The 144,179-nt window shown below is 46.6% G+C and overlaps 4 long non-coding RNA genes across 6 annotated transcripts; 2 read left to right on the forward strand and 2 right to left on the reverse strand.

Annotated features, from left to right (window-relative positions):
* Window positions 1-5,993: 5,993 nt before the first annotated feature.
* Window positions 5,994-84,556, reverse strand: LOC134471284 (uncharacterized). 2 transcript variants are annotated; one of them, XR_010040588.1, is made up of 3 exons: window positions 84,266-84,556; window positions 82,495-82,735; window positions 5,994-7,150 (listed from the first exon to the last, which is right to left on the reverse strand). It is a non-coding gene; the product is annotated as an uncharacterized LOC134471284 (long non-coding RNA). The 2 variants fall into 2 exon arrangements; XR_010040587.1 differs by lacking the exon at window positions 5,994-7,150 and adding an exon at window positions 65,421-65,665 and having other exon boundaries at window positions 84,266-84,555.
* LOC134471282 (uncharacterized) lies at window positions 47,523-53,070 on the reverse strand. The gene is made up of 2 exons (XR_010040585.1): window positions 51,004-53,070; window positions 47,523-47,981 (listed from the first exon to the last, which is right to left on the reverse strand). It is a non-coding gene; the product is annotated as an uncharacterized LOC134471282 (long non-coding RNA).
* LOC134471283 (uncharacterized) lies at window positions 77,039-91,422 on the forward strand. Its single transcript, XR_010040586.1, has 2 exons — window positions 77,039-78,251; window positions 89,795-91,422. It is a non-coding gene; the product is annotated as an uncharacterized LOC134471283 (long non-coding RNA).
* A 1,263-nt stretch (window positions 91,423-92,685) lies between these two features.
* On the forward strand, window positions 92,686-102,711 carry LOC134471485 (uncharacterized). 2 transcript variants are annotated; one of them, XR_010040931.1, is made up of 3 exons: window positions 92,686-93,116; window positions 98,888-99,053; window positions 102,031-102,711. It is a non-coding gene; the product is annotated as an uncharacterized LOC134471485 (long non-coding RNA). The 2 variants fall into 2 exon arrangements; XR_010040932.1 differs by lacking the exon at window positions 102,031-102,711 and adding an exon at window positions 101,157-102,017.
* The last annotated feature ends 41,468 nt before the right edge of the window (window positions 102,712-144,179 follow it).

The raw sequence follows: 144,179 nt of genomic DNA on the forward strand, positions 1-144,179 counted from the left end.
ATATGCATGGCTTGCTCAATTGGCCCACGACCGAGTCTAGATATGGCGGGCATCCCTCATTCTCCTCCATAAGGTGACAATACACAGCAGGGTAGGTGAGTCAATGACGGGTAAGAGCGTGCCTCCCCAGCACGACTCGACCTAAGCCAGGCCCTACCCCATCCTGCACGTAAGCCGCTGGACTGTTAGATGCTGCCCAGGTCTAAATTTCTCTCCGAGGGGATTTCTTTACGGAGAGGAAATGAGTGCAAGCTTGTGTGCATCCAGGTTCCGTCCAGTTTGTGCCTGGCCCTAGAAAAAGGACGAGGGCCTCAGGGCCTTGGCAGACCATGGCATGGCCAACCAGGGTCTAAGCCAAGGACCTACGGTGGACCTACACATAGGGCATAAGCCTCTGCACCCAGTCCAGGAAGGGCTACGATGCGCACATTCATAAAAAATAAAATAGGGGGAGATGTTGGGAGCCGCGTCTGTGATAGCTCGCCTTGCGCGGCGGACGTGCGGCCTGTGGTAAAGAGCAAAGCCTGAGGTAGATTACCCCTCCCATCGAATATGTTAGTTTCCTGCTTACCGCGTAAACAACCCGCTCAACAATATAGTCTGCCTGGCAACTGATGATGTTAGCCAATCAGCTTGCCTTGCTTACTTTAACATGATTGGACACTGTACCCGTATATATACCGGTGCCACCCCTGGGCGGAAGAAGAAGCCAGGTAGAAGCCCAGAAGTAAAAGCCCAAAAGGAGCCACGGAGAGCGGACCGGTAGAGGCTTTGGGGCAGACTGAAGCACAAAAGGAGCCGCGGGGAGCGGACCAGAGGAGGCTTCAGCTGGGAGAACCCAGGGCAGGCTGTACGGAGAAGAAAAATAAAAAGAAAAGGTTGTCCACTACCAGACTTTGTCGTGTGTCCTTCCTGCGGCCGGGAGCGGACATCGACAAATCACAAACTCTAGATTCAGCCACCTCTGAAAAACCTTGCCCCCATAGCTGCATGAGGCTTTGGGGGGACATCTAGATACAAACCATAACATCAGGGAAGGGCACAGGGAGTTGGTGGTTTTTAAGACAGTGGAGACAGGGGGCTGGGGATTTAGCTCAGTGGCATAAGCACCTGCCTTGCAAGCAGGCAGTCGTGAGTTTAATCCCCGGTACCGATAAAAAAAAAAAGAAAAAAAAAAAAGAAAGAAAAGAAAGTGGAGACAGGCAATGAGCAGCCTCACTTTGTGACCTCATACACAACATGTGACCCAAGAGATTAAGTTGTAACTCCTTTCCTATTCCAGACTTTGTGTTGAGCAATTTTTATCTGCCAGACTCTGGCCAAGTGATCTATGTGCATTCATTCATATACAGGTAAACCTAAAATATTTCTACTTGTCAAAGATATCTCTGCTCCTCCTTCTCATCTTCACCATCATCTCTGTCATGAGCCATCAGGGCTGAGTCCTCCGAAGGAAACCCTTGGCAGCATCAATCCCGCACTCATTCGTGTTGCTGTTCCATCCAGTAACATCACAAACATAAAAAACACACACAGTAGAACAAAAAAGAAATAATTTGATTTATTCCTGACATAACTCTGGCAGTGCTCAACCCTCCTCTGTCTCAATGCCTGCATCTATTTTGTGTGAAAACACTTTTGTAACAGAGGCCGAAGCACTCTGTACACAGTACCTCCTTGGACTACTGTGAAATCTCACTTGATCTATAGTATAAGAAGCCATTATAAGAAATAAGAATTATGATAAGCAGGACTTTATAGTCTAATGCAAGGGAAAATGGGTAAGTTAAAATTTGTCTCTCCCCTGCCCTGTGCCGTGTGTGCATGTGTGTGCGTGTGTGTGTGTGTGTGTGTGTGAGTGTGTGAGTGTGAGTGTGTGTGTGGTATTGCAGACCAAAGTTTTGCAAACACTCTACTACTAAGCTAAATTCCCAGTCCTTTAAATATTTTTTTTTTTTTTTTTGGAGACAGAGTCCTGCTAAGTAGCCCATGCTGGCCTCGAACTTTGGCTCCTCCTTCCTCAGCCTCCTAACTACCAGGGATAACGTAAGTGTATCATAACAGCCAGCTAAATCTCTTAATAATTATTTTATAATGGATCTTTAATAAACTTTTCATTCTGACATAATTCCCATTCATACCATGCCACACACCTAGAGAAAAAATATGAACAGTGCTTACTTTTAAAATGCTGGTAGCACAGTTCTACCTCCTTCAGAAAAAGCATAGAGCGGGTTGCACTAGGTTGAAAGTGCTGAGAATGAGAGCTTAGCTTATGTTTTTTCCCCAATAAACTTCTCCAAAGTAACAGTAATCACCAATACAGAACATGCCTAAAATGTGCCTTCAGGATTTCACAGTCAAACAAAAGAAGAAATTAAGTATTTCCCACCAAAAATTAAGTCACCTATACGTTAAAAGAAAGACCCACCATATGTGAGTAAATTTAGCAAGAAATTTAATGGTATTTTTAGCTTAAAATGTTTTTAATAGATGATGCATACTTATGGGATGAATTTCAAAGATCCAAAAGGAAAAATAATAGAAATTAAGTTTCTCAGAGGCAAACATTATTGCTACATACATTATATATATATATATATATATGTTATGTTTATATATGCATTTGTATATGATATACATGGATGTGTGTACTTATTTTTCTACTGTAAATGATAGTAGGGGAGTACTGGGGATTGAACCCAGAGACTCTTTAGCACTGAGATACCTCTCTAGTCCTTCCTATTTATGAAACAGGATTTCATTATGTTGCCCATGCTGGCCCCAAACTCCTGGGTCCAAGGGGTCCTCGTCCCTTACCTCCCACGCAGCTGAGAGTACAGATGTGTATCACCACGGCTCGGCTCGTTGTATCTACACTTTGTTTTTCGTGTAACATATCCTGGAGTTACTTCCCTGTCAATACACAAAACAGGTTCTTTGATCTTCAAGGCTACATAACAGTTCATTTTATAGATGTACCATAATTGTAGGACATTTATACTGTTTCTAACCCTTTGCTTGAACAATTGTTGCAGCAACCAATAACACGTGCATACCTTGTCTTTACCATAAACTTTGCGGGGGTGGGCACTGGGGATCGAACTCGCGACCACACGCTTGCAAGGCAGGCGCCTATGCCACTGAACTAAATCCCTGGGCCTACCATAAACTTTTAAAGAAAGGAATTGCTGGGTCCAAAACTATGTAAATTTTAAATCATAGTGGCTATTGGAAAATTGTAATTAACAGGATCCTGTCATCAAATGAATATCTAAAATGCACTGAGCAATTGCTATTTGTAGTTTTCTTTAACTGCTTATGAGGTGTTAGGGCACAGTACTTGCTACAGCAAAATCCTGCCATTACAGACCCCCACTTCATAGAGTAGATGTTAGCAGGAGGCACAACGCATTTGGCCACTCACACCAGAAGAATCAACCCTGGTTAAACTTTTAAACACAAACCTAAACCTATGGATGTAGATCCAGCCCTTTTTCTTAAACCTAGTGGGTGGCAGACTCCAGTTTCTGGCATTTAGAAGTGAAACTAAATAGAAACAAAGATGAAAGATGGTCATCCGGCTTCCTCTTTAGGTTGACTTTTCAGCACAAACAGCATTATGAGAAATACGTTAGTTTTTCTTTTTTTAATTCCTTGTTTTAATTACTGCAAATGTTAATGTGACCTGGTAAGAATTATTTTTAGCCACTTATAATTACCCGGGCAGTATACCTCTAAAAATATAAAGTCGGTATTATAAGTCACAATTAAAAATAAAATCTTGAGACAAAGCTTGCTTTTCTTTGAAATGTGTAATGCTGCCCCTTTATACGCTCCCTCTCTAAACATAAATTCTACGTTTAAATTCCTAGACTTTAGGAGATGCAGAACACGTTAGAAATATCCTGTCCCCTAATTCAGTGGGCTTCCATCTTATCCAGCCTGCGAAATTCTTGGAGAATATTTCATAAATTTACAAAAGATGAATTTATTTGACATGTTTTGGAGGCAAATAAAGTCGTGTGGGTTTTAAAGCTTTCGAAAACTGGGGGATTCCCTGTGCCAGAAAAAGATCATTAGGCCTGCACTTAATACTTGAAATTACAAAGGGATGCACAAAATAGAACGCTTCTTATCCTCAAGGTTTAGGATCTTCCATGCTAGGTAGGATTTTTCGTTCACGACTCAGGGCAGGAGTGCGAGGGCGAGCTCCGTCTGCAGCAGAGGAGTATCTATAAATAGAAGGTGAAGCGTTCTAATACCGAGAGGGTGCGTCACAGCGTCTCTCCCCGCAAGCTGGAGGTCGGGGAGCCTCCGCGCGGCCGGGACGCCCGCCCCGGCTTCCTGCTCCAGGGCAGAGACCCGGGGCCGGGGAGAGACCCGGCCCTCCCGGAGCCCCGGCTGCGCAGCCGAGGTGCAGGGGGCGCTCCGATCGCCCCGCCCCCTGCTCTGCTGGCTCCCCACCAGTCCCACCCCCTGCCGGCCTGCGCCGGGAGAACAATGACCCCAGCGCCCGGGGCGCAGACGGTGCGCGGGCGAGCGAGCGAGGGGGGCCCGGGGCGCGCGCCCGGCCCCATCCGAGGCCACGTGGAGGATAATTTAGTCCCTTGGAACCCACACTCTCGGGGCTCCTGGATTCCCTGGAGTCAAGACGGAGCAGCAGTAGTCAAGCGGAACACACATTTAGGTCCTTGTCTAGTTTGTGTCTGAATCGCGAAGTAAGTCACTGTAGGAATTTTCAAGCACCGTCTTTCTGTAAACAGACTGTTCTGGGATTCCCCAACCATGGCTCTTATCTTCCTCTGCCTCTTCTTCCAGCTTGACCCTAAGTGTCTCTCTCTCTCCTGGCCTGTTAACACATATGTTTCCTTTCCCTTGCTCATTTTCTCTATTACTATTGTTGGTGGTCCTGCAACATTTTCCCCTTCTTTGCCATGTTCTAGATACTCATGTTCAGTATCTCATAGTTTGTTTCCTTCGATTTCTTTTTTAAAATTTTTTAATTAAAAACCTCATCTGCATGATTTTTTTTAAAAAATCTTCTTTCTACCACGAGTTCCTGTCTCCCTAAGGACTGAAGGGTTCCTGGAAAAAACCAAAAGGTTTCATGTGGCATTTTATCCCAGCAAAATATCTTGGAGTTCCACTTTCCAGGAGCCAGGGCTTGCAGAGGATTTTATACTTATATTTAGGTCAAGCTATCTTAGCTGCAGAAATCACAAATCTTGGTACTGCCTTGCTTAAAATGAAAAAGCATGCTGGCAAAGTGGGGGGCACTGTTTCCAAAGTAGGTCTCTGCACGGAGATTTTACAACCTGCACTTAATTTAAAATTTTGATCGTACAGTGTTTAAATTCGGGACGCCGGCATCTTTCATTCACCCATGAAGTGTGTCTCTTGGGTCATCTTTTTCCATTTGTTCCCACATGGAGTGACTGACAACTTTGTTCTCTGTGCTGTAGCGTTCAAGTGTAGCCTTTTATCACCACACACACACACACACACACACACACACACACACACACACACAGAGGACAGCCTTAGCTCCCAGACTTGGAACTTGAAGAAACGGGCAGGCAAAAAAATGGTTAAAAATTGAACAAAAAGCATCCTTTTGTAGTTAAAAAATGCCTTAGAGGTGAGAATGAGTGTGAGTGGCTTGGGTGAGCAGGGTCTAGAGTTGTCCTAGCAGCGTGCATTTCCAGGAGCCAGCTTGCCAGGGCTGACCCTCTGGTCGGGCGAGGCCTGGACGAGCAAGAGTCATATTTCTCTGCAGATGATATCAGAGAGAAACGAGCTAGTGCAGCCATGACAGGAAAGCAGATAGCAGCAGCAACGAGTAGAAGAGAGGAAGAGTCACCTGCTGGAGGCAAGGGGCAGGCAGGGTAACAGACAGCTTGGTCTTGGCGGGCACTACATGAAGACAAGAGCCTGGCCCCAGGAGGGTACCACCACTTCCTCCTCTCTGTGGGTTCCCAAAACTGCTCTCTTCCAGGCAGGGCCTGGCCTGAAAGGGCAGTGAGACTAAGCTATAGGTCACAACCAGCCCTATTCCCATAAGCCATCCTCCAGCCTTTCAAAAAATTGTAAATATTTGCAGGCCCAGACACTAAGAAAATGATTATCATCATTTATTGGAATTTTTTTTACACTAGGCACTCTGTTATGTATTTTTTAACATAGTATCTCACTGAATCATCATTAAAGATGTTGAGGTGGATATTATTATTCTTATCTCATGTAGTACAGAGAAACCAAAGTTCTGGGTACAACGGTGTACACCTGTAATCCCGGAACTCAAGAGCAGAGACAGGAGGACTACCTGGGCTTACATACTGAGTTCAAGACTACTAATAAGACCCCCATCTCAAAAAATAAAAATAAAAAAATAAATAATTAAAAAAAAAAGGATGGAAGAAACTAACCAAGATACATAGCAATCGCAAAAGGTTATTTACCCAGGGACACAAAGCTCATGAACAACAGACACAGTATGAAACCCTAGTCTAAGTCCAAAGCCTATACTACGGACTCCTTTAAACAGGAGATAAGGGGCCATAACCGTAAGGGCCCGGGAATTCGCCCTCAAGTGAGGGAGAGTTGACACATCCCTTCTTTGAATCACTTAGGGGCTCTTTGTTTGTGGGGTCTGTATCGTGGGGGTCTACACAAGTGTGCACAGGAGGCCCGGTGACAACTCCCTTTGTCCCTGTGGAACTTCATTCGGGCTCCTCTCTTTACCCTTGAACAGCAAAGCTTCCTTGAGAGCACCCTAGACTGTGCCATCTAGTTTGGGTAGCAATCATCCATGTGGAGCTGAATAGTTGGCTCTTTACAACAGTGGGAGGGCCCATTCATTACCAAGACAACCACCGCAGTGGCAGCTGTCACCAGCAGTGACAGAGGCCCAGAGCAAGACACTGTGTCTCAGAGAGTGGCGGCCAGAAACCAAGATGGGAAGCGGTAGGGTCGCAAGGGAGAGGCCTTGATCCAAGCCAGGTTGGCAGCAGCACCAGAGACGAGTTGGCACTGACGTCTGCAGCCCTGCACGCGGTGCCAAAGTCCACCTTCCCGTTTAGCAGCAAAGGTGGGAGCCAGACTGCCGGGATTCCAGTCCAGTTGCTAACCCTTCGCAACCTCACGGCTCCTGTAAAATGAATTAGAGTACATTCAGACAAGTTAATTAAACTCTCTGTGCCTCCATGTCTTATCTGAAAAATGGAAATGATAAAAGTGTTAGCATTTCTCTGACAGAGCTGTTTTGAGGGTTAAACGAGTGAATGCCCAGAAAGTGCTTTCAACAGCAGGCACCTTCTCAGGGTAAGAAGTTACCATGACGATCATCTTCACGTAGGGTAAGTCCCCTGGGACTGGTGACAGGAAGGCAACAGGGGATCCCCACTTCATGCATACACCCTCCCTCTGTGAGAAAACACAGCAAAACTAGACAAAAAGAAGGCTGGTGGGGCTAGGCCTCCGGAGAAAGGCTGGGTAGAAAGTTTGAACACAGTTTAAGAGCGCTGATCCTCCCCAACCCACTCCTCCCTTTGCAGTGGAGAAAGACCCTGAAGTGAGAGGTCTGCAGAATGAACAGCAGTGTGGGGAGTGAGCCAGACATTAGACTGGATACCAGAAAAAAGAACTGACTTTAAATACCAGTTGGACCCTTGAGTACGTCACTTAATTTCTTTGAGTATAAATTTCCCACACAGTGAAATGAGTTCAAGTGCATTTTTAAAGCAAAGGATCTTCCCAGCTTCTCTCCTTCCTTTCAGTTACTGATGCTGGCAGCTCAACTGTTGAAACTGCCATGTTTTGTTTTTTAACACAAGTTTATCTTTTTTTTTTTTTGTCTTTTTCCTTTTTATCAGTACTGGGGACCCAACTCACGACTGCCTGCTTGCAAGGCAGGTGCTTATACCACTGAGCTAAATCTCCAGCCCTGAGTTTATCTTTTTAGCCACAGTTGCTTGGCCTATGAATGGGCACCTGACCAAGGTAGGCCAATCAGATTCTTTCCTTAGGATTTTAAAATTTTTAAACTGGTGCTGGAAAAAAACAGCCAGTCCTCCTGGAGTGGTGAGTTTATTGAGAACGAAGTTCGGGACCATTTGGCAGCCGTGTCTCACCAGATAAAATATAAGCTGCTGACATGGAATAGACAGCAAAGACAAGAAGCAGGTTACCCGGGTGGTGCTTAGATAGGTGTTTCTGACATCTACCCTTGTTTAGATTGCAGTTAAGTGAAACTCTGATGTCCTTCCAATCCAGTTCTGTTTTTTGCCTAAGCTGGTTTGTGTGTTTCCTGTCATTTATAACCCTAAAGCCTTGGTTACTACAAACAATTTTTAAGAGTCTGTAACTCTGTCTACGGTTTTATACAAAAACCAATAATAGTAGTGATTTTCAAATAGGGCTGTGTCTCTGAACTGTAGGTAGCTATGTAAAAGTTTTTAAATCCCATTTAAGTCATTAAAAGAGAATAAGTTCAAAACTCTTAATAGCCTTTTATTATATGTAAGTGAAAGGTAAATAAGGTAAGAGCCGACATCTGGATGAACTGTGAGAAAATTAGCTGTTAAATTATAAAAATTGATTTCAGAACTGTTAACGTGGTGCCCTAGTTTTGAAGTCGAATCTGCTTTTTTGTGCGTGCCCAGTATAACACAAGAAATTAGTAGCTGCAGCTTGATGAAGACCAATAAATTTAAAACGCTGAGTCACAGTTTGGGTATTTTGGCCTAAATTCCTTGTGTTGACTGTCTCCATTACCTAATTAACGGTGAGTAAGTAAAATCTTTTCTTTCTTTAGGTTTACATGGAGAGTGAAATAGCTATGCAGTCTCCCACTTCTGGTTTCTACTCTAATTCATCTAACAAGTCCAGCTGTCTATTATTTAAAATAACTTCTATTTCAGTTTTTAATAAATATATTTTTTATTTAGGCTTCGGAGCACAGTACATTTCAATATATAAAATTTTGCATTTCTGCCACATTATAAAACAGGAATGTCTGGTAACAATAAACTTTCTGGGGCTGGGGATTTAGCTCAGCAGCTTGTAAGCACTTGCTTTGCAAGTGCGTGGTCGTGAGTTCAATCCCTGGTATCGATAAAAAAATAAATAAATAAATCTTTCTAATGAACTCTATGCAATATTAAATTTGAAATTCATGAATACATCATAGCTTATATCTATAATTGTGTTTCAATTTTTTCATTCTTCAATAATTAATTTTCATAATGATTGGGGCGGTGCTTTCATAGATAATATTAATTAAAACCTATAGAAAATTATGAGACCTTATGTTTTTCTTATTATTGTCATGTTAACCTCACACACACACATACATACACACAAAACTCACAAGCCATGAAACTAGATTAATATAGTAGTATAGTAATAAAATCATCAATTTATTTATTTGGGGATACAAGGGATTGAACACAGAGCCTTCACTTTGAGCTATAGCCCCAAACCTTTGTTTTCATTTCTAATCCTTTAAGATAGGGTCTCATTACATTTCCAGGTTAGGCTTAAATTTGTGATTCTCCTGCCTCAGCCTCCCAGATGCTGGAATTACAATGTGTGCCACATCAAGGGAAATTTGTCACTTTGAGTTTTACAGACTCTTGGAGCCTACCTTTCATAGTGGACAAGCTCTCAAATATAAAATTGTGTAAGCAAACAGTGATACTAGGGCAAGGAGACTAGGGCTTGGATAAACTCCTACTAAGACATTAAGATATTTGAATAACAAAATACTGGTGATGTGGGATATCAGTGTTGCCTGGTTCCTGAGATGGAGCAAGAGGAACCCCGTTATCCAGATCTTCCCTAGCCAAAGGCAGAGCACATGGCTCTGCCACTACTTTGACGTTTCCCCCACATAACCCTTGTCTAATCCTTCCTGTGAAGCAGCTCCTAACCAATGCCTCACAGCTCAGCAACATGGTCAGCGGGCTGACCTATGGAGGACACAACCATCCTGCTCTCTCTCCTCACATGCTCCATGCTGAGCTCCACTCCCAGCACCCAGTCACCCCTTCACCACCCTGCCCCTAGCCCTCACCCACTTTGAACTCCTGCTTGGGGACCTCCTCACTCTGCCTTCATGTCCATCATGTCTTGGCCCACAGAATTATTGGCCTTCCTTGAATCTTTTCTTGGATTTTAATAATCCCTGCGTGGAGGTAGAGGGCCATCAAGAAGGGTTTCCTAAGGTCAACTCTAGAGGGGGGGTCTGCACAGAGAGCTCTTCTGGCTCCTCGCCTGACTCCGGCTTTGTGTATTTCCTCTGGTTAGATGTGTGGCCACATTGCCGTCAAGTAGTGCCCGTTCTTGGTACAGGACCTACTTTGGCCTGGGACAGTTTAGCTCACTCTCAATTTCCTTTCTCTTCCACAGCTGTAAATGCCCAGCTCCCCCTTCCAGGTAGAAGCACAGTCAAGCGTCACTTCACAGCAAGGGCACTTCTGAACAACATAATTAAGTGATGCTGTCCTTGTGTAAACATCATAGAGTGCACTTACACAACTCTGGATGGTGTGGGTCAATCTATCCATGTGGTCTCTTGACACAGTGAACTCAGACATATAAGGTTGCTCGAGTGTAACAAGGTATGGTGTTTTACAGTACAACTTTTTTTGTGTGTAAGTAGGAGAACACTCTAAAATAGAAATAAAAAGTGTTGCAAATATATAAAGCAGTAATAATTGCATGTGCTATATTTTTTCATGACTGGCAGCAGAGATTTACTTGCACCAACACTACCACAAATATGAGTAATCTGTTGAGTTTTGACATTAGGATGATACTATGTTATTAGATGATAGGAATTATTCATCTCCCTGACACTCTTAGGTGATCACCATCATACATGTGGCTTTTATGGTCCAAATGCTCACCATTATCTGGTGCATGACTACAGTACTCAATAGAAGAAGCTGAATGTCACAGCGCCTTTCATGTTTGGTTCAAAATTAGCATGAAAAGACTGACAAGCAACAGGTTAGTCCAGCAATGTATAAGTGGTGGGCTGCAAATGCCAAGCAGGTAGGCCAACACGTTTAGAATGAAGTGAGATATATTTTTGCTGCAACATAGCATGCCATGACAAGAGTATTAGCCAGGGGTATTGCAACTTGGTGTAGAGCTATGTACAACTTGCTGCCAGTATGTTAAATGCTACAGAAATCACACCTAACCACCGAATGTGAATAGATGTGCCATCAGGGGAGTAACTTGATGATGCTACAGTGGGAACTGTGGACACTTTGATAAGTTACCATGAGACATCCCTTTGTAATCACCACTTACTTCTATAGTCTTACTTTGAATCTTTTAATCTCTTTAAGTGCACAACCAAATATTCAGGAATTTGAAAATGTGTCATGAGTGCAAAAAAGAATCTGAAACATTATAACCGTGACTAATCCAATGACGGAGACTAAAACCATGTGTCCAGGAGCAGTAGAGTTTAAGATTGATGAAGAAGAGCGGAAGAAAATGGAGAAACTTTGCAAGCATCTGGCAGATGGCCTGCAGATGCGTATCCCGGAGTGACAACAGATATGGTGAAGAAGCTCCACTCGGTTCCCTAACTTGAAGTACAAGTGAACTGCCCGTGAAATAACTCCATTCATGTATTCACTTTGAACTCAACCAGTAAATGTTGCTGGGCACTTACAAATGCCATGCAATACATCTCGGGAGATAGAGACACATGATAGGAGAGACAGTTACCTTATCTGGGAGGATGGACCTGAACCAAGAGAACTGAGAAAATGTGGACTAGTGACGATATGTTAGGAAGAAAGCCAAAGAAGGACTGAAAGAGAAACTGAATGGTGTATCTGCAAAGTGTTATGGACTGAGAGTTCGCGTCTCCCCACTGTTCCCATACTGAAGCCTAAACACCCATTGTGATGGTATTTGCAGATGAGACCTTTGAGAAGCAATTAGATCATCATGGCAGAATCCAAAGGGTGGGATTCGTGCCCTTGTAGAAAGAGTCCAGAGACCTGTACCCTCTCTCCTCAAGCCGGCATAAAGGAGAGGCCAACAGAGCATGTGCCTACCAGCCAGGGATGGAGGTCTTACCTCAAATCCATCGTGCTGGCATTTCAGTCTCAGACTTTCAGACTCCAGAAGTGTTTAAAAAAAAAAAATAAGCATCTGTTGTTTGATAGTCTCCTGTACTTAGTTGTGGCAGCTTGGGCTGACTAGTATAGGAGGGGTCAATTTACTTTTTTTAATGAAAAAAGATAAAACACATTTCCTAGGGCTGGGGATATAGCTCAGCAGCACAATGCCTGCCTGGCAAGCACAAGGTTGTGAGTTTGATTCCTGGTACAAAAAAGAAATCCTAACATTTCCTAACAAAATAATAGGAGAATAACTATCGTTAATACATTGCATACTGTTATCTTCAAAGTAGTCACTCAGAGTATAAAATATGGGCATAAAAAATTCTCTAAACAATATTAGCACAAACATTTTTTAATGAACTAAGAGAAACTAGTAGTATAACTATCTTTTTTTCTTTGCCCTTCTTTTCTCCCTCCCCCGCCCCCAGCTCCTCTTTCCTTTTGAACAGTTTCTTTCCATTTCACAATATCTGTTGTACAATTTGGTCCTTATTCGCTCATTCACTTTCTAACACCAGGAAGACAACACAAAGTTTACTTTACAGAGGTGCTCTGGGAAGGCTCCTTTGAGGGGAAAAATTGCTGATGGCTCTCAGTAGCCAGGGAAGTAGCTTCTGGAGTGACCTGGGGACTTCCACAGGAGAAGCCCTGCCTCAGGGACCGCTGTATGGTTCTCAGGTGCATGGAGGTGGGTAAGGGCCCACAGGGTTAGTACAGAAGAGAACTCAGAGTCTGTCTGAGATGAAAGAAGAGGAGTCAGTTGCTCAAGAGGACCAGGAGGGGTTTTGTCAAAGAGGCAAAAGAAAATTTCAAAGATCAGCACCAAGTTAAAGGATACACAGAGGAATGAAAATCCAGTAGAGATTTACTGGGAATCTATACCTGCCAGTCAATGTTGAGAGCAGCAGGGACAGTGAAGTCTGAGCTGCCACCCAGCGCCCTGGCAGGGAGGACCAGAGCGCCACAGGACGCAGCTAGATGCCAGGGGACACTTGGGCAGCCCAGTGCTTGCCCAACTAAGAAATACAGCACTAACTCACAGGCTAACGTGGGACACAAATTGGTAATTTGCCTTTGAAAGTCCTGCTTTGTTTTCCCTTTCCTGACCTCAGCTGCCTTAGCCCAGTTTCTGTGATAGTTCAAGCCTTCTTACAGGACAAAAATTCCTGTCAGTGCTCAATCTTTGGGCCTTTACTTTTTACTTTTCTTTAATAGCAACATGTTTCTTGCCCCCATAGGGACAAGAAGTTAAGTGGGGGACACCAACAAGGATCAAAACATCACAGAGAGACATGGGCAGATTTATCCTGACAGACTGTGGAAAATGCACTTCTCAGGTGCTGGTCATTTTCATTGGCTCCCTGTGCTTTTATGCAAAAATGTTCAAAATTGTGGCAATGGTTATTATTTATACAGCCATGAAAAATAAGTCATAATATTTTTAAGGGAAAAACTCAAGGCATGGACTTGTAGTCCCAGCTACTTGAGAGGCTGAAGGAAAAAGATCACTTGAGTCCAGGAATTTCAGAGAAGTCTGGACAACATAGTGAGACTCTGTCTCAAAAAAAAAAAAAAAAAGTGTTTGAAGGATTCAAATGCACAAAAAAGAGGCTTATGATGCCTGGAGAAGGAATTACAGGGAAAGTCCTATTCAGGTAAGTGTGAGAAGGGTTCCTGGAAGAGATGCCTTTCCTCAAATAAAGAGTTAAAACAAGGAAGGGGTTAAAAGATAAAACCAGTGTGATAGGTGCATGCAAAGATATACCCAGTTATCAATTTAAAGCAGAAGTATTTAACCTGAGTAAGATTCAGTCTCAATATACATGAATGGGAAGTGTTAGTTATTTTGATTTTATATACTTTAACTTATATTTGAAATTTCATCACATTTATTGTGACTTCATCACCAAAAGAAATTCCAGATATTTTCAAATTGTATTATAGCTATACCTTTTGAAAGGTTACAATACTTATTACCATTAGATAGTATTGGGATTGTTTGGCTGGTTTTTGGTGCTGGAACTTGAACCCAGGGCCTCAGACATGCTAGGCAGGAGCTCTACTACTGAGTCCTTACTAAGTAATGATTTTTTTTTTTTTGGTTTGTTTTTTATTTCAGTGAGTTGAGACAGGAAGGGTCTCACTATGTGGCTTAGGTTGGGCTTGAACTCCCTATGTAGTTAGTCTAGGCTGGCCTTGAACTCATAGAGATCCTTCTGCCTCAGCCTCCCAAGTGCTGGTATTATAGGCATGATCTGCTATATCTATCTAGATGTCATTCAGTGTTTTAGTAAAGAAGAAAATTAGTCACTATATCATAATTTTCATGCTGAGATCTGTATTTAATATGAATTTTATTTTATTTTATGCATGGTATTTAAAATTATTATTCCAAAAAGGGGGTCCAAAAATGAGGGTTTACACGCTCAGAGTGGTGGTGCATGCCTGAATCCCAGCACTTGGAAGGCAGAGGCAGGAGGATTGCTTTGAGTTTGATGCCAGCTTGGGCTACATAGTGAGCTCAAGCCAAGACTGAACAGTTCATCAGATTGCCAAAGAGGTCATGGCTTAAAAGTCTCCACCCTGTGAAGCAGGCATGGCCCTGGTTCAGATTGTACACTGTATGGAAAGTAGTCATTAATGGAAAATATATGAAGCAGAGGATAGTTTAGAAAAGAAAAAGGTACCTTTTTCCTGTCACAAACTACGGACATAAGCCACAAGACCCACACGAGCCACTGAGAGCATCCACGCGGTGCCTCTTGCTCGTCTCGCTTACCAATCAGCTGTTGGGTTTCACATGGTTTCCTATGGAGGTTTGCTCAAGGGAAGAGTAGTCCAGTGATCAGCAAATACGAGACTGGTTGGCTTGTGAGAGCAGACATTTCTATGCTTTTAATATTCTTTTTAAAAATGTTATTATACTGGGAAAGGAGGGAGAAAATAGCATAAGGGGAAGGGAGAAGGGGTGGAAAACCTGATTAAGACGGGGTATGTACACATACCAGTTCACCACGATGAATGTAGCTGTTATGTATCTCAAACACACATTTAAATGAAAATATTTAAAAATTCTAATCACCTATTATATTACAGCTGGTAGATATTTATAGGGTATGAAGTGATGTGATTTTTTTTAACACAATGGGGCATGATTGAATCAAGCTATTTAGACTGGCAGTGTAGCTCAGTGGTAGAGTAGATGTTTTACATGCATGAGGTCCCTGGTTCAATACCCGGCAGTAAGGAAGGGATCAAGCGAATTAAAGTATTCATCACCCCAAACATTTAATGTGTTTTGTGATGATGAGGTGCACTCAGTTATTAGGGGTACTCATACTGTGCAATTAATTGAAAAGAAACATTTCTTATTTGAAATGTGAATTGAACAATAGCAAATGCTGGTGGGGATGATGTAGCAACAGGAATTCTCATTCATTGCTGATGCAAACACAAAATAGCCCAGTCATTCTGGAAGACAGTTGGAGCTCACTAAACTGCTGTACATAGTCTCACATCCAGGAATCATGTTACTTGGCATTCTCCCATAGAAGTTGAAAGCTTATATTCATGCAAAACTGTGCATGCGAATGTTTATATCAGCTTCATTCACATTGCCCAAAGCTCAGAAATAGCCAATATGTCCTTTAGTAGGTGAGTGAGTAACCCGTGGTATATCCCGACCGTGGAGGAGCATTCAGTGCCAAGAAGAAACGAGCTGTCAAACTGCGAGGAGATGCGCCACCACATGAAGAACACAGTGCTTGGTGAAAGAAGCCAATCTGAACAGTCTGTGTACCAGGAGTGCAACTATTTAGCATTCTGAAAAATCACAACTATGAAGACTAAGAGTGAGAGAGAAGGGAGAGATGAACATGTGGAACACTGAGGGGTTTAGGGCAGTGAAACCACTAGGTGTGATACTATCACAGTGCATGCTTGTTAGTATACATTTCCCCAAACCTGTAGAACGTAACACCGTGTGCAAACCCTAATGCAAACTATAGACTTCACATGTGTCAGAGTGGGCTGTCTGTGTCAATGCAGCCTGGTGGCTCACATCTGTGATTGCAGCTACTCTGGAGACTGAAGCAGTGGGGTCTCAAGTTCAAAGCAGCCTGTCCAAAATAAAATTTATAAAAGGAATGGGAATTCAACATTAGAGTTGTAGCCTTACCAAGCCTACATGAGGGCCTGGATTCAGGAGAGCAAAAAAATACTGCTGTGATGAAAGATGTCCGTGGTACGCTTTGCATGGTAATCATGTGTCAGTGTTGGCTATCTGTAACAGATGAGTTGCTGTGGTACCCAGTGTAAGTAGTGCATCTCTAGGGGTGGGGAGAACTGGGAAATTTCTGTACCCTCTACTCAACTTTGCCATGAACCTAAAATTTTTTTAAAAAATAAAGTCTAATTTTTAAAAAATTCTTAAAAACTTAGTAACCATCACCACGAGTTGGGCTAACCTGAAGCTAGAGATGAAGCATCCTAGTGTGCAGGAGGGTCAGTCCTCGTCTGACCTGGACGTATGGACCCATGTTACTCTTCCTGCTGCAAATGCCTTTCTCTTTTTTTTTTTCTGCCAAGAAATTGCTTCTCATCCATTAAGGCCTAGGCGTGATAGAACCACCTGTCTCTGTTCTTGTTCTTGATTTTCTTTCTGTACTCCCAGGACTTTGCGGCATGACACACAGCACTTGGTGTGGCAGGTCATCACTTTTGTGTCTGTCTCCGGCTGCACAGGGGGTTGCCTCTAGGGCAGGAATCATCTTGTTGCCAATTTTGATCTCCTCAGCATCTGCCATAACAAAAGTGTCTAGAGAAGTGATGATCTCCAACATGTGGATGTGTGTGTGTTCAACATCACTAGATACTAGGCATGGTGGTGCGTGGCTCTAATCCTGGCACTCAAGAGGCCGAGGCAGAAGGATCAGTGCGAGTATGAGGCCAGCCTGGGCTACCAAGTGAGTTCAAGGTCAGTTTAAATTACATAGTGAGACCCTGTCTCAAAAAGACAGACCAAAAAAAACCAAAAAATCACTGGGGGACTGAAACCATACAAGAACTCTACCACTGAGGTGCATCTTCAGCCATTAAAAAAAAAAAGGTTCTTTTTTAAATTTTAAGAGACTGTCTCAGTTACCCAGGCTACTCTCAAATTTCTGATCCTCCTGTCTCAGCCTCCTAAATTTCTGATCCTCCTGTCTCAGCCTCCTAAATTTCTGATCCTCCTGTCTCAGCCTCCTAAGTAGCTGGGATTCCAGATGTGCATCTCCATTCCTGGCTCAGTCTGTTTTAAGGCTTTGTATGTGAGAGATGGGGATGCTTCTCCTTGATGCTCAGCCATAGTCTCTTAGGAAGCCACAAGAGTAGCCACAAGAATGGCAAGGAGGGGTGTAGGTAAGAGAGCTGACTCTCCATAAGTGGGGCAAATGACGAGGAGGAGAAGACTGGAAATCTGGATTACTTCCTGTGATGGGCAGTTTTGTGCGTCAGCTTGACTGGGCTAAGGAAGGTCCAGGTAGCTGGTAAAATACTGTTCGTGGGTGTCTCTGAAGGATGTTTCCAGAATGGCTAGCATTTGAATCTGTGTTGTGAGCATGCTTCACTAATGTGGGTAGGTGTAATCCAATCCATTGAGCATCCGAATAGAACAAAAAGGTGGTGGAGAGATAAATTTGTTTCTGCTTGAGCAGAACATGCATCTTTCGTTGCCCTTAGACATCAGTGCTTCTGGTTCTCAGGATTCTGGGTTTCCCCTAGATCTGCACTACCAATTCTCCTGAGGCTCCAGCTTGCAAATGGCAGACTGTGGTACTTCTGAGTCTCCGTGACCATGGACACCAATCCCGCATAACAGAGCTCTACCTTCCCACCCAACTACTAACAGTCTGTATCTGTTGGTTCTGTTTCTCTGGAGAACCTGGACAAGCCTACTTCTAGAGCTTTCTAACTAGTCCATCTGTACCAGTCTTCACTCTGCAACTGCATGTAGTCTGTTCTCAATGCAGAGGCTGGAGTAAGTAGATTAAAAAATTAAAATTATCTTCCTCTTCCACTCAAAACCCTTCAGTGAGTCCTCCTTTCTGGGAAAGCCACAGTCCTTCTAGTGGTCTGCAAGGCCCTCTGTGCTCTGCCCCCGCCCCCTATGCCTCCCGCTCTGAGCTCTCCCAGCTCTCCTCTCCCTGGCTCCCCCTCCTCCAGGGCACACAGCCCCCTACCACACTCCTGTCCCAACTTCTTTGCCCTTGTCTTAGAATCTCTCCTGAGACCACGTTTCCACTTCTTCAGGCTCCTCATAAAGCGACACTCTTCACCACTACCCCTTCCCACTGCCCGCTTCTACCATGTGAGTAATACCCTGGCTGACAAGTCGGTGTCCTGCAAAGAAATAGCTCATAACGCAGCTCAGCAAGGACACTGCTGCTAGGGGCTCTGCAGGCAGCACCAAAGAGCAAAGGCATCTCTGGGGCTAAGATTGTGTTAGACACCCTGTGTGAAACCAAGCAGATAAAGGCAGATTCCTGGGTGAGGCACATAAGTGCACAGTCTCCGTGAAAATGCTTGTATGCAGTTTGTGCACTAAACAAAGACAGTGAAGAGGGATCACCTTGAACCCCCCAATCCGGTGCAGCCGCAGTGTTGCTCGTGATGAACATGTCAGCAGTTATGAAGCCCGAGGCCACTTGACAGCCTCACCTGATGTGGATTCTGAGGTCACAGTTGTTTTCCTAAGCCTGCGAGACTGTGCCGAGACACACTCTGGTGTTTTATACAACTCATTTCCTTGCTTGTCCAGAGGCACCCATGACTTTAGGCATTAAACATCAGAAGAATGCATCTGTGTCATACTTTAAAACTGATTAGGACTACGTCCAAAACCAACGTCAAAGAATTCCCCAGTTCCCAGATAATAGCCGCTGCTACGAGCCGATCTAATACCACGGTCCAACCGGGGCACTGCCGTCTTTCCTGCGCAGGGAATCCTCCCCTTTTGTATACAGAGAAAAATAGTCTGAAGCGAGTGACTCACTGATTAACTCCTGAAAAACTTATGGTGCGACATGGCCCGGCTTTTCCCCTGAAAGAGTTACTTTTCCTTTTCTCTGTTTTTCAAAATTTCCTCTCCAATTATTACTTCCTCTCAACTCCTCCCTATTATTCACCTTCCTGTTTGCCTACATTTTTTTCCTGCTTTCTCATCCAGGCTTAGTGTATGCAGACCTCAGTGAATCACATATTTTCCTCTCCTGACCACCCTACAGGCTTTCCGGTGCAATTTTAAGAGAAACTCTCTTCTGTCCCATGAGGTTCTTCTGGACTTTCAGATACAGTCACTGCCGCTCTGGCTCAGATGCTCCTAACTTCCCTTCACTGCCAAATCCATTCACATTATTATTATTATTATTATTATTATTATTATCGGTACCAGGAATGAACTCCGGACCTCACACTACCAGGTAGGCGCTGTGCCACTGATCTAAGTCCTTGACCCCTTCATTCACTTTAGAAGCAGCTTTAATTCCTTTTATTTAATAGCCCAAGGCTTTCCAAGGTTCTCAGATGGTGGACTTTGTAGAACCCAATTTCCTATGGCCTGACAGAATTAACGTGCAAAACTCACTGCTGAGGACGAGCTGAAATCCCAGGGGGGCAAAGGCTGCCTGGAGTTGCTGTTTCCCCGAGCACGGCAGTGAGCCGGGATGGCTCAGGGGTGCTGGCAGATGTGGGTAACCACCCCAGGTTGCTCAGGAGAACCGCTGATTTCAGGGCCACACATCCTCTGAGATTTCTAGGGCGACCCTCTCACTCTTTCTAGGGTGCCCACCAAGTGCCAACTCACCTCCTATCTGCTGCATCTCAGCTACTGCAGCACACCAGAGAAAGCTGGACCTTGGTCGTTTTCTTCTTGACTGCCCGCCACCAAAACACCTGCTTCTCATTCTCTGCAGGAACCTGTGACTTCTTCCCTGGGGGCTATACCTGTGCTGATGCTATAAACCCCTCTCCCCTTTTCCTTTTTCTGACAGCTTCTATCCTACCTGTGAAAGGTGTACAAGTGAGCCCAAGGGCCATCTTCCTGGCCCAGGTCCCCCTTAGGATAACACCCAGGTAGGGAGCAGGGGTTCATCCATGGGGGATGATTTACTTCTGGTTTTGTTTTCCTTTGCCTGCATTTGGTTGGCATAAACACTTCTGAGAAACAGGCTGCAGCCTGTTTTAGTTTCATTCCCTTTAACGAGGGTTTATAAAATGACTCTTACTATGCAGAACACATGCCTAGAGTGTATTGTTCCTTGATGGGTTGAAACAGTGTGGGGGCATGTGGGACACATGTTTAAAATATTCCTAAAATGCCCAATTACCCTGCAAACCACTCAGGTATATAATATACATTTTAACATACATTCAATGATTGTTTACCTAGAGGACAAAAAAATCTTGGTCTCTTGGGATGAACTACAGATTTTTAGAAACCGACTAAACACATATTTACTCGATTCATTCTGGTCCCTTGGGTGACAAACCCTTTTCCAAAGAAGTAGCTTTCCATGCAAAACAAGACAATTAAATGCACAGAGGTGGTGGCCACCCATGTAAAGACAAACAGTTTATCTTTCATGATGCAGAGATGAAAATCCCAGAGCCCTAAAAATAAACCGCAATGGCCAGCCACATCGCTAAAACTCTCCGCTTCCAACATAGGAATTTTTTTTCAGCATAACCCTTTCTGGATAAATTTGCAAAAAAAATCCCATCACACTGGAGTGCCTTAAGAAGACTAGATGAAGGAGACAAGATCACACGTCTCCTCCTCCAGATCCCAACCAGTCCAGAAAGAACTCATTCATCTCCCTCCCCGAAAACTCTGCTTCTCTTCCCACATTCCCCATTTCAAGGAGGGACACCAACAGCCACCCAGAACTCTGGGCAGAAACCAGGAAACCAAAGCTTCGGCAGCTGGGTGTGGTGGCACATACCTATAATCCCAGCACTTAGTAGGCTGAGGTAGGAGGATCACTGTAGCCAGCCTGGGCTACAAAGCCAGTTCAAGGCCAGCATGGACTGCTGAATGAAACCCTGTCTCAAAAAAACAATAACACCAATAAGAACAAAACTGGGCCCTTTACTCCTTTGTCCTTCACTCTTATACCTTCATCCAACCTGGAACCTGTTATTCAGTTCTCTGTGCTTCAGTTTCTGCATCTGCAAAATAAGGACCATGACACTATGACTCCATGGGTGGTTATTGTGAGTTTTATATGTCAGGTGGGCGTGGTGGCTCTCCCAGCACACAGAAGTGGAGGCAGAAGGATTGTCACAAGTCCAAGGCCAGCCGAGCTATACAGTGAATGCAAGTCCAACCTGGACCTCATAGTGAGACCCTTTTTCTAAACAACCAAAAGAAGAAAGAAGGCTAAAAAAAGAGAGAAACTTTTTAAAAAATGCCAAGTACCTAGGACCCAGTCTAGCACACAACATATATCTGCATTCTTTCCCCTTACCCTCCTTTTTATATATCTCTACAAATCTGGCCACTTCTCTCAGTCACCACTGCAATGTCCTACTTCGGGCTGCTGCAGAATTCTCCTCATCTGTTTCCTAACATTCATTCTTCATGATCCTACATAGACCCCATTCCAATCCAGATTTTTGTGAAGAGGCCAGACCAGCCTCGCACAGTAAAATCTGAACATCACTCCTACTCCTAAAAGTCTTCCATGGTCCCCATTATTCTTTTTTTTTTTTTTTTTTTTTTTTGCCTTTTTCCTTTTTATCGGTACCAGGGATTGAACTCACGACTGCCTGCTTGCAAGGCAGGTGCTTATGCCGCTGAGCTAAATCCCCAGCCCCCAGTCCCCATTATTCTTAGGATAAAGTTCAACTTTTAGAAATGGTTCTCAAGACCCTGGATTGGCCCCTGACACCTGCTCCAGCTTTGTGTTCTGGGATGCTGCAAATGGAAGTCTGACTTCACCATGAGTGGATCAAAATTGCATGCATGAGGCACTGGGCAGTTTAGTCATTTTCTAGCAACAAGAGGGTGGTTTCAAGACAGTCAGAAGAACCATGCTGCTTCCAGGAAATCTCTCCCTCCCACAGCCTGAGATTTGATGGCTTCTTGATTTCTTAAAATGTTAGTACCCAGTCATTGAACAGAACTGTCTGCAATCTTACTGTATGAATGTCCACTTTGTATGCTTTAATTTTGTAATTTGGACAACTGTTTCTAAGATGACAGTATATAATCTATTAACTAGTGATTTCTTACTGTGTATTTTTTTTCTTGAAATTCTGTATTACTTGTACCCTTTCACTGCTTTTTTCTTTCCTTTTTTCTCTTTAAATTAAAAAAAAAAATATTAGTATTCAGGAGAAACTGCTCTTGTGATGGACGGGAAATGGACCTGTTTCCTCCTGGAAGGGAGAGAGCCTCAGAGGACATCGGAAAGGCTTCCCTGGAGGCCTCTGTCCCCACCGAGACCGGAGTGCTGCAGGTCTGGTGCAGTGAAGAATCTTGTTCTCTTCCTAGCTGCCTCCAGGGAAGGTGACACTGAAGCCGCTGGCCCTGGGAGTCCATCTAGAAAACTGCGCTTCTCAGGGACTGTAACAGGGAGCAATAGCCCTGGCTAGGGGGAGACAGAGCTTCCTAAGACCTGGACTGACTGTGTTGTATAATGCAGAAATGTTTGCTCAGCATGATTCTTAGAGAAAGCTTGGGGTTTGGGAGAAATACTTTGATAAGCCTGTGGAGTACAGAGTGATTCCAAAATATTTATCAAAATTGGAGACTAAATGGTTTACCTGCAACAAAGAAGGAGTCTCATTTTTGTCTGAGATAGAAGGGAAAGGAAGGTGAGCAAGAAGAACAGTCAGAAAACAAAATGCCATTAGCTTCAACTTGAGACCTGGCTTGTGACACCTACACTTGCAGAAAAACGACTAAGCTCCCAGAGAGCTTAGCATGAGAGGGCACTTCAGACATGGAGGAAGTTCTGAGCTTTGCATCTGGTTTGTCTGAGTGTGATTGAAACAGAGGCTTTTGCCACTGGTGCATGGAAACATTAGTCCTGTGGGCTCTTGAAAAACCTGGCCCAGGCTTAGTTACTTGGGGTGGAAAGATAGCATCAGCCAAATGCACACAGGCCTCAGAGGGACAGGAAGACCTCAGAGGACAGCAGGTTAGTGGTGAAGTCCAGACAGGGCCCGAGACCAAATGAGATAGCCTTTCCCAGCTCTGGGAGTCACCAGAGGACTGAGCAGGTGGGGTGGGGAGGGCGATGGGACCAAGAAGCCCCACTAACCAAGGGCCTAGAGGCTCTCACTTTGCTTCTCATGGGATCATCACCAAATCAGGGCAGCACCAAAGGATGTGAGGGGCAGCAGGGGCTGCAGCAGTGGACATATGTGCAGAGGGTTCAGGTGGAAGGTCCACGGGTCCATGATGAGCCGCCGGAAGCTCTGCCTGGGCATCCTCCTGGGATCTGGTGTCTCTGTGGCCAGCCGTGTGGAGATCCTTTGATTTGTTCGCATCTACTGTCCTCAGGCTGGTGGAGCCTGAGGCAGCTCCTGTTGCAAATAGGTCAGGTAGAAAAGATGCCAGCTGGACAGACCAGGGAAGCTGGCTGAGGAGAGGGTGCGGCTCCCCAGCAGGACTCCCCAGAAATAGCAGCACTAAGGAGACAGGTTGCCAAGTCCTTTGCCCTAACACCTCAGAATCACTTGGTCTACCTTGGGCAAAGCCTTGAGCCTCCCAGATTCAAGGTCAGGTTCGCCAAGAACTTCCCCCCACCGTACCACAACACCTACACTTGGGTATAACATTGGTCAGCAGGGCCACTCACCCTCAGATCAAAGTCTTGTGCCCCTAAGGATGACTGAAGACTGTGGGCTCAGGCTCCCTAGTAACTGCACTGCAGAAGAGAAGGTTGTGCTGATAGGAAAGAAGTCTAGGGCGACTATGAGGACAGAGCCCCCTAAAAGGCTAGCTCTCTAAAAGGCCAAGGGCTCCATACGACCTGAGAAATGGGGGCAGACAGGGAGGGGGATGTGGACCCTCAGTGGCATCTGTCTCCATGCTGGCAGCCAAGAAGGGAAACAGGAATCTCACTGGTACCAGGCCTTTGCCACCTGTCCTAGGCCAGCAGGGAAACCTAAAAGAAAGTTTGACACTGGCCACTGTCATTCCCAAAAGCTTTCTATTTGCTGTACCAGCCCAGAGGGGCCAAGTCCACTCCGATCCCCAGGGAGGAGACAAAAACTCCATCAGTCAGAAGGTGCCAGAAGTAGTTACACCAAGGAGAGATGTGGCGACTGAGGCCTTTTACTCTGGCACCCCAGCCAGTTTATCTGAGCAGGGCTAACAGATGCTGGGCTAAAACCACTAGGGCACAAATCTAGAGGCAGAGAGAAGAGTAGGCAAGGAGCCAGGGCCAGAGCAGGCGCAGCCGCAGGAATGGCACTGAGGTCTCCTTCCCAGCACAAGCCAGCTGGTGCAGCGAGGCCAAGGACTCCACGCGACAGCCAGCAGTCCAGCAGGCGCAGACCATGCCAGTTTTCAGGGAAGTCTGAGAGGTGGTGACGCAAAAGCTGAACTTATCCGTGCGAGTGCTGAGAGGCCTCAGTGGGAGAGCCAAGGATTTACAAGGACATTTATGGCAGAAATGTAATAAATAAAAAACAATCTAGGCCTTCACTGAGGTCCAGGTAGCAATGATCTGGGTCCAAATTGCAACTCTGCCACTCAGCAATTACGTGACCTTGGGCAAGTCACTGAAGCCCTGTGTGACTGTTTTGTTACTTTTAAGAGGAGAAAATAATAGCACTGACCTAATGAGGTGTTTGGGAGAGTGACATGAAATAAACATGCAAAGCAAGTGCTCAGCACCTTGCCTGGAATGTTGTGAGCACTGTTTGTTATCATTGTTGACAAGCAACAGTGTGCATGATGTATTATTAAATTAATAAAAGAATGCCACACACATGGCATAATCCCATTTATGCAAAAAGAACCCCCTATATTTCTCTCTATATATATAGATGGATAGATATCTAGAGAGATTCATGTACAGGTATGTGTTTATAAAGAAAGAAAAATCATGATCGATCAAACCCAAGAGTAGTTAATTCTGAGGAGTGAAATACTGGGGAAGTAGGTAAAAGGGGACTTCTTCATTTCATCAACAAGCATCTGGAGTGGTATCTCAAGTGTGGGAGGGTGGAAGGGGTCTTTTCTGTCCGGGAGTGTGTGCAAAGTCTCAGTATTTCCATATTGGTCCAGGAGTTTTGTGTGTCTACTAAGCGACACTCCCTAAGATTTCTCACAGTGCCAGATACTGTTGGCTGCCACTTCCTTGGCTTAATAGACCTTTTCCTATGTCAGTATTGTACCCAAAAAAATCCAGAACAAAACAAAACCAAAAAAACCCCTACAAACACACCTCCCTGGCTAACCCGAAGCAAACCTGAGTTTCTGCTTGCAGTGTGAAGCCACTCAATAGCTTCATAGAACTTGGCAATGTCGCTGTCCCAATGGCTTACACTTGTGTTTGCTTTCTTCCCCGCAATGTTACTGCTGACAATGTACCATCAGATATCAAAGTTTGTCCAGGAAGGATGGATACTGCTTCAGGAACACGGATTTGGGTGGTGCACAAGTCTAATTTCAGGTAAAGAATCACCTGGATGCGCACTGAGAAATGCTTTTGATTAATTGTGAAGTTTGGCAGGAAACTCATTCATTATCCTGGATTAGGCAACTGCTATTTATTTATTCAATACAATATGACAAAGTCATTAAAGCCCCCATTCCTGGGAATTGTCTCAGAAATTGCGTTTCCTGGCCTCAGATTAGTTTTACACAAATCAAGAAGATATTTGGGTTAATCATCTTGAATTTTATGACTAAATCAATATTTTGGTTGCTGCAGGCTGTTTTGCAGTTGTAAATACTGGGTACAGTGCTTGTGGGGTTTATAAATATTTAGCTAGCCATTGAAGCATCAATTAATGAAATCATTTCTACTGTTCTTTAATTTACAAGACACCATTGGCAGTGTACTGGCGTTAGGTGTTTATTTCACCTAATGGGAAACCAAATCACAGTTGTGCTGCGTGGCTTATAATTTATCACTTTATAGATCCCCGTTGCAAGTATTTCTTTTAGATTAATCTCCTTCACGGAGATCTAGATAGTAATCTGGTCACTTGCTTCAGATACTTTTGACCTGATTCATGACCACACTTCTCTGTTTTAAGTTTTGTAGTGGTGTGAGTGTGTGTGTGTGTGTGTGTGTGTGTGTGTGTTAATTTGACAGATGTATTAGAAATCACAACTAGGACTGATTGTTTGGCCCTTCCTTTTAAAAACTGAACAACTTACACGGAGTCCAGAGTTATAGCTACCAAATACTAAAGCACCCACAAAAAGTGAAGCTCTCTTCCAACTGAGTATTTTCTCTAAATCAAGATTTCTGTGTTTTTTCAGAACATGTGTTCCTGGGATGCTATTTTGTTTCTGTGTAGAAAGTTAAATAAGTGAATAAAAGATGGTACAATCCATTTACTAGTCTCTTCCTTAGGTCAAAAACATCGTGAGGATGAAGGTGGACTGTGTGTACTCTTCTATAATTTTCAACTTGAAGTATTAGGAGGGAGCTTTAACTATTTAACTGTTCCCTGGAAAAGAGTTATCAATTACTGAATGTTTTTCTAACACATGATGGCTTTGTATTGTCACTAGGTTGTTAAATTAAATTAATATAATAAGGAAAGAGTTCTAATGGTCTTTATTTTTTAAAAGGATCTTTAACTTTTTAGGTAGGAATATGCACTATAAACTGGTATTAAATCACATTAAGGTATTATTTAATCATGACAGCGAGTCATAATGGTGCTTTACATAAGAAAGTCTTCCCTTTTTGATAATATTTATCAAAGCATGTAAGAGTAGCATAACACGCTATCTAGAATTTCCTTTAAAAACACTGCAGGAAACAAGGAGGAGAAAATAGACATTCGTGAAACAGTAAGATGGAATAGTGGTGGTTACTGAAGTCGAGTGGTAAATCTTTTTATATAGGTTTTAGGCCTGGGGATTTAGCTCATAAGCACTTGCCTGGTGAGCATGAGGTCCCGAGTTCAATCCCTGCTACCAAAAAAATAAAATTAAATTAAAAAGCTTTTATAGTCTTCAAGAAAGCTCTGACTCGAATGAAATTAATGAAGCTTTTTAAAAATGTCTTTTCTGGATCTATATATGTTACTATGAATGTAGATATTTTGTTTCTTTTCCCCATCATATCAAAACATTGATGTTCTGCAAAACACGAGAACAGACAAAAAAAGAACTACAGTCCCAAATTGTACCTGACAGCTGGTTTGGCTTGAATTTCTGCACTGACCACTGCTGGATCAAAACCAAAGGAGAGTGCTTATCTTTCTGTATCACAGTGATAGGGCCCCAACCCTGGGGCCTTAGGGGCCGTCAGATATGCCAAAACTCAGATCTTGGCTTTGCCACTGCCTGCCTTTCTAATCTCAACAAATCATTTAACCTTCCTGCCTCTTTATCTGTAAACTGGATTATCAATGCTATCTACTTCACAGGATTATTACATAAAATAAATGAGTAACAACTGTAAATATCGTATGTCCTCAATAAACTGATTTTTATTGTTATAATTCACTTTTTTTAAGGGCCACTCCAGATAGTATCCTCTTTGTAAGGCTTTCAAGTTTCCTTCAGCCAGAGCAGGCTCCCTTTTCTTCCATATCCAGGCAGTTCTTCTCTGAAGTGTGATTATACATTGTAAAAGCCTTGAGGGTAGGGACTATGTTTTTTTCATCTCTGTCACTCCAGCATTCTTACACAGGCCATCAAGTCCCATGGGATGAAAAGGAGGTTCATTTAAGTAGACTTGATTCCTTCAAGTCCTTGGGAGATCCATACAACAATACGACTTACATTCCAAGGACTAGCCCCATCTAGCTGCAAGAGAGCCTAGGAAATATAGTCTCTATTCCGGTGATGGCCAACATTTTAGAGACGAGTGCCCAAACTGCAAACCCAAATCCACTTATTTATTAGAAATGCTCATACTGCAATTAAATCTGAATTCTAAGGTTTTAGGTTAGAAAAAACAACTCATTTATTAATATCTTTTGCTTAAAAGAAAAACAAGTAATCTGCATGGTTCACCACTACTGCTCCCCTTAGGTAAGGTTGCTCTTATTAATCTATGTAACTATCTATCTATCATCTTTCTATCTGTTATGGATTGTGTCTGGGTACCCCCACAAAGCCTCATGCAGTCATAGGTGGGGCTTTTACAGAGGTGGTTGGGCCTAGAGTGTGTGATACTAGAATTAAGGTTGTGAGAATACTAAATCAGTCCAGTGATTGGTTTGGCACAGCCTTAATCCTGGCAGCCTACAAAAATGATAAAAAGGGGCAGAAAGATGCTGTTAAGGTCTCTTGTTCCTTTTTCTACTTTGTGGGTGCTATGAACTGTTCTCCTTTGCGATGCCCCTTTGCCATGTGCCACTCTGCCTTGGAGCCAGCCAACTGTGGACTGAAATCTCCTCACAATGGGAGCTACAATAAATCTTTCCCTTCCTTAACTTTGAATACCAGGTATTTTGTCTCAGCAATAAGAAAAGTAACTAAGACACTATCTATCTATCTATCTATCTATCTATCTATCTATCTATCATCTATCTCTCTAAAATGACACCAAAGGGTCAAGCCTGGTCCTGCAAAGAGCTCATTGCCCAGGCTTTGATGGGATTTTCACTGTCTTTAACAGTGATTTCAGGATAAGAAGACAACAGCTTCCCAATGTTATAACTATTTGAGCTCGTATCACACTAGAAAATATTCTTTTGTATTTATACGCCTCAATATTATTCAGTTTTAAAAAAAAAAGAGCCTTCAAATCAAGGAAGAAACAGCGTAAGTGCTTCTGTAGCTGTAAGGTCCCCACTGAGGCATAGCAAGCTCACACACTGAAAATTCTGACAGGAAAACACGCAGATATTTACTTTGGCAACAGCCAGATTTCACAGTTATTACTTCCCAGGTCTAAGCCATAAAGCCATACATCTTCCAAAGAAACGTGCAGGCAGCAATATGAAACTCTGGCTTTAATCAAATTATACCTGTTTCTTTAGCATGAACAAATCGTTCTGCAGATACATAAGCATCTTCGCATTTGATTTTCCTGATGTGGTGTAAGAGCCAGAAACTAGGTTAATCTGGCAGTGAGGACATAAAATAACAGAGACCTGATCTGAGTGAGCTTTTGGCAGGCAGAGTTTTCTAAAGTATCTTTTCTTTTCAAACTGAGGTAGAAAGGAGTTGATACAATCAAAAGCACACAGTTCTTCACTTGGCATAGGGATGGCTAATTCATGGAAAATAACAAAAAATTTCAGATGACCTAAAATCATCATATCAACTGTCAGACTGCACTTTCTCCTTTAACAATATTTTACTCGCCTGGTTAACAAGTGTAAACAATGATTACTCATCTGTTTTTCCTTTGTTCCCCTTTTCTTCATCATTTAAGATATTCCTTCCTATTCAACTTGACTAACAAACTAACAAATATTAGTCAATTGAAACACATTTAGTTAACATTAATGAAAATATTTGTTGTGCAATAGAACAAAGACAAATTGTTTGAGGGCTTTGTCCTTACTGAGTTTAATTTATAATTCAATTGGTTTCATTTGTACTTTTTACTCATTTTTAACCTAAATGGTCACATGTTGTAAAATGAATGTATATATAATCTGTTTTGTTTTTGTTTATACTTAACAATATATGTTGGAGAGAGTTCTATATTAATATAGAAATATGCAACATGAAGAGCTATGGGGTACAAAGTTCAAAAGATTAGAATTGCCTTGGTCTTTTTAAATAACTACCTAATATTCCACTCTACAAAAAAACCATAATTTACTCAACCAGTCCCTAAATGTTGCATAATAAATCTTTTACTATTTCAAATAAGGCTGCAATGAATGTCTTTGTATGCTCACTATTTCCCACCTGGACAAATGTATGACTAAATAAACACCGGAGAGGTGAACCGCTGTGTTGAATCGCAGAGAGTGTGTTCTTGTGAGTTGGTACTTACTGCAATCAAATAGCTCTCTTACCAAACTGCCTCCTCGAAGGAAGACAATGGGCACACTCCACAAACACTTGCGCAGTCACATAATTTTGGCACTTCCCTGTTGAGTGCTTAGTGAGACAAGAAATTACCTAATTCTGTGAATTTGGCCAATTCGAAAGACAAAAAATGCCTCTTGGCATTTTATATTTGCATTTCTTTTGTTATGAGTGAGACTGAGTGATTTTCACATGTTGATGCAAGTATGAAGTCTATTTCTGAAGTCACTATCCTGTTTCATTGATCTATTATCTGTCTTTTTGAAGTTGAGAAAGATGATTTTAACTTTAAAAAGAAGATAGAAAGTACAGAGGGCTCTACCACTCGCTAGCCGGCAATCTGATCTGGAATCAATCTCTTAACTTCTTTGATCTTAGCTTTACAGCCAGTGTACTGGATCTCATTGGTGCATTTATTCGGGGTGAGTTTGCTGGGTGTTGGGCTCCACGGCAATACTGGCATTGCTAAAGACAGTACTTCTGCTACTGCCAGAGTTCACAGTCATTGCCGGAGGGGACATTATTCAAATCGTGACTTAGATCCATGAGAGTCCTAACCAAGGTAACGTAGGAAGCTTGGACAGGAATGAGCAGAGAGAGAGCCCCGGAAGTTTGCAAAGGATGTAACTTAGATGCTGACATGGGATGAGAAAGGAACCAGCTAAGCAAATGCGGTACATGATAGAAAAGAAGGGTCTTCCCGATAAACGTTTAGCATGTGGAGACTTGTCATGAACAAAAAGCTCTGTGTTGTGGATTCAGTTAGACAGGAAAGTGGCAAGAGAGGAGAAAAGGCTAACAAGCAGACACAAACTGGCTCATGCAGAGCCTCGGATAGGTATTTTCCCTTTATCTTCAAAGTTGAAAACCAAAGCAACGGCATTCCTGGCAGATAAAAGTCCAGGATAGTGAGAGTGAGGACAAAAAGGGGGGGAAGCAAAGACAGATGTGAAGCAAAGCGGTGCTGAGTGTTATTGCTTTGATGACTGCGTCACAACAGGGCAACTGCGAGCAACGCAGCTGGTCAGCTACCAGGCGTGTTTGCTCAGCAAACAGGACTTCTCCAGAGAGGTGACAAGGAAAATTGTGTCTCAGAGCAGTTCCAGGCAGGGAACGAGGAAGGAAGGCTATCTGCCTGCTCTCCTCCTGTCTCACACAGCTCCTAGCTCATGTCTCACCGCAGCAGCTAACACCGTGTGCTGGGGATGTGTGGGGTGGGGGATTCCACAGCCCCTCCGTGGCCGCACCCCTGATAAACGATGCGGGCCGTTCCCATCACATTGGAACCCAGAGCAGCAAGTGCCAGTGTAACAAGAGCCAAGAGAGGAAGGATACAGTCAAGGCGCAGGGTCTGTGCCTAACACACCATTGAAAGATTCCATGCCAGAGGATTACATGACCTGGCCACACTGTGACAAGCAGCTTAGGGAGAGTTAAGAACAGACGGAGAGGGGCCAGGCTTGGTGGTGGACACCTCTAATCCCAGCACTCTGGAAGCTGAGGCAGGAGGACTGCCATGAGTTCAAGGCCAACCTTGGCAACCCAGTGAGTTCAAGGCCATCCTGAACAGTATAGCACTTAAATGCTATGCAGTTCAACGCTATACAGCACAATGTGCACACTTGTGCTGCTGAGCTACCTCCCCAGTCCAGTAAGGTGGATGTAGAAACAGACAAAATAAGTGCATCTAAGAAAACTTAGGACTGAGGCATGGATTAAGTTTGAGAAATCGAGAGAGGTATCAAGGATGTCTATCTACCTTTTGGACCCGAACAGCTCAGTGAGTGGTGATACCATTTGCCAGGTAGGGATCCAAGAAAGAAAACCTAATTTGGAAGGAAAGTTCCTGATTTGGGGTTTGAACTTGTGGCGATGAGAAACCTACCTAGAGATTTTAAGTAGGAAACCACAAACAGGAGTCTGGTTATTGGATCAGTGACTGTGGCTAACAGGGATTGAAGAGCCAGAAAAGGAAGCTTAATTAAGACCTAAGTATTTAATGGCTCTGTAGAGACAGATAGGCCTGCAGAGGAGACCAGCAGAGAAAAGGCTGAACTATGAGGACTGCAAGAAGAGGTTTTGTTTCCTCGAAGCCCAAAGGAAGAAGGTTGGGAGAAAATAGTCCCAGAGAGAAGGTGTGTGTGTGTGTGCTCACACATGCGTGTGCGTGTGTACCTGTCATGAAGCTAAGCAGTGAGGGAAAGTGATATAAAGCAGAGTACTAACAACCCGTTCAAAAACCTCACTGGGAGAAGAAAGAATAATAGTTTTGGGTTGAGGGAAGGTGTGAGACCAACCAGTCTGGTATCACCGGAAGTGTTGCTTGTGCAGGGAAGAGGAGACATTGTACAGGGAGAGGCTCCGGAAGGAGCAGGAGGGGCTGGGATCCAGAGCACAGGTGCAGGGCCTGACCTCAGGGCAGGAAGCATCCGGAGAGGGATGGGAGGAAAGGAAGTGGGGATGGCGCCAGGAAGGTAGGGCCGGAGAGGAAGCTGAGGTCTGGTTCGGTGGCAGCCAGTTTGGAACAGGAGGAGGCAGGTCACACGCAGAACCGTGGGGTGGGTTAGGGAGGTGTTTGAGGAGAAACTCTCAACTTAAAAAACTTCAGTCCACCTTGGAGAAGAGTTAAGGAGCTGAAGGAACAGGGAAATGGGGAGATAGAGGGAAGGGGCTCACAGATCAGCCTCCCAAGTCCTGCCCCATCGTATCTCCAACCACTCTTGGCTTTGGTCTTGCAACTTAGGGAGAAGGAAACTGAGGAGGAGGGTCTGAAACAAACACCACAGCTTTCAACTTCCAGATAACTGGAGAGGCTGTCATTTTTATGACTCACAAATATTAGCTTAGCACAAGAGCCAAGCCGTTTCTGAAAAACCTTTTATTGTGGCATAATGGTGATACTTGCAAATGTTGACGCTGGAAAATAAAATATTGTGAGCATCCACTAAAATTTTAACACAGAGGTATGTTAAAAGTCTTTTGTTGCTTTGCTTTTTCTTTTCGGTTAGAACAGGACCTAACTGTTTAACTTGTGGTTAAGGATTATTTGTGTGGGGCACCTCTGTAGGTGAAATGTAGTGGATTTGGCATTTTGCCTATGGAACACTGGGCAGGAGCTCCAGTTACAAATTGCAGCTGTATAAAATAACAGGAAATGTGGGGCTTTGAAAGATTCCACTGGAAAGATTAATTATTTGGAAAAGAGTTATGCATCAGCTTCATATGTTTTTAGAGAAAAGGTGACCCACACCATTTTTAATAATTCCAAAGAAAATTCTGCTACCAGGCTAAAGAAGGGGAAAGAGTGGATCCCTTGTTTGCACTCTTTCTGGAAGAGTGTATGTTTAGCTTTAAAATTATCCTTATTGTCTGTTACAAGACAAGGGGTTAGAAATGAAAGCCAGATGGAATCCCGGAAAGATTTGTGGCTTATGAAAGAAAAGATCTGGATTTCCTAATTCTCTAAGATGACCTCCCTGGGTTGTTGGTTTTATTTTTCTTGACCCTTCTCTCTACCCTCCTCCATCCTGCTCTTAACGTTGAATGCTTTTCTACACACCAAGTTACCATGAGCATTCATCTTCCTGTAGATCTGAGAACATTATTCACATAAACAGAACTTCTAGGTGCACACTGGCCCTGAGTTTAGTATCTCTGTCATGTCCAGGAAGATAAGCCAACTTTTACTGCATGACGAGGACAATCCAAATGATCAGACACGCTGACACTCAAGAGAGACATGAGCACAGTTTTCTGAGAACAATGTGTTTCTACACATTTGAAATAAAATAATTCAATCTCTTAAGTGTACTCTGATGGTGAACTGCCAAGAAGCTGGAGGGAGCTGTTATATAGGGCGTTTTTTCGTGTTCCTGAGACACCCATCTAAAACATGCACAGAGAAGGGGCATGTGTTTTTGTGTAGGTTCACACCGTGTTTCATTGTGAACATCACTCATCTCAAATTTGCCTTGGACAGATTTTTCTTGGCATGAGCAATGTGGGGGATGAAATATTGTCTGTCTATTTCTACATCACTCATAGTTGAGCCTGACCCCCAAATATGATAAATATCTATTATCTGGCTTGGTGGGGGAATGGATTACTCAGGTTAATCAGTCATTTGGGCTGATGAAGAGCAACCATGGAAAGCCTTTCTGCCCCGCAGCATACCCTTCACACTCTGTTTAGGTTGCTGTGGGACTCAGACTTCTGAGATGACCTGGGACTTCAGTGCTTCTGAATCTTCAGGGTCATGGGTTTGGCCCATTACTAGGAACAAAAGTTACTCTCATGCAGAGTAGATGCACAGTAAACTAGATATTTTCAGTTAATAAAAAGGCAGAAAACCAAGCTTTCACTGCAATCCTGTTAGGTTTCAAATTGAAATTTTAAAGGTCAGAGAAACGTGGTCCGGAGGGATCGTGATGGGAGCACACGGCCGCCTTCAACCCTAAGATCTGATACATGCAGCCCATGACTGTTTCAGCTATGAGGGGAGAAGAGCATGGAGCTTGCTTCCTGCATCTCCATCTCCAGTGTCTGCGCTCCTCCTCCCTTGCCAGTTTCTCTCCACTCTGACCGTAATGCCTAGGGCCTCTCCTTATCTTCAATTGTTTCTGTCTTTCTTTTTCTCCTTTCCTTTTTTTTTTCCTCTTTGGTGCTGGGGAATGAATGGATCCAGGGCTTCATGCATGCTGAGCACATATTCCACCACTGAGCTACACCTGCAGTCACTCAACATTTAATAGCCTTTGTGCTGAGAGTCAGGGATGAGAAGAAAGACGGGCCCTGCTTCAGGACTTTCATTTTAGCTAAAGAGACATAAGGCTCGTGCCAGTCTAGTGAGGCAGATAGTAGCTGTGGGCAGTTTCTCCCTGTCCTGTGCCCGGAAGGAAAGAGGCAGAGACTGGCAGCAGTCTTGCCGACCATCAAGGTCAATACCTGGATTCTTGGAGCCGGGCTTAACTCTGAATACAGCTTTGGCTTTTTCTACCTGCTGTATGCTGGGTTCCTGCCTCTAGCATGAAGGGCAGACCCACAGCTTTTCCAGCCTTACTCAGGAATTATTGAATCCAAAGCCTCCACATACTAGCAAGAGACTCCTATGAGCTACATTTCCCTGCCTTTGTAGACATTTTATTTTGAAACAAGGCCCTGCTAAGTTGCCCAAGCAAGTCATTTGGGTTCTTTCTGTCTTTGCCTCCTGAGCAGCTGAGCTGGGATTTTTGACATGTGTCATCCTTGGCTTCTCTCTCTGTCTCTGTCTCTGTCTCTGTCTCTGTCTCTGTCTCTCTCTCTCTCTCTCTCTCTCTCTCTCTCTTTTTCTTTCTCTCTCTCTCTCTTCCTCAGCCTCCCTAATACTCAGATTACAATGTCACCACAGAATTGTGGTTTTTTTTTTTAAATAAAAAAGATAGTTAAAAGCTTAAATAGTGCTTTCCCAAGGCACCACTAGACTCTGTGGTCCATGTGACTGGCACTTCTGGGGTAGTAGGCTACATAGTCTGGCAGCCTTGTGCTTTATGGTTATGTTTTAAAAGAACAGGTTCCTTTGCATGTGTAGTGGTGATTATCATGGTGACAATTACTGCATTTGTATAGCATATAGACTATACCTATACACATTATAAAATATGCATTGTATTTAATCTTCACAACAAGATTATGGCAACTACAAGAGAGAGCTATTATTTCCTGCTTCCAAATGAAGAAACTAATGCTCAACTTCTTGTCCAGAAGTAAGCATCCAAAATTTCAATACAATGCTGTCTGTCTCCCTAGACTGTAGTCTTCCCCCCTTTTTTTTTGTATCTAGCTGCTTGGCTTTTTGGGTTGGCTGGTTGGTTGGTTGATTTGGGGTTTTGGTTTTTTATTGTTGTTATTGCTGTTGTTGCCTGATGGTTTTGTTTTTGTTTTTCCCTCTTTTTGAGACAGAGTTTCACTATGCAGTTCAGGCTGGCCTGGAATTCCCTGTGTAGCCCAGCCTCCTGGCTGCTGGGATCACAGACGTGTTGTTTTGCTGATGAGTAAATCCTAGCCCACATATGCGGGCTGCGTGGCTTGCTCTGAGAAGTGCAGGGTCTCTTACATTGTTTTACAGAACTTTTAGGCTCCTTTTTTGTCTGAAAGAATGTGGCCTGAAATGGGAGATCTCAGGAGAAGCTAAGATAATATTGAATACACCACCACAAAGACACAGCTCAAGCTGTTTTTGACATCTGTATCAGGGTCCTCCAGAGAATCAGAACCAATATGATATACACTTAGGATACAATACCTGTATGTAGGCACATGTAATATGTATATAGATTATATATAGGGGTGTGTATGTTATATAAATAAGAGGTTTAATTATTAGAATTGACTTGTATAGTTGTGGAAACGGAGAGGTCCCAGATGCAATCTGAGTCCACAGCCTGAAAACCACGAAACTGAATTGATGGCATAAGTCTGAGCCTGAGGACCAGAGAAGACCAATGTCCTGACTCTGTCAGCCAAAAAAAATTGTGTAGGATGAATTCTCTCTCTACCTTTGATTCTATTTAAGCCTTCAATGCATTGGGCAATGCCTATTCAGGTTGGGGACGGCGTTTTTTAACTGAGCCCTGTGACTTACATGCTAATCTCATCTTCTCATCTGGAAACACTCTCACAGACACACTGGGAAATAATGGCTGCCCAAATATCTAGGCACCCCTGATCCTGTCAGTTGACACATGGAATTAACCATCATGGCATCTTTCTGTTCTGCTCCTTCACATCTAGTCCTCTGGGCATCCTGGAGGAATGTGGTGTGGAGTAGCAGGCAGAGAAGGGCCTTATATTACCCACAGGCAGATGCTCTGGTCTTCTTGGCCTGTGTCTTAGTCCATTCTCTGTTGCTGTAACAAAATACTGAAGGCTGAGTATTTTATGAAGAAAAGAGGTTTACTTAGCTTCAAGTTTTAGAAATCCAAGCCATGGCATTTATTTGGCTCTGGTGAGAGCCTTCTGGCTAAACTACAATGTGGCCCATGACATCATGGTGGGAGTGAGCATGGTGGGACAGAGCCTACATGGTGAGCCAGGAAGCAAGAGGCTCAGGGAGGGTCCACCTTGCTGTTTTTATAATCACCCATTCTTGGGGGAATGGAACCAGCTCCCCTGCAATACCCACACACTCTGAAAGACCAGCACTAGTCCATTCTGAGGGTGAAATGCCTATGGCCTAATTCCATTCCACCAGGCCCTTCCTCTTACACGTTCCACAACTCAGCCCAGGGTGTGTGCATGCCTGAGATCCTAGCACTCTGGAGGCTGAGGGAAAAGGACCACAAGTTCCAGCACAGGCTTAGCAAGACACTGTCTCAAGTTTTTTTCTAAAAACAATTTCTATTTTTTTTTTTAAATTCTTGCCTTTATTTAATTATTTTTGCAACACCGGGGATTGAACCCACAGCCTCATATGTGCTAGGCACAGTCTATGACTTAGCTACATTCCCCGCCCTTTTAATGGGCCTTTTTTTTTTTTTTTTTTTTTTTTTTTTATCAGTACCAGGGATCAAACTCAGGACCACACGCTTACAAGGCAGGCGCTTATGCTGCTGAGCGAAATCCCCAGCCCCTCAATTTCTATTGTTTTAAAGGTTGGAAAATAGGGATGTAGCTCAGTACAAAAGCCCAGGGTTTAAACCCAATACCACCACCGAAAAAAAAAAAGTCTTACCATTCAACACCACCACTATGAGCCTTGGGAGACACACTCAAACCATATCTGATCCATAATATCTGAGATTAATAATAAGGAAAGATACTGACTATGAAGTGGGTTCAATGCAAATATGGCAAGTGAAAATAAAATGTTACAACCTAATAGCTGTTATATTTGTGAAAATGAATTTTTCGAATTAAAGATAATGCATGCTTACGTACAAACTTCATGTGTTTGTTTGTTTGTTCATTTTAAAGACCTCAGGAGGGCACTGCATGTTTAGCTACTCCCTGTGGCCATCATTGTAAGGACTGAGCTTTCAGGCATTTGAAATTCTTCTGAAAAAATAAGCAGAGAGGCCGGGGATTTAGCTCAGTGGCATAAGCGCCTGCCTGTCAAGCGCGAGGTCTTGAGTTCGATCTCCGGTACAAAAAAATAAAAAAATAAGCAGAGCAAAAGGGAAGATCCATGGTAAAACAGGGAAACTGCCTGGCTAAATCCAAATCCACTCTTGCTCTTAGTCAAAAGCACTCTTTCTCCTTGGTTCTCATTTAAAGCTCTCTTCTCTCTTAGTTTGGCACTAAAAGTAATTCATAAACTTGAAAAACAATTCCTCTATTATATTAGCAGCTCAATACGTGATCTGAGCTGAAATGAAACAGTCAGTGGGGCACGGACTCACTGGGTGAGGTTTTGGGAAATCCAGTCTTAAGAGGACTTAAGGCAGTCGCATCAGTAGGGAGACCTTGCTCGGCCTCTCCTGCTTGTTTAACTTTGGCTCAAGGTAGCACAGAGCCCCAGATAGAAGTCATGCCAAGAACGACACAGCCCTACATTTTCCAATGGACAGAATCATCCCGCGGCATTTTGGCCAACATCAGCACATGCAACTTTCGGAGACATAGATGAGATTGGAATGACTCTGGGAACTCGTACTCACAAGTGTGCATAACCGTTATGCACACATTTATACACTATAATCGGCTCATATAAATACTGTTTTTTCCATTCTCAAAGGTCATAAAACAAATCTATTCAAACTCTTCATGTGCCTCTTGGTCACCAATGTCCTTGCTATCATCAGAGCCACGCTCGGGGCATTCTCACTTCTACCTGGATTGATGGAGAGCCCCTTGGACTCTGGGTACAACGCTGTCATCGGAAATTTGATCACAAATCACAAAGTGCCCATTCACAAAGCATTAGTCAGTTGGTTTTCACTGGTCTCTCCAACATAACCAGTTTTCTTACTGCTTTTTAAAGTCATTATAAAAGGCTTGTTTATGGCAACTTTCAGCATTGCAAATGTGAAGTCACACTTCCAGGAATAACTAACAAATCTGTTAGATTCCCTCACTCCTTTTGGTACTGAGTCAATGATCTTCCTCAGCATCTAAAACTGGCATTAATTGGGGTGATTTTAGGCTAATGTCTTCCTCAAACTATACCATGGTAGTTAAATACAAAGTAACTTAGAAATCACTGGTGTACCATGGCATCACAAAGACTCAAGTATCCTTTCTGTTTTCTGAACAATTTTGTGGGGGAACAAAGCCTTGCCTTATCAGCAAATACAGCAGTTGACATCTTTAGATTTTACATGCCCAGCTATAAAATGTGGACAATAACTTTATAACTATGAGTTTTTATCATCAACAGCAGCAGCATTGTTATTTATTTTTTTTATCGGTACCAGGGATCAAACTCACGACCACAGTGCAAGGTGGGCACTTATGCCCCTGAGCTAAATCCCCAGCCCCAAGCATTGTTATTTTTAATGACCAAGTCTCACTGTGTTTCTGAGACTGGCCTGGAATTTCTAGGCTCAAGTGATCTTTCTGCTTCAGCCTCATGAGTAGCCACTGTAACCAGCTTGTAACTATGGGATTCTTATAAGGGCAAGACCCACCTAATTTATTTGTTCTCTGGAACACCACAGTGATTGGCAAAAGCCAGATGTTCAATATGTATTTGTCAGCCCAGTGAAGGAATTCAAAGGCAGTCCTCTGTTTGCAAGATGCCTAGACACTGGTGCCCTCACTGGTCCTAGCCTGGAAAGGGCAGAGCTCAGCCCATACCAACTGACTCTTTTGTCTGGCTAACATGACATTCATGATTAAACTCTGGTGCATGAAATAGTGTCCACTGTTATTAAATAAATGGACAGAAGCATTACTTAGACCCTATTTAAGAGCCAGAATGAGGTTCAGTGATAGAATGCATGCTTAGCATGTGTGGGGCCCTAGGTTCAATGCCCAGCACCAAGCACACACACAGAGCCTCAGAGAGCCACACAGGTGATTTCACAATCCACCGACATTGGAAGATATTTTAACAAGGTGCTGATTTTGGAAGATGCTTGCTCCCTTTCCTTTGTGCACAGCTCGTGAGAATAAGGACTAACAGCCAGAAGTGGGTTCGAGTCAAGAAGGCAAAAAAATGTCGTGGTTGGGTGGCAGTGCCATGGGTGAGTCAGAGCCCAAGTAGAAGTGATGGGAAAACTACCAACCAGACAGGGCACGGCCAGCAAACCAGGCCTGGATTTACATGAACTTCAACAGGCATCACCCAACCACCCCATTTATTAAGGGGGAGATGTGTGTGTATAAAATAGGGCCATGGTAGCTTCCTGTCCCAAAGGACCTAAAAAGTGGGAGTCAACGGAGGAAGAGAAAACAAACATTGCTGGGTACCAGGCACACCAGGCACAAGCATTGTGGCTGCCAAACCGTCTAGGCTTGAAACCCAGCTGTGCCCCTTCCAGCTGACTGACCTCGGTCAAATTCTCAACACCTCCCACTTTAAAACACGGATGATGCTCACTGCCTCATGAGCTTGTTTGGGGACTGCATGAGTTAGTGGGTGCTGTGGGCTCACAGGGAGCCCCAAGAGTTTTGCTCTCCCTCACATCAAACAGTAGTCTCTTGCCTTCCTCTCGAGCCTGGTGGTCCCCGTTGTGGTTTTCATCATGTGGTGATAAACATGGGCCCACAAAGACATCCACTTTCCAGTTCCCAGGACAGGTGACTGTATGATGTTTCACGGCCAAGGGGAATGAGGATTGCAGATGGTACTAAGTTTGTCTTCTGCTGACTTTCAGATGAGGAGAGCAGCCGAGATTATCCAGGTGGGTTCCATGTAAATGCAAGAGTTCTTAAAAGTGAAAGACCGAGCTAGGTGCACGCTTGTAATCCTGCTACTCTGGAGGTGGAGGCAGGAGGACTGTAAATTTAAGGCAAGTCTGGGCAACTTACTAAGATCTGTCTCAAAAAAAATAAATAAATAAAAGAAAGAAAAGAAAAAGAAAAAGAAAACATGGAATGTAGCTCAGTGCTCCCTGAGTTCACCCAAAAAGAAGAAGAGAGAGCCAGGAAAGTCAGAATCTAATGCTGAAAGACTTCACCCCATCCTTGTCAGCTCTGAAGATGGGAGGCGGGATACTAAGTAATGCACACAATGCTAGAGAAAAAACGAAACGATGTTGAGATGGCGGTGTACACCTGTAACCCCGGTGCTCGGAGACTAAGGCAGTGGGAGAACAAGTTTTGCTGTTGTGGTTGTTGTGGTTTTGGCACGAAGAATCAAATTCAGGACCTCTCTCTTGCCAAGCAGGCGCTATGCCACTGAACTATATCCCCAGCGAGGAGAACAAGTTTGAATCTAACCTGGGCAATTTTGCAAGACTCTGTCTCAAAAAGCAAAAACAACTACAGAAAAGAAAGTTAGAAAAGAAAAAAAGATAGAACAATGGATTCTCCTATAAAATCCCAGAAAGCGATGGAGCTCTGCCTGAATCTTGATTTTAGTCTGCTATTACCCATGCTAGGCTGCTACCATCAGAACTTCAATACTTATGTTGTTTTAAGCCAGTGTGTTTCTGGTGCTTTATTGCAAATGCAACAGAAAACTAATACAGACCAAAAGAATGGGGCAGAGTTACTCTGTACAGTACTAAGGCTGGGCCTTAAGAACAGCAGCTTCTAAACTCATTCCTCTTAGAAGTCAGCTGTCATTAGGAAGTCCAGTGGTGCTGTCTCCGTGCTGTGACGAAGCCCCAGCTAGCCACGTGGAGGAGGCCAAGCTGCCAGACATGTGTGTGAAGCCTGCCTGGTCATTCCAGCCCCGCTGGGCCTCTGGGCCACTGGCTAAATGCAGTTGAGTAAATGACACCAGCCGATGTGCAGAGCAGGCCCTCCCAGTCCAGCCAGCTCACATTCCGGACTCTCAGAGCTGGGAGCAAAGCAAATGGAAGTGGCTTTGCCACTTTGTTTTTCTGTACTGGGAATCAAACCCTGGGTCCTCTGTCACTGCGCCACATGCCCACCCCTTTTTAATTTTTTATTTGGAGACAAGGGCTTGCCAAGCTGTTCTCAAACTTGCCATCTTCTGGCCTCAGCCTCCAAATAGGTGGGATTACAGTCATGAGCCACTGCACTGTCCTGAATTCCTGTCAGGGCCTTTTGTGAGGTGACACTGTCCTGAGGAGCCTCTCACCTGGAGGTGGGGCAGCCCCTGAACTCCATCAGACCAGGGCAAGGGAGGCTGAAGCAGACAGAGCCCGGACTGGCTTTTTTGACTCAGTCAGGAGAGAAGGAATCAGAGGAGGACGAATGCAGCTGTGACAGCCTTGGGCCACTAGGCCACCTCAGAATAATTAGTACTGATATGTATGGAGTACTTATTGTGGGCTCTTGATCAGCTTTAACTTTTATAGAAACCATCTGAGAGGGTTACTGACAATTCCTTCTCTAAGGGCAAGAGAAAGCTCAGTGATACCCCATGGTACCTACACCTAAGTACTCCCTCCTATGTGGGATTAGGCCTGCCCCAGGTACCAGCTACCTGCCGGTATCTGTCTGTGCAACACACGCTTCTGCAGCTCAGCCTTGGCACCTCTCAGCACAAGCTGGTAGGATTTGCTGTCGGCTGCAGCTGACACTCTGACACGTCCCCTCCCCAAGGTCCTGAGTTGGCCAGACCTGCATCTTTAGTCTGGCCTCTGAGGGCTGGAAAAAGATGGCATGGTTCCACCAGTGAAGGAGGAGGGGAAGAGGCCGCCCCACTGCTAAATGTAAAACTGCTCCTGCTGTCAAGGAATCCCAGGGTTTAGGAGACAAAGCTTTTTGTTCGGTAATTATGGTGAGTATGAAATTCAAAGGGCAAATGCCACTGGGAGAAAGAAACAGGCACTGACTTGGACTCTCTGTTCCCATGATTCTGAGAGCTGAGATCAAAGCAGGGAGACACCAGAGATTAGACCTGGGGGAGGCAGGGCTGAGAGGAGCCTGAAGGAAGAGAAAAAGCACCCAGAAAGAGAAGCCTTGGCTCAATCAAAATGTCAAGATTCCCTCCAACTAGTCCTGTTAGGAAGAGTTCTTGGGGTCTAGCTTCCAAATCTGCAATTTGAGCCAGGATAATGCCAAATGCCCAGCTGACTGAAGGCGGGGGGTGGGGGAGTGGGGGGGGTGGGGGGGGTGAAAATAGTTCATTTACTGGACAGTGATTTGCTCAGAAAGGAAGTGGGGAATGTCAGGGACATTATTTCTCCTTCCTGGTTACATATTCAAACATGGAACAACTGAGTCCTAACAGGAGGCAAGAATAGGCCACCACTCCAGGTGGCACCACACCCAACACATTGCAGAACTAAGAATGAAGGGTATTTTTAAAGGGGTTACAGGGAGCAGTGCCCAGCTGCCACTGGAAAAATAGAGATCAACAAAGTAACTTAAGGGGAATATATATATCAGCTCCAAAAGGTTGGATGCAACCTGCTTGTCTTTCAGTAAAATTTAGTAAACTGTGTTGTATTCAGACAATGGAATACTAGCTAATCACTGAAACAAAGATCACCAGTATAAATGATATGGAAAAACAAGAGGCAGGATTGTCTGGGAAATTGTCACATACTGATTAAAATACATTTTATTATAAGAATATAGAATTATAGCATAGGTGTGTGAGGCTTTTGGGCTATGGTTAATATTCTGTTTCATCACTGCATGTTGGTTGCATAATTGCTCCATATATGAAAATAATTCTGAATTTTAAAAACTGTAAACCAGCTAGGGATGGGTCACAAGCCTGCAGTCTTAGCTGTTAGGAGGCTGGGGCAGGAGGATAGCAAATTCCAGGTCAGTCTGGGGATTTTAGTGAGACCATGTCTTAAAATAGAAAAAGAAAAAGACTGGGGATGTAGCTCAGTGGTAGAGCACCCCAGGTTCCATCTCTGGTACCACTACTAAAAAGAAAAAAAGCAACACATGAAATAGGCAATCCAAGGAGTTCCCAGTCCTGTCCTCAGCAGGGTTAGCCCTGACTGCTCACTCCTCTAGTCAGGACCCGAGAAACCTGCAGTTCAGTATTCCCCAGACTGGCCTTGGGGTCTTCCTGCTCAGCCCAGGACTGGGATTCCAGGCATGCACCACCAGCCCCACTTTGGTCTCTTGTTTATCAATTGTTTCAGGACTCCCCCTCCTCAAGAAAGAAAGAAAGAAAGAAAGAAAGAAAGAAAGAAAGAAAGAAAGAAAGAAAGAAAGAAAGAAAGAAAGAAAAGAGAAGAACAGAACAGAAAAGAAAAAAGAAGAAAAGAAAAGAAAAGCAGTTTCAGCCATTGTTATTCATCTGTTCAGTGAAGCCCGCCTGCCATCCAGTTGGCTGTCCTCTGGGCTAGGTGTTGAAGGAAACCTGCTGGCTGTGAACACAGAAAAGTGGTTTCATTTCAGTAGGAGCAAGCATAGTCCTTGTTATAAAAGAAAAAGGACTTGATTCCTTCACTTCTTTAATTGAAGAGAAAAAACATAATTTCCCCTATAGAAAGCAGTGCTACTTTTCCTAAGAAGGTCACAGATTGCCCCAGAAAGAAAATCAAATGCTGTCCAGCTCTATATTCAAATTTGATTGTAGCTGTTCCCTTTGAGGAAGCTGAGTGTTTGCCAAGGGAGTTCAGAGCTGCAGCCAAGACTCACTCCCACGGGGCTGCCCAAGCCTTAGAGCAGGAGCAGGAAGGAAACTGGCCCCTACGGCAGGCCTGCCGCGGTGCACACTGTGCTGGGTGTGTCTATCCATCACTACTGTAGGCATATCAGAGCTATGCTATCTCACCAATTTTATAGGAAAAACTAAAATTCAGAGTGGTCATGCACTGCGCAGGACCCAGTGATTTAAAACAGCACTTTCTTCTTACTGACCTGGTCCCACTGGCATGAGAGTCTCTCCCACAGTCATGGTTAGGTGTCAGCTGTGGCTGTAGTCATGAAGGGCTCTACTGAGCTGGATGTCCAGGCACAATTCTGTTAGCCAATACTGAACCAGGACGGTCATGTGGCCATGTACCCTGTCCAGGTGACAGCTGTGTTCCAAGAGAGAGTGCCCTCCCTGGGAGCGAGCATCCTCAGGGAGCCGGGCGTAAGTCCAAGTCTTCTTCAGTCCCAGCAACACTGGTGCTGTACCCTCTGGGCTAAAGGGTGTCACAGGTCCCACCCAGGTCAGAGGGGAGGAGAAAGAGACTCCATGTCTCACAGAGAGAAAGCATAGAATTTGTAGCCATCTTTGATCTGGGACACGTAGAAAATGGTGAGGCCAGGGTTTCAATCCAGTGTGGATTGACTCCTTCCTTTCCAGTCACCCTGAAGCTTAATTAGGAACTTACTCAACCACTGGATAACGGCCATTATTGATTCTGGTGTTTGGAAAGGAAGTTAAGTGAAACACCAGTGTCACTTAGATAATGTGATAAAGGGGGGTGGCTACAGTTGTCCCATTACTCATGGGAAGTGTTAGTATCTTGGAACCATTAAGACCAATACCTGCAGTGCAAGGATTCCTTCTTAGGCTGCTGAGTCTTCCAGCAGAAAATAGGATAAAAACCTATCCCTGGAGGAGTTCTCTGAGGGCTCTCTGATAAATCCTATTTGAAATTCTAGTAAAAATCTGTGAGCTTCAACTATACCCTTTACCATGATTCACTTTACAAACAAGAACCTCAGGTGGGAACCACAGTTCATGTCTAAAATCTCAGTGACTCAAGAGGCTGAGGCAAGATGATGGCACATTTGAAGCCAGTCTGGGGAACTTAATAAGACTTTATCTCAAAAGAAAATAAAAAGGTCTAGAAACGTAGCTCAGTGGTGGAATGCCCCTGGATTTGATCTCAGAGAGGAGAGGGAAAAGGGGAGAGGAGAGGAGGAGAAGGGGGAGGAGAAAAGAGAAATGAGAGCCCAACCGTGTTCTCCACCTCTCCTCCCTGGCTGCTGCCCCACATTACCCCACAGCTGCAGACTCATCGCGGTTGGTCCATCTCTGCCGCTGTCCTCCAAGTCTTCCTGCTGTGCCCCGTTCAACTAGGGGAAGAAGGACCTCAACAGGGGTGTTGAGAAGCCCACTCAAGCTGGGACATCAGGGTTTGGTCAAGGCAGATGGGGGACAGCGTCCCATGGAAAAGCAAAGCCAGACATGATGGTGCACACCTGTAATCCCAGAACTCTGAGAACCTGAGGCAGGGGACTGCAAGTTCAAACCCAACCTGGGCAATTTATGCACTTAACAAGATGCTGTCTCTAAATAAATAGATAAATTTAGTTTTTAAAAGGGTTGGGTATATACCTTAATATGCAAGTCCTGGTTTTAATTCTTATACTGAAAAACAAAATAAATGAGTTTTTCCTCCTAAGAGGTACTAGAAAAAAGTTCTCTTTGCTTTAGCACCCATTGTCTCTGGAGAGAATTAGGACTTGCTGCTCCAAAATCTGGCATGTTAGCTTATGGATTATTTTGAGAATTAACAGATACAGAAAGTTAAGCCTTTGCAGAGCTTCTCTTATCTGACTAAGGGCAGAAACTTCTAAGAAATGAAAACTACCATAAATCCTTCCTCCCAGAAAACTTTTATGACTATAAAGAAGACAAAAAGCTGTCGATGTCCGCTCCCGGCCGGCAGGAAGGACACACGACAAAGTCTGGTAGTGGACAACCTTTTCTTTTTATTTTCCTTCTCCGTACAGCCTGCCCTGGGTTCTCCCAGCTGAAGCCTCCTTTGGTCTGCTCCCCGCGGCTCCTTTTGGGCTTCTACTTCCGGGCTTCTATCTGGCTTCTTCTTCCGCCCAGGGATGGCACCGGTATATATACGGGTACAGTGTCCAATCATGTTAAAGTAAGCAAGGCAAGCTGATTGGCTAACATCATCAGTTGCCAGGCAGACTATATTGTTGAGCGGGTTGTTTACGCGGTAAGCAGGAAACTAACATATTCGATGGGAGGGGTAATCTACCTCAGGCTTTGCTCTTTACCACAGGCCGCACGTCCGCCAAGTGAGGCGACCGGGCTCGGGGCTGTGGCTCCCAACATCTCCCCCTTTTTTATTTTTTATGAATGTGCGCATCGTAGCCCTTTCTGGACTGGGTGCAGAGGCTTATGCCCTATGCGTAGGCCCACCGTAGGTCCTTGGCTTAGACCCTGGTTGGCCATGCCATGGTCTGCCAAGGCCCTGAGGCCCTCGTCCTTTTTCTAGGGCCAGGCACAAACTGGACGGAACCTGGATGCACACAAGCTTGCACTCATTTCCTCTCCGTAAAGAAATCCCCTCGGAGAGAAATTTAGACCTGGGCAGCATCTAACAGTCCAGCGGCTTACGTGCAGGATGGGGTAGGGCCTGGCTTAGGTCGAGTCGTGCTGGGGAGGCACGCTCTTACCCGTCATTGACTCATCTACCCTGCTATATCATAATTTTTTAGAGGAGGAGTGTGGGAAGCTCACCGTCCCTAGACTCGGTCGTAGGCTAGGCGAGCGAGCCATGCATATGCCTGAGGATCTTCTTGTCCATTTCGGGCTACCGCTATTTCTATTCATCTTGTTGGTTGGTCTGTGATGGATCTCCAGTAGGGCAGGTCTGATCTTCAGTCGAGGGCTTTGTTGTCCGTGTCAGTCTCTCCGGTATCCACAGTGGTTCTCGTCCCGATTCCTGTGGGAAAACACAAACCGCGCCTCGGTTCCAGCTGATTACCGGATCCGGGCCCATCCATTGTCCTGTCAGGACATCTTTCCACTTCACCCACCCTTTATGGTTGGGGGAAGGGTTGCAGTGCTCCACAGCTGGGGAGCGATTATCATTATTTAAATTTAAAAAATTGTGTGTGAATAGTGCCATGGATAATCGTGCCTTTGGGGCCAGGCCTTGGCCTACTCCCCCTTTTTGTTTTTGTAAAATTTCTTTGAGGCTTCTATGAGCCCTCTCAATGATTCCTTGACCTTGGGGATTGTATGGGATACCATGTTTTAATTGAACCTCCATCATTTTGCAGAACTCATTGAAGGCTTTGCCTATATAGGCTGGTCCATTATCAGTTTTTAATATTTTTGGTTTGCCCCATGCGGCCCAAGCCGCCAGGCAATGATTGATCACATTAGACACTTTTTCACCTGTTTCTGCTGTTGCAAATATGACGCGAGAACAGGTGTCTGTGGAAACATGAACATATTTAAGAGTCCCAAACTCCTGTATATGTGTGATGTCCATCTGCCAAACATCACCAGGGATCAAACCTCGAGGGTTTACTCCCATCGGTATGGCAGGTTTATATGTGGCACAGGAGTCACATAGTCGCACGATATCTCGTGCATCTGCTCTAGAAACATGGAAATGGTTTGCTAGTGTCCTGGCATTGACATGAAACTTATCATGGAAGGCACGGGCTCGCTCGATTGGTGTTAGTAAGGTAAAAATCCATAACGGGCGAGTGGCAGTGTCAGCAGCCGCATTCCCCTGTGCCATAGGCCCTGGCAGGGATGTATGTGCTCTTATGTGGGTGGTGAAGACCTTATGGTGTCTGTTCTGAAGCAATGTCTGGATAGACAGGAACAGTCCAGCCACTGTGGAAGTGGATCTAATTAAACCGGCAGTCTCAAGCACTTGCATAGCATTGACCACATACCTAGAATCGGAGACAATGTTAATGGCCTCTGAGAACCGTTCAAGAATCATTTTAACGATCTGCAGTTCCACCACCTGAGGCTGATCTGGTTCAAATTGTATGGTAACCGGGGGCTTGCCTAGGATCACATAGGCGCCTATCCCCGTCTTGGAGCCATCTGTGTATATTGTAGTTGCTGGGACTAATGGCTCAGAGGCAGTAACCTTTGGAAAAATTATAGGGTGCTGAGTGACAAATGACAAGATGAACACCCATATAAGTCTGGAGACGACACTGAGGTCCACACCTGCTGACCCAGGGGTGGCCCTTGTTGAAGGCTGCCACCCTGAGCTGTCCTGTCTCTGGGGCGGGGGCCCGTCTGTGAAGGGGGCCCCCTCTGGCCGTTTTTTGGCTCTCTAGCATCTTGTCCACAAATACGGTTGCCCTGAGCATCAAAGACCGACCTACACTCCTCAGCTTTGTGTGATCCCTTCTTGCATCGCCCACAAACATATGGTTCTTCATTCCTAGGGCAAGGCCTAGCATCTGCATTGTTTGGGCAGTGACGTTTAATGTGTCCTGGCTCCCCGCAGGCAAAACACCCTTTAGCCTTACATTCCCCTTCTAACCCGCGAGGTCCCCTCTGCTGTACAGCCGCGGCCAGGAGAGCAGCCACTCCCGAGTTGGAGAGCGGCCCCCCTATCTCTCTGCATATCCTAATCCAGGCATTGAGGTCCTTGTTCTTATGAGGAGCTATCGCTGCCTTGCACTCCTTTGTACATTGCTCAAAAATCAGCTGTCTTACCAGCGGTTGAGCCACTCCCGGATCAGAAAATATCTTATCGGCAGCATCTTGCATTCGGGCCACAAAGTCAACAAATGGCTCTGTGGTACCCTGAATTATTTTTGAAAGACACAAGGAGGCTGTTCCAGCACCACTTACTTGCTTCCAGGCGCGGAGTCCTATGGCATTGATTTGCTCATAGACAGCGCCGGGGAACTGGGTCTGGTCATCAGCGTGCCGACCTTCTCCCATAAGCATTTCCTTGTTCCACCCCCGGTTTCCTCGATTGGCGTTTTTCTCAGCCTGCTCGGCAGAGAACTCTGCATACCAGGCTCGCCAATCCAGGTAACTGCCCGAGGGCAGACAGGCCTTTGCCAGCTGAATCCAGTCCGCGGGGGTGAGGGGCCCAGAAGACAGATTCTCCAGCATGGCAATGGTGTAAGGCGCAGTCGGCCCAAAGGTTGTAACTGCATTTTTAAGTTCTCTAATCTGCTTTATCTCAAAAGGCTCCCATACATTGCGTCCCTGGCCCATAGCTACTTGTACAGGAAATATCTCGTAGGGGCCACTATCTATCCCAGGTGGATGTACCTCATGAGACAAGCGTCCCCCCTGCCAAAGCCGCCTGTAAAAATACCGACCTGCCGGCGGCGGAGCATAAGACAGCGGCCGTGATTGGGCGGAAAATGGGGGCCCGTGCATCACTTCCTGTTCTGGCGAAGAGGAAGGGAGCTCCCGGGCGGCCGCCCCGCGGCGAGGGATCGCCTCCGGAAACGGCCCCCAAGGTGGGGCGGAAGGCTTCGCCTCCCTCTCGCGCCGGGGAGCGCTCAGGAGCTCTCTACTCCTCCGCAGACCAGGTTGAGCAGAGCGCAATTCGCGGGGCAACGCTGGAAAAGAACCCTGCGACTCCTTATTGAGCGACTTAGGCTCCTGACAGCTGGTCTCTTTGGCCTCCTTGCCATTCAACTTTCCCTCGTCCTCGGAGTCAGACGACTCCGAGGCTAGAGCCCCGTCCTCCTCCTTAGCATCCTTGTTCCCCTTGACGGACCCCTCTCGGGAGCTCCCTGACTGGGCCTGCTCAGATACCCTGCGTACTTTTGTAAGCTCTTGAGAGCTTTCTCCACAACCACCCTCGCTCTTAGTGTTGCTACCTAACATGTTTCCCATCTTTTAATATGTTACTCACCGCGTGAGGCCCAAGGAATCCGCCACTTACGCGTGAGCCTGAGGGGAGTCTAAAAGCCCTGTAGGTGCGCGCCACCCAGAGCCCAGGCTTATCCCCAACTCACCTGTCTCGCAGCTCTGTACTGGAGCGTTGTCCACTTCCACGTCGCGGGGGTGATCAGTCCCCGGGCGGGCCTCCAAATGTCGATGTCCGCTCCCGGCCGGCAGGAAGGACACACGACAAAGTCTGGTAGTGGACAACCTTTTCTTTTTATTTTCCTTCTCCGTACAGCCTGCCCTGGGTTCTCCCAGCTGAAGCCTCCTTTGGTCTGCTCCCCGCGGCTCCTTTTGGGCTTCTACTTCCGGGCTTCTATCTGGCTTCTTCTTCCGCCCAGGGATGGCACCGGTATATATACGGGTACAGTGTCCAATCATGTTAAAGTAAGCAAGGCAAGCTGATTGGCTAACATCATCAGTTGCCAGGCAGACTATATTGTTGAGCGGGTTGTTTACGCGGTAAGCAGGAAACTAACATATTCGATGGGAGGGGTAATCTACCTCAGGCTTTGCTCTTTACCACAGGCCGCACGTCCGCCAAGTGAGGCGACCGGGCTCGGGGCTGTGGCTCCCAACAAAAAGCCAACACCAAAGTGGGCCTGCACACATCTAAGTCCCGCAACCCTTCCAGACCGACGGTGTAGCCTGGTGGCAGAGCATTTGCCTAACATGGGAGAGACCTGCGTTCTATTCCAGGGGCACAAAATTTAAATCAATAAACCTCTGAGCAGTTTCCTCACCCACACATCTAACTTCTTGTAAGGCAGGGCCCCCAGAAGCTCACATTTTTCCTTCTCCACGAATACACCGTCCTTGGTAAAATCATGTAGTAGTCTCTGTGTCTGGCGCACACGTACTTTTCAGCCATTTCTGGGCATTCATGTCTATCTGTGGCAACCAAGCACTTTTTCTCCTGTTAACCTATCAGTTCATTTGCAGTCACTATCTAAGAAGGGAGACAAAAGTTTTGGTTTTCGTCCCCAACACAGCTTTCATTCACACCTCAAATACTTAATACCTTCTCCTTTAGACTTTTTCTCAGTGAGCACCTCTTTCCTGGCTTCCCCCCTCTTTTCTCTCTCCCAAGAGGCTCCTAGATCTCCTCTCCAGGCCAGAGCCTCCCATCAGTGCTGTGACCCAGCCAACACCCAGCAAGCGTCCACTGAATAAAACTCCTCTCTGGCTAGTTTAGAAAAGCATTCTCAAATTGTAGGAAGAGCACAGCTCAAACGTGAGTGCTACCAATTGGAAAGTTTGAAACCTAATTACTCTTTAGACAGGGGCTACAGAAGGGCCTCAATCAATATTATTGAATGCTTAAGCAAACTTGACATTCACGCTGTAGGTAAGCAAAAGGATTTTTTTGATAAGCTAATTATTAGAAGAGGTTCCAAGAGGGAGTTTAAGTTAATTAAGAGGCTAGTTCTCAAATCTTTTGCTTTATTCATTTCCAAATAATAGGCTTACTTGTAAATTTCAAGTGTGCCTTTGATTAAGACTTGTCTCCATTCGACAAGATTTCATCTCCGTGATTTTGTGTTGTCCTTTAAGTGAAATAAGAGTGCATGTCTTTAGCCCTGATTGTAATTTTTTGCTAGAACTTGAATTCAATCCTCAATACCAAAAAATTAAAAAAGAAAAAAGAAAAAAAAAAAAAGCCCTGGTAAAGTATCATCAGAAAGGAGCTTAGTGTCATCTCTTTATTTATAGCACCTATATCATGGGGCGATCATTGAGAATTAAATGAAATTGCAATAAGAAAATATTTTGAGAGCCAGGGATATAGCTCAATGGTACAGCACCTGCTTGGAAAGTTCGAAGTCCTGCGTTTGGCTCCTGGTACCCATCAAAAAAAAAAAAAGAGAGAGAAAATATTTCAAGAAATTGTATCCTTTTTTCCCCCTGTGTTTATGTCTGAGGTCTCCTGCCCTTCTTTATTCAGCTTCCCTCACGGTTTTGCAGCATTTACTGCCTCGAGGGATGAGTGATGAAGCAGAGGCGCAGAAGGACAGCTTAGGAGTGGCTTAGGAATGAGGCCTTTTGAACTTCGGTTCAGTTAAGCCTGAAACCCCTGAAAGCATGGAGTTTGCACCATAAATATGGAGTCACAAGACACACAAAAAAACCAGAACTAGACTGCCTTATCTCTAGGATGACCAAGACTCTGGAAGAGAGGAGAGAACAGAGGGGAGGCAGGAGGCCAGCAGGTCCCTGAGAAAGGCCCGGAGGAGGCACGATATTGGAGGCAGAAGGTTCAGCCCTCCCACTGCCAAATGGAGGTGCAAGGGCAAACAGAAACACTAAAATGACACCGAGCCTTTAGAGGCAGATTTATTTCACATCGACAAGCACTGATTGAGATTGTTCCCAAAATATCAGACCCTGATCTCTGGGGTCTAGGGCTTATCTGGGTTAAGCAAGCAGATAGTAAAAAAGCAAAATAGCTCGTCAGTTGGGAATACAACATACAGCATGGAACCTAGGCATCACTGTGACCAGCCGTTTCTAAGAAATAAAAGTGGCAGGAACTGTAATTGCAACTTTTACCTGGCAAACTAACAAACTGAAGTAACTAGCTGAGGTGGGGGGACCATCTTGTGCTACAGGGGAACTGTCAAGTGAGTCAGGTCCTGGCGGTGGCTTTGGGGAAGCAGAGAAAGTGATGGCTTTGAGGCTCAGGACAGGGTAGGAGCAGCAGGCCGGCACTAGCTAGAAAGTCAGCGTTGACGCTGTGATGTCATAGCAGATGCCATCGTGGAGAGGTGAACACCTGCAGCATCAAGGCCCAGCCTCTCCATCACTTGGACAAAACTTGACACAGGGCATGGGACAAAGTCAATTAAATTAGGAGTGGCATTTAACTTCTCTACGGGTTAGTTTGCTCCTCTCTCTGTAAGTGAAGACAATAATAGCCCTTATGCTTCGTACTTCATATGAACTAAACAGTGAATGCATCTAAAGTGTTTAGCACACATCTAACCCTAATGACACCTTTTGTTAGTTTTTGCTCTTTATACTGAAGATGTATAGCATTAATAAGACAACCTTAGTGAACCACTTCCCACAGTTTGAGGATAACTTTTTCTAACCCACAGAACTATGCATCCTCTGCTCCTACTTTATTTGGGGCACTGCTTCCTCACATGCCTGACTGTCCCCTGACAGCTGCTAGGGACTTACATCTTTCCATCTCCCTTGGGGCAAGAGCACAACTTGCATCAAGCTCTCGTAGAGCCCTGCTTGGGAAAGATGAAGTGACCCTGCGAGTCTCTAATTCCCAGTCCCGGCCTGGGGTTGCCTGGGCCCCATTCCAGCCTCCCCTTCAGAGTATGGGCCCCTGCTCTGCTGGGAAAGCAGCCACTCCTGGTACCTGGTGAGAAGCCATCATTAGAAAAGAACTTTATTTGGAAGAACTCTAGGGAAGGTTGATGCCCTAGAGTTTTGAACAACAGGACAATCTAATCTACGACTGTTTGACTGTCTGTCAGTCTCTGGCCCCAGGATGAGCACTGCTTTATGAAAACAAGAAGGCTGGAAATTCTTGACAATTCTAACTCTTTGTTCCAGGGCTCCCAGTCTCCATTGGGGTCCTCCCTGCTTCCAGAGCCCCGATCCTTCATTCCACAGCATCAGGGTTGGAGGTAGGGTAAAGACCCAAAGTTAAATGGCTGTAGCGATGGGAAGTGGATGCATGTGAAATTTCTCTAAAAATCCATCTCACTAATTTTCACTGGCAACTTGAAGTTTTTCCAGGAGCCAGAATTTTCTAAAGCCTCTTCACCCTGGGGGCTCAAACAGGATTCCATTAGCAGTAAAAGCTCACAGTCCCCTGGCTTAGGCCCCCACTGGCATAACCCTGAGCCTTGGCCTCTTCTCCCTGATTTTAGGAGGCTCAGTGGTGTATGTGAGCACACAGAGGCTCACAGAGCACAGCCACTCCTGCCAGAGTCTGCGAGGAAGCCAACTGTCCTCCCAGGGCTTTGACCCTGGCAACCTGGGCTGCGAGCCACGGAGATGCCAGCTGTGTAGTCATCATCCCTGCGATCCTCACTACCCAGAGGAACATGCCTCCCCCCTTATCATGGAGTGAAAAGACCTCTCCTAAGCCCATGTGGCAGGTGGTCCTTCTGCCATGCCACTCTGTACAGGGTTCGGGGCAGACACCAGCCTAGATCCTGTCACTCACAGGCCTGTGGCTGTTTGGGAAACCTGTGAGAGCAAAGCTGATCTGCTCTCATCTAGCAAAGCAGCTTGCAGCTTCCAGGATGTGGCTGAGGCAGGAAGTCAACTTGGAGCAGATTTTCATTGCCACCTAATGTGGCCCGCCTTGGTCATACAAATGTTAAGGTTAAGAGATACTCCTTGCCCTGGGAAAAGGGTGCCACAGGAACTCCTGTGGATGACAAAGGCCTGTCCACCACTCTTGTTAAGCAGTTAATCTCCAGGAACTTGCTGGATGAAGCTCAGTGGTGCTGAACAGCTGGAGAGAAAGGCTGACAGACACCAGCAGAAGCCCACCTCCAGGAAAGTGGTCTTGAATGACAATTAGGGACACTGCTGGCCTTGAGAACAGGGACAGGGGCATTAACTTCCAGACCAGAAGGTCTCAGCCCTGCTGTGTTAGAACTGGCAGAGGAGCATCTGAAAATGTAGGCGCTGGGCCGTTTGTACAGTGATATTCACAGCAGCATGGTGCACAGTAGTCAGAAAGTGGAGATAATCTCACTGTCCATCAAGGGTTGATACATGAGCAAACTGTGGTGCGCCTGCAACGCAGTATTTATCATTCAGCCTTAGCAAGCAAAGAAACTTTGATACATGGATGCCCCTTGAAGACATTTTGCTGAGTAAAATAAGGCAATGTGGGGGCTCAGAACATGATACCCCAAAGTGTGGTGCTTTCCCATGCTGATTACTCTGAGTTAAAGGAAGCTGGAGGACTCAGAAACAGATACAGAATCAAAATCTCTTTGATCTTCTCCTACCCTTCTGTCTCCCATCCCTGCTTATTTCCAAGCACAAAGAAGGGCTCTCCGAAGTTCCCTTATCTGTTTTAAGATAAATCCTCCAAAAGGAGGCTTATTTGGGTGTGATGTCACAAACCTGTAATCCTAGCACTCTGGGAGACTGAGACAGGAGGAGCACGAGTGTGAACCCACTCCGGGCAACTTAGCAAGACACTGTTTCAAAATAAATAAAAAGTGCAGAGGAGGATGTAGCTCCTTGGATCCAGTTCTCAGTACTACAAAGTATACTCAGTTGTACTGGTCAACCTCATCAGCCAGGGAAGATGAACTGGATCCCAGAAGAGTTTAAAGGCACTGCATACCCAACAGCCTTGGTCACCTTCTCACGGACAGCATTTCTCCCCTGAGAGATTTATCTGCATAACAAGAGATTTATTGTCCAGCAATCTCTCCCTAAGCCGTTACTGGTATCCCTCCACTCCTGACAGAAGCCCTAAGCCCCTATTCCTTTTGGTAGCTGAGGATGCTATAAAAACTTCAATCGTCTGGCCCTGTTTCAAGCCCTGTGTTTTGCAGGACTCTTGTGGATTTGCATGTGCCTAAAAGAATTTTTTCTCTTGTTAATCCTCCTTCTGTTTATTTTTAGACTCAATTATAGACCCTTCAGAGGGTAGAGAGAAAGTTTGCTCTCCCCTATACCAGACACAAAAGCATCAACACTGCATAGTCAAATTCAGAGACTGATGTGAATGGCGGTTGCCAGGGCCCAGGAGAAGGAAAAAGAGAAAGTCACTGTTTCTTGGATGCAGAGTTGTAGTTTGGGAAGATGGAAAAGTTCTGGGGATGGACACTGGTGGTGGCTACACAATGTGAATGCACTCAGTGAATTGCACATTAAAGATGCTAAAATGAGCAGGGTGTGGTGGCAGGTGCCTGGAGTCTCAGCTACTCATATGACGAGCAAGAGGACCCCAAGGCCAGCCTGGGCAGCTTCTCAATATCCTACCTCCTGAAAAATGGGGGCGAAGAGATTGGGAATGCAGAGCAGGGGTGGAGTGTAAAAATGCTTAACAGTAAGTGTTATTCTATGGCTTTTCTTCTGTGTGTGGGTCAGTCAGAGAGCCAGTATGGGATTTTTGCTGTGTTAGGCACAGCTGAGGCTCCTAAACAGAAGAAGTAAATGAGAAAAATATTCCTTTTCAAAAGAAAGGCACTGGGCTGTAAATGTATTACTTGTTAAATTAAGGAGAAAAAAGAATCCTATCCTAAAGCCATTGCTCTCTCTCTCTCTCTCAAGCTATTTATTTATTCTACATGATTAGAATGAAGATATTAGTGAAGAGATGTCTTGGATTCTTAAACACTTCCTGTCCCCTGAGGCCATGGGAGAGGACCCCAAAAGGACCCAGAGGCAGGTGTTGTGGCACATGCCTGTAATCCCAGCACTCCAGAGGCTGAGGCAGGAGGATCGTTGCAGGTTTGAGATCAGCCTGGGCTAAAAAGTGAGCTCAAGGCCAGCCTGGACTACATAGTGAGACTCTGTCTGAAAAAAACCCAAAATAAAAGAACCCAGTGTTGACATAGGTCTTCCACAAGGGGGAAGATTGGGAAAATTCAAAGGAAAGGTGCTCACTGCCCCCGTTCCTGATCTGATGAGTCTTGATGTTTGATAGAAGGAATCAGAGTATGACGCTCCTGATAGGACACTTGGCATAAGGATTATTTTGAATTGAAGGCAACTGAGAAGAGCAGATTAAGAAAAGCTTTCAGCCAGGCGCAGTGATGCATGTGTACAGTCCCAGCATCCTTGGAAAGCTGAGGCAGGAAGGATACAAATTCCAGCCCAGTTTGGACAATTTAATGACACTCTGTCTTAAAATTAAAAAAAAAAAAAAAAAAAAGGTTGGAGGAGGCAAGGATGCAGCACAAAGACCCAAGGTTCACTCCTGGTGACTCAAGGCGGGGAAAAGGAAGAAAGGAAAAATTCTAGCCTTCCACTTTTTGTCTAAAAGCAGAGCAATTTGTAAAGCTGTCCATTCTCTTGTCTCTACCAGGAAGGGGAGCAGCTCACCTCTAGAGACAGCTAGACCCCTGTCAACCCAGGGCCCACAAGCGAGCTCAGCAGCAAACCTCATGCTCCAACACCCACCCCGCTTCTGTGCTCCCCAAACGTCTCTCCTCCCATGTTTCCCTGGCCGAGGAGCCCAGAGCCTCTTTTTTTGTCACTGCTCTACAGATGTACGGTCCTTTTGTTAAAACGCCACGTAACACCAGGACCCGCTACCCGCTTGGTTTACCCCCACGTGAAAGCCGGGTGCATGCACCAAGAGACTTCCCCTGGTTTCTCTTGTTGATCTGACTTTTGTCGGTTAATTGGTGGAGACACAGCCAGAGAACCTCAGGTCAGTATTTGAAATGGCCCTGAAGGCTCATACATACATCGAGGGTTTGGCTCCTGGGTAACAGCGCTTAGAGGTGGGGCACAGAGAAGACACTGGATCACCAGGGCACTGACCTCAGTGATGAATTAACCCATCGATGCGTTCATAGCAGACTGGGCTATAGGAGGCAGGGCCTGGTGGGCGGAAGTAGCCGGGGGCATGGCTTTGAAGACATATGTTGTCCCCAGCCCCCTCTCCCCCACTTCCTTTTGCTCTGCTGCGTGGATGCAGTGAGGTGAGTGGTTTTGCCTCACCACGCCATTCCACCGTGATGTTCTCTCTGCCTCATCTCGGGCCCACGGCAGTGGAACCCACAGACCATGGGCTGAAGCCTCTGAAATTGTGGGACAAAATAAATCCTTCCTTCTTTAAATTGTTTCCTCAAGTATTTGTTCATAGTGCTAGAAAACTGTAACACACGAGCCTCTGTACAGAAAGGGGAAGGTGAGTCTTCGGAGGGGCTGGAAGTGTTCCACTGCTTGATCTAGGTGGTGATTATCTGGGTGGATCCATGTGGGAGAATTCATAATTATGATGGGTGAAGCTATTGCATCTAGGGTAGTCCTCAAGTTAAAGCACCAGAGGCCAAGCCTACCCCAGGAAATGTACATTGTGATGGTGCGGATGAACTCAGGTGTTACCATTTCTAAAGTTCCCAAGTTGGTTCTAATGCAAGGCCAACACTGAGAAACAGGTGGGAATTCCTAGCTTATCCTTCTAGGGGCCACATAGTGCCTGGGCAGTGCCTGGCCTTTCCTTATTGCTTTTATCTAGATGTCTCCCTAAAGCCTGTGCACTCATACGTGGGGCTTTGGGGAGATGACTGACCCAAGGGGGTGTGATGCTGGATGACTCCCTGATGGGTCTACAGCTGGATGTGATGCTAGGAGTGAAGCCTGCTGAGAACAGGAGGGTCAGTGTGGCCACGGCCTGGAAGGCACGTGTCCCTCCTCCTCTTTGGATGGCACTACTTCCTTCCTGCCATGGACTGGTCTCTTCTGCTGTGCCCCTCTGCCAGGCCACTCTATCTTGGAGCCAGCCAATGAGGGACTGAGCCCTCTACAAACTGTGAGCTCAAATGAACCTTTCTTCCTTTAACTAGTAGTGTTTGTCCCAGCAATGAAATAGTATGTAAGACACCTTTGAAAGCAAGACCAGCTTCTGTGGTTTAAGTGAACCAGATGGCATTTAAAGCAATTTATTTTTATAGGTTGGAGAAAGGGACCCATTCTCCTTAGAACTCTCTCCCTGCTGTCACTGTACATTCGGTTCTGCAGATCCACTTGCAGGTTGTCACCCATCTGCTGGGTGACCCATCAGCTCTGCCTGGAGAGCTGGATCCTAGCAGCCAGGGCCTCCATGGTAAAGGCCAAAAGGCTCAGGCTTTGGCTCCAAGGCCTCTGGCCAGAAGATTATCATGTGTCGAGCAGGGAGCCAGAGGTTGATAATGGTAGGAAACTGCCTAAAGGAGCCAGGGTCGCAGCTCCCACCTGGTATCTGCACACAGAGACCACTCTCCCAGGAGTGCCAGGAAGGGCGTACACGTGAGACAGGACTTCGTAGAGGCGAGGGTGCATATGTTGAAGCCACAGACCTTCCCTACTCCCGGAAGCACAAGCCAGAAGATTTTGGCTGCGGAGCCTGAGTAAGCACAGTGTAAAAGCTTTGTGACTATGGTCTGGGGAGTCATTGGAATGAGTATTTATGGCCATATTTTTCACTGAGCCTGGCTAGAAGTCTTCAGAAATGAAAGGCTTTTTGGCACCAAAAGCCTCACGCCAACCAACATATATCTAAATTACGCAGTGAAAGAGACAAGCTCTGAGTTGCTGGATGCTAATTCACACTTCAGTGTGAAATTTCAAGCTTCTTAGAACAAGTTCTTGCAATTAAATGTTTAAAAAGTAACTAATGAATACTAATGAAAGAAAAAAATACAGTGAGTTTTGCTCAAGCAGCTGTTTAACCGCAGAAAGACAGGGCTGCCCGGAGCAGAGCCCCCTCCCTCTCTTAAAGGTCAGAGACACCCCAAACCACTTCCGTTTCCCTGAACAACTCCCCAGAGTCTCCTAAGCAGCCAGGATTCCTCTGAGACACCACTAAGACTGCCTTGGACCATCCAATCTTTGCCTCAGACCCCACAGACAAAAGACAGCAGGGCCAGTCTCCCCTACTGCCATCCCTGGGTCCAGGCAAAGCCTAGTCCAGAGCCCTGTGGTGGCCCCTGGAGGCGGACCCACTCAGCTCACTCACCATACCCTGCAGCACAGTCCTGGGTCCAGTGGACAAGGTATGACAGTGTTCAAAGGTAAAATCACAACTTTTGTGGTGCAGAGATAATGTAAATCATCAATTTATGTTACAAGACCGGCATAGTGGCTCACACCTGTAATCCCAGCACTTGGGAGGCTGAGGCAGGAGGACTGTTTGTGAGTTTCAGACCAGCCTGAGTTACAAAGTAATTTTAAGGCCAGCCTGAAGTGAACTGCATAGCAAGACACTGTCTCAAAAAGACAAAAAAAAAAAAAAAATTTATGTTGCTCAAGTGATGTGACAGAACCAAGATGGAGAAACCTTATAACTGGCTCAAAGGAAAAAGCCATACAAATTGATATAAAATAAAGGGATGCTGAAATGACTTCCAAATAAAGACAAAAGTGATCCGCTAGTCATGTGAAGTGAGCAAGCTGGAGAAGAAGCCAACTGTTTACCAGATAGGATAGAATTTATGTAATTATCAGTTATCTCCAACTTACAGAGTTGCACAATAACTTTTTTTCAAAAAACAACAGAAAGGCACAGTGCTTTGTATCTATAATCCTAGTTACTTGGGACACTAAGACAGGATTACTTGAGCCCAGGAATTAGAGGCTGGTCTAGGCAACATAGCAATACCCCAACTCAAAAAAGTAGGGAGAGACAAAGAGAGAGAGAGAAAACTAACCAGGACCAGCAGAATCTCATGACCTTGAAGAATGTGCTACAGATGATACATAGTTTTCCACTGAAACACTTTTTGCAGTAACGGACTTTGAATCCAGGGCCTTTGCACTGAGCTACATTCCAAATCCAGCTACCTCATCACCACATTTGGGTTTGAAGTCTTTTAAACTGCCCAGGCTGGATTCAAACTTACCACACTCCTGCCTCAGCCTTCCAGAATGCTGAGATTACAGGCATGTGCTATCCCTTCCAGTTTTTCTACCTAAAATTCTTTCTCCAGAGCCTGCATGATGGCACATGCCTTCAGTCCCAGCTCTGAGTAGGTCTGAAGGAGGAGGATGGTGAGTTCAGATTCAGGATGGGATACACAGCAAAACCTTGTCTTAAAAACAAAATAACTTTCCCCAAGGGATAACCTATTCCTCTGACGAATGGTTCCCTAACACTGACACCACACTACATTTCTAGATCCCACCTGGCTAGGAAGGCAAGGTATAGACAGAGCTGGGGACTGGGGTGCCATTGACAATTGTCATTAACAGCAACAGCATAGCTCTCCTGCCAAATCACCACCTCTCTGGGTCTCTTTACTAAAATGAGGGCCCTGAACTGGGTACTCTCTAAGGTTTCTTTAATTCCAAAACTTTAAAACTCAAGAGAATAAGAAATAAAAAATTATTTATTTATTTAAAATTTTGAATTATTTATTTAATTAGTTTTTTTTGGATAGGGTCCTGCTACACGGCCTTAACCTGGCCTTAAACTCAAAGTCCTCCTGCCTCAGCCTCCTGAGTGTAAGGATTGCAGGTGTGCACCACAACACCTACTGAAACTGGCCCCAAAATGTCTGGCAAATTGATTCACTGGGACCCTGAGCAGCACTGCCCGCTGCCTGACTGCGAAGGCCCCTTTGTCACGTGCCTTCCCAGAATATGTGTGGCCACAGCGTGCGCCTACACTCTGACATTCCACGTGTCTGTGTTTCTCTCCAGCTGTGGGCTGGGAGAGGTCCAATCACTGCACAGAGAGGTTCTGAGTCCAGCCCAGGCCACACACCCGAGTATGCCGTGCCCCAGCTCAGGAATCAGCAGGGCACGTGCCACTTACAGGGTGTGCCCAGCAGGCTGCACGAGTTCCCCATGGACCTTGCATGAGCTCCAACACTGCCTGCCCGGTCAGCACAGGAAAAGAGTGAGTCAGCCTGGGCGGGGCTGGCCAGGACCAGCCGCCTAGGGAGTAATTAACATGACAATCCTCCCCTGGGCCTGTGGCTGGGGGCAGTGGCAAGGAGGGGCATCTCAAGCCTAAAGTCCTGCTTCCCCAGCACCTCTGTCTCTTTCTCTCCCTCAGAAACAGGAGCGGAACGAGCCAGAAAAACAGAAGAGGGAGAGGAATTTATTCCAGTCCTTCAGTCTTAAATTCTGCCCCTAGACTGCCAGAAAAGATGCTAATGAAAGACCAATTGTGTGACTAGAGTGTTTTCTTCGGACATCTGCCCGGGGAACTGGATACTAAGCCCAGCAGCCAGCTCACCAGCTCTGCCCCACAGAAACACCTTTTGCTCACTACTGACCCCTCCTGGGGTGACAGGGACAACTGGCTAGGGACAGGAGGCTAAAAGAAACAGGTGCTGGGTTCTTAACTCAGCATCTGTTTTCAGAGTGTGGATCCTGCCTAAACCTTAGGCCGCAGACCTGGCCCAGGAGGACCCAACCTTGGGAATTCCCTTCATCCAAGGGGCCTCCTAAACTTTTCACACTGGACATGCGAATCTCCTTCACATTCCCTTTTGCAGGAGAAGAGGGGCAGAGAGGGGGACATGTTGAAGCCTTTAGGAAGATGAACCGGCAAGTCAGAGTACAGTCAGGTGGAAACTGAAAGGCACACATTGGCAATGGCCAGTGGTCATTATGGGAGCTTCTCCTAGTGGCCTTGCCTGCCCTGCTGACGTTGTGACCCATCCCAGTTTACCCAGGACGATCCCAGGGTTAGCACAGAAAGCGGGGAGTCCCAATAAACCCTGTCAACAGTGTAGTACCCTAACTCGGCTGTAGGAACGGCAAATACAGAGCCGGATTCAGCCATGGCTGGGGGTTTCACACGTGAGGGTGCTTCGCTGGTGGTGGAGGAGCGAAGCCCAACTACTAGGACTCTGAGATGACATAAAGACAGTAAGAAAGGAAGTGGTAGATAGAACAGACATGGGGAGGGTCGTGGAGCCAGTTTCCATGGGCTCACTAGACAGGGGGCCTACTAGGAGAAGAAAACACTCAAGAGTTGGACATGAAACTCTGACTCAGACTAGCTTGAACAGCACAGAAATGTCTTACATCAGTAAACAGGAACGGCAGGTTTCAGGACGGCTGATGTGGCTCAACAGCATAGCTGGAGAATCGGGCCGTTGGAGGTTGTTTCTTAGGGAACCAGAGATGGAACCTAGTGCCACCTACAAACAAGACAAGTTCTCCACCACTGAGACACCTGCTGGCTCTCAAATTGTTTCTCTCTGCTTGGCCCACTTCTTCATTGTTAAATATACCTTCCAACTAACAGCAAAACCCACCTCCAGACTTGACAATGTCCACTACAAGAAGGAAGACTTTAGTCATGTATGAGTTTCTCAGGGGGCCCAATAGAGTTCCCTTCACTCTCATTGGCCAGGCCTGGGTCACGTGCTAAATTTAGGGCCAATCATTGGCAAGAAAGACCCATCCTGAGCTGTGTGGAATCAACTTCCCTGAGGAACACTGCTGGGCATGGGGATGAGTAGAGAGCAGATGGTGCATAGAATTGGAATTCTACAAAGAAACAGTGAGGGATGATGCCGTGCTGTGTGTAAAGTCAACAGTGTCCATCACAGAGGCCGCAGTGGGCAAGCGGGCTAGGAACACCATTCACTTTTAGACTTTTACCCGTTCAAATTTTTCACTGACTTTCTTTGGCCTGTGGGATACATTAGATTCTCAACAACTGTAACCAGGCCATCAATTCTGCATAAACTTCTAGTCATTTCTTCATAAAAATTCTCTGCTCTACCTAAGCAGGTCAATCCTAGAACAAAATATCTCTTCACTTTTGTCTCCCTGTCTTTGAAATATCCACTCCTCTCTTGCCCCTTACATTTTCTTTCTCCTCCTCCTCTTCTTGACCTCCTCTCCCTCTTCCTCATTCTTCTGTTTTGGGGTTTGGTTTGATTTTTTTTTTAGATAGGGTCTCCCTACATTGTCCAGGCTGGTCTCAAACTCTTGTGTTAGAGGATCCTTCTGCCTCAGTCTCCCAAGTGGCTGTGACTCCACACCTGTGCCTGAGTGCCCTGTAGAGAGCTGCCTGTCTCTGGCCTTCCAGGCCCCCAGAGCCAGCTCTACCTGGAACTTTCTGCGGGCAGTTACCTGAGACACTTTTCCCTTTCAGTTGAGGCAGGTTGATCCCACCTTGAGTCGTCACACAGACAGCACTTGCTCTGCCAGGGGTGAAATAGTCTAGGGCTGTGGCCTTGAAGGATGGAATGACACCCAGTTGGACACGGAAGTGAGGAAGTCTGCAGCAGGGCTCCAGATGGACGCGCGCAGGGACCCCGGCCTGGAGGTGAGGCTGGGGGAGGACGGCTGGAGTAGGAGGGGGCTGGGTGGACCCGCAGCAACTCCTCTTCAGGGCCTGCGGAGGGGCCCTGGGTCCTGGTCACGTGCTCCCCACACTTCCTCCACCTCTGAAGCCATCAGGCACATGGTGGCTGCCCGGAGAGGCGGCCTGGAGCTGGCTCTAGGTCCCCTTGGTGCTGTGTCCACCTTGCTCCAAGCCCGCACCTTCTTCCTTCTTCCCGCCTTTACTAAGTTTGAAAACTGCTCACTTTGGGAGAGCGCAGTGGTAGCGAGGGGACCTGAATTCTACTTCTTAAAACCTGCGCTCGTCTTCATCCAGTAGACATAGGCAGGGGTTCAGGAGGGGGCCATCCCAGGAGGGACCCCCAAAGGCCAGCTGGGTGAGCTCTGTGCTAAGGCTTTGGCCAGCAGGACCTGCCACTGAGATAGCCCTGCTCCATGTCGCACCCAACCGCCCACCACTCTCCCCCTGTTGGTCCTCCTGCTCTCCCCTCTGGGCTCCCTGTGACTCAGTGGGAGCTGGTGACCACTTCCTCCACCCCACCCACACTCACATTCCAATGGCCAGCTCACTGGCTACTTGGCACTCGACCCGAGGTCCCCAGGCCTCTGCCTACAGCAAACAGTCATCTCACTAAGGATGACTTACAAGCAGGGACCAGGGCTGGCCCAGGATGGGAAAAGGCCATGCATCTTACCTTGTGAGCACACTCCTCTCTGCCACCAGCCCTGACCTTTGTGGATCCTCCCCTGTGACTCCTGGCTGACCCAGGATGTTTTCTGAAAGGAATTTGAGATTAGTTGTCACGGTTGGACCTAGCACAGTCCTAACTCGGGACATGTTTAAATAAGAGTTTTTTAAAACGATTAATAAGGGCTGGGGTTTTAGCTCGGTGGTGTAAGTGCCTGTCTGTCAAGTGCTAGGTTGTGAGTTTGATCCCTGGTACCAAAAGAAAAAAAAAAAAAAGATTACTAGGCTGGGGGTGCGATGCAGTGATAGAGCATTTGTCCACTACACACGAGGTCCTGTGTTTGACGTCCGTTACTACAAGAACAAAACAAACACACACAATAGAAAAACTGTACATATTATATTAATAAATCAAGAGTCTCAGAGGCTGAGGCAGGAGGATGGCAAGTTCTAGCTCAGCCTGAGCAACTTGGCAAGAGCTGGGCTCAACATGAAAAATAAAGACTGGGGATGGAGTTCCAGGCAAAAGCCCTGGGTTCAATCCCTGGTATGTGGGGAGAGGGCAATTTATGGGGTTCTTTAGGTTTCTCTAGCACCTAAAAAAATCCTGCCATTCAGGTAAGGACTCTTCCAGGCCACACACAGGAAGCAGGGTGGTTAGAAACGGTTCACTGATACCCGGGGTTAAAGTCCGGGCTCTGCCACTCTGAGACGCCAGCACCTTTCATGACCTGCCTAAGTCTCCACTCCTTACCCTTATATTGGGGGTGATAACTCCGTCAACTCCAAGTACACTGTTTTTCTGAATTTTAACACCTCAAAGCCAGGAAGTTTTACAGTTGCTGTGGGAGGGGGATTTGTATTTTTATGTGCTACAGTGCCCCACAGTGCTTCTTTATAGGCAGAGCCCAAGTCCCAGCTGCCGAGCCCAAGCGACCTGCTCTGGCCAAACAAGTGTGAAAGGAGGTGACCTACTGCTGTAGGTCGAGGCTGAAACTTGGACAGATAACTGAGGACACCTGTGATGCCAGCTACGCAGGAGGCTGATGCAGCAGGGTCCCGGGGTGGAGCACCAGCTGGGAAATTTATTAGATGCCATCTCAAAATAAAATTTTAAAGGGTTGGGGACATAGCTCTGGGATGAAGTGCTTGCCTAGTGTGCAGGAGGGTCTGGGCCCGATCGCTCTGCCACGACAGAAATGACACCGAGGCTCACCGTGCTCTTTTTCTTCTACTGTAAGATGACACAGAGGCTATTTCATGGGCCTGGATGTCACAGGAAAGATGACAGCAAACCAAGCAGCAGCCAGTGGGCCTCCAAGGGGAGAAAAGCATAGACCTTTCTTCTTTTAGCCATTGAGATTTGGTGCTGTTTGTTTGTGTGTTTGTTTTGAAATAGAGCTTGCTGTGTAGTCCAGGCTGGACTCGATCTGGTTACATAGCCCAGGCTGGCCTTAAATTCACAATCCTCCTGCCTCAGCCTCCTTAGTGATAGGATTTACAGGGGCACAACACCACAGCTGGCTTTTTTTTCTTCTTTTTTTTTTTAGAATCAGGAGTTGAACCCTGGTCTGAGTGTGCTTGGCACACACTCTACCACTGAGCGACATCCCCAGCCTCGGACTCTATATTCTCCAGTGCAGTGCGTTGTATCCTGACTGGCATTCCATCTTCCAGTTAACTGATGGATTCTTTTTTTTTTTTTTTTCCTTAGTTCCTTTTTTTTTTTTAAATATTTTTTTTTTGTCTTTTTCATTTTTATCGGTACCGGGGATCGAACTCATGACCGCCTGCTTGCAAGGCAGGTGCTTATGCCGCTGAGCTAAATCCCCAGCCCCTCCTTAGTTCCTTTTGTGTTAACTCATAATTGATGATACTGTTGATTCAGTGAAAGAAGGTTATCTGTCGCAGATTGAGTTAATCCACATAAATTACACAGATGATGCCTTGCCTGCTGTCAGTAGTCTGTTCAGGTAGCCACTAGTACATTTTTAGCCTTCTGCATATGGCCAGCTGTGTTGGTCAACTTTCCATTACTGTAACAAATGTCTGAGACACATAAATTTAAAAAGAGAGAAGGTTTATTTTAGCTCAGACTTTTGGAGGTTCATGATCAATTGGCTACCTTGTGACTGACCTGTGACAGCAGATAACATCATGGCAGAGACATGGTAGAAGGAAGTCAAAAGGAGAGAAGGAAGAGGGGCTGGGTCCCAGGATGTCCCTCTGGGGGCTCCACAGGCAGGGAGCAGAAGACCTTCATTAAGCCCCGCCTCTTAAAGGGGCCACTACCTCCTAATAGGGTCATGCTGAAGACTAAGCCTCGCGGCCTGTGGAGGATTTCAGATCCAAGTCATAGCACTGTGTGGACAACAGGCTTGGAGGGGTGATACTGATGCCATAGAGTAGGGAGGCCCATCAGGCCCCTGGAGTCAGGAGGAAGGGTGTAATAAGTAAGCTCATGTCAGTGAAAACATGCCTGTGGGACTTGGTGTTGAAGGCTCTTAGAGGGTGTGGGGTTTGCAGTGCCTTTCCTGCAAGCTGCCACGGAAAGAGCCGCTTGTTCTGGTGGCTGAGAATGCTGAGCTCTACCTCTGTTCAGTAACAGTGTGTTGTCTGAGGGATGTCTGCTTGTGTAAGAGCTGCACAGCCAGACGTGCTGCCACATGCCTGTGATCCCAGCACTCTGCAAGACTGAGACAGGAGGACTGAAAGTTTGAGCTCAGCCTCAGCAACTTAGAGAGACCTCTCAAAATAGAAAAACAGAAAAGGGGAAGTTAGGAGACAGAGCTTTGAGTTTGAGTCCCAGGACTGGGAGGAGAAAAATCTACAGGCAGGCATGGCCTTCCCGCCTCCAGGGATAACTCAAGGCTGGTCTCTGTGCCCGACTCTCCCCACCGCAGTGTCACCCCAGAGGGACAGGGATCTCCCAGGGACTCAGAGGCTGTTGTCTCCTCCTCCTCTGCTGCAGCTTCCTGAGGGCCTTTGGAAAACACAAAGCCAGCCAGCGCTCCTATTCTTCATTGGTAGAAGCAAACCCCTTTCCACCATGGGCTCCTTTTCAGTGCTGGCTTAGACTGGCTCCTCGGTTCCTCCCCTCTGCAAACCCAGTCTCCAGAAAGCGCTGCAGCTCCTTGACTGCCTGCCTTCCTCTACTTAGCAAAATGCTCCATTTCCTTCAATCTCTACCATAGCCACCTCCCCACGCAGTGTTTCTTCATCATCTACACATACAGGCCCTTTCTTCTTTCTTTTGTGTCCTTTAACATAAATGTGTGTAGCATCCTGCAGTGACAGAGCTGGGGCTGCGGCCCAGGTGTCACCCAAACCATGTCTAACCCCAGTACTCCCCGTGTGTGACCTTAAGGAGCCCTTCCCAAGATGATAGGATTTCTCAGCTGCTGGAAATCCCCATAAATTATCCTGCCCTCATCCTCCTTTCCCCCTCGGTCCTGGAGACTGAACCCAAGGCTTTGCTCTGGGTTTCCCATCTCTTCTTCCTCAATGAGCACGTCTGAGGAATACCTTTTGGAAATGGTTGAAAGCCATAATATGCTCCCAGAATTGACCAGTTCCTCCTCAGGGGGGTTGCCAGAATGGTCAAACTCCTTAACTGTTCCCTTCTGCTCAGCCCTTCCAAAGTGGCTTTGCGTTGCCTCCTCCATCAAGGGGTCCCTCCACCCTCCACCCTCAAAGCCCGGCCCCTGGTGATGCACTCTGAACCTCTCACCCACCTCCCTCCCTGGGAATGCAGGTCACCAGGCCTGGGCTGGCCCCGCTGAGGCCACCTATGGTATGAACAGTCCCCCAAAGTTCAAGGCAACTTTACTGGGAGATAGGGCTAATCAGAGGTGGTTAGATCATGGGCTCGCACTTGCCAAAGAATTAATGTCGCTCTCCCAGGAGTGAACTGGTTAACAAATCTGGCTCTGTCACGCTTTCTCTCTTCTGCACCCCGATCCTCCACCTTCTGCTGTGAATCATGTAGCACAGTGACCACATCAGATTTGGGTACCGCACTCATGGACTTCCTCGCTTCCAGAACCATGAGAACAAATAAATTTTTGTTCTTTATAAATTACCCAGTTTCACGCCTCTAGTTATAGCTCCAGAAAATGAACTGAAACACAATCCTATGCCACTCCCCTCCAGGCAATTGAACAGCCGACCTCCTGGCATGACGGAGCCCAGCCTAAGTTTATCAAAGGTTACCAAACTGTGAGCTCAACAGCAATTGTGCTAGTCCCTCGATTCAAGTGTGGTTTGTTAAACAGAAGGAGCTAACGGGTGTCTTGATTTCTTTCAACCGTATTAGTACCCATCAGTGCTCAGCATATGCAGTCGGAGGAGAGTCCCCAGCTCCCCCCACTCTGCCTTTTCAGGGGAGGAGAGCTGGCTTTATTTTCCTGGTACATTTTATATATATATATAGTGACAACACTCATCATAGGGGACCTGTTCCTGTCATGATGTGTCTTGCTTCTTCTTTTCTTCCCGTTCCCCTTCCCTCCCTCCAAACCCTCTTCCCCTCCTTGTTTGCCTGTGTTCCCTTCTGATGGATTTCCAGCCTACTCAGTTGCTCCCAAGAGCTTCAGACTCTGACAAAAGGACTAGAATGTTCGATGAGGACCTGCAAATGTTCCTCAGTCCCCAGTCACCTAAAGATATGTGGGGTTAAGGAGGTGGCTTTCCAACATCTCAGTGTGCGTGCAGCTCTTCTGGGAGGCTGCTGGTGTTGGGGAGCAAGGAGGGCTCCTTTTTGTGCCTCACCAGACCGTCCTCAGGCAGCCAGCGAGGGCAGGTGTGGCCCTGGAGTCTTTCTCTGCAGAAAGAAGTGTGTGTGTGTGTGTGGGGGGGGTGTGAATGGAAGGTAGCAGCTTAAATCCTCAGCAGGATGACAGTCACCAAAGCAGGGACTGTGATGAGCGGCAACCTAGGGCAACTCAGCCTAGAGAGGAAGGCACAGTGTTTGTGGTGGCACTGCCTGCCTGGAGAGCTGCCCTTCACGTGCAGTTCTTACCCTGGATTCCATGTGGGCGACAGGCATAGTTTGCCGCTGTTCCTTGGGGTAACAGACGCTTATTGAAAGTCAAGGTGTCTGCCAAAAGATAATAGCTTTAAATGTAAAATTACAAATCATTATGGGTAATGTGATGCAAATTGCAATAGCAGCATTGGCAGTGTTGTACCTTGATCTCATGCTTGCTTGCCTTTCTTTGCCAGCCTTATCTGAAGCTGCTGTTGGAGGCACCTTATTCACTCACTGTGTGCCCTTCAGGAGCGGCTCTGATATTGTCGCTCCAGAGGGACATGCACAGGGCCAGGACTGTGAAGAGAGCTCCCTCCATTCCACCTTTCGAGAGACAACAAGACATATTATGGTAGCCATTGTGGATTTACCAGTGGCTTGTTGTGAAGTCCTTTATTGCATTCACTGTTTTGTTTCTATTCTATTCTGTTCTGTTCAGTTTTTACTATGTCTGAAAGTATCTGCAGCTATTTTGAAGACAATAAAAGGCATTACAGTAACTATTGTTGGTTTCGTAAAGTTTTGAAGCCCTGTATCACTCACACTGATTTATTTTTGATTGGTTTTATTCTGTTTTATTTTCCTTGGTTTTATCCTCTTTAATATAAAATAAAATAAAATAAAATAAAAACAAAAGGCATCCTTCTTCAAATGCTCAAGGAAGATTTATAAAAACCAAACGCGGTTAGGCTGGGGTGTGGCTGAGTGGCAGAGCACTTGCGTGTGCGTGGTCCTGGGTTCTATCCACAGTACTAGAAAACAAAGCAAATGAAACCAACCCGATTTCCTTCCCTCGTGATCTATGGGCCTTGGCTAGAGAAGGAAGCTTTAAAAACACCTTGGCCCTGGAGAAGTCCAAACCCAGGTGCTGGCCACTTTCTTTCTAAAGATGCAGGAAAATTTAAAAGTGGTTTGTTTTTCTTTTTATTGCTGCCCTGGGTAGGAGATCCAGATCCATATCCTCCCCCTTTTATTTACTTTTTATTTTGAGATTGAGTCTCACTAACTTACCCAGGTTGGCCTTGAATTTGTGATTCTCCTGTCTCAGCCTCCCCAGTAACTGGGATTACAGGTGTGTATCATGTTGCTGGCTGAAAAGAGGTTATTCCCCCCCCCCTTTTTTTTATTGGTACCAGGGATCGAACTCATGACCACCTGCTTGCAAGGCAAGTGCTTATGCCGCTGAGCTAAATCCCCAGCCCCAAGAGGTTATTTCTCAACTGCATCTCTTCATGGTAATGGGGAACAAATATTGCTAAATATCACTTAAATAGCAAAACACAAAAGAAAAAGGGGGGAAAAAACCCTACAGTATTTTATAACAAACTTCTTGTAAGAAAGGAGGTTCACATTGCTGGGCATTTCATCACTGAGAGATACTCTATCCACAGAACTCCCAAAGAACTGAGGCACGTGATGAGGGGACTTTTTCCTGAGAATTGAACTCTGGGCCTTCACACTGAACATTTTTTTAAAAAAATTTAGAGCCAAGGTCTTGCTGAGTCATTTAGTTGCAGTGCTGGGCTGGAACCTGCCATTCTCCTGCCTCAGCCTCCAGAGTGAGCCACCATACTGAGGTTGTTGAGAGGATTTGTGACAAAGGTTTCGGGAACGAACCTTCAGGCTGAGAACTGTGTCCTTGGGGCTGTGTGGCCTGGCTTCATCTTCCTCTTTCTCACTCCCCTGTGGCCACCTGTTTCTGAGGCATGCAGTGTGACAAGGAAAACCCAGAGGCTGGAAATAGAGCTGGTTTCCCAGAATCTCAGGTAGTGAGTGGGGGCAGGGCTGGGGATTTCTTGGACATGAGCTCACTTTAGCTGAAATGCAGCCGTCACGTGCCTCACAGCTCTGGTGGCTCCTGGTGACAGGACAAGGAGCCTGCTCTAGTGGCAGGCGCTGCAAAGCTGTTCTCTTGGTTTCCACGGAAGGCCTGAGCTTGCACACTGCCAACTTGGGCCAGGATCTCGTGGGGACCTGCCTTCTGTGATGAAAGTGCGCTGTCAGTCCCAACCCCGGAACTGCATTGGCTCAGTAGCCTGGGACTCTCATTAGCTGACTGCCACCTGCAGACGTGAGGTCCTCCCTGTGAGCCGGCCAGTGACGTTCCCCCGCAACACTGGCTTCCGCAGCACACTTGGTGTTGGCCTGGAGTCCTCACTATGTAATCTGGTCGAGTGCTCCGCAGCCTTAGACAAAACCTAAGAGCAAGGTAGGCCTGGCCATTAACACTGCCCACTCCCAGCTCTGTCTGGGTGTATGCTTCGCTGGCTTTTGTGCTCAGGAATCCTGACCCAAGGAAACGACCATAGCGAACAGAGGGACAAGCAACACATGGAGTGAATGTTTAAATAAAAAGTTTAAAAACACATTACAGAAAAAGACACACTGCAGTTCACGCCCTAACTTTGTTTTTTTTTGTTTGTTATCGGTACCAGGGATCGAACTCACAACCGCATGCTTGCAAGGCAGGCGCTTATGCTGCTGAGCTAAATCCCCAGCCCCTATACCCTCACTTTGAACACACTTTCCCCACTGTTCTTGCTACTTTCTGAAGCAATTCTGGAAGCCCTCTTTCATGAATATCTTTCACTGCAATAAGTGTTTTAAAATTTAAGCATTCACTGTATTGCTTGATCTCACCTGGTATTACTCTTTTCTTGCTGTGTAGTAAGTTACCCCTAAGATGTAACCACTTGGCAGTAGACAGTGTTTTAAGAGTTGCAGGGGGTGGGGTGTTTATTATATTGCCCAGTTTGTCTTTGAACTCCTAGGGTCAAGCAGCCTCCTCCTTGACCCTGCTGAGGCGCTGAGACTCCAGGCGAATGTTGTCACAGCCAGTGACAGCAGACATTTATTACCTGGTATGGATTAAGTAAGTGACAATGCCAGGCAGTTCTGTCCCAGGGTTCCGGGTGCAGATGTGGTCATCAGGCCGCAGAACCCATTTCCGAGATGGCATACTCATGTGGCTGGCAGGCTGGCACTGACCATTGGCAGAAGGCCTCGGCTACTTGACTATGTGAAGGTCTCATGTCAATTAAAACCTTAAGGCGTGCATTACCTTGGTGTGATAAACGTTTGCCGACGAGATCTACACTTTCTCTACTTCTATAATTCCGTCTGCGCTCCTTTCTTTTTTCCTTCCGACTTCCTGTGGGTACCTGTGTGCCTCCCTCACTGAGCCACGCAGTGCTGTTTCGCGCCTTATTTAACTGCCATTTACAGTGCCCCATCTCCCCGTGTTCCTATGTCTTCTTCTCCCGCTGCCCTGGACTGGCCCAGCGCGGGACACAAGGCGCTCACCACGAAGGGAACGGAGTAGGGTCGCTTTCCACCCACAGTCCATCCACGGCGGGGACCTCTGACCCACGGAGAACTCCCTCAGATGGTGCAGGGGCCTGGATGGCAGCTGTCCCGGTTCTGTTCCTCCAAGCCACTGAGAACACCAGGGACACAGAGTGGGGGGTGTGGATGCAGGAGCAGAGGCCCCGGCAACGCCTTCCCAGAGCAGGATCAGAGGGCTCCACTCGCAGCCCGGGCTGGGCCGCTTAGAATGGAGAGCGTGTTCTTCCCCATGTATGTCTGTCCATCTCTGTGACAGCGTCTCAGGAAGGAGAGGAAGAAGAGAAGCGGGGGGGGCCCCCTCCCACGGATGCTGCCCCAGGCCTCCTCCCTTCCCTGGCCGTCCACCCACGCAGCCTCCCTCCGCTGGAGGGCGCACTGCCTCCAGCTCCGCTCCCACCTTCCAGGTGGCTCCTTGCTGCCCATTATTAGCCATGCTGACTCTTCTTTTAAGGCCTAATGCAGGGCTCCTCAGTTCTCCAGGACAGAACCCCACTTCACTCTAGTTTATGTAAGAAAAGGAATGTGGGGACACAGAATTCCCTGATGAACCTGCCATTGCATTTAGTTATACCCCCAAAATAATTGAAAACTGGACATTCAAACAAATGCTCACACATGAATGTTCACAGAAACATCAGTAATGGACAAAAGGTAACAACAATCCAAGACAATGTGAGGTCCATTAGTTGATGAGTGGATAAACAAAAGGCAGTGTGTCCATGTACTGGAATATTATGCAGCCCCAAAAAGGAGTGAAGTGCTTAAACATTCTGTGATGTGGGCGAACCTTGCAACACCATGTCATAGACTGTAAGTGAAAGAAGACACACCCAGAAAGCCATGTAGTATATACTTCTATTTTTATGAAATTCTCAGAACAGGTGAAGCCATAGAGACAACAGACTAGTAGTTGCCAAGAACTGAGGGAAAGGAGAAATAGGAAGCGGTTGCTTAATGGGTTTGGGTTTCCTTTTGGAATGGTGAAACATCTTGAACTGGATAGAAGTGTCAGTTGTCCAATCTTGTAATGCGAACTATAGACTTTAAAATGGTTACTGGTAAATTTTGTTTGGTTTGAATTTTATTTCAATAAAAAGAAAAAAAATCAATGCTTAAAAAATAGAATCTAAACCAGGTGTGGTGACCCACGCCTAGAATCCCTGCACCCCAGAGGCTGAGGCAGAAATACCACCGTGAGCACGAGGCCAGATGGGTACATATGAGGCTACTGTGAGTGTGAAAACCAGCCTTGCACCGCCACACCTGGCTGCATTTATGGTTTCTTTGGTGTTTGTCTGTCTGTTTTGGAGACAAGGTCTCACTATGTAGTCCAAGCTGGCCTTGAACTCACAATGTAGCCCACACTGGCCTCAGACTCTCAATGTACCTCCTGGCTCAGCCTCCCAAGAGTGAGGATTACAGGCGTGTGCTACAATGTTTGGCTGCATTTATGAATTCGACCTTAAAATATCTTTTTTTAAAAGAAATATAAAGAGCCAGGTATGGTGACACATCTGTAATCCTAGCGCTCAGAAGGCCGAGACAGGAGGCTTCCCAAGAGTCTGAGGCTAATTTGAACTACATAGTGAATAATAGTGAATTTAAGTGCAGCCTGGACTACACAGCAAGACCCCATTTCAAAAAGAAAACAAACAAAAAGATATTAAAAGCAAATCTAAGATGACAATATGTAACCTATTAACTAGTGATTTCTTACTGTATATTTTTTCTTGAAATTCTGTATTACTTATACCCTTTTACTGCTTTGGTTTTTTTATTTCCTTTCTTTTTTCTCTTTAAATAAAAAAAAAAAGAGCAAATCTAGAATGATGCAATCTTTAAGAAACAACTTTAGCTGGGTGCAGTGGTATACACTTATAATCCCAGCACTCAGAGAGGCCGAGACAGAAAGATCAGAAAGTGAAATCCCACTTGGACAATTTAGCAAGACCCTATCTGAGAATTGAAAAGCAGGCAGGGTGCAGAGCTGGGCAAGGCCATGAGTTCAATCTGCAATGCCTCAAATAACAAATAAATAAATGGATAGATGGACAAACAGACCGACAGACAGACTGGCAGAAAATACTTTAGGAGCTCAGTGGTAGAGTACTTGCTTACCAAGTACAAGGGTCTGGGTTCAATTCCCAGCACTGTAAGAATAAAAAGAAAGGGAGCTTCTGTAAATCTTACTGGCCGAAATGAATATGAAATAAATTCCTCAGAGTTGTCTCCTCTCTGGAAGAATTATCAAAGGGCTCAGAGCCACACGCTCTGAGCATCTCGGGAGCCCTGACCCCGGAGCTCAGAGGTGCCTGCCGGTCCGAAGGCTCCACAGCTCTCCAGCCCGCTTGGCTTTCCCCCACTCCCGGAGTCTTTGTTTAACCCACCCCTTTGTTAGGAGCCCAGCCAGCTCTGGGGGAAGTCAGACCCCTTCCTCTCTCCAGGAGCCAAGGGGGAGGGGAGGCCCAGTGGGCGAGGTCAGGACTTTCTTCAGGGGACAGATGTTTTTCAGTGCTGGGGATGGAGCCCAGGGCCTTGCACATTGTAAAGAAGCCCCTGACTGCAAGCTCAGCCCCTTATTTTAATAATTTTAGCTCATATAAAACTAATATATCTGTAAGCACAGAAAGCAGTATGGATAAGTGTACAAAAATAATGCCATCAGGATTCTGAGGGAGATGGGTGCTCCATGATTTTTGCTGCCTGCTTTATATTTTTTATCTGGATTTCTTTTTATAGAGCATGCTCTACTTTTGTGCTCACAAAGAAACTTTCCTTTTTATTTTTAGAGAAGAAGCCATTATACTGAGGGATACTTCTCTTTTTTCTTCTTTTTTTTTTCAAGATCTAGCAAAAGATAGATGTGAGATACTGAATCCATCCCCAACAAAGGACGGTTTCTTTGCTTTTTCTTGACTTTGAGAACTTTTAGAAAGTAACCTTCCTGCACCCCACACAAGACCATGCCCTTGCAGGCCTGTAAATTTTACCCACACTACTGTGCAAAGCCATTAAAATAATGCAGCCACAGGACTGGGGTTGCCGCTCAGAGGCAGAGTGTAAGCTCACTATGAGGGTTCGATCCCTAGCATCAAAAAATACAGTACAATAATCAGGCAGGCTGATGCCCGGCCTGAGCTTGTTTTGGAGGTCAAGCAAGGTCAAACCTCGCGCAGTGGCAGCAGTGGCGGTGGGTGATGGGAGGGGCTCCCACTGTCCACAGCCTCCCTGCAAACTCCCCTTCCTGAAATGAAAGCTGGCCGCTGGGGTGCTGATGGCCTGGTGCTGCCGAGCTGGCTGTTCTGCAGACCTCCTGCTCTGTGAGCCTCTAGCAGGTCCCAGTGGCCTGGGCCGTGAATGGATGCCCTGCCCATGGACTCCTAATGCCGGGGCTCTAGGGGTATTTTTTACTGCTTGCTTACTCTTCCTGAGGGCCTCCTAGCTGCTCTGCCACCTCCCCTATGTCCTCTCTGGCCAGCCTTGCTTTTGTGGTCAGGCCAGGTGGGAAAAAGCTTTTGGCTTGGCTCCTGGTTTGTCAGGAGTCCAATATTAGCAGGGGTCTTGCCTGGTTTCAGGTATTCCCCAGGGCCTTTCCTAGCTCCATAGTCATGTTTCCAGCCAGAATTTCTTGGCTCTGGGAAAGACTGAATGCCTGTCTGAGTCTTCTGGGCCTGTGTTTCATTTGGAGCTGCCTAGCCAAGTGCTGGGTGACAGTCTCGGGCACAGTCAGCCCACCCCCTCCTGCTCGGCCACAGAGGAGGCCCTTTGTGTCTTCGTCCTGAAGTCTGGAGGGGGTGCTCCTAGCGCCTTCCAGAGCCCTGTGTCCTGGGCTCACTTCAGCTCCAGCCCAGTGTCAGGGGATGCTGGCTGTCTGCTGGGCCAAGCAAAAGTGAGAATGCCAACCCTGAGCAGCCCGGCCCAGCCCCTCTCTCTTTCTGAGTCAGACGGGGACCTGCTCTGCACCTGGCGCTTTCCTGCTAGGATTTCCAGCTGTTCTGATCCTTCATGCAGGGGCTGACAGGGCTGAAGAGATCCAGAACCAGAACAACAGAGGGGACCCGCAGAACGTCAGGCCTCGCCTCCGAGGGCTTAGAGATGCCCTTTGTGGACTCCCCACCACTTCCTCCTGCCTTTGGTTTGATGGTAGCCATGGCCTGATGCGGATGCTGGGCCCTGGAGTCCAAACTTCAGCAAAGAGAGACTTTATCATGGTGACAGCACTGCCACTCCACTGCTGAGAAGTGTGAGCCAGCACTGCTGGTGACGCTGCCAAATGGGACCCTGTTCAGGACGTGGACAAGGTAAGCAGGACTCCGGGCCCCCCGGTGTGTCCTCTTCCCACCATCATGGGGAGACGGAGGCCGTGAATGTTTAATAATGTGGCCCTGACACAGACATCTCCACTTCCCTCCTCTTTGAAGCTGTAATGCCTTTCTCAAGTTCCCCTTTGAGCTTCTTTTAGGCATCATGACCATAAATACACGGGCATTTGGAGCTGATAAAGAGTAAACTTCGAGGAGTGTACAGCTGGAACCTTGCAGGGAGGAGAGGGCTTGTCTGTGAGGCGCTTGCCCTCCGGGAAGTCTACGGGAGATAAAACAGGCCAGGGAGATGCCTTCACTCCACCCCCTGTTCTGCTAGCCAGCATTCACTGCCAACCTCCTTCCCCAGTTTGCCAACCAGCTGATCTCTGCTCTGGCAGGGAGCGAGCTGCAGGAAACGCTTCCCACTGACAGGGAAAGCGAGGCACCCTGGTGGGCCCTGTGTGACCTGGAGAACCAGCTGGAGGGTGAGGGGGAAACCCAGTTCCCACCAGGCAGCCACTGTGCGTTGGCTTTGCCCTTGGACTCTGGACAAGGGGGGATCATATTGTCCACCCTCACATCACCTCCACCCAGAGGTGGACAACAGCTACAGATGGGGAAACTGAGGCTTAGAGATTCTGGGCTGCTCGAAGTCTTCTTGGAGCTGGGGAACCATGGAGCAGGGGCAGAGGCCAGGAGGCCTGGAGGTGGGGGCAGGCTGCCACGGTGACGGAAGCTAAGGCTGGGGACACGGGGTTGAGTCCTGCCCCTGTTCTCACCCAATGGCCGCAGACCAAAGCTCCAGGTCACTGGCAGCCCCAAGGAAGGGGGAGGAAGAGAAGACAGAAGGCAGGGGGTGTACTAGCACAGCAGGGGGGTGCTGGTGGTCAAGGGTGACCGAGCACAAGATGAGTGTCCCACTCAGGCAGCAAACGCCGGTGTCAGGTCCTGTGCTAGACCAGAGTAGGGGCACAGTGTGACTGCGCAAGCTGGCAACCATAGGCCACTAGGACTGTGCTTTTCCCTGAGCCCCAGCTGTCCCCAGGACACTGCTGTCCTCCAAGCCCTCTTCAGTTGAGGCTCCCTCAGGCCCAGGAGATGGCCCCCTCATTCTCTGCTGAGGTTTCCAAACTCTTCTATTTCCTGAAACACCCAGCTCCCTGGGCAGTGAAACTATTTCCCATGATTCCACAGTGGTGACACCTGCCCTGGTACATTTGCCCAGCCACAAACTCACAGCATCGTAAGTGAAGAGGATAAGTCCATCGGGGTCATCGGTTGTAACACATGCACCACCCTGTGGGAGATGTTGATGGTGTCTTTGTACCTTTTGCCCAATTTTGGCAAAAGTGCACTAAAAAATAGTGTTTTGCTTTGATGGCGGTGGGGATTGAACTCTGGGAATGCCCACTGAGATACATCTCCCTTTTCAATTTTTATTTTAAGACACAGTTTTACTAAGTCACTAAATTGGCCAAGCTGGCTTCAAATTTTCTATTATCCTGCCTCAGCCTTCCAGTGCTGGAATGGCAGGCATTTACTACCATGCCAAGCTCTTTATTTTTTTTTCCCACAGATTACTCTTTTTTTTTTTTTTTTTTTTTTGTATTTTTGCCGGTACCAGGGATCGAACTCATGACTGCCTGCTTGCAAGACAGGTGCTTATGCCACTGAGCTAAATGCCCAGCCCCTCAGACTACTCTTACAAAGAAAAAAAATTTTTTAAAAATTTGAACCAATACAGTTATGTATCCGCCTATAAGACCAAAATAGCAAGACTTTATCTCAAAAACAAAACAAACAAAAAACCCAAAAACATGCAGTGACACATGCCTACCATCCCAGCTACTCAGGAGACTGAGGCAGGAGGATCGGCAAGTTTCAGGCTAATTTACCAAGATCCTGTTTCAAAATTTAAAAGTTTAAAGACTGAAGCTGTAGTTCAGTAGTATAGTGCTTGCCTGGCATGCTCAAAGCCCTGGGTCCCAGCCCCAGCACTGCACAAATAAAATGCAAAAGTAACAAAACCCCAGGTCCTGTGGAGTGCATGCCAGCTTCCACTTCTGTTTGTTATTGTCCTGTGTAATCCTTCTGGTCACTTCCCCCTTCCTTGATGACTTTCAGCATTGGGCTCTTCCTACTGCGTTGTCATTATTTTTGGTGACCCCCACATCTGTGCTGACAGCCCACCCTACGCCTGGCCTCTTAGTGTCCTGAATTCCTTCCCGCTAGCCACATATTCCTCCTACCCCACTCCAGCACCCTGGCCACATCCTAAATCTCGGAACTGTACCACTTCAGATGCCTATACTACTTCAATGTCTACACGACTTCAAAAAGTCAGATCAAAAGACTCCACCACCCACTTTCACTGCAACCCATTTCTTTAGTCCTTGGGCTCAGCAATTCTCCTAGCTGAGACTTCAGCCCACTACCTCCCCCAAGGAGCTCCTCATTCCCAGCCAGCTGAGATCCCACGATCTAGATGCCAAATCTCCTTGGCAAATGCTCTTATCTTTCTTGTTCTGGTCTCTCTCCACCACACTCATTGGTTGACATCCCAGTTGTGGTTAAATCAAACTGCGTACTTCACACCTGCACCCAAGTGGTTGAACACCACTAAAAAAAAGTCATCAGATTTCCTGGCAGTTCAAATGCCGATCTGGAATTCATAGCTATAAATTCGAAGTAACTCCACCCAGAGTAGCTACGATTTCAAACTTCCTCTCTTCTGCACATATTTTCATTACCCTTTCTACTTTCATTCTTGGTCTAACCTCAGACTACCTTCTCCAGAGAAAACAGGTACCAAGCAACTGTCTGATCTCCCTCCCACCAAAGCCACAAGAATGACCAGAGCGCTGGCCACCTGGGACCTGTGATCAGTTCCTCCACTGTGCTTGGTCCCCTTTCGCCAACTCACGAGTTCCTTTTTCTCATGTACCATCAGTTTCTTGGATCCTTTCCACTAAAGTAAAATAGCACCAACCTCCCTTCGCATAAAAGCACAGAAGGCTTGGCCTGGTGACCTCTGCTGGCTGCTGCACGACGTTCTGCTCCCTGAATATCCTGAGACAGCTGGCCATGCACTGACATGTCCACTTGGGCACCTCTCATTGTCTCCACTGTCCTCTCCAATCGGGCTTTTCTTCCTGTCCTTTCTGTTGGGATCATTCTTACCAAGGATGCTAGCAGCCTACGTCTTCTAGAGGTAAAGTATATTTTCTTGCCTCTGACCTTGGGTTTGGCCACCTGACTTGTTCTGAGCCACGTACTAGATGAGCGAGTAACATGCTCCCTGTTCCAAGCCTAGGTGCTGGGAAACAGTCTGTGTTCCTGCCTGCCTACCTGTGCTTTTGATCACGAGAAGAAAATGTGTCCCGGCTGGGCTGCTGGTGCGAGGAGAATGGAACATGCTCAAAGAGCAGACTCAGATCCAGCTGTAGCTTGGAGCTGCCCAGCCAAGGTCAGCCACACTAGCTGACCCTCAGCTGACCCACAGATGGACACATAAAGTATTGACTGCTATCCCATTGAGAGTTTCATGGTTGTTTGCTACCCTGCATTAGCACGGCCTATGCATCCTCCTTTTCCAAATTCTTCCTTTCCTCTGGTTGACACTACAATCTTTTGGTTTATTTCAATCTTTCAAGTGGCTATTTCTCAGATTCCTTGGTGATTTCTTCTACCAGGTCTCTAAAAGTTGGACTGACCTTAGCCTCAGTCCTCTGCTACTTTCTATCTTTATCCTCTCCCTAAGTGAAATCATCCAGGTCCGCTCCTTTGAATGCCATCTGCATACTGGTTCTCAGATTGACTTCTGAAGGTGATTTGCCCTGAATTCTACACACTGATGCTGAGCTGCCCACCTATGTCAAATAGGTATTAACATGGTGCTGATAGAACTACTGGTCTACCTCCTGCTCCTGGCATGGGCACTTATCTACCCAGTCAACCTAAAAACCTAGGTGCTGTCCTCCATTCTCTCTTCTCAAAGGTCACATGCTCAAAGTTTCATTTATACCACCTTCAAAATTGGCCCAGAAACCAGGATCTCTCTCTTGTTAACTACACCTTGGACAGCTGTTTTTATCCTCTTGCCAGCATTTCTGTAATAGCATCCTGACCGTTTTCCTCAGCTTTTAGTCCATGCTCTCTGCACGATAGCTAGAGGGATCTTTCGAAAGGTAACAATCCCTTCGCTCTCCCACTGCAATCAAATAAAAAACCCACTCTTCACCTTGGTCCGGAAGCGCTCAGATCCTTTGATCCCACCACATCCCTGAAGCATCACTGTTTTCCTTGTTCTAGTCACAGTGGCCTCCGTGGCATCTCCTGAATGTAAAGAGCACGCTCCTGCCTCAGGCTTTTTGCCCTCATATTCTTCTGCTTGGAGCGTGTGTCCCCAGATCTTCACATGTTGCCTCTTCCGGCTCATAAGGTCCCCAGTGTCGTCACCTCCTCAAGGAGGTCTTCCCCTGCTAAATAAAGCAGCATTTGTCAACACCTTCCTTTCCATCACTTTCGTCCAGTTTAGCCTTCTTAGGGTTCTTACCAACATGACACTATTTTACTTTGGTTCCACACTTTGGCTCCTCACTTACAGGGAATCTCCTGAGCTGGGTGTGTGGCTCAGGGATAGAGCACTTTTCTAGCAAGTGCAAGGCCTGGGGTTCCACCTCCAGTACACAAAAATGAATAAATCAGATCCTTTAGGGATCTGTCTTGGTCTCTGAGTAATTCAAGAATGTAGAATATGCCTTGCACACAGTGTGCTCTCAGTCAACCAGCTTGACTGACCAGTACCATGGCTGGAGACTGAGAAGCTGGGAATGAGGGTCCCTGACACCAACTGCAGGACCAGAGATGGGAAGCTGGAGGACTCAGACACATTCTAGAGACCGGGGAGGTATGGGAGATAATGCATAGGATGGGGGTGGGGGAATTCCTCCTGGAGAGCACTTGAACGCAGTCACCCCAAGTCGTCTGTGTTAGGAGGTGCTGCTGAGGACTAGATAGGTTTTAGGATGATTAACTTGGTCGAAGGGTATGCATTTCTGTGTCTTTAACTAAGTGCTCTCCCATGAGCCCTGGGTTTTAGAAGACAAAGACATTTAGAAGAGTCTTGGAGCTCAGGGGAGCCCGAGATTGGTCCCCTTGGATTTCGGATGCAAGAAAACCCCGTTACCCAGCCTTTTAGGGACAAATATCAAGCTCCTAGTTTTGGAAGGTCTCCCTTGATAATTAAGAACTTGCTAAGCGCACAGCTGGCGCTCCTGCATACGTGTTAACAAGCTGGTGCACAGGGCAGTGGAGCTCCCTTACACACACACACACACAGACACACACACACACAGACACACACACACACACACACACACACACACACACACACACACACACGGACGACTAATTTGCTTTTATCCTGAGCACAGGCTTCTCCAGACCCCCACCCCGCGGATCCATCCGGACCCAGCTACTTGCCTTCCCAGCCCCCTCCACCCAACTCCATTGTCAGGGCGGAACAAAAGGCCCAAGGCATCCTGGGTTAAAGGATTTTTAACTCTGCCAATCCCAGGAGGCTCCAACACCAGGCAGCTTCCTGCTGGAGGAAAGTGACTGAAACCTCCAGGCAGCAAGCAATTTTTTTTCTTTTTCTGGTCTGCAAAGCCGCCAGCCAGACAGCCCCTTCAGGACCCAGCCTGGAGCCACCCGAGCGTCGGGACCCTGAGGTCGCCTCCCCCGCAGCTCCTAAGGGTGGCGGTCGGCTCTCGCGGCCCACCCCTTCCATCCCCCGCGGTGGCCCCCGCACCCCCAGGACAGCCGCCCGCTCTGGCCCGTTGCGCGCTCCGGGCTGCGGTCCAAGTGGTGAGCGGGTCTGGGCCCCAGTTCCCGAGCTCCGCGGTGCAAACCCCCTTTCTGCCCACCCTGCCACTAAAGTTCAACATCCATTCCCCACGCCATCCCAAGCTGTTCACGTAGAGGAGATACCAGATAAATGAGAAACATACTTAGGAACGCTGTTAATAGCAAACGCTGGCATTTCAACAACACACAAATGCCCTGGCGGGCCGCTAGCCCAGGTGGCCCCGCAGCGCCCTCTGGTGGCCGATCGGGCCCCACCGAGCGTTCCGCTTCCCCCACTCCAAGTCCCAGAGTGCGCCCCCCAACCCTGCCTGCTCCTGGGCCGAGAAACAGTGGGGCAGCTTGAGTGGAAGGGAATGCGAGGTGCCCGACACCAAATCCTGAGAAATGCTAAGAGCCCAGGGAAGGGGCCACCGTGAAAGGAAAGTCCTTGATCCGTTTTCAGTGCATGCACGACGTTCTACCAATTCACCTTTTTGTTCCTTTTAAAATTCAAACGCCTCAAGGAGGGACGTTTAAGGGTAGCCTTCAAAACAAGGGTAGGCGGCTGAGCACGTCAAAAAATCAGCACTATCGGGTACCAAGGATTGTGGCTGGCAGATGCTGAGGAAGACGGATCCCTTGAGCTCAGGAGTTTGAGATCAGCCTGAGCCAACATGGTGAAATGAGGTGTCCGACGTAATAAAGAAAGAAAAACAGTAGGTCTCTTGGCTTGGGGTATAGCTCAGGGGTGGCAGGTTGTTCCTCACAGCTGCAGATAAATAAATAATCACCAATGTTACCACCAGAAAGACATGATACCATAATCTGTATATAGTATATGGCAATGACTTTTTGTTGGGGAGGGTGTTGTTTGTTTGTTTTTGAGACAGGGTCTCATTATGTAGTCCAGACTGGCCTTGACCTCACAGCAATCCTCCTGCCTCAGCCTACCTTACCAAGCGCTGGAATGACAGGCATGTGCCGTTCCACCTGGCTAGATTTTCATTTAACTCTTGAGGTTTAAGCGATCGTCCTACCTTAGCCGCCCCTGTAGCTGGGACTACACACATGCCACCACACCTGGATGGCATTTAATAAGGATGACATTTAATAAGTAATATTTAATCTTCTTATGTCCATTGTTGGCTGTCTAAGCATTCCTTTGTTCTCTGAACAGCGGTGTTATTTTAGGAAGCACCACCTCCAGTGGTCATAGCCTCCTTTTCAATTGGCCCCCAATTTTTTTCTTCCTGCTCCACGCTAAGCTTTTCTGCAAACTTTCCGCTTCTTAGCCTAGGTCACTGGAGTTTAGACTTGCAGTATTCTAGACCCCTGTCTGGTCACTGCAGTAGCTCCTTGGTGTGTCTGGACCTCGTCTGTGGCACACAGGATCCCAGGAGTTTCAAGAGAGAGCAAGCCTTTGCTCCAGCGCCACTGGGCCTGTCAGGAGGCGGCCACCTCCTGATGGCTGGGGAACTTCGTCCTCAGGTGAGCTTCCAGTGCGTCTGTGTATCTGGACTCTCTCTCCTTTGGCCACCCCTCTGTCTGACAGATGCTGGCAGAGGTGGGGACGCTGGACTTCTGAGGGGCCCCTCTTTTCCCTGCCTGCAGGTTCATGTTTGCCCATACTGTTCAGGGGGAATTTCTCCAGTCTTCTCCTTGGGGCGTTTTCTGCTGTTAGTTATCTGTTGCCACACAGCAAGCCACTCGGTGGGATAAACTCAGTGGCCTCAAACAGTCAACATGTATTTGCTCGTGGCTCCGTGGGGCAGCTGGGCAACCAGTTCTTCTGGCCTGGCTCTGCCTCCTGCTCACTGGATGGGTAAAGATGGCATCTCTCACACATCTGGTGGCTGGCTGGCTGTCAGCTGGGGTGAAAGGGTGACTGGGCCACGTGGGTCCCATCAGCAGGCTGGCCTCACCTGGGCTTCTTCTGATGACAATAGGGTCCAAGGATAGAAAGAACAGAAGTCCCCAGTTTGGGATGGGCAAACCCTCCCTCCCACCACACTCTCTGGATCACAGCAAGTCATAGCCTGGACCCAGCACAAGGGCAGGGAACAGACTCTGTGCCCGTTGGGAGAGCTGCAGATAATGCAGCCATTTGCCACCTCCCAAGCTCACTCTCCTCTTCCTCGGGGCTCATTCCAATACAGGAAACACGCTTAAAAATACTGCATCCTCTCAGAAGGACCAAGCGTGCAGCTTACCTTGGTTCTTAAGCACACACTTCCCCAGTCAAAGCACCTGAGGGCCAGTGCTGGCTCCCAGTGTATCAGGTACGAACGAGGCTGTAGGAAAGTTATTGTCCTGTTTTATGCCTCCATTTCCCGATCTGTAAAAATGGGAGTTGTCGTGCACTTTAAATAAGTTACTCATCTAAATGCTCAGGCAACATCTGACGCGTAGTGAGAGGGTGACTGGCTGTCCACTGTGCCTGCTCAGGCCACCACCCCACCTCCCACAGCTGCCCCCAAGCTCCCCCCCCCCCGCCACTGCTGTTTGTGGCCAACATCCCCAGCGCCCCTTGGAGATGCTGGTGAAGTATGTGCACCGGTTCCTTCATGGAAGCCAGTCTGTTCACAGCTGGGACAGGTTGGCGGTCACAGAAATAGCTCTGAAGTCAGACAGACCTGAAGTTTGCCTCCAGTTCTTCCTCTGGAGTTCAGACAAGCTTATTAATTTCTGAGCTTCAGTTTCCTTCTCTGTAAAAATGGGAGCTAGCAGAGGCTCCCGCTGAACTTAGTGAGCATAACAGAAAAACTTAAAAGCCTGTGCTTAACAAGCGCTGCACTCCTGGGATGCGCCGTTCTACCCGGAAAGGTCCCTCCCGTGGATAAGTGAGATCTCCGAGGATCAACAGCTTTCCTGTCCTAAGTCACTAACCCTAACCCTGCCAGCCCAGCTCTCCATCATGGATGGGGGCCTAGGGACAAGGTAAACGCTCCAGCAGCCACCGAACATCTGTCCCCGCTCCCACGTTTCCTGAAGCCGGTACCTTTGTTTATTTTCAACCCAATATCTCTAATATTTAATCCAGGGTTTACATGGTAAATGCACCATAAATGCTTGATGAAAGACAGCGTTTCAGGAGGGTCTCGTTCTAATACAGACTGAGATTGTTTTGTTGAGACAGAGTTTCACTATGTAGTTCAGGCTGGCCTTGAACTCACTTTATAGCCCAGGCTGGCCTCAAACACACAGCAATCCTCCTGCCTCAGCCTTCCAAATCCTGGGATCACAGGTGTGCGCCACCACACTCAGCTAGATTAAGCAGTCTTAATCGGAAATCTAAAATTCAAAATACTCAGAATTTGAATTTTACAAATTTTATTTATTTATTTATTTGTTAGTTTGAGACAGGGCTTGGCTGACCTTGAAACCCTGCATTCAAGTGATCCTTATACTTCAGCTGCCCAAAAAGCTAGGACTTACCTGATGCTCAAAAACTTAGGGATGTTCACCTAGTAAAGTCTATGAAAATATTCCAAGCCTTTTGGATAAGCAATCCTTAGGGTTGTTTTTCCTTGAGTTAAATCACTTCTTTTGGATGATTTTCCAGCCGAGCCCATCCTTGGGGTGGATAGAGGGTACCGATGGCTCAACCTTGCCGCTCTTTTGGTCACTGGGAAACCGTGGCCCACACACAGGGACGCAGAGAGCCGAGGTCGCCGGCAGGGGGAGCACCTGAGCGTGCGTCGCCGGGCTGTGGAGATCAGTGCAGCCCTCATCCATACACAGGCAGTATTTCCACTCCTCCCTCCCAGGATCGCATCTTCCGCGGCCAGGGAGTAAAGAGCCCCGGCTTCCGCTGGCGGTTCCCATGCAGTTTGGAGCACAGAAGGCGAATGCAAAGGGGCAGGACCAGCTGGGTTCTGTTCCCCAGTGTGCGCCTGCGCGTGCCTAGACCACACCTGGGGAAGGGCCACTTGTCAGCGCTGGATGCTTTCAGCCATTCGTGAAGCGAGCCCGTGTGCAGGGTGTGTTGGCCTGCGGAGTACAGGTGCGTGTGAAGCCCAAGACAGGTGCACGATGAGGACTGCAGGCCGCAGGGCAGATGGGGGCCAGCTCGGGAGTCCTGGGAGAGGAATCCGAGGGGAGGCCTGGTGTAGCTGGCCAGCAGGGTGCAAGGGCCCAGCTGTGATAACGGGAAGAAGACACCATCTGTCCATCTGTCTGTCTGCAAAGCCAGGAGGCCGCAGTGCAGGCCAGCAGCGGAAGCCAAGCTCCTTCATGCAGGAGGCTGAGTTCATAACCTGCCTTTCCTCCTGCTGCCCCTTGGGCTGGGCTATGTAGAGGACCAACGGGTGCCTGTCCACAAACTAAAACTAGCCCGCGCTTATGTTAAAGGGCAGCGGGTAAGTGGGGGACTGCAGCTGAATCACCACCTTACAGGAGATGTGGAAACCCTGGGGTGCAAATTTAGGCCTCAGGATGGGTCTGACTTCCAAGGGCCCTAAAATCACTTAGTAACACATAGATTGTAATGCTATCAGACAACACGAGCCCCTCAGGCAAACAGTCCCAGGTGATTTGGGCTACCTAGGGGATGGGCTTAGGAGAGTTTTTGTTTTTTGACCTAGAATTGAACTCAGAACTTTGTGCTTGCCAGGTTGGCACTTATGCCACTGAGTGCACTTCAGAGCAATCTGGCCCTCGGCAAAGCTGCCTTCCTTCCACAAAAAAAAGCGCTTTGACTCATCCAAAAATAACACTGACTGCCATTTATACTCTAGTTGGTCAGCGGTGTACAAGGTCACAACCATTTTTATATTGTTTGTCTTTTCCACGCTTGTTCTCTCACACATGTACATAGCTATGCGCTTTGAGAAAAGACTCCCAGAGCACACAGGAGGCTCCACCCACCTTTTATTAAGCTAGAGAATCAAAAACAGCAGAAAAGTATGACAACCTGCCTCTCTCTGTCTCTCTCTGTTTTGATAGAGGGTCTCGCTATATAGTTCAGGCTGGCCTTGAACTCACTGTGTAGCCCAGGCTGGCCTCAAACCCTGGGCAATCTCCCCACCTCATCCTCCTGAGTGCTGGGGTTACAAGCATGAGGCAGCAGGCAAAATAAACCAAAAGTGTAATGTTAACGTGTAGCAGGTTTGTTACAGTAAGAAGCAAATGTTTTTAAATTCAGGGCTTTATTTCTTAATTAAAAAAAAAATTTGGTGGTACTGGGGATTGGACCCAGGGCCTTCGCAGTGAGCTACATTCCAAACCCTTTTTAGTTTTATTTTTGAGACAGGGGCTTGCTAAGCCACTAAGCTGCCCAGGCCAGACTTACTTTTCATCCTCCTGCCTCAGCCTCCCAGAGTTCTGGGATTACAGACGTTTCCCACCATGCCCAGCTTTGAGTTTTAATTTCTTGACTGGTAAACATTGAAGGTACAACCCACATAAATAAAACCCTTCTTGAAGTCTTCAGTAACGTTTAAGAGCATAAACGGTTCCTAAGTTCTGGAGGTATAAGAACCTTGCCTCCCTCCCCCTCGCCCTGAACATCTGTCTGTGCTAAAGAAATCTAGGACTACTTTATATGCTTTAATTTTGTAACTTGAACAACTATTTCTAAGATAACAATATGTAATCTATTAACTAGTGATTTCCTATTCTTTATTTTTTCTGAAATTCTGTATAACTTGTACCCTTTTTCTGTTTTTCTTTCTTTTTCTCCTTAAATAAAAAAGAAAAGAAAAGAAAAGAAAAAGAAAAAGAAATCTAGGACTTGGAGACAGTTGGAGACCCGAAGGGACTAAGCACAGTACTGCCTCAAGGAACTTCTGAGTTTGGAAGACATGGGGACAGGTCAACAGCAGACTGTGAGACACCGCAACTGCCAAGTCACAGGCTCAAGGGCTACCCTCAAGGGTATTCATTCATTGAATCAGCCCTACAGGTCTCTCCTAGCGACTCCAGGGCCCCGCGCGCCCCCTAGTGGCGGCTCACGCCTGCGCAGTCTTCGTCGCCCAGACCTGCTGCACAAGAGACTACTAACACAACCCGGGAGCCCAACGCTGGGTCCCGTCCTGGGCGACCTTCTCTGCCTGTCCCTCTGCGCACGCTCCTCTCTTGATAACTAATTCCAGCCCTGTTCCTGCTCTTCTTGGAGACTGAGCATCTCTCCCCTGACCAACCACCCTGGCAGGTGATTCAGAGATTGTATCACAATAGAAATAGTAAAGTGGTCCGCTTTGCAGGAGGGGATACATTCCAGGATCCTGGGGATGAAACTGTGAATAGCACCTGATGCAACCTCTTACACACTCCCATCATAAAGCTTAACTTACAAATTAGGCACAGGAGAGAGACCACAATCAATCATAAAATAGAACTGTAACAACGCACCATCATAAATTATGTGCATACCGCGTCCCTTTCTTCTGAGTCAAGACAAATACAGTTATTCATACTTTTTGTCACAGTTGTCTGATGGTGGCATTCACCTGGGAAAGGGAAGCTAAGGACATGAGCATCGTCTGTGATGCACGAGGGACCCAAGTCAGGTTGGCACCACCTCAAGTCTTGCTCCTTTTGGATGAGCCCTGTACCAGCTGACCCAGTGTGCAAAGAGCCCTGAGCTTCAGCAACCGAGTAATCAAGTATCTACACTGTGGTCAAGTCCCTTGGGGAGAGGGAAACGAGTCCCTACCCTGTGAAACTTGCTGACTTGTGCTGGATTCTGTGGTCACCTGAAGTGCCTCAGCACCCTAAGGTGGGGATCCATCCACCACCCCAAAACCCCCGTGGGACTTTCTTCCAGAGATTTAGGACACTCCTGTTTTAAACAGGATTCAAGTGGTCGCCTATAAAATCCCAGAGTTCCTCAAGGTCAGTATGCAAATTAACACCTGGTGGCCTTCTCAACACAAAATAGATCAAGCCTTAAAGCTGAGAAACAAACACCAAAGTTGTCTTTTAATTCAACCCTAGAAACTTTCAGTGAAATATCCTCAAGCTGAACACCACTGGAAGAGAGCGGGAAGTTGGGGGACAATGAAATCTCCCTGAAAGAGCAGTCTGTGTTTCTCCTGCAGTTGTGACCCAGAGTCCATTAACAGGAACCTGCCTGGCCCGTGAGCAAACTCTGCCATCTTAGCCCTGTTGTTTCCATGGCAACTACCAAAGGTGGTCCCTTTTCTTTCCTACAGATGCCCCCCCCCTCCACTTTCAGGCAGGGTGGAGGACTGGATTCTGAACCAAAACTATTTGCACAGGTATTGTTTCCCTTCTTTCAAACCATGTTTTAAGAAAGCACAAACTATTTCTTTAATTTACACAGAAATGCCTTTTAAAAATAAAGCAGAAATATCAAACATGGGTTTTGTTTCATCAGTCTTTTTATACTTATGCATGCTTTCAATTTCTCTGTAATAGAGGCTGGGATCATAGACACAACATAGAGGCTGGTGGACCGCTTGCCTAGCATGCCCAAGGCCCTGGGTTCGGTCCCTAGTTCACCAACAAAAGAAACACAAAAAATAAAAGAACCTTCAGAGCATACTTTTCTTTCAATATTTCTGAAGAAAATCTGATCTTGCACAGAATGAGGAAAGGGGATGAAATAAATACCATTTTCTATCCACATAAATCATAGATTATAAGCCCCAATCCTTATTTGGGGCTGAGATGAGATTGCACAGCCTAAACTTTAATTTTAATGCACTTAATAATAATAAAACTTAAGGTATAGCAAAATATATAGATTCAGGGGAAATAAAAGAAATCCATTCCTATTCTTGCCCTTTGCATCACTCTGGCAACTCCCTGACCGCAGCCTTCCAAGAACTTCCACATGAGACACACAGCAAGTTTGAAAAGCAGGTGCGGAGCTGGGGATTTAGCTCAGTGGCATAAGCACCTGCCTGGCAAGTGCAAGGTCATGAGTTTGATCCCTGGTACCAAAAAAAAAAAAAAAAAAGAGAGAGAGAGAATTTAGAAAAAAAAAAAAAAAAAAAGGAAAGAAAAGCAGTTGCTTCTGGCCCAGGACCTGATTTTGTATGATCCGCAAGTTAAGAATGGTTTTACCTTTTCTTCCCTTCGGTGTTGGAGATGGACCTTGCACATGCTCAGTAAGCCTGCTACCATAGAGCTCCATTTCCTAGCCCCTCACTGTCTGGTTCTTTGTGCTTTGCAGGACTCAAGACTGAAACCCTGGTGATCTACCACTGGGCTATACCTCCAGTCCTTTCTTCTTTTTTAAAAAAAAAAAATCTTGGGTCTTTCTAAATCACCCAGGCTGTCCTCAAACTTTTGATTGTCCTGCCTCAGCTTCTTGGGTACTGGTGATTACAGGCATGCTCCACCACACCCAGCAGGGTTTTTACACTTTTTAAGAGTTAAACAATGAGTAAATACACAAAGAAGATGTGACAGAGAAGCTGAGTGGGCCAGCTGGCTGGGCCCGCGCTGCGCTGCAGGCTGGCGGGCTGGCGGGAGTCCTATTAAAGGTAGCAGCTGACAAGAGGCCCAGCCGAAAAGTTGCCATGCCGACCGGGAATTCAGTTCTTAAAATAGTAGACTGTGCTCAGGCATTTTCAGGGTGGGTGGGTTTCCAGAGGGGGCTTGGGGGTGGGGGAGTCGGCCCCAACTGGTGAGCTGTTCTGTCACGGCTCTGACAGTACCAGGTGGGGAGGGGACGACTTGGAAAAGCAGGTCTGAGAGAGATGCTTTCCATTTGAAGAGCAGGGACGGGTCAGCTTGATGATGTGGTTTTGCAGTTTGACCAGAGGAAATCCCCCACCCCATCGCTTCCCTGCCTGCTGTCTGAAGAGGACTGAAGACCAGGGCTCCCACTGAGGCTGCAGGGCTGCTGCGGACCGTCTGTGGCCCCCTTCCACATGAGCGGTGTCCCCCAGAGGCCTGGGGCGGTGGTCAGCAGCAGCAGCATCAGAGGACCAAAATGAGAGCAATCCTTCAAAACCCACCTCTCATCTGTGTAGACCAAAGTATCAATAATCATCCTTCGGGAATCTCCTGTCAGCCCTCCACGGACTCCTCAGTGCCTATGAGGTGAGCTAAGCCCACCAATTATTTATACACACAAAATGTACTACATTTACTACACTTTAACTGTATGGCTTAGTGGCATTAAATTTATCACCATAGTCACCATCATCATCCTCTAGAATGTTTGAATCATTTTATGCTTGGGCCTCCATCCAGCCCTGGCAACCACATTCTGCTTTCCATTTCTATGAATCTGACTAATCTTGGGAGCTTGTAAAACTGAATCATGCAGTTTATCTTTCTATTTCTGCTTTATTTCATTTATTATAATATCTTCAAGGGGCCACACGCTCTTGTGGAAAGCAAGCCCTGAGCCAGGTTTCCCGTCTTCGCGTCCCCCCTTCACCCCCCAACCCGGGCACAGCTTCCTGTCGGTCCCCTCCTCGGGCGCTGCGCTCTCACTGCCCACCCCACTGAGGCCGAGGCCCGGGACCTCTCTCTGGCCTCCGGTCACCATCAAGGCCAGCAGGGAACATTTTTCAAAGTTGAGCAGCATCATCCTGAGACTCTGTTTTTAATGCTAATCGTATCTTCCAGAGTGATTTCCATGGGTTTTTGTCAAAGGGAACCACGTGCCAGCGGAGGAGCCCGAGGGCGCAATGCAGGGCGCTTGGCCTGCCCTGGGCCTTGCGGTGCCGCCCTCCTGGGGCAGGGATGGGGCAGGAACGGGGCAGGGGTGCGATCTCCGCCTTGGTGGCCTCAGGTCTCAGAGGTGCGCGGCGAGGGCTGAAGGGAGCTGGCTCTGGCGGAGCGCACTGGGCACCGCGCGGGGAGCACCGTCCTCTCCCCTCCGCCTGCCCCGGGGAGCCGGACCTCCCCCAGCTGTGTCCGCTGTGGCCTCGCCAGTCCCTGCATGGTGAGAGCTGCCCAGGCAGGAACCCAGGAAACCCGGAGTGTCCGCCAGACACGCAGGGATTCACGCGGCGCAACCTGAAGGGGGCGCCGCCGCGTGGGCGAGGCTCGGAGTGACCGCATCTGCTGTCCACCAAGGGGCCCCAAGCCCGGGCAAAGGACCCCGGAAGGGGGATCTGTTTGGGGCTGGAGAACTGGGTTGGGTGACAGGGGAGGCCCAGGGAAGGCTTCGCAGAGGCAGCAGCACTGGATTCGAGGCGCAAGAGACCGGTGCGGAAATGCTTGCCCTCCAAAGTGGGGCGTGGCCCACACAGAAAGTGAGTGCAAAGCCAAGAAGGTGTGCAGACCTTCCTGTCTGACTCTGGTGTTGGACTGCTTTTCTCGTCCCCCCCCCTCCCCTCCCCTTTCTCCCCTTCCCTTCCTCCTCTTCTTCACTAGGGCCTTCGCACTAAGCTCCATGCCCAGCCTTTTGAATATTTTAAAATTCTGAGACAGGGTCTCACCAAATTGTTGAGTTCCCTAGGCTGGATCTGAATTTGCAATCTTCCTGTAACCCCCTTCCTAGAAGGCTGAGGCAGTAAGGATGTGCCACCATGCCTCTCATGGACTGTCTCTGAGCTACTTTTCTGGTTGCTAAGACAAGATACCCAACACTCAAAGTTAAAAGAGGAAAGGTTCATCTAGCTCACAGTGTGTAGAAGTTCCAGCCTATAACCAGCTGGCTCAGAGGCCGAGTGGCACAGCAGAGGAGCAACAGTTTGTGGCGGGCAGAAAGCCGCAAAAGCATCCAAGCAACAAGCAACGACAAGCCCCTGACCCTCTCTCTGTGCCTTGTGTTTTAGCTAGGCTACCCGCCTTTAGGGTGAATAGCATCACATCCTTGATCCTAGCATCCCACACCCCAGGTCCAGCCACCTCTGAAAAGCCGCACCTACCACAGACAGCATGAGGCTTTGGGGGACATCTAGACACAAGCTATAACAGGCTGTTTTCTTGTAGATGACAGTTACACGCTCATGAGGGTTTTAGATCAGGACATGACATGATTCTCTGAGTTGAGCTGGGTGTGGTGGCACACACCTGTAATCCCAGCACTCAGGAGACCACACAGTAGAATCACCATAAATTTGAGCCTAACCTGGGCTACATGTAGAGCTCAAACAAGTTTGAGTTACACAGTCACACCTTGTCTCCCCCCCCAAAAAAAATTTCTTTGCACTAATTCCTCTTTTTCCCTGCCTGGGAAGAGCAGGGTCGCAGGTGGGGTGAACATCTTTAAGATGTTTCCATCTTTTAATCAGCTTCCCATGCTGCCGACCTCTGGCTCCCTGGAGTCCAAGAGGGAAGAAATGAGTGAATTGAAAATGAGAACACACTCATGAAGGAGTAACAAGCAGCTGGAGGCACGACACTCATCTGGAGATGGAACAGATCAATGCGATAAAACCCTAAATAAACATCATGCATGGCACTAATTGTGTTTTAAAGGCTGCCACCAGAGAACAGATAAAACGATGCCGTATTTCATTAGTGACTCCCGTAATTCTATGGTATTTGCCAGCAAGCTCTATTAGAGCACTCTGTAATTAAAGACCAGTTCTGGGTCCTGTAATTTAGAGCATTATCAAAATATGGCAAGTGACTGGAGGTAAGCAAATGGAAATAAGCCCTGCTTTCACGGGGTCCTCATAGAGCACACGGGATGTAATTTTTAAAAGCTTAGCCTTTGTACCACCATGGCCATCGAGGTCGGTTCCCCTCAGTGCCTTCCATTTGGGCAGGTGACATTTTAATTACCTCAGAGGACTGTAGATGGGGAATAAATCCATTTTTTAAAGTGATTTTTAAAAAATGTAATCTAATTCTCAGAACATAAAATGACCGATCACTGTAAAGTGGGATAGGTAACTCAGTGGTTTTGGGGACAGTCAAAATATTGCATACCTATCATTAATATTAGATATTATCTAATTTTAGAATATTTGTATCACCCCACAAAGAAACCGTACCTATTAGCAGAGTCTAAGCCCATTCATGGTGTTATAACAAAACAACTTAGGGTAATTTATGAATAAAAATGTATTTTCTATAATCCTGAGAGAGCTAAGATCAAGGTGCCAGCAGATCTACTGTCTGAAGAAGACTGTGTCTCTGCTTCCAAAATGGTGTCTCACATGGGAAAGGCAAATGGAACCTGGGTGCTACTGTACACCTCCTTCTCTCCTCTGCAATTCTGGGGATTGGACCCAGGGGCTATGAGCCATCTCTTCAGTCCTGTTAATTTTATTTTGAGGCAGAGTCTTACTGATTTGCCACACTGGCCTCAGACTTGCAGTCCTCCTGTCTCAGCCTCTGGAGTAACTGGGATCACAGGCAAACATCACAACCCTCAGCCCCTCGGCCATTTAATTTATCTTAAGTACACGATCCCATTCATGAGGAAGGCACTGTTATAATCTAAACATACCCCAAAGGTCCCACCCCTTATTACTGTCCAACTGGGTATTAGATTCCAACGTAAGGATTTCAGAAGGACACATACATTCAGACCACAGCAAGCAGTCAGCCCCGTTTTCACCCTGGCGATCCTGGGTCACCTTCAGTCTTTGTAGCTTTGGCTGCTCTGCGCATCTCATACCAATGGAATGTGGTTCTGCTCTATGTCTTCTGAGGTCTTGCAGGTTGTTCCATGTAGCAGCATGCACCGTATTTCATTCCTTCCTGCTGCAAACTGTGGCATGGAAACACCTCTTTGTGCGTATCTGGTAATCTGAGGATGAGCATTTGGTTGTTTCCACCTTTTAGCTATGGTAAGCAATACTGCCATGAACATTCACATCGGAGAGTGAGGACGCAGGGTTTCTGTCATCTCAGGCAGGTGTCTAGGAGTGGAATTACTGGGCCACTTGACAACTCTCTGTGAATCCCTGGAGGAGCTGCCAAGCTGGTTTTCACAGCCGTTTTCTTACAGTCCCTGGAACAGTGAATAGGGGCTCAACATTTCCTATGTCCCCCAAGGACACAGAGCAGAGAGAGGAGGGCGGGAGATGGTTGTTTCTCGTGGACCAACAGAAAACCATCAAGATAGCCATTGTGGGGACATCTCAATCCTGTCCAGCATGGCTGATGTGACACGCGTAAGCTCTGCATATAGGAAATAGGAGATAAACCCCAGATTCCTGTTATTCTACATGGCAGAGTTTTGGCAGCTACTGAAACGCTCCAATCTGGGAGGATCTCCGAGGAACACCTAAGGAACCTGTAAGTGTAAGAGTCAGACTTCCCACCTGCCTCCCAGGTGATCTACATCTCTGGAGACAAGGGCACCCCTTGGTTTTGCCCATTCTCCTTATAACAGGGACCTTGTTAGGCTGCAGGTGAGGAGGGGCAGGGGTCTTCTTTCACCAGCAGTGGGATTGATGAAGCCTTACAGTTTTTAGCATTACACAACCCTGGCATTCTACTGATAGGAGATGGTCGTCGAGCCATAACGGGGCTCCAGGCTGTAAGACGATGTTTCCAGACAGCGGCAGCACCATCCACAGCCCTGCAGAAGTTCCCGTGGGGATAGGCGAGGGTCATTTTAATTAGCATGCAACACATCTGCTTACTGTGTCGGTCAAACAAACACTCTCCACAAAATAAGTTTGTCTCTCACACTGTGCCATAAATTCCTGGATACCATGACTTACAGCACTCTTCTGGCCCTTGTGGTGCCTGGCATTGTGACTGGCACACATGGCACACAACGGGTATCTGCCCACTTATTGCTACCTTTCAACGTGTCTGAGCACCCTTGTTTCATGCTAGCTAGAGAGCAGAACAGGAAACCAGTGGGCCTTTGGTCTGCCAGGATCTTGCTGTTTACAGGGGTGATGTAGGCGAAGTTTCTGGGGCATGTCATACCACTGGAGATGGAGTGGGGGTGGAGGATCACAACCCCTGGGGGGCCAGGCAGGCGTATGAGTAAGTGGAGTGGTCTCCAACAGGGGCAGGGAGAGGACAAGAGGCACAGTGGCCACTCCAGCAGATCAGGACACAACTGTGCTTCTTGGAAGGTCCCAGCTGCTCTGAATTGCCTTGCAAGCATCCAAACCTCTGTTGCCAGATTGTCTGCTTCTCCAAAAAGAGTATGAAATCTGGATTTTCGTGTGAAATGTCCAAGCAAACGTGTGTGGACTGGCTCCGTCGGCAGGTGGCCGTGGGGCCCCATGCAGGCCGGGGCTCTCTCCCTGTGCTCCTTGCAGAAGAGGGGCTGCCACTCATCGGGAGCCGCACTCTGCTGCCTTAGAAATTAATTAGTCAGGGATTTGGAGAAGCTTTACACAAATAACTTAGCTTTATTAAAATACTCTTTTGGCCCAAAGAAGAAATAGTTTTAAAAATCCCAAACCTACGGGCTTAATCTGCTAAAATGCACAACAAATAAAATTAACACTCTGAAAAGAGCTTCTTCCTGTTCCAGAGGAGCCCCTGTGGCCTCTCTAATCTGATTACAGAGACTGGGCCTTCTCTGCCAGGGATAAGACAACAAGCCACACACTTAACAAACCCAGGCATTAACCCCGATTTGGATTTCGTTTTCCAAGCAATAATGTCGTTGGTTGGGGACCTGCTGCCAGCTTTTTGAGCTGTCCTCACTGACAGCATGTGGGCTTGTCTTTGGAGCCTCTTGCCTTGGTGCTGCTGGGTCACAAGGCCCAGAGGCTGGCTGTCAGTGGTGCTGGAGAAATTCTGAAAGTCCACACACGACTCAGACATAGGAATACCTTCTCTCCGTGTCCCAGTCCAGGGACAGCCCAAGGAGTGATGCTCTATTATAAGGGCTGTCTGACAGTACATTTATCATTTTTATCATTAAGAACTCCCATCTACCTGTATCAGCTACTGTTTTTCATTGTCGTTTGTTTGTTCTTTGGCAGGGTCTTACCAAGTGGCAAAGTTTGTCAGGTTGGGCTAGAACTTTGGATCCTGCCTCAGCCTCGAAGAGTACTGGGATTACAGGTGTGTGCCACCACACCCGGGTCACATCTACCTTTCAGAGTGTCGCCTGAAACTCTTAAAATGCTGAGCACTTCTTGGAAACAGGTCAGTTCTGCGTCTCAAGGCCTAATGGAGAATGGGGCTGTCCAGCCGCCCTTCTGCACTGCTGTCAGTTCCTGCCACAATGCAGAGAGGTTGGAGACTTTTGTGCAGGCGAGCACACACGACTCTCACACTTCTGGTGATGGCCTTGGTGACCTATTCACTGGGTGCAGTGTGAAGGAAGTCCAGGGTTGTGGACCAGCTAGGGATTTATTGTGGCACAGTTGTTGGATAGGTGAGGGAGAGGAGGGCTCGTGTGACCTGATTTTCTGAGTAGCCACTATGAGCCATCGGTTGTGTTCCCATAAGATCCCATAACTTTCTAGAAGACCAACAAAACTTCGGAACGGAACTGTCAGGTCCTGGAACAATTCCCGGGTTTCTAGGCAGTGGGCAATGGTAAAGGGCACAGATGTTGGAGTCAGTTCTACCTTGGCTCAAGTTTTGGTCCATTAGCTGTATGATTTGGGGAAATCTATTTACTCTTTCTGGGCTTCAGTTTCCTTACCTATAAAATAGGCATAGAAGCACCTATTTCATAGGCTAGAGGGCTAAGTCATGGAAAAAGCTTAACATAATATTGAGCCAGCTGTGAAATGGCCACATGTAGGTTTTTTATGAGGGTGTCAGTTATCTTATTTTTAAAAATGAAAGTAGATATCATAATTTGAAAACTGCACCCAATGGACACATTTTCACTTGAACAGGATAGGTGGGATTTGGATAGGTTGGGTGTATTGGGTAAGGCTTTTGAGCTTATCCAGTACATTGTGCTTATGCATATGTGTGCATATGTGTGTGTGCGTGTGTGTATGTATGTCCGTATTTCGCACTGCCTGGGGATCTATCTCCAGGGCTCCCACATGCTAGGCAAGTGCTCTATCACTGAGCTACATCCACATCTCATGCTTTATAGTCTTACTAATTGAACTCATAGAACAAAGATATTCTTTTCAGATCCTATTCGGGATGGACATGACACAGAAGGAGAAATGCTCAGCATCTGGTTTTTAGCTCTTGTGCTCGTAGGCAAGGCAGACGCAGAAGGCCTTGGAGAAGCTGCCCAGCTCACACTCCCACCCCGAGTCCTGACATCCACACTCTCCACGGAGGACCTCGCCTCCAGCTTCTCTGAAAACAGAAGCTGTGAGACAGAAATAAATGGCTTCAGTTTACTGCTCCCAAACCTCGGGTCTCCGCAGCCAGCTCCGCACTTGCACCCCCTTTATCTACACAACGTCCTTCCTGTCACCGAGTCCAGGCCTTCCCCCTGGGGGCAGTGTGGCTCACAGTGCCCTTACCCTGCCGACCCAGGACCCTCATGGCGGGCGCCATGCTAGGCACTCTGTTTCAATCCGTCCTTCCTTTCCAGCTTTTTCCAACTGACATTAGCACAGGCTCAAAATTCAGAAAAACAAACAAAATAAAGACAAAAGTCAAGAACTTTCTTTCTAGCTGTGTTAATTAGGAAGTAGGTTTGGCTGCTGTAAAGACCCCAAAAACCTGAATCCATCTGTGGACCTGATAAGTACCGTCTCGTTTCTCATGTCAGCGTCCAGGCACAGCGTCCATGGCCCCACAGGGACCATCTTGGGACACAGGGACAGAGGGCTCAGCTACTTCAGTTTCTCAGCCTTGCTGTCCCTGGCTGAGGCAGCCTGGCCTGTGGAGCCTGTGACAAGTCACACTCCTGCCAGCAGAATGGGAAAGGGTGATGATCATGAGCCTCTCTGTATAGGGGTCCAACTTCTGCTCCTATCCCAGTGGGCCAGAATTTAGCAATGTGGCCATAGCTGGCCACAGGAAGGCTGGGAAGGGAACCATTATTCTGGCACCCACTTACTACAGAAAGGAGAACAGATACTGGGGTACAGCCAGTGCACACCACATCCGCTGTAAATATAGCTCCTCCACCAGTTTCTCTGTCTCGCTCTAACTTTTCACCCTTTTAATAGTAAAAGGGAAATTTTTGGTTTATGTGAGTCAAAAGAGATAATGGTAGTGCTTAAACTTAGTTTGATCCAGGCTCTGACTCAGTTTCTCTGAGATTTCCTTTGATTTTGATCATAGGCAGGAACAGAGATGACCTAAGCCCCTCCCTTCCAGGCAAGACATCCCGAGGTTCTTGCAGCATCCCGAGGCAAGCTCCCTGTAGTAGAGATGGAGGGTGACCCCAGACTTTCACTGTGGCCAGTGCTAGTTCTGGTGATGCCCAGCGCCGGAGTCAGGTAAGAAGGTGGCTTCCCCAGAACCGGCTTCAGACATTGAAGCTCCCACACAGGAGGAAGAACCAGCAGGTGCTTGAGAAGCAGGGCAGAGGGAGCCAAGGCAGGGTACGTGCTGTTCTGATCCAAGACCCTTCCCCCAGCAAGTATGGCCCTCCCTGTGTCCCCAGATCAGCTTTGAAAATCAAATGCTGAGCCAGTTTGTCCTAACTGGGGACATTTTTAACATACTCATAAAGGAAAAGATATAAGTCACAGCCATGCTCCACCTACAGTGTGCTCAAAGCAGTACCCCGTCACCCCCATATGCATGGGTTATGAAACCCTTTCTCCAGTGTCACCATACGACTTCTGAGGGGCCCAGTCACTTTGCCTTCATGGTCCCCTTCCTCTATAGAAAGTACTAGAAATTGTATTTTATTATAGATTTGGCTTTCATTGGTTTATTTGGTTTTTGTTGTACTAGGGATTGAGCCCACCAGCTCTACCACTGAGCTACATCGTTGGCCCTTCTTATTTTTTATTTTGAGACAGAGTCTTGTTAAATTGCCCATATAGGCACCAAATCTGCAGCCCTCCTGCTGAGCCTCCCAAGTAGCTAGATATGAAGGCGTGTGCCATCCCATCCAGCACTGAGTTGGCACTGACAGGGTGCAGGGCACACTACCCCATAGAATGGCATCTTGGCATCGAGAAAACAGCAGAAGTTGGAATATCTCTCTCATCCCTTCCCTTCCCTTTCTTCCCTGGTGCAGGTGGTACAAAGATTCTCTGTAGAGGACCTCGCCAGTGATGTGTTCCCTGCACACAGAGGAGAGGGAAGTCTTGAATCCTGAAGACACAGAAATTCTTCAGTAGCCAGCCTTCGGTCAGATATTTCTGTCCTCCAAGCACTTTTGCATGGCTGTCCATAAAAATCACCTTCCCTGAGTCTCCCATACCACCCGTGCTTATGTTAAGTACATTGTTGTGTTTTCCTCTTATTGATCTAATTTTTATTATAGGTACCTCAGCCATGAACATTGTGGCAGTGAGGGAATCTTTTCTGTCCTATAGTGTAAAGAAGATTATATGAAAACATAAATATAATCCCAAAGGTTCCTCTTCCTTTCTAGTTAAAAAAGAAAGAAAGAAAGAAAGAGCCGGGCATGGTGGCTCATGCCTGTAATCCCAGCACTCAGAAGGCTGAGGAGGGAGGATTGTTGTGAGTTTGAGACCAGGGTGGGCTACAAAGTGAGCTCAAGCCCACCCTGAACTGCATAGCGAGACCCCATCTCAAAAAGACAAAAAGAAAGAAAGAAAGAAAGAAATTAAGCCACTTCCATGTGTCCCTAGAAGTACAGCGGATTCCAGAATTAAGACGTGGTATGTGCATGTATCAACTCCCCATGATGACTATAACCCTTATGTACTGCAGATGTCTTAATAAAAATAAAAACAAAGTAAAATTTCAGTGCTTGAAACAACAATTTGCCTTACATAGTTCTATGCCTCCTTCCTGTGTAGAGGGGACCCCGTCTTGGAACAGTTAGTGGCAGAGTGGCAGATCACATCTGGGCCTGACTGGAGTCACCGCGTGAAAGAATCTTGCCATAGGCGGACACTGTAGCACGTAAAGCCTTGGAGGCCGAACCAAAGAGCTCTATGTTCCCCGCCCCTAGGAATTCACCTGTGGCGCCAAATGAATGCCAATGGGCTACCTGTGCATCACTAATGCCCCTTAGGCTCCGCCCCAAACCTAAGCTACATGTATGCCTCCACACCACGTGTCCAACGGAGAGATGCCAACCCCGGGGAGAGAATGCCAGCCCCCGGGGACTATGCCGGACCCCAGAGGGTTTTTTTTTGTTGTTGTTGTTGTTTTATTTTTTTTTTTTGTTATTTTATTTTATTTTATTCTTAAAATAAAGGTCATTTATATTTCATACTTCTTATCTTTTTAATTGGTACCGGGGATCGAATTCACGACTGCGCGCTTGCAAGGCAGGTGCTTATGCTGCTGAGCTAAATCCCCAGCCCCATGCTTCTTTTAGCTGCCACAATTCTATCATGTGGTATCTCTCCCCCGGGTTGGTGATCTCTCCATGAGACACGTGGAGTGGGGGCATACACGTAGCTTAGGCTGGGGGTGGAGCCTAGGGGGCCTAATATTAGGGATGCACAGGTAGCCCATGGGTATTCATTCTGCGCCAGAGGCAAATTCCTAGGGACGGGAAGATGGAGCCCCTTGGTTCCGCCTCCAAGGCTTTACAGGCTACAGTGTCCGGCCTCCGGCAAGATTCTTGTACCTTGGGCTTCCCAAATTCACTAAGGAGGCGGGAGTGGCACATTTCTGCTGTGCTTCCTGAGGCTGAGAACGAGAGTTCAGTACCATCCTGACTGGGATCACTTTGATAATTTCCCCCTTTTTCCTTTAATTCTGCAGGGCATAGCCAGTGGCTCCATTTTAGGGTGGAGGAGATAGCGTGGGTCACTTGTCACCCACCTGCCAAGTCACTGGTGACACCTTGTGGTAGCTGAGAAGCACCAGCGGCCAGGAAAAGCCATGGGCAGCCAGCCGTCTCCACACTGGCCCCCAGGGGCTGAGTGGGCACTGGGGCAAGGACTCAGGGCTACGCAGGGGAGGGACGAGGCTCTCACAGGGACTTGTATCATGGAAACAATGTGACCTCACTTTGCACGTCCAGCCAGGGGCACAGGACACCTGATGCACAGCAGCCTATGTGACAGGAGCCTTTGTTATGGTTGGAAAGTATTGAGAGTGACATTGTTTAGTGTCCATAATAGAAGCTAAAGGGAAACCAGTGTGGTGGCTCACGCCTGTAATCCCAGCACTGATGAGGCTGAGGTGGGAGGATCATGCAAGTTTGAGACCAGCCTGGGCTACAAAGTGAGCTCAAGGCCAGCTGAACTGCATAGCAACATCCTGTCTCAAAACAAAAACAAAACCAAAAAAAAAGGGAAAAAAGCAAGATGCCTAAAGTGTAACTGCAGATGACAATTTTAAAAAATCTGTATATAGCAGATATAGAGTTCATTTCTTTATTTTCTCTTCATCGACTGAATTCTATCTCACTGCTCTCACTCATGGAGAATTTACCATCAGTTATTTTTCGGGTTCTCTAATGCCACAGTTATGGGGGATCCCTGGTCCACAGCAGCAAAACCATGTGGTGCTTCTGCACATTTTGGTCCCGCCGACACAGCCTTCTCCGGATTGACAGCGTCACTGTGGATGCTGGGGGCCTGTTATGATGTAAGAATCTGGGGGCCCAGAGACTTGCTTCTTCAGAGAGGGTCTGAAGAATCCCAAAGTCTTGCCACCCCGCTCTCTCCCTCATTCCCAAGTCTCTCCTTCCTCAAGACCTCACCTGCTGCTTCTGGACACCAGCTCTCCCCCGGATTTCAGTTTTCCAGAAGAAGAATACTCTCCTTGCTAAAATGCTGAAGGAAAGGGAGAACAGCCACACGGAAACTAGATAAACTCCCAAAGACTGAACTTTCAAGATCTTAAATATATTGACTTGCTTTATATTTTGTAATGTTAAGTATGCATGGGAAAAATTTAGGATGCCCACTAAAATAATTAGAGTTGAGTGTACCTATTCTCTGGAAAGAGGAGCTTCAGCAAAGCCTGAATTTCCCTGTGGAAAAGGAAACGGAGGAAAAATACAGAGAACAACACGAAGGGTCAGGGAAAAAAAATTGTCACGCATACATGTAAATATATACAGTGGTATCTCAAGATTTGTCATTAATTGGTTTTGGGAATCATGGCAAGTACCAAACAAAGTGTTTAGTCTGGGAAGGGAATCAAGGCAATCAATACCAAGTTCTAGCTTGCACATTGGGGACCAAACACGATGAGGACCAGCACAAAATTCTCACCTACAAACGCAGTGAGTATCAAATCCAACAAGTCTCAAAGCAGTCAAGTAGCAAATGTATGACTACGTGAGAAATACTTCTTAAAGATACAGAATCCTTTAGGGAGATTGTGGTCCTGGGTGAGTTTTAATTTCTTTTTCATGCTCTGATAGCCAACCCAACCCTGAACAACCCGCTGCCTGTGCCCACATCCTGTGTGGTCCTCTCCCACGCTGTAGCAGTGTGCGTCTGCATGGCCGGCAGATACAGCGAAGGGACGGCCTGTTAGGTGGAGGCTATCAAAGGCTGTCACTTCTGGCTTAGGCCTGTTCCCGCTTGAGGTTTCTCTCCCATCATTTGTGTTTGCAGGGAGGGCAGCTTTATCAAGAGCCCTCCATGGCCTCCTGCCAGGAGCCACAGCTGTGTGTGTGGAAGCTTTCAGGGCACAGCAACCCAGGCAACATCTGGGCTGTGCTTCCGAAGAGGCTCCTAGTCAGAACCACCTAGCTAAGCTGCACCCAGTAGCTGAGAGAGAACAAAGTCTGTGGTTTCAAGCCAGTGGGCTATGAAGATCATTTGTTACATAGCAATGGATAACCATTACAAGACTTGTTATTCCCCAATTTTCAAATTCTGCATAACATACATACAGATGGTCCTCCAGATCTGTGGGGATTCTGAATTTGTGGATTCAATCAACCATGAATCAAAATTATTTGGAAAATCATTATGTTTGTGCCAAACATGCAGATAGTTTTTTCTTGGAATTATTCAATATAGTATGGGAATGTATTATACAACTATTTACACAGTATTTGTACTTTAATGCACTGTCAGTTACATAACATCATTTAAAGTATATGAAAGGGTGTGTGTAGGTTATTTGCAAATACTGCATCATCTTATAGTAGTTGTGCATGCTCAGATTTTAATATCCCCAGGGATCCCAGAACCAATCCTCCATGGGTTCTCAGAGATGGCTGCATATTGCTGTACAACTAGAAAAAGAGTTTCAATGATCAATCAAGTAAACCTTTCATTCCAATGTGATAACAAACCACTTTCTCAGTCACCTTGTAAGGAATGCACAAAGGCCTCTCAAGAGCCCCTCTATTAGTTCAAATGAGGCTGAGCAGGGCCTGCCTGGATTTTTATTTTGAGAGAGGGCCTAGCCTTGCAAAATAGCTCATGAAAGGGGATGAGGCTCCCCTTGTGATCTAGGTGTTGCAAATATAGCAAAAACTCAGTTCATTTCCTCAGGAAATTAGATAACTTTTAAACTTGATTAATGGTCACAAGTGCTACATAAGCTAATGAATTTCAGCATTTTGACTCCAATATGCCTGCATGGTTGTGTTCACAGAGGATTTTCTAAAGCTGGAATATACAGTTTTCTTTTGAAGGCCTAGAGCCCAGGCTGGGGAGGTGAGAAGAAACCTGCCGCTGAGCCAGAAGGCTTACCTTGGCCAGAGAGTGGCTCTGAGGATCTGGGGTAAGTCGCTTTGTCCCTCTGGGCCCCATTTTCCTCCTATGAAAAGGACAGTGTTGGAGAATATTGTTATCTCTAATGACCTTGAAGTATGTTCCTCTGTAGTCCTGCTCTATCTGCCACAGGATTTTGATTCTTCCATGACAACCCATCTTGAGGCCAGCCTGATGGTAACCCTTGCAGCGTTCCAGTAAATTAAAATGATCTAAAAGACTAATTTCTCTATCGCAGTAGCAACATTTCAAGTGCTCAGTAGCCACTTTTGCTTAGTGACCAAGATCAGACAACATAATCAGAACATCCCATCATCACAAGAAGTCTATGACACATGGCTCCGAGCCTGGCCTACAAACTGTGGTCTGCAGTCTGCATGAGCATCACCTGAGCGGGCTTAGAGGAAAGGGTCTTGGACCCCGCACCCCCCATCAGCTGAATCACAGTCCATATTTGAACAGATTTCCATGTGCATGAGGCAGAGAAGCCAGCTGTACGCAGCCTTCCCCAATAGTGATTGTGCTTAGTGTGACCTCTGTGGCCCAACTCCATGGACTCATAGACTGATTTGCTCTTGGCTATGTAATCTTAAGCGAATTCTTTAACCCTTCTGGGACTCAGTTTCCTTATCGGTGGAATAGTATTGGTAAAACGTACCCAGTGGGAAAATCTGAGGCTGTAACAAGATAATGCAATAATCACAGTGCCTAATGCTAGTAAAAGCTTTTCCAATGGCAGCTTTGTAATTTTTGGATTCTTTGCGGCTTAACTCATCGCCAAGCCCTCAAATCCAGTGCAGATCTTCCGCGGCTTTTCCCGTCACCACAAGACGGCGCTGTGTCACCGACGTGCTTCCAGCTCCCCGAGGGCTCCTGGCGGGCTCCCCTGCAGGAACCCAGAATTAGCGAACAGCGCGTCTGTTTCGGATTACCAAGCACGACCGGCAGCCGGACACCATCCAAGCATTCATCTGGCAGATAATGGGAAAACAGGCCTCAGCTTTGTACCCCGCCGGAATGCCAGAGTGAGGAAGGCACAGAGGCTGAACAAGGACCCTGCGAATTCGTCGGGAAATGAGAACGGGGGGAGGAGGCTTAGGCTTTGTTTGCTAAGTCAGCTTCTCGGTGTTTTGGGGCTCCACCTCCCACGCTCAAACCTAACCCTGCCCTTTGCAGGCCAAACGTGGGGGGCGGGTATCGAGGGGTGGGAGGGGTGGGTGTGTGGAGGAGGGAGGACAGTTGTCACCTTGGCAGGGTGAGGGGGCTGGGATCTGCCTTTAAGGACCAGCAGACTTCAGCACGCACCGGTCACCCCAGTCCCCGGCGGGCGGCGGTGGGATGCTGGGGAACCCACTTGCTGGAGTCCACTCGCGCTGCCCCCGGTTCTGCAGGAGTCCCGGGAGCTCTGAGAGTCTGCACTTCAGACAGTGAGGCGCTGAGTGTCGGCCCGGACGGCGTGGTCATGGCGAGCCCCCCACCACACCCCTACCCCCACCCCCACCCCGGGAAGTCCTGGAGGCGCCCTCGGCCCCGCGGGGAGCTCGCCCGAGGAGGGCACTGGACTCCCACGGCCCTGCTGCTTTCTTCCGTGGGCCCCAACCCCGCAGAGACGCGCCCCCTGCCGAGGCCGCCCGGCCAAAACAGTGCCCCTTCCCTGCTGGGCTGCCGCGGGAGGGGAGTGGACTCCCAGACAGCTTACACAACGGGGGAGGAGGGGGCTCTCCACCTAGCAGAAGCTCCCACAAGGATCCCGGTTCCTGGCTCCCCGCAGGGGACCTGCCCTGCACTGCCAACTCCAGTTCTTTCCTTGTGTCACCACGAGTCAGCCTCTCCCAAAGCCCACCCCAACCTCTGCAACCAAAGAAAGCGTGCATACTGTGTGCAGAGTAAAAAAACCCTAAAAACCATCCTTAAAATCACCTCATCAATAAAGATAGAAATGCAGGGGGCTGGGGATTTAGCTCAGCAGCACAAGTGCCTGCCTTGTAAGCTCGTGGTCATGAGTTCAATCCCCGGTACTGACAAAAAAAAAGATAGGAATCCAAAATGGTGCAACTACTCAAAAACAGTTTTGCAGTTTCTTAACATGTTACATGTAGACCTGCTATATAACTCAGCCATTGCATTCCTAGGGATTTACAGTGCTTACCCAAGACAAAGGACAATATATGTCCCTACAAAGATATCTGTGTGAATGTTCATAGCAACTTCATTATTAGTAGCTAAAACCTGAAAATATCCCAAATCTTAAAATAAGAAATGAATGATATTTTCCAAACTGAGACATTTCCTTTCAGTAAAATATTCGCAGAAAAGAGAAAATAAAGGATTGATAAACCCAGTCATATGAATGAATTACAAAAACAACAATGCTGGGTGAGAGAAGCCAAAGCATAAGAGCACATACTGTCTGAGCCATTAATAAAATTCTAGTAAATGCAAGCTAATCTAGAAATATCTTTCTTGGGGAGTCTGGGCTGGGAAAATGGGATGAAGAATTATAAAGGGGTATGATATCTTTTGGGGCCCAATAGATATCTTCACTATCATCACTGTGGTGATGGTTTGTGGGTATGTGTTTATGTCAAAAGTTTTCAACTGACATTTTAAATACGTGCAATTAATGTGTCACTTGTACGAACCAAACTCTTAAAAATAGTAATGTAACCCAACAGTAATAACCAACCAAATTTTAAAATGTCCCATAGATACTTTACCAACAAAGATAGCAAGTAAGAACGTGATATGATGTTCACATTAGGCCTTCACAAAACACAGAACTGCAATGCACTATCACTGCACACCTATCAAAATGACTACAGTGAGGAGTTTTTGTTTTGCTTTCTTTTGTTTTGTTTAAGTCTTAAAATACCAAGTTCGAGTTCTGACAAGAATCTGGAGCGGCTAGGACTCATACTTTTAAATACAATGCAAAATTGTACAGACACTTTGGGAAACTAATGATCCTTACAGTTTAAATATATACTCAATATAGAACCCAGCAATCCTATTCCTAAGAATGTGCTCAAAGTAAATTATCTTCACGTAAAAAAACTGTAGAGGAGTGTTCATACTTGCTGTAAACAAATGAAATGTCTTTCATGCGGTGTGTGAGGAAACAACTTAGATCCACGCCTGATATGTACGACACCATGGATGAATCTCAGACTCATCAGAAGGCTATTCACAGCAAGATTTGATTTAAACGAAATTCTGGAAGAAGCAACACAGTAGAGAACATCAGCAGTGTTGAGCAGCTACAACAGATTTTGTCTTTGTTTTCAGTTTTTCAGGCTGTAGAAGTCTTCTGTATTCTGACTGTGGTTGGTGATAGTTAGAAAACCGTATAGATTTGTCCAAATACAAAGAGTTGAACACCAAAGAGTGAATTTTACTCTATGTAAGTCAAATAAATTTGGAAATGATTGTTTATATTGCGGTAGAAATGTCAGGTGATACAGAAGTACAGAAAAGAGGAAATGTAAGTGTCCTTTCCACCGACCCAGTGCGAGGCACAGAGCCTGCTTCCTGAGCTGCCCAGCTGACACCCTACTGAGCACCCGCAGATTATTTCCTGTGAACACATAGGAATTAATACAGAGATTTTATTTTTGCAAAAACGATATTATATACATGGCTCTTCAACTTCTTTTATTGTGTGGCATTTTGAAGGTCTTACAATTTGATGTCATATAAAACTATCATGCCATTTTCATAATACATAAATGATTATGGCAGCTTCGTGTCATGAGTTTTGAATGAAAGTAGGCTGAGTCCAAGCAAATCAGACAGCTTTAAGGAAAACCTGTAACTAGACACGGATCTCCTCATTTTATTAGATCCTCCCTAGAGGGGCTAGGTGATCTGCTACAGGAACCAGACACAAACCTGCCTCCCACCCCAGACTTCAGGGCGGCTATGGGGCTGTGAGTATCTTTGGGAAGCCTGGTTAGCCATCAGCAGGGCTGGCTTTGAGCAGGTTGGACAGAGCTGAGAGCCATTTCCCAAGGTAAGAAAAAAACGTGATGAACAAGACAGAGTATCTTAAGTCTCCTCTGTGGGAACTCAAGAAGGTAGCATTTAATCTATATGCAGGAGGACTATTGCAGGATCATTCCCAAAAGCAACAGCCCTGAGTTTACAAAGAGTTTAGTTCATATAGCATTTAGGAGTGGAAAGTTCAAAGCAAGTGACAAAATGTTACATTATTGGTTGCATGCATTGAGTCATATATTGAGAGGCAGGCTAGTCTTGAACAGATTTGTTGCAGTTGGCTATGATAATGGAGAAACATTCGGGAACAAGGGGAGGGAGACTTCACAAGGTGTCCTTGACTGTCCAGGGTGCCTTCAGGTGTAGATTAATTACTCTGAAATCAGTGCTCAGCAGAGGTGTACAGAGAGGCTTCAGACACTGCCAAGTCATTGAATTCAGTGGAAGCAGCAGAAATTTGGTCAGAGATCAATTGCTCTCTATTTTGGATCACAAAATACCTATAAGTTTGCTATTTCATAAATGTGTTATTACATTTTAATTGTGCCCCAACAATATATTTGTTGAGTGTTTTTAAAGTTTTTGAAAATATGACTTTTTTATTATGGAGGACTTATTTATTTACTTTCACTTTTGTTCTGCTTAATATTTTAAAACAGGATCTCTCTGTTAGCTCAGAGTGACCTTGAGGTTAAGATCCTCTGGCCTCAGCCTCCCAAGTGCTGGAATTACAGGGATGTGCCATTATGCCTGGCTGCCTCATCTGTGTGTCATGAAACAGTGCCTAAAATACTTAGTGCTTGCATAAAATGCTAGTGTACAAATGTATAATGATTTGTTACTTCCTCATTTTTGAATACTTAGGTTTCTTTCCATTGTGTGCATGTCACTATTATAAACACGACTGCATTCATAGCCAACTGAGCCCTGAGCACTTAGAACTGCATGACAGGCACTGTTGGATTCACTTTCCAAGCGCTAACAGTTGCTCGACTGATTAACTCTTCTAATCCTGTGTGTGTAGAGGAGAGAGCCAAAGTCCTACAGAGATAGAAAAAGGGGCCAGGATTTGAACAACGCTTGCATGCAGACCCCGGGGGGTTAGGCGTTTAGTGTGCTGTGGTTATTCCCTTCTGTTTCCAGAAGGGGAATTTCCAGGTGGAAAGAATGGGAATATTCCCCTGGCACCCTGGATACGGGAGCCCAAGTCTTGCTGCAAAGACTGGACAAGCCTTACTCCTCTCTGAGAGACATGTGAGAGGCAGATTCGCCCCTTGGGCTCTCTAATCTGGTAGGGAAGGCGGGGCTGCATAATTGCTTCAGTTTTGTTTCTCTGGTTTCTGGCGTAGCTCAGCATTTTCTTAAGCTTGTTAGTATTTTGGACGGTGTATAATCCCATGGATCATTTGTCTCTACCGTCCAGCAGGATTTTAAAGTTTGCCTTAGGGAGTTGAACAATGCTTTCCACATTCAGACCAGCAAACCTTTGCCTGCTGTGTTCGTCACAACTATTTCTCTCAGTCTATTATGCAGTTTAATTTGGAGACATTGTTTCCCATTCAGTTTTTTCTGCGTTATAAAGTCTGCAGACCCCCCTGCCCCGGGGAGCCGTCTTCCCCCCTCCCAGCTCAGCTGGGCTCAGAGTCTGTGACACCAGGAGGAGCAGCAGCCCCTGGCGTCAGAGGTGGTAAACCAGGGCTGGAGCCCTCCTCCCTCTCTGGATGGACACATTCCCTAAAACTCCACTCTAAAGGAGCAGACCTCATCCAGAAGTTTCTTTGGCAGCCCACACTCTGGTGTTGCCAGGGAGCTGGAGCTAGAGGCTCCCTGGTAGGCCAGGCGTTTGGGAGTTGGGAGATGGTGGCATTCATGAGGGGTTTGAACTCAGAGAAAGAACAGAGGCGTTGGCCTCCCCTGAGGATCTGGAGAGCCGGAGGCCATCTGTGAGAAGAGAGGGGGCACTCGGGGAGGTGGGGTTCAGGCTCAGACCCCCAGAGGAATGGGCAGAGATGAGGGGAAAATCCTCAGCGACCCATAGTCACACAGCAGTATAAGCTAAGTCAGGCAGCAGCATCCTGATAGGACACTGAGTGACCATAGAATGACCAGAAAGGCAGAACTGGGGCTGCAGAATGGGGAGGGGAACACCACACCCTGGAGGCAGTTTTTCTGTCCATGTTGCTACCACCTTTAGACGTGGGGCTCACCCTGCCACTGCCAACGCAGATTCTGTGTCAGTCTGAAGCCTGAGGCAGGTGTGTGCAGCCAGCCACATCCTGGTGACAAGAGACACTGGGAAGGGGCATCCAGCCTCTCAGGGGACTCAGCCTGCCACCTGTGTTGGAGGAGGCCGTGTCAAAACCAGGGAGAGGCGCTTGGAAGCCAGGTGGCCAGACCTCAGCACATGTTCCTTGGAGGGAAGGCCATTGATCAGTCTGACTACTAAGAGGCCAGCGGGGTTTCTGGAGGCAATAGGGGCCCCATCCTAGAGTGAGAGGTTTCCAGAAGGCAGCAGTGGGCTCTCACAGGAGGATTTGAGCCAGGCCCTCTCCGCTGGGGACAGTGTTGGCGATATCTGAAGACATTTTGTGTGGCCACAGCTTAGGGCAGGAGTACAGCCGATGTTTCCTGGGTAGAAGCCAGGGACGCTGCCAGATGAACCGTGCAACTCCTGCCTCCAGCAAGAAGGGCCCTGACCTAAATGTCAGCAGAGGCGAGGTTGGGGTGCCCTGCTGAAAGCAGAGACCCCACAGGTCTGCTCCCAGCCATCTGCTCTCTAGAGACAGTGGCCCAGCCTGGACGCTACACCAATAGTCAGGGTGAGGCTCCACTCAAGGGCACAGATGAAGAGTGAAAATGGCAAGGCAGAATCTCCTCCCATCAATGGGGTTCTGGACAAGTCAGGACGACAGAGCCACGTGCAGGAGCACCGTGCAGGGACTTGCTGCCAAACGACAGTCACTCAGGAGCGGGCAAAGGCAGCTGCTAGAGACAGGGCGGGAGTCTGGGGTGACTGGGGCCACAGTGGGGCTCTCCATGTCAGCTCTGAGGAGGGTAAAGACCTTCAAGGATGAACAGTCTCCAGCCAGCCTTAAAGTCAGCCACAGTTCAGTCCTGAGCTGCATGTTCAGGTAAACTGAGATCTCCTGAAACATATGAGGGGGGCAGTGCCCCAGGGAAGCCCCAGAGTTTATATAAGTGACAAAGAAGACAAATATGTGTTTATTTTCATAACGTAACAGAAATGAAAGCTTGGTTCTTTTGGAACCTGAAAGGTTTTTGCCCTAGTATAAATTACTGGACAATTATGGCGGTGGTCTAACATGGCAGAAGGCTAAAGCAGGAATGTTCACCACTCCCTGCTTCTTCTTCAGCCCTGATTGCCACTCCCCTTCCTGTTTGCACGAAGAAAATTCCAGTCAGCTCCTCACACCTCATCGATGTCCACCCCATGTGCCACTTCTGATCAGAGATCCTATAACCCTCTGCCTCTCCGTATCCGGTCAAAGGAGACAGCCCATCCGCCATGGTTACGTGCTCCTTTCCACATCCTCAATAAGCCTGTTTGTTTTTCTCTTTTTGCTTCTCTGTTGTGTCAGATAACTCTAAGAGAACCTGCTACATCAGTCCTAAGAAACCTAATACAGACTTAATTTCTCCAGATTTTCTGAGTCTTCATTGGTCTCCAGATGGTGCTCATTCTCCCAGTATAAGGCAAAGATGCTTTTGTCCTTTCAAAACACTTTAAGGGCTCTTAGCAGTTTTGAGCATCTCAGTGTCCCTGTGAGGTGGGCATTAGTACTCCCACCGATAGCAAGAGAGCCGAGGCCCAGAAAGGCCAGCAGCTCACCCTGGCACACAGAGAGAGCTGGCAAAGAAGGCTCCTCCTCCCCCTCCTCCCCCTCCTCCTCCCTCTCCTCCCCCTCCTCCCCCTCCTCCCCCTCCTCCTCCCCCTCCTCCCCCTCCTCCCCCTCCTCCTCCTCCCCCTCCTCCTCCTCCTCCTCCCCCTGCTCCTCTAGGACTCAAGGGCCCCAGGGACTTTGGAAAACACTCCAGCACTGTGACCTTGTACTTTTCCCTTCTTGCTGTCTTATTTTATGGTGAGCACTCTGCTCCCAGCCGCCCGCTCTCACTCAGATTTGGCACAACTTCTTCGGGTCAGACAACCCCAAGTGGCAGCTGTCCACTTGTCATTTCTCTCACACAGCCGGGAGCTCCTTAGCAGCCACTGCTCTTTGTGAAACACCAGATCGGACCAGAGGAGGGGCTGGCCGCAGACGCAAAGCCCTTTCCCACAGCCCAGTCTGACAAGAGCCGCCTTTCATAGGACCCAGCCTGTCCGAGGGGTTATTTTACTAAATTGGTGCTAATTGCTACTGTGGACCTTTGCTTGTTTCATTTGCTTCTTTGCTGAGACATATTTCTTTAATTCTAGGCTTAGCTATTAAGCTAATGTACAATGATTGTTTGGGATCACCAGTAATTCACTTAAAACTGAACAGAAGCAGATATTTAAACAATGGGAAATATAAAAAACCTTTCCCATCCTGCTCGTGGTCCAGGAAGGTTTATATTTGGAATCCCATGGGGAAGTTACTGGAATTCTAGCCGGTTAATTCCAATCTGCCACTTCCAGTGCATCCCAAGGTAAGAATAAAGACACTAAGACATTATTATAGTTATGGGGAGCCAAGGGGTCCTAATCCAGCCAAGATGGCAGGTCAGTGGAACAAAGGTCTCCACCCAGAGCCCTTCCCAGGTTTTATTAATTCTCCATGAGGGCAGTGGCTTGGGGATGAGTGACTGAGAGTGGCAGAAATACGTAACTGCTGTGACTACTGTGAGCTGGGCTAGGGAGGAGGTCTGAGATCACCTCTGCAAAAGGACAGGACAAGAAATGCAAAGAGCAATATACATAACAACTCAGGTAGTGTCTAATAATTTGGGGTCAGTGCTTCAATTCTGATATACAATCATTTTTTGCCCTGGGAAGTCATAGACGTTTTCTGGAGGCTCAGTCCCAGCTGACAGTACAGAGCACAGCTCTCCATCCTACCTGGCTCAACCATGTTCTTGGGGAGTCACTGGCGGAGGGGAGTAGCACTGACTTGTCGCTTTGCTTCAGAGATTTCACATCAGCTCCTCAGTCAGCCCAGTTTACGTTGCTTAAAGTCAATTGAAGGGACAAAGAAATAGCACAGCCAGCTCTGTCCATATCAATACATGGAGACAGGGCCAGGTTTATACAAAATAAAAGTTGCTGTTCTTTTCAAGGAGAGTCAAGGAGAGTCATCTGGGTGGTTTGCCACAGGAAAATATTTGTACGTATCTTAATGTTTTGTGATTCTGGGTGCAATTATAGAAAAATAAATTGGGTCAACCGGGACAGGAGAAAATGGCGGCTTGCTAGGGGATCGGGTGGAGAGTCTCTCCAGAGAAATCATATTAGAAGCTAGAATATGACAACATGGAGAGGGCCAGACAAATGGATAACGATTCTTATTAACCAAGACAGTGCAGCTGGAGGATTTAAAGTCGTACTGAGACTGTGAAGGCTGATAACGGGAGGCTGCAAATCCCGCGCCTTTAAATCAGCAAACTGACCCGTGGACCCAACAGGAAAAGCTGTGTTGGCTTTTGGTGACTGCTGGAAACTGAGACCTGGGACCCCAAGAAGCAGCCAGGACTGCCCTGCTGCACCAGAGGAGATCGTGAAAGGCTCTGGAGCTCCAAAGCCGAATGCTGAGCAGATTTCTGACCGTTCCGCGCTGTGCTGGAAGCACGGGAAAGGTGGGCGGCAAGGTGTGCAGTGGACCCGGGAGGAGGACCTGCGCTGGACCCTGGTGAGTACTGGGGGACCCCGTGGCTGCTGGGGTTGGCCAGAGAACATCTTGGAACTGGGCAGTGCCCGCCACCATGGGGACATCAATAACACAGAGTCTGGTGGCAGACATCTTAGAGCTGGGCAGAACCTACAGCTCGGTGGCATCACTGAGTCCCCCTGTAGGGAGGGCTGGTGGAAGACATCTTGAAATTGGGCAGAGCCTGAGTACGTGCTGGCTTCAGCGTCATACAGAGAACTAGTGGGAGACATCTTGGATTTGGGCAAATCTGCTGTTCTGGTGCTCCTATCACAGAGAGGTCTGGAAGAGAACAGCTGGGATTTGGGCAGAACCCTGTGCCATAGTGACATTAGTCAGCTGCTTCTGGTACAAAGAGAACTGGCAGGAGCTACTGGGGCTAAACCAAGCCTCTGCTTGGGGCCCAATAAGCAGATACAAAATAGTCACAACTCAGTGACATCCAGAAAGGACAGCCTAATATACGGATTGACTGGCGCAGAGGCTGGAGACTAGCCTGTACCACCCCTGCATCCCAGCCTACCCTAGATAACAGCAAATTGGGGAGGACAGCAAAAACTCAAGTCAGCATGCTTCTGAAAGGCCCTAAGCAATTTGGAGAGGGCCAGAGAACCCCAGGACAGTCTGAAAAAAACAAGAAACATGACAAGAGATAAAAATTTAAAAAAAATCTCCAGCTGCCTAACATGAGAAAGTAAGCCCAGGAGAAGTAAACACTGAAGAGAACAAGCACAGTAACCATCCATTGCTCGACACAGCATCAGCCGAAATTAAAAAGTACCTTCATGATCTCATAGATGAATTTAAAGCTGTACTCCTGATCCAAGTGAGGCAAGATATAAAGAGATTAATTAAAGAAATGACAAGCCCCGCCCAAGAGAACACAGATGGAAGAACTGAGGAAATCAGAAAAGAAAGAGAAACTTCTGAAGAAGAATTTAAACATAACTTAGAATACATGAAACAGATCCAAAGAGATTACCAGGAAACTAAAAACTCCATTGAACACTGGCAAAATGCCCTGACAGAAACTAAAGCCAGCCTTCTGAAACTTGAAGAGAGATTTATGGCATATGATGGTGAAAAAAAAAAGCCTCTTAAAAATCACAAGAAACCAGAAAGAAGCAATTCAAAAACTAGAAGATGACAAAAAGATACATAACTTAAGAATAAAGAATGTGAGTGAGGAAGCAGGAGCAACTAAAAATGAAATACAAAGAATATTCAGATATATTAAAGCAAAATTTTCCATGTATAGCAAAAAGAAATGATATCCAGATAAAAGAGGCATACAGAACACCAGCTACCTACAACCAAAACAGATCTACGCCTAGACATATAATAATCAAGATTCCAGAAATCCACCAAAAGAACAGAATATTAAAAGCAGCCAGAGAAAAGATGCAGATTACCTACAATGGGAAAACTATCAAAATAACAGCAGACTTATCAACACAAACTCTTAAGTCAAGAAGGGAGTGGGGAGAAATATTCCAAGTCCTGAAAGAAAATAATATGCAACCGAAGCTCATATACCCGTCAAAACTCTCTCTCAAAATTAATGGAGAAATAAGATACTTCCAAGACAAGGAGGAACCGTGGGAGTTCGTGGCCACCAATCCAACCCTACAGAGAGTGCTGAAGGACATTCCAGAGAAAGAGAGGAAGGGATACCAGGATTCCAGCAACAGTGGCAGAGAGGCCTCAGTGAACGGGGCAGACAGTGGAATGAGGGAATAAGGTGGACAAATTATAGCAGAAAAGTGGAGTAGCAGACATGAGGCAGAGACGGTAAGCTATAGTCTTTAGTATAGACAGCTCTGAAACACTATAAAAAAAAAGGCAGAGGTCATTGTTAATGGTGTATAAGGATTTAAAAGACACAATAGTCTTATTGCCATATTTAGTTTGAATTTAACTTGTTCTGATCTGTCCACTCATGTCAGATTTGAGGGCACAGGCATCTTGACCCAAAAATAGCAGGTTATACCATGGTAACTATCCTTACTTTCCTATTAACTTAAACTGAAATCCTGTATTACTTACATTGTCTTACTATGACTGATCTTAATTGAATCTGAATCATAAGACTATGGGTTGGCCTTGGCTGATTTTATTTGAAATTGGTATGCTTGTTAGTATCAACCCAAATAGTAGAGGCAATTACTCTGAGGATGACAAGATGTAAAGGATATCCATACTGGTATTAATTAGTAACAGCTCTCAAATCCTACAATGCTGTCAAAGTTAATTTTTTATAAAAATAGGTGATACTATGTTTATATTAAGCCGGTGTTGTGGACAAATCTATTGAAAATAACAAGAGAAAACATAGTAACTACGGAAGATCATCTGTATTGTGGTCTTATATGTCTTATCCATTGCATGTTTTTCTAGGAAATTGTTTTGCTGTCTTGCTATGACTTGGTTTTCCCTATAATACAGAGAGGATGGATATATATGTAGAAATTCACACATGGGTTTTTTTAAAAATTATTTACGGGAACAGAGTATATAATGCAAGATGTAATGAACAGATACTCTGAGGAAGAGATGCTAAGAAACCCGAGGCTAATTTTGTAGCATTATGATATAAATTCTAGCAATACTATTGTTCGCTGATTAGAATGACATTGGACTGGTTTCTTGAGTTCAATTTCAGCATATGTAGAGATGGGGACAGCTATCACAAAGAGAATGAGAGATGCGATGGTAGTTACTATTGTCTTCCCTAATTTGGAATTTGAGGACCTAAAAAGCCTCCAATGATTTGATTAGTTCTATAATATGCAATAAGTATATAAAGTGGGTGAAGATGGGGACAACTATTTGTAAGAAACTAGAGACAGTTAGATAGACAATGAAGATCTCCAGTGGGCTTGCTGCGAAATCTGTATTTCTTTAAATTGTTTTTTTAAATGTTTTGTTCTGTTTTGATATGTTTAACCTTACCCTCTTTAAAATGTAAAACAAATATGTAGGACTGATAACCATATTACTGAGCTTTTGTTTGATCATAGAGCAGAATGGTTTGTAGTGTCACTTTTTGAATGTCATTCTAAATACTTTAATTCTATAACATGAACAGCTATTTCTAAGATGACAATGTGTAACTTATCAACCAGCAATTTCTTACCGTTTGTTTTTCTGTAAGTTTGTATTATTTCTACCCTTTTTTTATCTCCATGTATTTTTTTGTTTCCTTTTCTTTAAATAAAAAAATAAATAAACTATAATAGCCTTCAAACAGTAATTATATATTTATCTGTACTCTTCATGTTTATGGAGACAGATCTCTTAAATGATTTCACTAGTCTGGAGCTTTTAAGCAATATGGTGACATGCATTTCACGTCCAATTCAGCTGGTTTCCCGTTTTTATAACTCATGTTGTAAGAGCTGAGACTCAATCTGAAAAAGTCATTTTTAATAACTCTGTTGGGGTATTATCGACATACAATAAATTATGTGCATTTAAAGTGTATAATTTGATAATTTTTTATTTCAAAGAGAATAAAAACAAACAAAATAAAACAGAATAAAGCCAATCAAAACAAAACAGTGAAAGTGATACGGAACTTCAAAACTAGGTAGCAGGAAATTAACATTGGCTACCGAAATATATCTTGTTATCTTCAAAATAGCTGCTGGTGCTATCAGATATAATACAATCAAACAAAACAAAACAGAATAAAAACAAAGCAAGCAAAACAATGAACACAATGCAAGAGTTTAAAATAAGATATTAGGAAATTAACAATGGCTACCACCTTCAAAAGGAAACCCCCATAGTTGCTATATTGAATATTGTTATTCTCTAAATAGATGCTCAGACTGCTGGCTTTTGGCTTGCAAACAATCAAACAATACAGGCATTAGTTTTTTTTTTTTTTTTTTTTTTACTTCAATAGCTGTCATCTCAGCTTGTGTTTCTTCTAATCCACTGATGCTTATGGCAGGGGCACTCGGCACTTCTTGTCTCCCAGTCCGCACGTTGACTGGCTCACAGAAAGGAACTGGTTTCTTGTTTCTCCTCCCAGCCCACAGCTGCCAGTTTGATAAGTTTTGATCCTGTGTACATACTCATGAAATCTACCCCACAATCAAGAAAATGTTTTCATCACTTCCAAAAAGTTTCATTTATAATTTCTCATCTCTATCTTTTCTTTAAACTTCCCTTCTTCTTGTTCTAGGCAATAACTGACCTGCCTATTGTCATCAAACAATTGTTTATATTTCCTAGTTTTATATAAATGGAAGCACCCAGAGTGTCTCTGTTTGCCAGAACTCCTTGACTTAGCTTAAACAATTTCATGATGTTGTCGTGTTGTATGAATTGTCCATCCCTTTTATGTGTATCAAGGTTCTAGTTTCTCTGTATCCTTGCCAACACTTAGTATGATTAGTCTTTTTAACTTTAGACATCCTAATATGTGTGTAATAATACATCATTATGGTTTTAATTGTCATTTCCTTAATGACTCATAAGCTCCTTGTGAGCTTATTTTTATCTGTATATCTTCTTTGGTGAAACATCAGTTTAAATCTTTGCAAAAGTAAAGTTTTGCATGATGTGCTGCCCTATGTGATTCACTTGTGAAAAAAAAACCCCAAAACTATATATATATATATATATATATATATATATATATATATAATTTCTCATAGTTCTGGAGGCTGAGTGTCACTAGAGTGCCAGCATGGTTGGTTCTGGTGAGGGACCTCTTCCTGGTTTGCACATGGCTGCCTTCTCATTGTATCCTTACATTGCAGAGGGCACAGAAAGAAAGCAGGCTGTCTCATCTTTTTAGCTGTCTCATCTTTTTAGAAGGCCACTAATTCCATTGAAAAGGGCTCCACCCTCATCACTGAATTACATTCCAAAGGCCCTACCTCTTATACCAGTGATGGCAAACCTTTTCGAGCTTTCAGTGATACAAAAGACCTGCTGTGGCACACATCCCATAGGTTCACTACCACTGTCTTATGTGATCACATCAGGGATCAAGTTCCCCATAGAGAGGGAGAAGTATTGAGTCCATCACATCAGGCTTTCCTATCTTACATCTTTATTCAGGGTCTTTGCCTTCTCTAAATTGCCCTCCCTTGACCCTTTCCTGCCTTCTTTTAAATTCTCCTTGCTACGTTCAGGAAGGCTTTTGTGATCCAAAATATTCCTCCTTAGACATTTATCTCCCTTTGAACTCTTCCTGTACTAATTACAACTAGCAAATGACCAACACCTGACAAGTGGCTCAGATAAACACCAGACTCTGGGCAGACCCATCTCGGGTGTAGCTGGCTCATAGGGTCTGAACCATTCCACACAGAGTCTGTTCTCTTCCCCTGCCTTTCTTCTCTAAATCGCTCCTCCCCTTGGCCGGGCTCTCCTCTTGTGGCTATCAAGTAGCACCAACAGTGTTATGGATTAAGAACTGGTGGTCAACCTAATGCCAGCTGGATTACATCAGCATGCATTGAGCGAAGATGCTCCACCTGAGGAAAGTTGCCAGGATAAATAGGTGGAGAAGGGAGGTGTTGGAGGGTTGGGGGTTAAGGAGGCATTGTGGGTTCTCCTACGAGTTGCTGTCTGAGCTGTTGGTTCTCCTGGAGAAGCTTTGGTCCTCACATCAAGCATTGCTTCTTGGCTCCGGAGGGGAAGACATGTGCTGCTTGGTCTCCAGGATGAACTCGTCACGCTGCTTCCTGGCACATACCTGACTGTGCTTGTCATCGGAGGAGCTCAGGGCCTCAGTGTCGCTGAGGACAGCTGTGGGGCCTTTCAGGACAGCCGTGGTGCCTTTCAGGACAGCCCTGGTCTTTGTTGTGAGTGTGACTTCTCGGCTCCAGTGTAGAACCCTCATCCCACCAGCACAGCTCCTTCATCTTGCTGGCATAGACTTTCTAGCTTTCACTGCTGACCTTTGGGTCTTCCCAGCACGAATCTGTAAAAGAGACTGGCGTGAGTCCTTCTTGTGGGCTCTGGACCTCCAGTTGGACTCGTGGAGGCGTTGTCCTGAGCTCTGGGTTTTTATCTGGACTCATATGGGACACTGCCGTGGGGTTTAGGCTCTTGACTAAATAATCTATGTCTTTGGTGTTGCGGATAGATTTCCTGCATTTCCCTGTGTTAACTCCCAGTGACCATTATAAAAATATTATAAACTCCATATCCTAATCCTAGTTGTTCTCTGTGTATAACCCCTGACTACAACAAACAGCTTCCTGGACTGCATTATTCCAGGGAGTGGGAAGAGATGTCCTTTGACCATCTCATTACCACGACCAGGAGGACCTGCAGGGCCAGCAGGCTGCAGAGGTGCTTGTTATGTGCTCCGTAACACTAAGCGACACCATTCACACAGACACTGTGCCACAGCCACAACACTGGGGATACTCTTGTACCTTTGTGGCTTTCAGTGGTTTCACCAGTTAGATCAGAGTGGCAAATCTGAGGCCCCTCTCAGCCTTACTGCTCCACTGAAATAGTATTTTAACAGCCTGGCGCTTTCATTGAAGAGCTCTTAGTCTCTGTAATTATCTCCCCCCTGCCGTGCCCCACCCAAAACAACAAGTTGGGAGCTCTTTTTAAAAGAAGTAGAGAAACCCAAAGAAATTGAGATGGAAGCCTAGTACCTTATGAAAATTCTCAGTTTTGGTGAACAAATTATGTTGTAGCCACCACTTACTGAACATTGGTTACATGGTTGGTGTAAAGTATTGCATTGTATATTGTATCGTATGGTTTCTCTTGGTGCCACCCATGGAATATATAATATTACAGCTGTTGTCCCCATTTTAAAGGAAAATAAAGTAAGGCCAGGAGTGGTTAAGGAAGCTGTGATGGGTGGCATGGGGTGCTGGCTAAGAACAGGGTGAAGATCCAGATCTGCTTGATGTGACCTTGGCAAAGTGACTTTACCTGACTGAGCCTCAGTGACCTTACCTCTAAAATTGAGATAACAAGTGAAAATTTTAGCAAAAGCTGGACACAGCACTGATGCTCACACAGGTGATAGCTGTTCTCACAGTGACACATTCAGCCCTCAGAGCTTGTTGAGTGCCGCCCATGGTGCAAGGCTCAGGGGACACAGTCCTAATGGGTGCACCTGCTGAGCAGCCCCTCCATCCTCATGGAGCAGCTGACGGGGTGGGGGTGGCAACCAAGTTCACCAAGCTCCCTTGAGGAAGGTGCACTGCAGAGGGGCACTGCCCCCTAGTCCCGGGGCAGGTTCTAGCAGCTGCCCTCTGCTGTCTGGAATGTTCCTCTGGCCTGAAAAGGTCTTCCCCAGAGAGCTGCCTGCTATTCAGGACTCTGCTCAAGCAGCCCCTCCCCCAAGTCTTGAGGCTGGGGAAGCAGAAGGATAAAAAGACCTGGAGCCATCAAAAACATGAGACGGCAGCCAGCCCTCCCTTGACCCAACGACCTCTAGGCTTGGAAATCGAGGCCCTGATTTGTCTAAACCATTATCAGGTTCCTGTTACTTACACCTGAACCCAGTCTTTGTGTAGGAGCAGCGGCTCTAAAAGCTCCAGGTTCATTCTGGCTGAAGAAATGTGAGATTTCACTCTCAGACACCCAGCACAGGGGCGGCCACATAGGTAAGAACCCCAAAGAGATAGATTTTTGGTTTCATTTTCTCTGGGAGCAGGCCATGGTCGAGTGGGCGATCTATGCCCAGGGTGTCAGGGGTAGGTGTCCTGGTGCCCCATGTCCTGGTGCCCAGTGTCCTGTCCCTTCTCCTCAGCCTCAAGAACTTTCCTTACATGGCAACATTCTCCTATGACAAGAAATTTGGGTCCAGGAGATCGCAGGTCACTTCAAGGGCTCAAAGGCCTTGACCTTTTCTGTTAATACATCCAAAAAAGGACTTGTTGAACAGCTAGTAGGTGCCAGGTACTGTTTTGGGTTCTGAGAAATGGTCAGGAAACTGCCTTCAGGAAGCCGTGTGTGTGTGTGTGTGTGTTTACAACTCCATAAGTCCATCAAGCATGAGATCCTAATATAATATGTACTCAAAGCACAAGAAAGCAGAGAGAGGAAGGCAAATGGTGGAGGTGGGGTGTATTGCACATTGAAGAACAAGCCAGACATCTGGGCTGTGAGCATTCCATGCAAAGCACAGCAGTCAAGGGAAAGGCCCTGGGGTGGGAACGGCCGGAAAGATTCGAGCAAGGCATGCCAAGGTCGGCCTGAGAAGGAAGGAGAGGCTGAAGAGTGACATCGGCGCCAGATCACAGCTTGTGGGCCAGAGTAAAGACCTGGGCTTGTTCTTGGAGAGAACAGCATCAAAAAGCTCTAGGCAGAGGAGCAATAAGATCTAACTTATGAGCAGAACTATCCTGACTGTACTGTAGGTAGACAGACTGAGGGACGACAACTGTGCTCTGTTCTGCCACCCTCACTCGTTAGATTTGTGTCCTTGGAGTCACCAGACGGTGTCCACGGCTCCAAGGGTTACGTGTGGCCGCTTCTCACCAGGCTGCTGAGATCTGCAAATAAAACCAGATCACACGGCAGACTCAGTTCCCTGCAGATTCCCCGATGCCAGCCTCACCAGCCCTCAGCATCACCCAGAAACATCCTCTGTTTCCCTGGTGAGATGGCCCCTTTTTATACAGCAGCTGTTGGCAATCATCTTCGTTCTCTTCGAACCTGTGGCACCACACCGTCCTCTTCCTTTCAGTTGGCAGCCCGCCTCTCACCCCTCAGGAAGGATAGGAGCCGTCGGAAATCTCTCCGACCACCACTGAATTTGTAATCATGATCTCACCCACATCCCTCACTGAGAGGTCCGTCCTGGGCTCCTCCGCACTCTGCGTCCCCTGTGGGACTCCAGGGACACGTTCCACTGGGTACCTCTGATTCTGTTCTCAACTTGTGCCTTGTCTCCCCACAACTTCCTGTATGCTCCCACTCTTAAGAAACCAACAAACAAGGGGCTGGGGATTTAGCTCAGTGGCATATGTGCTTGCCTGGCAGATGCAAGGCCATGAGTTCGATCCCTGGTACCAAAAAAAAAGAAGAAAAGAAAAGAAACCAACAAACAGGGTCAGCAGAGAAGCCAGACTCTTAAGGATTCCTTGCAGATGACATATTCCAAAGAGGCAAATCTGTATGGACAGAATACAGACCTTCAGGTCCCCTAAGCTGGGGGAAGGGAATGGGACGTGACCGCTTAATGAACACAGCGTCTCCTTTGTGGGGGATGAAAATATACTGGAACTGGGTAAAGAAGATGGTTGCACGACATTGTGAATGTGCTTGATACTGCTGGATTGTACACTAAAATGGTTAATTGTATGTCAGGTGACATTCCCCTCCATAATAGTAACAATAAACAAACAAACCACTCTAGCTCACGTTATCTTTAGACACTTCAAATCCAACATGTTTAAAACAGCTCATCAACTGGCCTCTTGTCACCTATTTTGAACAGGTATATCCAGGCCCTGTGTGTCACTGTGAAGTCTGTGGCCTGCACTTAAATCACCAGCCAGCTGGGGTGTCGGAGGGAGCATCCGTCCTGTCACCTGGACAATGGCCGTATCTGCCCGGAGGGCTCTTTCCCTAATTCTTACAAAGGTTTCTATGGCTAGACATGAAGATGCCTGACCCCACCACTGCCCCAGGCTGGGGGTTGACTGTGTCTCCCAAAGTTCACGTGTTGGAAACCTAATCCTCAATACATTCTTGATGTGCCAAGAGTTCAGGAATATACCTGCGGGCTCTGCTCTCAGAATGGATTAACTCTGGCCTATGTGAGTGGACTCCTGATGGGTGAGTTGGGCGCCCACCCTTCTCTCTCACACATGTGAGGAGGCAGCAAGAAGGCCCTCCTGAAATGCAGCCTAAATCTTTGGCTTCCCAGCCCCTAGAACCACCAGAAATAAATCTCTATATAAATTACCCAATCTGCAGCATTGTGTCATAATGGTATGAATCAGAGTAAGACACCCCACAAGTCATTGAGTGGGGCTTCATCCCTGACCTCTGGTGAGCACGCAGAACCATCACCAGCACTATTCAAGTAGTTAGTAAGCCGTGTCACTTCTCTGACCTGCTCCTCCCAACGCCAACACGGACACCCTGACTGTCCCCTTGTATCTCTCCCCTGTGACTGGAGAAAACCTGGATTTCCTATCTTTAGGCTTCTCAGACTAACACCCATTTTGATGCCCCCACTGAGTGGAGCTAAGCACTGAAAATGCCATGACAAGCAGTGGAGAGGCAGTTTCTCCCTCCCCGCCCCATCCTGCACCACGATGAGGCCCTCATTCTGCAGGAGACGCAGCAGATGCTCGGGAAGCCACCCTCAGTGGACAGGAATTGCTAGGATTCCCGTCTGGTCCTCCTGACTAAGGCACATTCTCCGACAGCTTTGTTCTCCCCGACTGAGCCTCCTAGGTCTCTCAAACTGTTTCGGGATGAGAAATGAAAACACAAACAGAGGCACTAAGACCCAGAAGTCCAAACACCTGGATGGCTGGTCTGGACATCTGACAGGTTTTGATTTCCATTTTCCATTCCATAGCCAAAGAGATACTTCTGACATGCAAATCTAGTCTGTTCCACTTGCACAAAATCATACTTAGGCACAGGACAGACAGCAACACTGGAATGAGGCCTGAAGGACACTTGGTGGCTTGGTCCCTGTGTACCTCTCCTGATTCACCTTTCACCACCGCTTTCCCCGCCCTCTCTGCTGATTGGGCAGCCATGGAATTGTGTCACTGATGTCTCTAGCACAGGAAACACGGTGGACTGCCCACCCTTCTGGACCCTTCACTGCATTCACACCAAAGCCACATGTCCCCTGAGCTATCCATAGGCAAAGAAAAGCGCAGTGCCGTACTAGTTCCGGCCTGATGGCAGAGTGGGGGATCCTTCCAGGCGAGGCCTCCGGCTCTGCCTGGCCAAAATTTTCTTAGAACTGGCTCCTTTCACCGTTAGCTCTGCATCATGATTTGAAAGCTCCTCTTGACAGGGAAGAACCACCAGCAGCTCCTGAGATCTGCGCCATGTTGAAACTTAGGACGCTGGGAAACCAAGCAAGCAGCTTCCCTCCCTGGTAAGTGGCTACAGTGTGGCCGGCTGTAGCCCCTCCAGGGGGAGAACCACCAGTGTCTTCTGAGATCCACGCCATGCTGAACTTACGAAGCTGGGAAACCAAGCAACCAGCCTGCCTCCCTGCTAAGCCTACTGGTGCACGGCCTAGAGTCAAACATCCCACTTCCCCTACCTGCCCCCCTCCACTCCACCCCACCCCCACCATTAGCAAATGGGAACCAGAAATCTGAGCATCTCCTGGGAGGTTGACCATAGCAAATAAGGGGGACTTCCTTCTACCATCTCTTTGAAGGCAAATATTTTTATTACTGTTTTGCTCTATTCTGGTACTGCTCTATTCAATATTCTGTTGTGATAAGTTCTATCATGTTCTGTATTTCATTTTATTTTGATGTACATGATTGAAAGAACAACTTTTGTAAAGATAACGAAATATACTGTGATACCTGTTACTATTATCCTGGTAACCTGCTGTGAAATTCTGTACCAATTTTACTACACAGTCTCAATTGGCTTTGTTCTGTCTTGTTCTGTTGTATTTTACTACTTTTAAAATAAAATTTAAAAGAAAGACGCTCCTCCTGTCTCATCCTGCTCCTTCCCCTTCTTATGTCCAGGACCTTTATTCAGGGAATCACTTGCACGTGGGATTCCTTCTCAGCTTCTGCTAACCAGAGGACCCACACCAACACACACATTGTATTTAGTGCTCACAGTAATGTTTCACCTTCTCCCTAGGCCTTTGTACATGCTGTTCCTGCATCTTGAAGGTCCTTTCTTTTCTCCCTGATCTGCTCCCCGGCCAACCTTCCTTCAGGATCCAGCTTAGAGCCCTTCATTCATTAAAGATGGTACTGTCCTATGCTCCGGGATATAGAAAGGATCAAAGTCCCTGCTCCTGGCAAGTTTACTCTATGGTGAGGAAATGGTCAGTAAACACATGGAGGAAAGTGTAAGCATTACAAAGAAACTCACCAGGCTGAGTGTGTAGGATATCCAAGGGGGGAGGAGGGAGCCTCCTTGGGGGAGGGGCTGCTTGGGCAGAGTCCTGAAAAGCAGGCAGCTCTCTGGGGAAGATCTTTTCAGACCAGAGGAACATTCCAGACAGCAGAGGGAAGCTTCTAGAACCTGCCCCGGGACTAGGGGGCAGTGCCCCTCCACAGTGCACCTTCCTCAAGGGAGCTTGGTGAACTTGGTTGCCACCCCCACCCCGTCAGCCGCTCCATGAGGATGCAGGGGCTGCTCAGCAGGTGCACCCATTAGGACTGTGTCCCCTGAGCCTTGTACCATGGGTGGCACTCAACAAGCTCTGAGGGCTGAATGTGTCACTGTGAGAACAGCTATCACCTGTGTGAGCATCAGTGCTGGGTCCTTCTCTTGCTAAAATTTTCACTTGTATTTTGTCATGTAATCTTCCTCAGAGCAGAATCAGTAGCATCATCACTTCTAACAGACGGGCACAGTAGGCTTATCAAGCTTTCTCAGACAGGCACAAGGAAACAGAGGCACAGAGCATTTGGGACACTTGTCACAGTTCTAGAGCCAAAATGTGGATGCAAAGCCAGCCCGTATCCTTCACCACAGCACTGAGCAGCTTCTCACATCTCTCACACGAGGTGACACGGGATTGTGTAAGGAGTTCTGTTCAGTGGTGGCAGTGCCCTCAGCTTGGGGACTCTGAGTTTCCCAGACTGTAGCATATTAGGGCGGGAGGACCTTTAGAGAATTCCACTGCATTTCTTGCACACAGCAGGCTAAACCAGAAGAAGAACTTGACAAAGAGGACTGCAAAAGGCCAGAGGCCTGGCAGTACCCAACTGAGAAAGCACATTGCTATAGGAGGGTTATGTAAAGAGGGGATATGGTTCATGCCAAGCTGGAGCCCAGCCATGGTGACTTCAGCATCCCAGCCACACTGGCGCGCTTGGCGGTGCTGGCTGGCTTTTGCCTCGGCACTGGTGTTCTGCTGGCTGCAGTGCCAACTGGCTCCGGTGTGCCTGCCACTCCCTGCCACTTTGGCAGTTCCTCTGGTGCTACTGGTGGTGCCAGGCGCCATGCCATGGTTCAGGCACTCCTCACCCCCAGGGCAAGAGAAACGCACAAGATCCTAGTTACCATCTCAGGAGAGGCTGCATCCAGCGCTATCATTCCACAGAAGTGGAAACCAAGTCCCAGACAGACAATGCAACTTGCCCAAGGTCCTGAGGCCAGTTGGTGGCAGAACGTAAGCCAAGACTGTCCTTGATAGTTTTTCCTTTGTGGTCTGCTGCCTCCTCTCGCTCTCCAGCTGGTGAGCTTCCGGCTGCCTCCCTCCCCAGACCAAAGGCTGTCTGGCTGTCTCTCGGTCCCCACTCAAGGCCCCAGCATGAGTCACCACCCCTCCCGCGCATGTGCGGCAGCAACCTCCAACTTCAGCCTCTGCCCCGGCCCCTCCAGATGCTCCTCACTTAGAAAGCAGACAGCAGGTTCTTTTCACAAAACAAGTCAGATCACATCACTGCTGTTATTAAAAGCTGCTGTTAGCTTCACCTCACCCAGTGAATGGGTCCTTGGGAAGACATTCTGGTCCTGACCTGCCTTCCCAGGGTCATTCTCAGTGCATATCTGTTCAGCTCTGGCATTCCAGCCACACAGCTCCCCTGAATATGGATGCTTCAAGAATTAACATCTGCATGTGTAAAGTGTCTGCAGCGTAAAAAGAACCCAAAAGGTACTGGCTGTCACCTGAATGGACTGGGAACCTCCCTAAGAGGTGGCTTCCACAGGTGTGAGCTGATAGATGTATCTGGTCTACTTTCCAAACCCGGACACACACCCTTAGGTGTAACACTGTCAGATTTTCCCTTCCATATCTTAGTTATCGTCCCAGGAAAACAGGTAAATTGAAGAGCATCCCTCCACCTGCCTTGCTCTCTATTCTTCATCCTTTTATTTCCCCCCAGAAAAAAATTGCAGTAGTACTTATGAAGTGGTCAGACAGTTCATTATTATGTCCCCACCCACAGAGTCATAGAATTCCTGTCCAATCCAACCCCCGCACCATAGCTGCAGGTCTGAACACAGGGCTGAGGCAAGACCCCAGGAATGTCACTGCAGGTCACAGGGGCAGAGTGGACAGGAGGGGCAGTGCCAGTTCTAACAGCTCATAGCCATGTATAGGGAGTTACAGACAGACAGTTAAAGCCCAGGAACCCAGCTTCATGAGAGGGTTGTGTTACACTCATGGGTACAGGGACGGCAGTCCTGAGACCAGCAGCTGTTGGTGCCTTTAACTGCCTATCCGCCCCTCCATCAATTTATCCATCCACAGTGCATTAACTTTACCTCTTTCTCATGTTTATTGTTGCACAAGACCCTGCAAGAGAGTAAGGAAAATCAGAAAAGTGAGCTAGCAAATTTCTCTTTGATGCTTTCTTCTAATGAAAAGATGATAAAATACAAAGAAGATAAGCTAAGCTCCCCTATCATTTATTACGGTTAATTTTTATCTTCTGAAGGATTTCAAAAGATGGAAAAGTATGAAGAATAAGCTAGCAGTCACTCAACTTCCCATTACCTACTCCAATGAACATTAACTTTTGCCGTATTTGCTCTGAGGTTTCTGTTTTGTTAGGAAACAAAATGGCACAGGGCCAGTTGAAGTTGCCTCCCCCGGCCTGACCCCACGGCCCGCTCTCAGAGCTCTTTGCAGCTGGCCCCGCGGTCCTTGGCAGGGTGTAGACTGTTATCAGACCCCTAGACCTAAGTCCCATAACAACCTGTAGTATCTTTCAATAAGACTCTGTGGAGAATGAGGGAAGTTAGAAACATTTTGGATTTTATTTGCATGATATCATGCTGTATGCCTTCTATTGCAACTTGCTCGTTAATTTTATTGGATTCTTTAAGTTATGTGGGTAAAACATGCTGGTTGTAACAAGCCAAACGACATGGAGGGGAGAAAGGAAGTTAATTGTCTGCAGCTGCCCAGCTCCAGGCCGGCCTTCCTCCCCACGCAACTACTGTCGACAGTTTAACAGACATCTTTCCACAACTTGCACACACTTACACAGTGGCTCAATGCTGGGAAATAATCCAAGGAAAGTTCAGGAAAGGCTGGAGCCTCCGGGAATGGCATAGTACACGCCCGTGGCCTCTCTCATGCTGCAGCAGCGGAGAGAAACAGCAGTCGGAGGCCAGAAGGGAAAATGTGCAACTTCCCCTGTCGTTAACCCGCAGTCCAGAGGTTTCCCCACTCAGGCCCGCTCACCACAGCCCTGTGCACAGGCCAGCTGATGAGCAGTGTTCCTTCTAAGTCCCCTTGGGCTGGGCCATAGGAGGGCCTGCCTCTGGCCAAGCTTGGTGACCATGTCACGCCATGTATCCTATGTAGTAAGGGGACCCAAGACCTCTGAATCCTTCCTGGTTGGTCGTTGTTGACCAGATGTTTCTATCAAGAGACGATCTGCTAGAGAGTCAGGCGTGGGAGATGCCTGGAGGAGGCCAAGCCAATACAGCCCCAACTCGGTCTTTGGGGATAACCAAGAAGAGGTTCACAGGGCTCCGTGTTTTCTGACTGCTCTCTGAATGCGGAATGACGACATGGAATGCCAAGAAAGTTCCCAACTGTCGATGTTTTGTTTTATTTACTTTTAAAAAGTGGACTAAGACCAGACATGTTATGTTTTAAGCTAGACAGGAATGATTTTCTTTTCCTTGCCAAGAAAAAAATCAGAGCTTAAGATTTTTTTTTTTCAAAATTAGTTTCCTGTTGCTGTAAAGCAGTAAGAGAAATTGAATGTGATCCTTGGGCCAGGCTCTGTCTGGGAAGCCTGCTCGGCTTTTAGCTCCAGAGGCCTTCGTGGCTCGAAGGGAGGTATAGAGCTTGCTGGGACTTACAGACAGATCTGAAACGGTGTCTAAGGTCCTGCCCAATAATTACATTCTACAATTCTCCCCCTCACTCCACCCTGCTTCATCCATTCAACAACTTTTTATTTTTCCCAAGTGCTGATTATGTGTGGATCATTGTTCTGAGGGCTGGAAAAATCAGTAAAAACCCAGACACGGAATCCAGAACTTCCTATAAGCAATCACAAAACACAAAGCTTTCTGCTTTACATCAGTGATTCAGTCCCGCACCTTTCAGAGTAAAAGGGCCTGGAGATACCCTTATTCCAATGCATAAGGTAGTGAGGGCCCAGAGGCACTGTCTGTCTGCCCTCTTGTGTGCCTGTTTCTCCTTCCGCACAAGATAAGACACAGAAATGCAAAGTCTCCTTCCCCAATGCAGGTTACAGAAGCTAGAACCCATTTTCCTCAAACCCAGCCTTGAAACCTAAAATACTCCTTTTGCTCCTACCTTTCTAAGAGCTGACCATAAAGGAATTCTTTAAACCACCTTGTCTCATAGTAAACTATTAGATCCTCATTCCAGAACGGGTCCTGTCCCACACCCAGCCCGAAGGGATGCTGCATAGACTTTGAGAGCATCGCAACAGATTGCTGGGATCCCCACTGGACCTGTTACTATGGTCTCCCTCTCTGTCTAATCATATTTCTACTTAGCTGAGCATGTCCGAGATAAGCGTAAAGGTGGCAATTCACCCTGCCCCTTTGGCTCTTTATTCTGAAGGTTCCTATGCCACGTAAAACTCTGATGGAATGAATCTGTTGTGTTCTTCTCTTGTTAACCTCTTTTATTATAGGGATGTCATCTAGGACATTTTCCATGGGCAGAAAGGTATCAATCACCCCTTTTCACCCGTCAGCCCCCTTGAAGCTAAACATGGCTCTTCCACACACTGTTTTTTCCTTTCTCCCCTTTTCTCTTGCCTGATATTGGTCCTCATGGCAGCAGCCTGCAGCTTTATGCGGACTGGGCACTGACCCTCCTCAGACCCAGGCAGAGAGCTTCATGGCCTTTCCGCCCCTGCCATCAATGCTACTAATACCAGATCCAGGCACCCGTTAAGCTATCCAGTGAGGCCTTTCCAGTGCACTTAATAACTTTCCCATAGCTCTGGGAGCCCCAGCTCCAGGCTCCCGGCCAGCCTTCTCCAAACCGCTTTCATTGCAATGAAAGGGCCGTACACTGGTGCGCGGTCACAGCCTTGCAGAGCTGTGAAATCCCTCTCGGGATATTGCCTCTCCCCAGCACACCCCCATCAGCAAGATCCTCCAGGTTGGCCTATGGGCCGGTAGGTGCTTCCACAGAGACTTGGTGGTTTGAGGCTTCTAACAATCTCCCCAGGTAGCCTTGAGTCTGTGGCACAGGCGTGAATGGATTATCTGAATTTAATCTGTTCCTAAAAAATATTCTAGGTATCAAATTTTAGGATCACTAACTAAACTAAAATTTCATTAACTAAATAGGAAAAATGATAATGTACTCTCAACCTATCCAAAAACTCCAATAAATACCCTGTTAATCACCAAAACACTCGCTTACGTAACAAGCCACCAAGGAGCTCTGAAAAATAAAATCAACAATAGCAGCAGCACTTGGGAACTTGTTAAAAATGCAAATTCACCCCCAAAATGCAAATTCTCAGGTCCTGCCCGAGACCTACTGAAGCAGAAGTTCTGGGATGGGCTCCAGCAATCTGAATTTTAGTCAGCCTTCCAGCAGGCTCTGACACTTATCAAGGTTGAAGACACACTGATATATAAAATGTTTAACAAGGGCTGGGGATTTAGCTCAGTGGCATAAGCACCTGCCTTGCAAGCAGGTGGTCGTGAGTTCGTTCCCTGGTACAGGAAAAAAGAAAAAAAAAACGTTTAACAGAGCTGGGGTGACTGTGCACGCCTATAATCCCAGCACTCAGGAGGCTGAAGCAGGAGGATCACTGTGAGTTCGAGGTCAGCCTGGACTACAAAGTGAGTTCAAGGCCAGCCTGAACTGCATAGTGAGACCCCATCTCAAAAAGACAATAAATAAATAAACAAACAAAATATCATTTAACAAGTTTCCAATTATCATTTAATAAACTGATTAATTGGTTCCTTTGTGTGCAAGACACAGTAACACTAGATTGGGTTACTGGGAATAAAATTTTCCTTCTTCATGACAATACAATAGAAAAATAACAAATTCATTTGTTAAAGATTCAAAATTAATGCATAGGGGCTGGGGATTTAGCTCAGCAGCATAAGTGCCTGCTTGAAAGCAGGCAGTCGTGAGTTCGATCTCCGGAACCGATAAAAAGACAAAAAAAAAAAAAAATTAATGCATAGAGTGCCCACAAATAATTACACACAAAACAAAGTCAGTGCCTCCCAAGAATCCACCTTGCTGGGACTGGGAGGATCCAAGAAGCCAACCAGCCAGCCTTTCTGGTAAGCTGTGCAAGCCTCTCGGGTTCCAGGAAGAGAAAAGTCAGCGCCTCCCGCACACGGGCTGAGAATCAACTCCCCCACCCCATAGGCAACCCGCCGGATCTGAGGCCAGCCTGAGTTGATAGCAACTAAGGTACATAAAGCAACTAAACGGTTGCACTGTTTGGTTGGTTTTGCAGGCCTGGGGCCAGCGGCCTGAGCATCGCTTGGGAGGCTGACAGTGTGCAATATAGCACATATGGAGGATTTCCTTCTGTCTTCTCTTTGAAGCCCAATATTGTTCTCACTGTTTTGCTTTGTTCTGATTGTTTTGCTTTATTCAATATTCTGTTTTGATTGGTTTTATTCTGTTTTGTTTTTGGTTTGATTTTGCTATGCCTGATGGAATGGACAACTATCATGAAGATAACAAGATACACTATGATAGCTATTGTTGTTTTCCTAGTATCCTGCTTTGAAGTTCTATACTAATTTTGCTGCTTTGTTCTGTTTTGTTTTGTTGGATTTTACAATAAATGATTACAGACAAGATACACCAGACATGAGCATAGCTACGCTTTGTCCCTTATATTTTTGTCTCTTGTGATATTACCAATTTTGAGTTTTTCTTCTAATTTACAAGTTTTATTTTATTTTTTATCTTTATTTATACGTGTTTGCTGTACATGATTACGCTCATCATGGTAATTTACAAGATTTTAAAAACCTTGTAGGCTCAACCACTGTATTCATAGCATCTCAAATCTGTTCTTCACTGTAAGTAGAAACAATCAAAGGTCTCAAAGCAGCGAGGTCAGGCTATGATGAGAGGACAGATATGACCTGTCCAAGAGGGCAACAAGGACTGTAGAGACAGAGAACTCTGAGAGAGGGAGCACTGCAGGGACAGAGGCCCACACATGCTCTCAGAGCCCGGGGGCCTCGAGGTGATGGGCAAGCCTGCCACAAGCCAGGGCAGTAGGTGGTGGGGGTGACTGCACTGGTGCCCATTCTCCTGGACCGAGGGCCGCAGCATCCTGGTGCCGCACAAACCCCAGGACGCCCATCTGGTCCCACAGAGGAGAACCAGCTCCAATCATGGCCACCTTGGACTTCCCACCAGTTGGTAAGACGGTCCTCACAACTGGATGGATTAATTTTGGTTTTTGTAAACAAGAGAAATAAGATAATTGTGTCTGAACATTGTGAAGCAAATGTCTACCTGTCAGAGATGACTGAGGGTAACTGCAGGAAAACCCTGCAACTTCCCAGAGGAGAGGTATCAAGGGAAGCACCCCAGGAAGGGGTCAGACTAGAAAAGAAAAAAGACAAACTTCTGAGAGAAGCAAAGAGACTCTCTCCTTGGCCAGACCCAAACAAAGAGGGAAACACACAGGACAAAGGCAAAATGGAAAGGGCTCCTGTTACCACAAGAAAGTCTGCCAGGACGTTGTGGGTTCTGTGGGACTGAGAGAATGTGGGACAAGCAGGCAGGGCTGTGGGCCAAGGCCTGACGCACACTGAGCAGCCAAACATGGAGCCCTTGCTGTGCTCCCTTCAGAGCTGGAGTCTGCCAGAGATAAAACCCCACAAGAAGACCACTCACAAGCTCCTGAGTGAACTAACAGGCTCTGCTGAGGTGGAGAATCTGGCCACACTGGAGTATGAGACCTTGACTCACCCTCCAATAACGTAATTCATATCATTGAATTTGGTGAGGGTTTTGTTTTGAGCTTTGTTGTTTTGGGTGGGTTATTTTTGAGACAGGGCCCTAACCCTAACCTTAACCCTTAGGCTGGCCTCAAATTCACACTGATCCTCCTGCCTCAGCCTTCCAAGTGTTGAGATTACACATGTGCCACGATGCCTGGCTGAGTTTGTTTTTCGTTCACTAAGCCTAATGTACCTCTGTGCCAAGAGCTTGAGAGAATATTATCCTGCACATTGTAATGGAAAATCCCAAATGTAAGGCAGTGATACATTTTCTCAGCCCTTCTCTCAGAGGCAGCCATGTCTGTACACTTGCTGGCCTTGGCTGACTTAACAGCAGAGGCCATCTTGAGGAGAGGGTGATACAAAAGACAGTGGCCCTTAACCTGTGGCTGCTGCGCTCTCTTGTTCCCAGTGGTCTGCCCTCTCCCTGCAAAGGGTACTTCTTTTCTGCTTTTAATTGGCTCGCACTCATTCATGCTGGCTTGCAGAGCATGTTTCTCTTCCTATCTTTAATAAAGGTGAGATCTCATTACCTTTTGTTCTTGTTTTGTTTAATTTTTTGTTTAGGACAAGAATAACCTAGTAGGACTCTCTCTCTCCACAGCACCCCAGAACCCAGTAACAACCTAAGAATGTACCAATAAGCTTCCCTTTCTTGGGAATATGGTATTGGGCTATTATTAGGATAGGAGTATAAAATGTCAAGTAAACTTGGGAGCCACAGAGAGGCAGAGGCAGAGGAAGTACACTCCATCCATGGACCAGAGAGAGAGAAAGCAGCCTGCAGAGGAGATGAGGATGAACTAGAACCCCAGAGAAAACAGGGAATAAGGAAGCATTCTGGTGGCTTTTCTTTCTGGATCCCTACCTTGGTTTCTTGGACCCCTCAATATCCTTAAAATTTTCTCTTTTTGCTCAAACTAGCTTTCATTGGTTACATAACTTGCAACCAAAAGATCTTAACTCACCCATAAAATATGTAGCGAACCAACAAAAAACAGTGACTCTATATTTTTTGATGAATACATACAACGTGTAGCACTTAACCATTTTGGGGATGCAGTCACACACACACACACAGAGCTGTGACTCACCACTGCTGTCGGGCTCCACAATGCCCCACCATTCTCCTCATCCGGTCCTCCAGCATAAGAGGGCTGAAGAACCACCATGGGTGGAGTGTGAGCTGAGGTGGTGACACACACTGGCCCTGGGAGACAACTCTGGGCTCATTTGCTTTATTTATATTCCTAATGGGGCTTATTGTTAGGTGACTTCTTCCTCCTCAAAATATTAAAGTTTGGGTTTTTTTGTTTGTTTTTTGTCATGGCTATTTGAGGGTTCTAGTGAAATCATTGTCCATGTAAAAAGTTTTGGTTGATTCCGGACAGATTTCACTGACGATCACTTTGATTTAATATCCTTTTGCTAAACACCGCTAGTAGCTTTACACCTAGATTCACACCCATAGAATTCCTACTTTACATTTGAGGAAAGGAGGACCTGAAAGCTCCTCCAGTGTAAGTCAGAGCCTCTCCAAGGGTCATCCTATGGTCTTTCCATCTGAGATTGCAGGTCAGAGAAGGACAGAAGTCAAGGTCACACTGTAACAATTGCTGTGTCCCCAACCTCGGTGCCTTACAACAACAAAGAATTATTTCTCATGCATGCTCCTTGTTTATCAAAGGTCAGCTCAGCTCTGCACCATGTCACAGGACTCAGGACACTGAAGATGCCTGCATCTGTGCACGCCATCCCACGGCAGAGGAAGGAGAAGCCACTGAGTCAGAGGCAGTTGTTAGACTCAAGTCACATCTACTCAGAGGCCACTGGCCAAAGCAAGTCACATGGCTACTCTTGACTTGAAAAAAAACATGTGTGTATTTGAAGAGAGGATCCCACAGGGAGGCCCTGAACATTTGGCAGATAGTACCAAAACCTGGTCTCAGCCTGAAAGCACTCAGACTTGAACTGCAGGTTTTGGGCTTATCGGCCTCCGTACTGCAGTGGATCAGTTCCTAAAATAAATCTCTGTGCTGTGTACACACATCCTAATTGGTCCTGTTTTTCTGGAGAACCCAGATTAATACATCACGCCATACATGTTTTTTTCATTTTTCTCTTTTTCTTCACAAACACAAAAGGCAACACCACAAATAAAACATCCAAACTGCAGTTAAATATCCCTAGCACTCAACATGCCCAGTGACTCCCATCGGCACCTCAAATTTATGAGATCTTTACTTTTTATTATCAAGACGAATATGTTCACTTTTGTACTTTACATTTATCCTATCAAGCAACACTGACAATGTAATAAAATACTTAAATAATTGACCCCAACTGCTATACTGGTAAAAGTGACAAAATTACAGAATGGAGCCATTGGCCGACAAGCTAAATGATAAACCACAGACAGAAACTGTTGAGATTTTAGGAAATCAAAGAAATGACACCCTTTCTCCTTCCCTCTTGAGTTTTGCATTACTTGAGACACAGAAGTCTGACTGCTGGGAATGGAAGTGTCACTTTGATTTTCTATAAAACTGTTATCAGTACAAGGCTAGGGCCGAGGAGGCTGCCAAAGGCTTACCTTCTGGTTTAGACACTCCCTGTTCTGTGGACAATGATTTATACTCTACACCGCAGAGATGTCAGCTAAAACACAGGCCATCCCTACAGGAGAGCTGAAGGCCTGGGGCCAGCACGCCCAGAGCTTTCTCAGCAGACCTGTCCTCGCCTACCAGGTGTCACTTCTGAGAGGAGGACGGAGGGGGAGGTCAGGAGTGAGCTCTGGGTGGTGCGGGTGTCCCTGGAAACAGTACCCAGCTATTTGTTCTTCCACGGCATCGGGTTTCTCTATCGAGTGTGCCATCGCTGGAAGACGTGACTATCCCCTAGGGAAGGAAGCATGGCAAACGGCCCAGCGCAGTGGTCACAAACCAATGGCATGTGTGCCGTGTGTCGGGGAGTCTTATCACCGAAAGTTCCGAAAAGTTTGCCTTCACTGGCCTCGAGGGCGTTGCTCTAGTCCCTCCCCAAGGCCTTCTCACTGAGCTACATCCCTTGTTGTTGTTAGTTTGCTAGTTAGGTAGTTATTTAGTTTATTTGTTTGTTTTTGAGACAAGGTCTTGCTAAATCACTAAATTGTCCAGTCTGGGTTTTAACCTGCAATCTTCCTGCCTCAGCCTCCCAAAGAGCTGAGATTAAGGTATATACCACCACACCCAGCTTGCTGCCTTCTGATAGTAGAGGACACCACTGAGTGTTCTCCAAGGATTGCTGCTGGCCAGTGTACACTTTACCCCAAGGGGCGAAGATGACCTTGAGAATAAGTAGACCAAATAAAAACATTAGTTAAACCCAGTTCCAATTAGTTAAATTTTGTTCCAGTTAGCTATTGCTGCATGATAATCTATTCCAAATTCAGTGAAACAACAGTTAGGCAGGTGTGTTGGTGCGTGCCTGTACTCTCAGCTATTCAGGGGCAGGAGGATCAGCCCACCTTGAGTCCCTGACTCACGGCTACAGGGCTAGCCATGGCTACAGTGTGAGGCCAGCCTGGGCGATTTAGCAAGATCTTGTTTCCAATTTTTAAAAAGGGATGAGGGTGTCACTCAGTGGTAGAGCACATGCCTCGTATGCACAAGGCTTTGAGTTCAATGGCTAGTCTTCTTAGGGAAAAGAAAAGAGGAAATCGATCATCTCTCCTGGATCTGGGGTTGACTGGGCTCAGGGACAGTGGTGGAGGAAAGTCTTCCTCGTCCACGTACCTGCCATCTAAGCTGGGAACACTCACAGCTGAGCAGCTCTCTTCTCGGGGTGACTGCCTCACCTTGACTCCCTGACTCATGGCTACAGTGTGGCTCAGCGCTCCCAAGGTACATGCTGAAGGAAGGCAGGAACCAGGCCACACTCAACAGTCACTGCGCCGAGTCTCAGATCCTCACAGCCACAGCCCTTGCGTCCTCTGCCTCGGACAGACTCCAGATCTGAAGAGCAGAGTGGTATAGAAAGAGCATGTGGAACCGGGCATAGTGCCATGGTGCCGTTTTTCCCCTTTTAAAAAATTGTAGTAAAGCGTATGCAACATAAAATGTACCATTTTAACCCTGCTTAAACGTGCATTTCCACGGTGTTAAGGAACACCCCCCCCCTTGTTGTGCATCCATCATCATCAACCATCTCCCCGAACTTTTCCACCTCCCTGAACTCAACCTCTCTACCCATTAAACCCTAGCTCCAGTGGTAGAGTGCTTACCTAGCATGTGCAAGGCTCTGGACTCAATCCTGCACACACACACACACACACACACACACACACACACACACACCAACTGTCTATCCTCTTGCCCCAAGCCCCTGGCAATGACCATTCTTCTTTCTCTAAGAGTTTGACTGTTGTGGGTACCTCATAAAAATGAAATCATACAGTGTTTGTCCTTTCATGTCTGACTTATTGTACTGTGGGGCCTAATAAAATGCAATTTTCCATTTACTCTAAAGTCAAGTTGGGACAAAGTCATCTGAAAGTGCCTAATACTGCCCATTAGTGGTTCTTCAATCAAATAACAAAAAGAGATACTCCAATAAAAAATCCCAACAGACAAAGTCTGGCTTGAATATAAATATCTCTACCACTATCAAATTCTCGGAAAATTTAGGTCCTAAAAATTAATTCACTTAATTCAGTCAAATGAATTCAAATTTTAAGTTACTATCTAAAAAGATTAGAGATCTAAATCAAATTAGGTTGCTCTATATTTTAAAGTTCGAAAGAAATCACATCTCAATTTTAAATTCTGCTCAGAGTTGTCCTGCAAGGCCTTTAATGATTGGATAATGCTGAGGTTCCTTCAGTAACCCCAGGGTCAGATGTGTCTCCATAGAATAAATACAGTTCCTTTGATAACCTGAGAAGTTAACAGGAATGCCAAGAGTGGTAGTGCACTTCTGTAATCTAAGAATTCAGGAAGCTATAGCAGGAGGCTTGAAAGTTCAAGGTCAATCTGAGATACATGATGAGACCCTATCTCAAAAAAAAAAAAAAAAGGTGCAGAAAGAGGAGAAGGACGGACAGGAAAAGGAGAAAGAAGAGGAAGAGTTATCCCATCGCCTATGAACTTCAAGCTTGAGAAACTGTCCCAAGGTAAAAGGGTCTTCTCAGAGACAATATTTGGTAAAATGGGTTTGAGTCAGACCCCAGAGAGAAACAAAACCCAAACCTGTCAAAGAAGATATCATGGACAAGGCCTTTTTTGGTAAGCCATGCAAGGACAACACTCAGTCCATGCTGTAGTCTGGAGTCTACTGACTGTGGATTTAAATTCAGTGGAGAGAACTTTCCCATGGAAAGGTCAACTATAGCACTTTAAAAAATATGATGATGCTCAGATTTGTTTCCCGAAGGAATGATTTATCCGAAATTGTTCTGGCTTATCCAGAATTGGTTTTGTGATCTGATTAGATTTAAAGGTCATAATGAACCTATCTCCCAAAGAAAAGTAAGCACAGATGCTCCGTGGCCTATAATGACAAGCCAATACTGTAACACTATAGTCTACAGATACCTGTAATCAAGCATCTATTGAAGGCAAGTCTCTGGGTGACTAAGTATTTAATGCTGTAGATGACTTTAATGAAAATATGGAGTACATGCTTCTCATTGGGCTAGAGAACATTAAAAAAAAGAAAATTATGTCTGGGACTCCAAATTTCCAACTCAAGATCCACATTAAGGACCTGGGAGCTCCAATGATTACCCTCAAAGAAGCCCTGGTTTCCTGTAGCCAAAGGGAAACTATAAGCAAAGTGTAATCCTGGCAGTGCCTGAATTACAACACAATTGCATTAGCTACAAGTTAGTATCTCTTTTGTTAAAGTTATTGTTGATAGAGTTATTTCCAAAAGATGAAAAATATTAACAAAAGATGAGAAATATAAAATAAAAAGCGGCCTTTATTCTGAGAACACGGAGAGAGATGACCGGCACCCCCACCGCTGGCGTCCGGCAATCTCTCCATCAGACACGTGGCGTGGGGGCCTGTAAATAGCCTCGGTTTGGGGTGGAACCTAAGGCGGGCATTATGGATACACAGGTAGCCCATTGGTCCTAGGTTTGGCGCCATATGTAAATTCCCAGGGGCGGGAAGATGGCATCACAGGTAACTTCCTAGGGGCAGGGCAAGATGGGGCTTCCTGCTTCCGGTTGTGGCTTTCCTGGCTACAGTGTCCTGTCTGGGCCAAAACCTTTCATATCCCGTCTTATGATTATTATTATGAAAAGGGGCGAAGATTTCTCTCTTTAACTACTTCCTGCTGGCAAAGGGCACTGTACTGGAGCCTAGGGGAGTGGACGGGATGAAGATTGATGCCCAGGTAGATGCTGCTGCCAGGTGTTTTAGCCAGGACAACTTCACTGGTGAATGCACGTATGTCAGACTGGAAAAACAAAGAGACAAGATGTTATGAGGAGACATGGCACTGTCATATTTAAGGACCCAGGTGAGGTAGAAGGAAAGGTGCCTTTGATTTAGACATATCATTCTATCAGGACCATGTTGAGGTAGAAACATTTCCACAGTAAGGCAGAATTCTGAAAATTAAATGTGGGGTTAGGAGGAGTGGAGTTATGAGAGGTGATTACTCCCCCCATCTGAAAGCATAAAAGTTAAGAGGGTAGGTGTATAAAACTTGTCTCCGGTCCAGGAGTTGAACTGGAAAGTCCTATAGGGGGAGCAGGGAAGGCAGTGGCTGTACCCGTATAGGGAAGGTAAGGGCTTATGCTTTCAGGGATGTCACGTTTAACCAGACAGCTGAGGGTAGAAAGAACTGCAACTGTTATCATATAGAACATTATGAAGATTATCTTACGCATGATGTGGGAGTCTTTAGGAAAGACTGCCAAGAGTCCTGCTGTAAAAATGATCATTAATAGAATGTAAGAAATTAGGAACCAAAGTGGATAACAAAATATGACTTAGCCTGTTAACTGTGGCTGCGAGGCCTTTGTGAGACGGAGACGGGTAGGTGACAGAAGATGAGATGACCACTCAGAATGATCAGATTTAGGGCTGGAAGGGTACCTCTTAGCCTGAGTGATGTGAAACCAGAATGGCAGTCTAGCAACTTTGATTTAGGCATGGATCGCTGCAACCTGGTTGTAGTCCTTGGAATGATTTGCTGTAACAGAACTTTAGCAAGTATGAGAAAGGCTTTTATGTATCCTGAAAAAGTATAAACAAAGTGTGAAGACTGGGACCTGCACAAAATAGGCCCTGTTTGTAAATGGCATAGGTTGACCATCAATACCATGTCATAGAGATTGATTTAATATAGCAACCTGAATACTCAGGAAGAACTCTGTATATATGGCCTCTATGTCCACAAATATAGAGAATGTCTTACCTGAGACTGTAGCGCGACTTGGAATCCGAGACAGACACCTTAAAGGGGGCTGTTGTTGCCCTGAACCCCCTCAGCCTCCAGCAGTGATTTTCTGTCGGTGACGAATCTGGCAGTGTCGACATTTCCTGCGAGGGCTATTACTTAGGATGACTTACCCACTCTCTGGTGCTAGGACAGTCCAGTAGCCCTGGAGTAAGGTCTCAAAGAATGCCAGG

The sequence above is a fragment of the Cavia porcellus genome, unplaced genomic scaffold, assembly GCF_034190915.1.
Source record: "Cavia porcellus strain 051 isolate PalLab524CR breed Dunkin Hartley unplaced genomic scaffold, mCavPor4.1 scaffold_18, whole genome shotgun sequence".
Taxonomy (NCBI): Eukaryota; Metazoa; Chordata; class Mammalia; order Rodentia; family Caviidae; genus Cavia; species Cavia porcellus.